Source organism: Diabrotica virgifera, chromosome 5, assembly GCF_917563875.1.
Source record: "Diabrotica virgifera virgifera chromosome 5, PGI_DIABVI_V3a".
NCBI lineage: Eukaryota > Metazoa > Arthropoda > Insecta > Coleoptera > Chrysomelidae > Diabrotica > Diabrotica virgifera.
The window spans coordinates 224,169,030-224,295,796 of record NC_065447.1 but is presented as its reverse complement, the minus strand read 5'-3'; the positions used below and the strand labels follow the sequence as shown (position 1 = coordinate 224,295,796).

The window sequence follows — 126,767 nt, the reverse complement described above, 5'->3', positions numbered from 1 at the left end:
ATGAAAGTCCACTGACAACGATTCCCAAGAATTAAATTTTTTAATTGTCAATGTCAGATTCAACACCAACTTTTCCTACCATTAGAAATTTCCTAAAACTAATTACATGCCAATCGGTTTTTAAGGAGATTACATTCATTTAAATTTCTAAATACAATTGTTCCCTAACCCGGTCTCATTGTCCAAACACATAACCACTTCCTTATCATACTAACTGTACAAAGAAAATACTTAATCCCTATTTAAATTTTGTTTACCTACGGCCATCCAAAGATAATTGACTTTCATTTCTTCGAAATGAATTTTGGTATATTTTTATTATATGTTTTAACTTTTCTAAAATATTAAGATCGAAACCATATTAATTCAAATTTTACATATCTTAACAACTCCCTGCCATTTGATTTGCCGAAAAACTCTGTTATTTATTTAAATGACACAAGTTTTTTTTAGGATCAAATTATTCCATTATGTTACCAAACTCTACTCATGATACTTATAAATGTCGTGAATGTTAAAAATACCCCGTATCTTGCCTGTCTCTATATGCGCTAATTCATAACTATTTACCCCATTTTCCGTATTGACCCTATATGGACCTTCAAATACCGGCATCAATTTAGCACAAATACCATTTTGTAAATTGGACACCCTTAGTGCCCTCACTAAAACTTTATCCCCTTTCTGGAATGTAACCGGCCTTCTTCTTCGGGTCCTCTCTTTATTTCTTCTTCTGTTTTTTTTTATCTTCAATTTCCATTTGGTATCCCGAGCACCATGTTTCTACTGCTTTCATTTCTCTTATGAGAACTTCCTTTTCTTCCTGCTTCCTTTCTGTTTTATCGTCGATTGCCGACAATTCTTCCGTACCTTCGATTTCCTGTCTTTCTCTTGTATCCACCTTGTTTTCCTTCTTTCTTTTTGAACTCTTCTTCTTTTTCTTCCTTCTTTTCTTTTTTTTTTGTTGATTTTTTTCTTGTACTTTCTGTTTTTCCTCTACAGTCATATTGATTTCTTTATGTTTTTCCTGTTCATTTATCTTTTCAACAATTATTTTCCTATCTATTTCCATTTCTTCTTCTATGTTGTCTGGTTCTGCTCTGATTTCCAGTTTATTCTCCGAAAAATTTATGGTGATATGTTTTTCACTCAATTCATCAATTCCCGCTATCATATCATGGTTTAAATCTTCGATCACCACACATTGCATAATATAGTATTTGTCTCCCACTCTGATCCGCACTCCCAAACCTTCATTTACTGTCGTCAATTTTTTGTTGTTTGCACCCACTAAAGCAACCCTAGGAATTTTATACACAAATCTGTCCAAATTTAATTCTTTTACTAGTTTCTTATTGATTAACGATATCTCCGATCCAGAATCAATCAAAATTTTAATCGCTTTATGTTTTATAAATGCATCTAAGAATATTAAATTTGAATTAGAACTTTGTCTTTCATTTCCCGCCAACTGTATAAACTCTCTCGGATGACAAAATATACCGGAGAGTTGTTTATGTTTGTTCAGTGGATGCTTTATTGAAAATCCTGTCTGGATTCATTGCATACATCTTCTTCCTCGTTTTCTATTGTTACATGATTCATCTCCCTTCTATTTTGTTGTTGGAAATTCTGATTGTTTCTACCGTCCCTTTGTTCGTTCGTATTCCTAGTCGGAGGATTTTGTGCATCTCTGTTTCTGTTGTGATTTTCATATGTTCTATTTTTTGCGTGATTCCTGTTATCATAATTTTGTTGTCTATTGTAATTTTGGTATTCTCTCGGCCTATCTTCGTTTGTTGATTGGGCATGTCGGTTTCTCTGGTCATAATTTGATTGATACCTTCTTGCCGGTCCATTATATTGTTCATGTTGTCTTCTGTTTCGCATTTCTCTTCTTTTTGCTTCCCTTACTTGAAGGAATTGGCACAAACTATCAATATCTTGATAGTTTCTCAAAATCACGTGGTCCTCCAGCGTTTCTTCGAAATGTCTGCTTATCATTTCTACCAGTTGTTCGGTAGAGTATTTGTAGTCTAGATATTTGGAATTGTTATATATCTGCAAAGCATATCTTTCTTCCGATATTCCCATTTTCTCGTGATATCTTCCATTCTGTAGCTCTTGGTTGATTTCCCTCTGTTTAACTTTCCCCCAGAAATAGTTGAGAAATTTATTTTCGAAATCTGTCCAATTTTCAAACTCATCTTCTTTACTTTCATACCATAACGCTGCTCCTTCTTTCAGATGGTTTCTAATTGTTTCTTTGCAGTCGTCAAAATATCTAATATGTTGCAATTTGGTTTTCAAATTTTTAACAAATGGTACTGGGTGTGTTTTTCTAATATCCCCTCCAAATTGTATTTTCGCGTCGCTTGTACCAAGGATAATCATTTCCCTTCTTTCTCCACAATTCTGTTGATTCTTGAGTTCCGCAATTTGTTTTTCGTTTTGCTTAAATTTTTCTTCTATTTCTCGCCTGTCTTCTTGTATTGCATTTTCAAATTTGCTTTCTAACTGTTCTAATTCCATCTTCTGCACAGTCTTAATATCCTTCATTTTAGTTTCTATTTCTTCTCGTTGCATCTTCAGTTTCCTTTCTGTTTCTTCTCTAACTTTTTCTAAACAGGCTTTCACTTCATTTTCATATTTTTCCAAACGCTTTTCCAATTTGCCATCATTCTCTTCCAATTTCTGTTCTATTCTCTGTGATATTTCTCTTTGTGTTTCTTCCATTTTTTGTTGTGTTAATTCCATGGCTCGTTTTGCTTCCTGTTGATTTTTCTCTATTTTTTGTTGTGTTTCTTCCATGGCTCGTTTTGATTCCTGTTGATTTTCTTGCATTGTCCTTTTTGTTTCCTGTTGATTTCTATCCATTTGTTGTGATTGGAGTTGCATCAGTTGCAATAGTTTCTCTATTCCTGTTAATTCCTGTTCTTTTCTCTCCATAATCGTTGTATCTCCTTCATTACCCAATCCTTCTTCAACAATGTTTTCCTCTTCTCTGTTATTCTCTCTGCTTTCTTGCATTTTGCTTTGCCTCCTTGTGGTCGACATGTTGTTTCTTTTTGTTACTGTTTTCTTTGTCCCCGCCAAAATGTGAAATTTTACAACACTCTATAAGTTGCAGAACACGACAAATATTTCTCCCCAAATTTAATAAATTTTCGCCACAAATATCAAATATGCAATCAGTAAATTTCAAAATAAATATCAAATGTACGATTGGTAAAAATATTAAATAATTCAATAGCAGTAAATATCAACTACCTACGATCAATCCATAAATCAAAAATATTTTTACACCTGGAAAAATTGTCAAATTATCTCTGGATCACCTGTAGTTATTCCTTATCTCTTTCCCTACCATCAAATGCAAAGCTGCGATATTTTTTAAGCCCCACGTTCTGGGCTCCAGTTAATGTGATATTCAAAGATCGGTGTGCTCAAAGCAATTGATTAGATAATTAATTAATTAATTAAATTTAATTTTAATGATGCACTTATGATTTAATCACACTATTTAATGCTCTAATCTCAGGGTTTTATATTCTCGTGCTTCAATATCTCCTTTGCTTTACATATGATAAATAAGGTCAAAGACTAACGGAATAAAACACATATATGGTACAAAAACATCTATTGAAATAAATTCACCCTCAAAATATCCTCTAAAAATAATATCTCCTATTCTGATTATTGAAATACTCCTACCACTATCTAAAGTACTTATTGAAATTTGCGTTATGAATAATTCTACAAAAAAAAATAAAACTGTCTCTCGGATGATGAGTTGTCCAAATTCTTGTCTCTGGTCGCCTACAATTTACTCTTAGCAGCCCCCTATGTAGTCAGCAATCTCGCAACAAACTATTGCAAGCCTATTGTCATCAATGACCCCCTACAGATGCACGTATCTTTCAAAAAACAATGCTAGCCTTTTCTCCTCTCAATAAACTGAATCTATTTCTCGTTCCGGCATGCAACGGTGACTCTTGGAATATAAGTAGAACAATATAACTTACAATGCTTTACGTGATGAGCCTCCGTCAGGACACTTATTTCAACAAACTCACAGCTATTCATTTATCTGCCTTACTACTTCAGGAGACTCTCAGAGATCACCACTATTCGACTTGACGATCATTTAACAACTATCGTCTAGAATCACATTCGTTTAAAGGCCAGCACTAAACAGTAACGTTGAAAAAATTATTCTGCCGTAAAATTAAATTATGTAAAAATTATGAAAGTCCACTGACAACGATTCCCAAGAATTAAATTTTTTAATTGTCAATGTCAGATTCAACACCAACTTTTCCTACCATTAGAAATTTCCTAAAACTAATTACATGCCAATCGGTTTTTAAGGAGATTACATTCATTTAAATTTCTAAATACAATTGTTCCCTAACCCGGTCTCATTGTCCAAACACATAACCACTTCCTTATCATACTAACTGTACAAAGAAAATACTTAATCCCTATTTAAATTTTGTTTACCTACGGCCATCCAAAGATAATTGACTTTCATTTCTTCGAAATGAATTTTGGTATATTTTTATTATATGTTTTAACTTTTCTAAAATATTAAGATCGAAACCATATTAATTCAAATTTTACATATCTTAACAATATATATATATATATATATATATATATATATATATATATATATATATATTGTCATGATTTTAAGATACCAAATTGATAGAATAAGTTAAATAATAAACAATTTAATGATTTTGCACTGCCAAAGCAGTTAAATAAATATTTTGATATAGGTTTTGTTCGAGAGACGTGATTGGTTTGGAGAGTTGAATAGAATGAGAGTACTAAAGGGAATTGAAGTTAAAGTTGCATTTTAATTGATTTAATAGTTATAGAATGAATTTATTTAGAGTTATACAGTTTAAGTAACAAGAAAGTTTGAAATAGATCGTACTATATAAAGGAAGCTATTTAAAAGACATAGAATGTATGAATTTGTTGCTAAACATGCAATAGTTTGAAATTTAGTCTTACCAAAAGAATAACTTACAAATTTGTTCCATGATGACTTTGTTTCTGTTGAATAATCATAAAAATTTATTTTTTTTTAAAGATCATTTGGAGAAAATGTTCATTGATGTACTACGGTCTCCATGATTTGGTTAAGTTTGTAAATTTATGAAAGTATCTTAGAAGAGGCTCCAATCTAAAAATTTAGAATAATAGTTAGATCAATTTTAGATTTTATTAATGTTAATTTGACCAAAATGTTGAAAATAGCTCATTAAAGTTGTAGGTTTGGGAAATGTCAGAATTCGATATCAATTTTAACAAAGAAAAATTATTTTCTGAGATATGGCTAATGCACTATCGATTGGTAATTTATTTCTGAATAATATGAAAGTTATTTCAGTACTTTATATGTATTAATAGTGAAAATATTTGGACTTTAATTTGTAGAGGTAGTGATGAAAGGTATAGAAAGTGTACGGACAGTGTTCGCTTAAAGTAGCTATAAAAACTTATTGGGAGTATCCTCAGATATGCAAAATATATGAAAAGAATCTATAAAGTTCAATGAATTCAATTCTTTAATTCAATTTTACTCAAATAAGAGAATAAAATCACCATTTAGGCATATATTTCCAAATTTTAGATAAAAAATACCATTTTGACTAAATGTCATAATTTGTAAAATTATCTTATTGGTTCATTTAAATTTCCAAAGCATGAATTATTAATTTATTTAAATATGATTGGCTGTAAAAACGACGCCAAGCTTAAAAATTTGAATTTAGCAGAAGGTTCGAGATTTTCAGAGGGAACAGACGCTTTGTGAAGCTATTCCCAAAAGATTTGGATTTTAAAATATAAATTTTCGGAAAATGTAATCAAAAAGTAGTGAAAAACAAACATTAAGAGTTACTTTTCGTATGGAAAGTGTTTCCAAGCAGATTTGACTTTAGAAAGTTACTAAAAATAAGATTGTAAGCTGAATGGACCTGGGGAGATCCGGAATTTCAACGTATAGCAGCATCTGGGAGTGTTGAAACAGTTCGAACATCTTCGATGGACAATTATCAGGTGACATTACAAAACTTTAACATGATATCATGATTAACAAAAATTTAAAGAGAAAAGCATGCATAATAAAAATAAAAATTTAATAAGTTTAGTATCATTTACCGCTTTGGTAAAATAAATTTAAGAGAGAAATATTCCTTACTTACATAAATTGGTTTATATTCCATAATCACACAAATTTTCAGAGTCATTGAACTTCCATTTTGTTTTCATATCCCTTCATGTGGCGAATTAAAAATATATAAACCAGAGTATGTATCATATACATGTTATAATATTAAACATTTAACACTATTCTATGTATTTACCGAGATTGATGTTGCATTAAGCGCATTTTTCTTTCATTTAAATATATTTACGAAATTTTTCATCACAGTGTGGTCTTCAATTGTTTTTGGTTACATATTTTTACAGTTTTGTCCTTAATCCCTCTTATAGAATTAATTTCATCCCACACCTCTAAAGAAAAGAGTTTCCTGCAATATATGGATTCAGACATTGACTGAGCTGGTAGGTACAACAATTTCTCAATAGATGGCGCCCAATAGATTCGATACAAATCAATAAATAAAAATTTCAATAATGATATAACAAAATGTGTTTAATAAAAAATAAAAAAAAAAAAAAATTGTATAAATTAAATATAAAATAATTAAAATTATAAAATTAAATTAAATCTTTTAATAATTTTATTAAATCATTAAATAATAAAAACTAAATAAAAAAAAAAATTAATTATAATAATTATAGTTATTATGAGTCATCATCATTATTGTTATCATTATTAAATATATAATAATTGGCTCAACCAACGTAGAGACGAAATAAATAAATAATAAATAAATAAATTTATTATTAAATATATAATAAATGGCGCCCAACGTGGGGCACGAATAAATATATATAGGGCAAAATTGTAAGATAAATAAAAAGTTAGAGTTTGATATAAAAAAAAATACAAAATGGCGGATGGACGTAGATCTGTTTCGAAGACGACACAGGAAGGAGAGGAACAGAAGCAAGAGAAATCTGAGCTTGAAAAATTCATGGAATTAATACTAACAAAAATGGAAGAAAATAATAAGAAAATGAGAAAGAAATTAGATGAAAATAGTCAAAAAGTAGAACAAAAATTAGAAGAAAATAATCAATCATTAGAACAAAGACTGGGGGAAAAATTAGAAATAACATTAGAGAAGATGGAAGACAAATTAGAAGAAAATAGTCAAAAAACAGAAGAAAATAATCAATCATTAGAACAAAGACTGGGGGAAAAATTAGAAATAACATTAGAGAAGATGGAAGAGAAATTAGAAGAAAATAGTCAAAAAGTAGAACAAAAATTAGAAGAGAATAATAGAAAAGCAGAAGAAAATAGTCAGAGGTTGCAGAAAAAACTTGAACAGACCTCCAAGAGATTAGAGGATCAAATTGAACAAAGAATAAACAAGAGTATTGGAGAAGTAAAAATGTTATATGAAGAAATGATGAATAAACATGAAACATTAGAAACAAAATTAACTTCTGAAAATCAAGAAATAGTAGTTCAAATACAACAGCATAAAGAAAGAATAAATATGGTAGAAGAAGAAATAGAAAAGGAAGCAGAATGGACGAATAAGAGATTTATGATGGTAGATGAAAATATAAGTGAAATAAAGAAAGAACAGAAAACATCTAAAGAAAAGGAGGATCAATTGGAAAATAAATGGAAGATTGAAGTAAAAGAAGTGAAACAAGAAATAGAAAAAATGGAGAAGAAAATAAGAAATACAACAAAAGGAACAATAATATACACAATTGAAACCTCAGATAACAGGATATATTTCAATGGGGATTATAAATCACAACATCCAGTACCATTCATAAAGATTCTCATGACCAAATATTTGCAGTATAATGAATTTGATGAATTTAGGGAAGTTATAAGAAACCAATTAAGAGGAGAAGCATTAATTTGGTATACTAATGTGGAAAATGAATTAGAAAATTTTGAGCAATTTAAAACAAAATTTTTAGAATTTTTCTGGGGACTATCTCGACAACAAGTAGTAAGATCTGAATTGTTCGGAGGAAAATATAACACTAACTCGCGAACAAGTATGCATTTATATGCTATGAGATTATTTAGTGCTGCCCAATATTTAGATGGCAAATTGACAGAGAAAGAATTGATTAGCCATATAATAGGTCATTTTGAAGATCAAATAGAAAATATTAGACTAAATTTTAATTTTACAGACTTTAACATGCTTTGTAATTTTTTAATAGAAAAAGAAAGAGCTTTGCAAAACTACAGGCAAAGAAATAATAATTACAATAATTCACAAAACTTTAATGATAGTAATTTTAATAATAATAACCAGAGAAGTCAAAATAACAATAGATCAAATAATAATAATAATAGTGAACGTGGGGGTTTTAATAGTCAATATAATAATAGGGGAAATTATAACAACAATAGAAATTATAGTTCTAATAACAATAGAGGGTACTATAATAATAACAATAATAGAGGTTATAACAATAATAGAAATAACAACTATAATAGATTTAATAATAACAATAACACAGATAACAATTCTTTTAATAATCAAAATAACCAAAATAACAATTATAATAATTCCAATAACAATGGTAATAACAAATTAAGACAAGATTACGACAACTCGAATTCTAATCAACCTCCAAATAGTCGTGGTAATAATGATAGGAGGGCACGGTTTGAAGTCAATAATGTAGTGATGGATGGTAATGATTCAGATCAACCATCAATGTCATCCGGACAGATGGAAACATTTGAACCGGGTTTTGTAGATCGCACCTGCTAGGCAATATAGCAACCAAACTGTATGAACATCATAGAGAATTTTTGGACATGGGAGCTCATGTAGTATCTAAAAAATTCAGGGGATTAATTTTTATTAGAATTCAATTTTGTGGTATATATTTTAAAGTTTTATTGGATACAGGATCAGAGATTTCCTTAATCAGTCAAGAAGTTATAAAAAGGTTAAATTTAGAAGATTCATGTTTTAAGATTCCTAAGTTAAGTTTAGTAGGTGCAAATAATAAAGTGATTACTCATGTTAATAAAAGTATTGTTAGTAATATTAAATTAATTAAAGAAGCTTATATAATACAACTGATTGTAATTGATAAGATGAAATATGATATTATGATTGGATCGGATATGCTAGATAAAATGGGTATGGTGATCAATTATGAGAAAGGATTGGTACAAGTAAAGGAGGAGTGTGTGAAATTTGAGGAAGAATTATGTCCAGAAAAGGGCAAGGAGTTAATGAATATGAGGAGAATGTATATGGAAGATAATGAAATATTTAATGAATTATGTCCAGAAGAGGACAAGGAATTGATGTATATTAATAATGTATTATATGAAGATATTGAAGGTGATGTATGTAAAGGTAGTATGAATATAATGGAGGAGGAATTAATATGTAAGAAAGAGTGGATAGGAGAAGTGAAGAAAATATTATTAAAGTATGATGGACTCATAAATGAGGAAAACAGATTCGCTAAAGATTATGTTCACAACATAGAAGTTAGAAACATTCAAGATTTTAGACCAAAAACATATCCGATACCATATAGATACCGAAGTGAGGTGAATAGAGAAGTAGAAAAGATGTTAGAAAATGGAATAATAGAAAAATGTAATTCAAGAATAATAAATCCAATAGTTGTAGTTAAAAAGAGTAGTGGAGAATTAAGACTTTGTCTTGATGCAAGAAATTTAAATAATCATACCATACCACAATACGAAGCACCTGCTACAACAGAAACTATTTTCGGGAGAATAACGGGGGCAAAATATTTTAGCAAAGTAGATTTGAGACATAGTTTTTGGTTGATTCCTTTAGCCCATGAGTCCAGAGATTATACTGCTTTTATGATTGATGGTGTTCTTTACAGATTTTGTGTTGTGCCTTATGGTTTGTAGAGTTCCTGTAGTGCTTTAGTTCGCGCTCTCCATAATATTTTAAATAAGTATGATGATTTTATCCTTCACTACATTGATGATATTCTAATACTGTCAAAAGACGAACATTCACACCTAAAACATATTGAGATACTATTAAAAGAATTAGATTTAGCGGGTCTTAAAATCAATATAAAGAAATGTCAATTTTTCCAAGATAGTGTTACCTTTCTGGGGTATAAAATAGATAATTTAGGAGTTTCAATGGATGAGGAGAGAGTGAATAGAATAAAAGAATACCCTACCCCTAAAAATATTAAAAATTTGCGTGGTTTTCTTGGTTTAATCAATTATTTTAAAAGGCTTGTGCCTGATTTGAGCCAAAAGATAGTACCTTTAAATCATTTGCTCAAAAAAAAAAAAGAGTAAAATGGTATTGGGGTATGGAACAACAATTTGCATTTGATAACATAAAAAATCAATTTTGTCAAAATTTAAAGATATACCATCCAGATTACAGCTTGCCATTTACTTTACGAACAGATGCATCTATGCATAAGTTGTCAGGAGTATTATTACAATATCAAAATGAATGTGAAGTACCTATTAGTTTTGTATCTCGTTTGACTAGATCATACGAACAAGGTTATAGTGTAGGAGAGTTAGAATTTGCTAGTATAGTGTTTTGTGTTAATAAGTTACGTTTTTATTTATTAGGTGGTAAATTCTTTATAGAGACAGATCATTTATCATTAATTAATGTCATGAATAATCGCTTACTAAATAATCGCATACATAGGGGGGCGTTGTTACTTCAAGAGTATGATTTTGAAATAAAGTATATCTCAGGCAAATTGAATATAGTCGCAGATGCATTGTCAAGAGATAATGAAATTCGACATGAGGATGGAAACAGGATATACATTGGAATTAATGTGATGAATGAAATAGATGGATTATTTTCAATAGAGACAATTAGACAAGATCAACTGACTTTAACAGAACATGACAAAAGAAGGACATTGTTCATAAATAACTTTTACATAAAGAAAATAAAACAACAGGAATGTTATGTCATTTCACAAAACCTGGCACAGGAGATTTTATTAAATTTGCATGTAAATAATGGACATGCAGGTAGTAGGAAAATTTGGTTGATGTTTAGGGAGAATTACATTAGTAAACAGGACAAAATAATAATTAAAAATATTACTAAGCAATGTGACATATGTCAAAGAAATAAGCATCGAAATATCATTAATTTTAACACACCTAAGAACATTTTGGCTACTGAACCATTAGAAATTGTTGCAATAGATTTTTTGACAGAGTTGATACCAACAGAAGCAGATGAGAAACATGTTTTTATTGTAGTTGATATTTTTTCAAAATTCATAAAATTATATCCAACCAACAGGACTAATGTTGAGGTAATAAAGTCAGCATTTTCAGATTATTTTCATAATGTAGGTAAACCCAGAACAGTAATAGCAGACAATGCTACGTATTTTCAAAGTGTAAGATTCAAACAATTTTGTCAACCGAATAACATCCAACTTAATTTTACAAGCATTAGACATCCTCAATCAAATCCATCAGAGAGATATATACAAGAGATTATAAAATTCTTAAGAATTTATGTACAAGAACATACAGATTGGGCACAACATTTACCAGTTATAGAAAATAATATGAATTTTCTACCTAATACAGTCACTGAACAATCTCCATATTATTTAATGACGGGACAGCAACCAGACAGACCATGGATAGTACAAAATGACTTGACATATAGACAAATAATGGAACAAGTCAATAGGAAAATACAACGGAGTGGAAAAAAATATTTGAATAGAATGGTTAAGAAGATGAAGGGCAGAAAAGTCAATTTTGAAGCAGGAGATCTAGTTTTGTTAAGGGCACATAGAATATCTAACATTAGGGAAAATATGTGTGCAAAGCTTATGCCAATTTTCGAAGGTCCATATAGAGTAAAGAATAATAACGGACAAAATTCATATGAATTAGAATATATAGATGAAGGGAGATCTAGGGGCATTTTTAATATAAATGATTTGTATGAATATTACCATAGATAAGTTACAGATAATAAGATGTAGCATAATTTTTTTAAATATGATTAGTGAATAGTTTAAAATTTTAAATGAAAAATTTAAATTTGATTTAGGAAAAATTGTAAATTTTTCATTTAGGGCAAGTTGTCATGATTTTAAGATACCAAATTGATAGAATAAGTTAAATAATAAACAATTTAATGATTTTGCACTGCCAAAGCAGTTAAATAAATATTTTGATATAGGTTTTGTTCGAGAGACGTGATTGGTTTGGAGAGTTGAATAGAATGAGAGTACTAAAGGGAATTGAAGTTAAAGTTGCATTTTAATTGATTTAATAGTTATAGAATGAATTTATTTAGAGTTATACAGTTTAAGTAACAAGAAAGTTTGAAATAGACCGTACTATATAAAGGAAGCTATTTAAAAGGCATAGAATGTATGAATTTGTTGCTAAACATGCAATAGTTTGAAATTTAGTCTTACCAAAAGAATAACTTACAAATTTGTTCCATGATGACTTTGTTTCTGTTGAATAATCATAAAAATTTATTTTTTTTAAAGATCATTTGGAGAAAATGTTCATTGATGTACTACGGTCTCCATGATTTGGTTAATTTATGAAAGTATCTTAGAAGAGGCTCCAATCTAAAAATTTAGAATAATAGTTAGATCAATTTTAGATTTTATTAATGTTAATTTGACCAAAATGTTGAAAATAGCTCATTAAAGTTGTAGGTTTGGGAAATGTCAGAATTCGATATCAATTTTAACAAAGAAAAATTATTTTCTGAGATATGGCTAATGCACTATCGATTGGTAATTTATTTCTGAATAATATGAAAGTTATTTCAGTACTTTATATGTATTAATAGTGAAAATATTTGGACTTTAATTTGTAGAGGTAGTGATGAAAGGTATAGAAAGTGTACGGACAGTGTTCGCTTAAAGTAGCTATAAAAACTTATTGGGAGTATCCTCAGATATGCAAAATATATGAAAAGAATCTATAAAGTTCAATGAATTCAATTCTTTAATTCAATTTTACTCAAATAAGAGAATAAAATCACCATTTAGGCATATATTTCCAAATTTTAGATAAAAAATACCATTTTGACTAAATGTCATAATTTGTAAAATTATCTTATTGGTTCATTTAAATTTCCAAAGCATGAATTATTAATTTATTTAAATATGATTGGCTGTAAAAACGACGCCAAGCTTAAAAATTTGAATTTAGCAGAAGGTTCGAGATTTTCAGAGGGAACAGACGCTTTGTGAAGCTATTCCCAAAAGATTTGGATTTTAAAATATAAATTTTCGGAAAATGTAATCAAAAAGTAGTGAAAAACAAACATTAAGAGTTACTTTTCGTATGGAAAGTGTTTCCAAGCAGATTTGACTTTAGAAAGTTACTAAAAATAAGATTGTAAGCTGAATGGACCTGGGGAGATCCGGAATTTCAACGTATAGCAGCATCTGGGAGTGTTGAAACAGTTCGAACATCTTCGATGGACAATTATCAGGTGACATTACAAAACTTTAACATGATATCATGATTAACAAAAATTTAAAGAGAAAAGCATGCATAATAAAAATAAAAATTTAATAAGTTTAGTATCATTTACCGCTTTGGTAAAATAAATTTAAGAGAGAAATATTCCTTACTTACATAAATTGGTTTATATTCCATAATCACACAAATTTTCAGAGTCATTGAACTTCCATTTTGTTTTCATATCCCTTCATGTGGCGAATTAAAAATATATAAACCAGAGTATGTATCATATACATGTTATAATATTAAACATTTAACACTATTCTATGTATTTACCGAGATTGATGTTGCATTAAGCGCATTTTTCTTTCATTTAAATATATTTACGAAATTTTTCATCACAGTGTGGTCTTCAATTGTTTTTGGTTACATATTTTTACAGTTTTGTCCTTAATCCCTCTTATAGAATTAATTTCATCCCACACATCTAAAGAAAAGAGTTTCCTGCAATATATGGATTCAGACATTGACTGAGCTGGTAGGTACAACAATTTCTCAATAGATGGCGCCCAATAGATTCGATACAAATCAATAAATAAAAATTTCAATAATGATATAACAAAATGTGTTTAATAAAAAATAAAAAAAAAAAAATGTATAAATTAAATATAAAATAATTAAAATTATAAAATTAAATTAAATCTTTTAATAATTTTATTAAATCATTAAATAATAAAAACTAAATAATAAAAAAAAAAAAAATTAATTATAATAATTATAGTTATTATGAGTCATCATCATTATTGTTATCATTATTAAATATATAATAATTGGCTCAACCAACGTAGAGACGAAATAAATAAATAATAAATAAATAAATTTATTATTAAATATATAATAATATATATATATATATATATATATATATATATATATATATATATATATATATATATATATATATTCTTAGAAGGAAGAGATAACACTGGGAGATACCCTTTTTATTACTGAGGAAGCAAAATAAAACTCGGGTGCTTCGTAGGATGTGCCTTTTTATTAATGGTCTAAGCTTTCGTCTATGCTTATAGACTTCATCAGAGTAACTAAAAAATATAGAACAAACAATGACTGATGGAACTTACTATAAATTATAACAAAACTCACCCAAATAATAGCAAAATACTCAGGGATTTGGGTGGAAGACAAAGAAACTAGTAACAATGTACATGTATATACACAACATATTTTTAAAATTCATAATAGATCTAAGTATATACAAACAACACCTAACCAACAATTTTATTCGAAATACATGGTTGTTTAAAACGATATAATTAATTAGCAATTACCAACGGTGTAATGACACTAGTTCTATGAAATAGCGGGATAATTTAAAATACATATTATGAAAACGATAAATAGTACAATGTTACAAACAATTAAACGTAAATATTACAAACAAATAAATAACATTAGATTTAAAAGATTAAAAATTTCAAAACAGGTAAATAAAAACTTAAAATTATTATTAAAACAGCGCTGATAAGGCCAACAAAAATGCAGATAACAACATTTTTTAATTATAATGAAGATATGGTATTTTTATGTTAGATTTTGTGTTTTGGAACTATATTACAATAGTTAAAAATCTAAACTATGTCACTCACATATATGGCCGGCAATTTTTTGGTTCCCGAAATATTTTGTTTAAGCAGGAACGTATAGATGGTGCTTAAATTATCCACATCCTTTTTGTGATTGATGGAATTTTTGGCGTTGTAAATGTAACACATCTCAAGTATTTTTCGCTGGAAATCTTTATCAGATACATCTAAGATGAATGCATCATTATAAAGAACTCTGTGGTCTTTACTATTGACATGAATGCTGAGACTTGTAGATTGCGGTTTAAGTTTGCAATCACTTTTATGAAGGGACAATCTTTTGTTTAATCGTTGGCCGGTTTGACCAATATACACTAAGCCACATTCACATGGGATGCCATATACTACGTTGCACCGTTGTAAGGTAGGTGTAGGATCTTTTAGTCGGCTATAAAACAAGTTGAGTGTTTTTAGGTTGTATGTAGCTATTTTTATATTGAATCCACTAAACAAACCAATGAGTGATCTAGTTAGATTTTGAAGAAAAGGTAGTTTACCATATCTCACAGGAATATCAACCTGATCAACACTGCGATTAGCATCATTGTTTACAATATGATTTGAGAATAACAATTTGTTAAGTAATTTCTTTGGATATTGGTTACTTAACAATGTATCATATAAAATTTTAACGTTCTTATCAACAAATTTCGGATGACAAATGTTAGTAATTCTATTTTTCATTGCTAGAACAACATTAATTTTCTGTTTTTCAGGATGATAGGAATTATATGGAATAAATCTCCCTGAATTAGTGTTTTTTCGATACCAATCAAGGCAAATCAAATTACTGTCAGTTCTAACCACTAAAGTATCTAAGAAAGGTACCGAGGAGTTGGACTCCTCTTCAACTGAAAGGCTATAACATATTAAAAAAATCATTAAAATCGGACAACAGGTTTAGGAGATTCGATACATCAAAAATGACCCAATTTTAAGGTGTCCCATTTTTTTTGGCCAGGAGTGTAGTATACATACATAATTATGAATCAGTAGAAACGATTATATTTAAATTTGGTAAAACTCCACTCGACCAGAGCACGACCACACAACTCAAAACACAAGTACGCAAATACGGTTGCGTGAAGCGTGGCTCGAAGCCGTGCAATTTACGAGACTCGCTCGGTCTGTAGATGCTTGTAATTGGGTGCGTTCGGACGACCATAGCGGCTGGCTGCCAGCAGAAATCGGCTGAGTGGTTGCATCCAGCCGTGATTGGCTGTGAGTTTCGACGGTAGCGCTATCTCGCGGTTTGAAACTTATACTTTTCTGATAAAATTTATGTATGTGAAATATGCAAAACGAGAAAAATAGATACTTATCTAGAAAGACACAAATTATGAACTGAAATATTATTGTAACCTGATTACTAAACGAATACACAGAATTAATAGTAAAATTAATTATGTTTTTTTATTTTATTCATTATAATTTTAATATTTAATATATAAGTTTTTTGAAAAATCCATATTATCCGCCATTTCAGTTTGTGAAGTTTATCAAATGCACAAAACAAAACTGCCAAGGCCAACTGCCACTAACACAGCGTTGCCACATTTTATTTAGAAAATCTACTGTAAGTTTAGCTTACTAAAATTTACTTATCAAAAACTAAAATATACTATAAAACTTTATTAATATATTTGTATATAATTTAGGACTTTTTATAATAAAAATAACAGCTGACTAACTAGAAATTTTTTTTATTTAGCTAATGCCTAGACAACTAATGGGCATTGGCATGGTGATAGTACAGTGGATTTTACCAATTAGGTAGCTAGTGTTATGTGTAGTGTGTGTGTTGAGTAAGTGTCTTGTTACTTTGCAAAGTCGATGTCATTGTCTCTGCAGAGACGCTAATTGTATCCGAACGTCTGCGGTCCCTCCGGTGGGTACCGATCCCACAAGGATAGAAACTATTTTCATTTATTAATTTATAATAAACGAAAAATTCTCTACCCTGGTGAGATTCGAACTCACGACCATTCGGACCTTTCGATCCAAAGGTAGGAGCGCTTTCCACTGAGCCACAGAGGGAGTTTAACTAGAAATTAATATGACTGTTTGTAAACAAAAACCAAACTTTTTTATATTTTAACTGGGGAACAAAATGACCAACTATAATTAATTTTTATCAGTTTCATATTTAATATTTGTATATAATATTTTGTCATCAACTGATTTTAACATCTGCATGTCTGGATCACATTCTTCAAACAATTATTTCGCATTTTACATTAGAAACACGCAAACACAACATTTGTTGTTTTGCAAAGTTACATATATTATAATTATAATATATATTATATAATATATATTATAATGGGTCATTCCATTTCAAATCACTCAATTTTGGAGCAAAAAAAATTTTGGACCTCCGATTTGTCTGAAAATTGGTATATAGCTTCTTCGGGACGTAAAAATAAGATATTTAAGGTCAAAAAATCTTCTTCTTCGTTTGTTTCTCAAAATGTTATTTTATGCGATTTTACAGTGATTTGGTGTTTATTTAGACAAATTTGCATTTTCTATTGTAAAGTATCAATGGAAAAAAAAATATTTTAATAGAAGGGACTCAAAAATGTCATTATAACAAGTTACTTTGATTCAAAACAAGCTTTTGATCAAATTTTATAGTGTAGAAAACGTTAAAATACCGTTTTTTACATTTTTCTCGATTCCCAAAATACATCAAAATCGATTTGGCTGAAAATTTGCCCACATATAGACAAAACATAGGACTTTAAGTGGTGAAAAGGATTTGAATTATATATTACAATACGAAAAAAGTTACATGCAATATTATAGTCAAAAATATAGGCATCTACTGTAAGTACAATTAACTCAAAAATATCGACTTCACGACAAAAATTGTTAGAAAGAAATTGTAATAATTGTAAATATGATTTATTTGGAACAATTTCAGTTCCTACCATTTTTGTCGAAAAGTTCAAAATGGCGGAGATATTGAGCAAAACAGGTTCTCCTTTAAAATCAAGATGGCGGCAAACGTAACGGAGGAATTAATTCGTGATTTTAAATTTAGGCTACTATTGACTCCCCTAAAGATCAGAAAAATAAAATTTTGGGCAGCTCGGCATTCAAGGTCAAATGCTATCCCGACTGGACTAATATATACTGTTGAGTCTGATATTACTGCATGTAACTTTTTTGGTATTGGAATATAATTCAAATCCTTCTAACCACTTAGAGTCCTATCTTTTGGCTATCGGTGGGCAAATTTTCAGACAAATCAATGATGATGTATTTTGGGAATGGAGGAAAATGTAAAAAACGGTATTTTAACATTTTTTACACTATAAATTTTGATCAAAAACTTGTTTTGATTCAAAATAACTTGTTATAATGCCATATGATGACATTTTTGAGTCCTTTCTATTAAAATATTATGTTTTTCATTGATACTTTACGACAGAAAATGCAAATTTGTTTAAATAAACACCAAATCACTGTGAAATCGCATAAAATACGATTTTGAGAAAAAAAGAAGAAGAAGATTTTTTGACCTTAATTATCTTATTTTTACGTCCCGCAGAAGCTATATACCAATTTTCAGACAAATCGGAGATCCAAAATTTTTTGCCTGAGTGATTTGACATGGAATGTACCTAATATATATTATATTTTAGTTTTCCATCGTTAGCTTCTAACATCAGGCTCACCGAATACCAGAACTCTTCAATAACACCTGAAATAGGTACTGATTGCACTGCTACTTGAAATCTGCAAGTTTGTTACACCAGAATCCAGTTTAATTCATTTCTGTTTAATATTCATCTTCTACGTCCTGGGGCTAGATTCCGTGCACTGTAGATATAGTCCTGTCGCCAGGGGGGGGTACAACGGCCTCCTGTATTCAGATGGACTTACCCAAGATTTTTTTATGTATTTTGGCCCGTAGAACACGAATTTTTTGGGTAACAGTTGATCCGGATGTCGATAAGATTGTTATAAACAAAGAAGTTGAGGAATTACATAACAGCGATTTCTCTCAAAACAAAACATTCCTTTGTATTTTTTGGGCCATTCTTATCAAAAAATGTTCCTACAAGTTTTTTCGTAGGATGCATAGTTTTCAAGATAAACGCGGTTAAACTTTCAAAAAATCGAAAAATTGCAATTTTTTAACCCGAATAACTTTTGATTAAAAAATAAAATAGCAATTCTGCTTACCGCATTTGAAAGTTCAAGACAAATTCTATCGGTTTTGAATATATCCATTGCTAAAAATTTATTTGTTTATTGTTAAAAAAAGCTATAAACACATAATGTTTCCCGTGCCTAATACATGCGTTTTAACGCATGTTACGTAGAAATCGCCTCGCCTGCACTTTTACCTACTCTACCTACTCGTTCGATTTTAAATGAGAAATCATTGACAACATCACTCAAACACTAGGTGTTTGTAGCTTGGTTTAGCAATAAAATAATAAATTTTTAGCAATGCAAATAACTAAAACCGATATAATTTGACTTGAACTTTCAAATGCGGTAAACAGAATTGCTATTTTATTTTTTAATCAAAAGTTATTCGGGTTCAAAAATTGCAATTTTTCGATTTTTTGAAAGTTCAACCTCGTTTATCTCGAAAACTATGCATCCTACGAAAAAATTTGTAGGAACATTTTTTGGTTAGAATGGCCCAAAAAATACAAAAAAATGTTTTGTTTTGCGAAAAATGGCTGGTAAGTAATTCCTCAAGTTCTTTGTTTATAACAATCTTATCGACATCCGGATCAACTGTTACCCAAAAAATTCATATTCTACGGATCAAAATATATAAAAAAAACTTGGGTAAGTCCATCTGAATACAGGAGGCCGTTGTACCCCCCCTGGCGACAGGACTAATATCTGCACTTCGCTTTCTATCGATGTCAAATGTCGTGAAAATATTTGAATTTTTAGCTTTAATTGAATTATTTTCTAGTTTTGCTAGTTGATGCTGAAGTGACACTTAGGGCCGGTTGTTCGAACGCTAATCAACACTGATCACTATCAAATATTTAATTACTGTCACAACTGTCAATGTCAACTTTGGTTGGGTTGCTGAAAACATAATTTATTATAATTATGAGATTAGTTAATCAATTAACATAACAATTATTAACATAATTGATTAATTAATTTCATAATTGTAATCAATAAAATTGTTTTCAGCAACCCAATCAAAGTTGACATTGACAGTTGTGAAAGTAATTAAATATTTGATAATGATCATTTTTGATTAGCGTTCGAACAACCGGCCCTTATTAGTAAAACAAGAAAATATTTGAATTAAAACTAAAAATTCAAATATATTGACATTGATAGAAAGCGGTCGGCGGTGTTAGCAATTGTACACAGAATCCCACCACTGAATCTTATTTTCGGTAATGACATTGGGAAATTGTGACAAAATGTCTAAAAATTAATTTAGAAATGGGGTAAATACTATTAAAAAGCAAATTTTATTTTAGTCATAAGAAAATGTTGAAATATACCAAAAATCTACTAATAAATATTGCCTACTAGAATTTTTTAAAATATATCAAAAATCTACCAAAAAAGTAGAAATCTACTAAATGTGGCAACGCTGCACTAACAGCGCTGGTGAAAACCGTCAAATCCCCTCTCCTCTACCCATGGCGCGCCATTTGAATTTATCAGATAAATGCACAAAACTGCCACTAACAGCGCTGGCGAAAGCTGTCAAATCCCCTCTACCCATCGGCTCATGGCGAATAGGGAAAGCTTAGTAAATCTCTCAGCGGCTGGCTTCCAGCGGTGACGTCTGACAGCTACTGCTGGCTCAGCTGTCCAGCCGCTGTGGTCGTCCGAACGCACCCATTTTCTCTCGCTTATGTTGGCAAAAATGGATGGATGGTGTCATAGTGTCATTTGTCATTACTCATTGGCGTCCCTGGAAAATTATGTGGTGGAAAATTATTATGCATGCTTATGTTGTTGAAATGTGTTAAATTTTAGTGTAATTAATTTTCATAGAATGTTGTATTTATATAAATGAAAACGATGCTTTCATGTTTTTAAAGGTTTATGCCCTAGGAATAGGGTAGTGGTACCACTGATTGGAAAAGCTGAATAATCATTTTTCAGGTCATTCAGGTGTCCTTAATATTTCACTGTTTTCCGCGGTACTATTCAATTAATATTTCAATTCTTTGTTCGAAATTGGTTGGAATATTCTTTTGATCGTTACCGTGTGGAGACTAAACATCAAATTTCTATAAATCAATACCACTATGAATGGAAGTGTAGAAGCAAGCCAAGACTCCTCAAGTTGCCCATTCTTTGGGAAAAACTTACAAAATGGTAATGCCGAGCTTAATAAGTTTCATATTTTGGATGAAACTGAAGGAAACGATGACACTGATAACTCAGCAGACTTCGACTCTGATATTCCTGATGATGAAATTGAAAAAATGTTGGAAGAGGCCTTGGAAAAACGGAAGAGAAAAGCAGCAGATGCCGGGTTAGTATATTAAACTAGTGTTTTCTAATTATACATTTTAGCTATTTTTAAATAACAGCTCAACTTCTTTAATTCAAAACATAAGGGTCCAAGATCCCAGGGCCTCCAGATGTTCCTTATTTTCTCACAAATAAAGTGCCAATTCATAGTTAGCAGGTGCTAATGTTAGGTAAAAACGGTCCTAACTTTCCAGAGAACTAATCCAGTGATTTTTGTAAGCAGCCAGACCAAACAGAAGGCTGAAACATTCTGCCAGACACATACAAAGGTTGGATATATCGCACACCTACACTAGGTTCGCTTTCAAGATGCAGTAGAAATAAACAAACCAAGATACGTTAAATGCCACTAGGAGCACAACCGAATCATGATTTCCAAAGTTTATACATTGTAAATTATGATTTGGGAGTGCTCCTAGTAGCATTTAACGTGTCTTGGTTTGTTTATTTCTACTGCATCTTGAAAGCGAACCTAGTGTAGTTCTTGTGCCACAACTGCAAAAAATTCGAATTTTGGGTTAAGGCTATAAAATATTGCCTATATAATGCCCCGTCTTATGCAATACAGCCTGAACTAAAATATTGTTTTGGATAAGTATAAAGTAAGTTACTTCGGTATTTCACTGTAGGGTTTTTGGAGGTTTTGAAAATGCAATATGGCCATAACTGGGAGATGTGGCGATAATATACACTGTCACAATACAACCGATGTAATTATTCAATTTGTTCAATACGGCTACAACTGCAAAAATCAATTGATTTTTTCATTATATTGCCACCGTATCTCCTAGGTATCGTTTTATAAATGACTTTCTTCACAATTTTAATAAATTGTAATAAGATCCAGCGAATAACTGTATAATTTGCTACCTAAATTGTAATTTTGAAGCCAGTCATTCTCAAAATAAATTATTTACAGGGCATAACGCGTTTGCTACAGAACGTTTTGCTCATTTCTCGAGAATATTGTGTTTTGCACTTGTGGCACTATTGAACTAGGTGTGTGATATGTATTGGGACCGTGCAAGTTCGGCAAAGCGACCTCTATTTCTACGCTCTGTACTTTTATTCGCACTTTTAATTATATTGGCCAATTATATTAGTCCTGGTTGCTGGATAATTGTCAAGGCCATAGTCCAAAAAAATAATAAGAAGAAAAAATAAGATGCAGGTTATGTTATGCAAACGTAAACAATTGTATGTAGTAAATAAAATTAGTTATTAAAATGCAGTTGTGCAAGCAAAATACAATTAATTAAATTTACCTTTATACAGGGTGTCCCGAAAAGATTGGTCATAAATTATACCACACATTCTCGGGTCAAAAATAGTTCGATTAAACCTAACTTACCTTAGTACAAATGTGCTCATAAAAAAAGTTACAGCCCTTTGAAGTTACAAAATTAAAATTGATTTTTTTCAATATATCGAAAACTATTAGAGATTTTTTATTGAAAATGGACATGTATCATTATTATGACAGGAACATCTTAAAACAAAATTGTAGTAAAATTTGTCCACCCCATAAAAATTTTATGGGGGTTTTGTTCCCTTAAACCCCCCCCCAAACTTTTGTGTACGTTCAAATTAATTCATTATTGTGATTCCATTAGTTAAACACAACGTTTTTAAAACTTTTTTGCCTCTTAGTATTTTTTCTATAAGCCAGTTTTTATCGAGATGCGGCTTCGTTTTTAATATATTTACATAAAAATTTTATGGGGGTTTTGTTCCTTTAAACCCTCCAAATGTTTGTGTACGTTCCAATTAAACTACTTATTGTGGTACCGTTAGTTAAACACAGTATTTTTAAAACTTTTTTGTCCCTTAGTCTTTTTTTTGATAAGTCCCCTTTTATTGAGATTTGGCTTCTTTTTCAAAATTTACCGAAAAATGTAAATTATAAATAAATTTTCAGATTATTAACAGGTCTCTTATAATCGTACTTAACCGTATACAAATATATGGTGGATTCGACAAATATTCAAAATATCTCGATAAACACTGGCTTATCGAAAAAGTACTAAGAGGCAAAAAAGTTTTAAAAACATTGAGTTTAACTAATGGTGCCACAATAATAATTTAGTTGGAACGTACACAAAAGTTTGGGGGGTTTAAGGGAACAAAACCCCCATAAAATTTTGATGGGATGCACAAATTGCACTTGTAATTTTTTTTAAGATGTTGCTGCCATAAGAATGCCCCATGTCCATTTTCAATAAAAAATCTTTAAGAGTTTTCGAGATATGGAAAAAAATCGATTTTCATTTTGTAACTTCAAAGGGCTGTAACTTTTTTTGTGTTCACTATTGTATATAGGTAAGTGAGGTTCAATCAACCTATTTTTGACCCCAGAATCTGTGGTGTAATTTATGACCAATCTTTTCGGGACACCCTGTATAATAATTGCATATCATATCAATATTCTGGAGCAATATATAATTTTTCTGCTTCAATAACAGAAGGTATGAAATATACGTCAATTTGACAATTTCAATTGACAATATGAATTATTTAAGATAGTTGCAATATTCCTCCACAACTCGCGCATGGTCGTTTCTCGTTTCCCTTCCAAGTACTTGCACACCGCGAATACAATAGTACATACTTACTTTTCCTAAAGTCTCAGTGCTGATTTTTACATACTATGTATTGGAAAATATTAATAATCAATACTACGAGACTACTGATTCACTTCACATTTATGTCAGACTAATACAGTAGGGTGCATCGAAAAAGGCGATAAAATTTTTTTTTTTGTGATGGAGAAGTAATACCTCACAAAAGATGCCCAATCAACTGTTAAATATTTTGGTAAAATTTTTTCGAAATTGGAAAATATCTTTGGAAAAAGTTAAGGCGAAACAAATTTTTATTTCGAAACGAAAATGTAATAGCTCACAAAAGTTGCCTAACATACTATGTAATAGTTTAGTAAAATTGCGTTGAAATAAAAAAATATTTTCTGCCCCCCGCGGCTGCTAATAATTAGAAAAAATACATTAATATGCGAATTTTTTTTGTAATGGAAATGTAATACCTTATATGACTTGAATAAATAAATTTGGTTTAAATTGGAAAATATTTTCTGGTTTCACAAGGCAATTAAAAAGTTTACTTAAGAAAAGTATACATTCTTTTTATAACAAAATAGCCTAACTTATCCGTCTCCCTGACGTCACTTAAGTTTTTTAATACTAAAATAAACATAAAGCAAAGTACAAAATTAGGTATATAAATATTACAAAAAAATATGGTAAAAGCAATCTATTCGAAGATGTCTTCCGATTTAGCATTAAAGTGAGACATAGTTTTTCTGGAATCAATTCGAGTTTTTATAAATCCATCCCTTGAATACGCTCCACAAACTGCTAGAGAAGCTTGTGTCACAAGCTTGACACATCGTTCTACACATTGTTTGTGGCAGCGATATTTCTCAATCTCAATGTTAAAAGGTAAAAGTTAGGATTCTTAATAAAATCTCGCAGATTGTCAATCGAAAATCTAGAGAATATAGGTGCTTCTGTAAGGTGTTATTATTGTTAGTTAATTAACACAAAGTAGTCGTTTGAATCAAAATTTTTGTAGGAGAAAGTTTGTAAGTTTGAGAAGTTTTTTGATTTGGTCACTGGCAAACTTCTTTTGATGTCCAAGGGGTAGATCATTTGAATGTCGCAGACATAAACCACTGAAGCGGTTTTTTAAGATGTTCTTCTAACAGCCTTATTACATCACCCTTAGCTCCAGTATTTACGACTGTTTCGTCATATGCAATAGCTGGATTTGATACTTTCTGATATACCAGGGAGCGGATACCCATATCCGAAATATTTGGACCCTGGCCCATGCACAAGTGTTATGTGTTCTTCCACGATCGATTGACCATAAAACTTGGTACTGTTTTTTACTTGAGCTAAAGTTTTGTCTTTGCGTCGGTAACTTTCTTCATTTACCATTGTTCTCTCTGATTATATTTTTTTTGTTTTCCCTATTAATCGAGTTTATCACCATTTTTCTGGGACCTCTTTGATTTAATAGAAATTCGCGTTCATCAAGAGGCACTTTTTAAAATTTGCTACAAAGACAATTAATCATGCAATTGTATGCTGCAAGATCGAAACATGTAGTTTTAGTTTTGTTCTTAAAGCATTGAATTTTATTTTTGTAAAATTAACTGTTTTGTCTGTTCTTAAATGGTTTCATAAGTTTCATATATTTGTCAGGCTTTTAAAAGCTGAATAATTCTTGTATGTTAAAGTTCACTTTCGACGTTAGATCGTATTTGAATGAAAGATATCAGTTTACAAAGGGTTACAAAAGTGATTTTAGTATCAATAAATAGAGTTTGAAATTCTGAATCTGTGTATAAAAATTGTTTAGTATTTTAACGACATATAAGGCCATATAACGTAACTAAAGCGTGATTTATGATTCTAAACCTGTTCAAGAAAAACAAGTTATTATTAATTGATGATAAGATAACTAATTACTTCTGTTGGATTTTCTAAACTAGTTTCTCCAGTGGTGTCCGGTCATTAAAATGGAAAAGTGTTCCAATTGTAAAGGTGATTTTGATATGAATCAGATATTTTCCTGTGATAGCTGTAAAAATCTATTATCTATGGAATGTGGTGATCTAACGGCATCAGAGATCAAGTGCTTACAGTTAAAAACCAAACGAAAATTGAAATTTTATTGTGATGCCTGTGAGGAAGGTTTTTACAAAGTTCCAATGCTTATTAAGGAGGTTGCTGAGATGAAAGAAAATCTTAATAAATTATTAGATCAACGTAACACTAGTACTGCCAGTCCGGTAAACACTGTTGATAATTGTAGTATGGAGAATGTTATTTCGGAGTTGTGGAAACAATATAATTATATACAACATCAATGAATCGAACAAAAACATTCAGAGCGAACGTAATAAAGAGGATAATGCAGTGGTTAAAAAGGTTTTGGAAAATTTTTCAATAGAAAAAGACAATCTAAAAGTATTTCGCATTGGTAAATTCACTGTCAACAAAGCTCGGCCAGTTAAAAGTTATTTTAAAATCTAATGAAGATGTTAAACAAATATTAAAAAATAAAAAGGAGATTAAAGTTCCTGGAGTAAAAATTTCGGCAGATGAAACTAAGCTTCAAAGAGAATACTTCCAGAAAATAAAGAAAGACCTTGAAAACATCACTGCAGCAGGGAATAATACCAAAACTATTAAATACATTAATAACAAACCCACTATTGTTAATAATAATGGACTTATTAGAAGAAAAAACTAAAATATGACCCTAGTATACGTCTTAATACTGATATATTATATTTAAATGCCCAAAGTCTTCTATGCAATAAAGATCAAATTGAAGGATGTTTGGTTTCATATGATCCTAAATTAATCTTGGTAAGTGAAGCTAGAATAACTAATGACATTGAAGATGTCGAAATTAACATTGAGGGGTACAATGCAGTATGATGTGATTCGACGAGTCATACTGGTGGTGTTAATATCTATGTAAAAAACTGTTTTCACTACTCTGTTTTTAAAACTTTTACTCTGGAGGAAAACTATTGGTGCAAATTTATAAAAATAGCAATTGGTTCGTCTCTAGTGGTTGTTGGTTGTCTGTACTTCTCTCCATCTTCCTCTGATGCAATATTTCTGGATAAATTTGTTGATATTTGTGAACTTTTTGCATCTGATTCTTTATGTATTTTGGTAGGGGATTTTAATTTGGATTACTTAAGCAACAGTTTTTATACTAATAAAATTAAAAATATACTAACAATGTATGGGATTAGCCAGCTAACTGCTGAGCACACCAGAATTACTAATGTAAGTAAAACTCTTCTTGATTATGTGTTAGTTAATCAAAATAATTGCGTGTCTGATGTCCATTCTTCACCTGCAATTACCGATCATTCAGTAATTTCAGTGAATTTTTTAAACTGTATTAATAACTTTACTAATTTATCAAGATCTTTTAGGAACTTAAGTAGTACTAATATGAATAAAATTAAAACTGATTTGATTTCATACCGTTGGTCTTTGGATAATGTTGATGTAAATATTTTATACCAAGGGTTACATGATACTTGTGGTAGAACATTAAATAATGTAGCTCCCATCCAAACATGTAGTCATAGGGGTCACTTGCCATGGTTTGATAATGAAGTAGCCAATAAAATAAGAGCTAGGGATAGCAGCTACAAGGTGTTTAAGAATTCTTTGGGTCAAGAGAGGGATAATAATTGGTTAACTTTTAAAAAACTTAGAAATGAGGTTGTGAATGTGTTGAAAGTCAAAAAGGACCAATACTACTTTGATAAAATTGACAGAAATAAAAATAACTCTAAATTAATGTGGAAGACTTTAAAAAAATTAGTTAACAGGAACGGTCGGGATTTTCCAAATAATATAGAATTTGAGTTTAATGGTCAGAAAAGCGTATGTCATGATAAGGTGGACATTGCAAACAATTTTAATGTGTATTATGTTAATAGCATAGAGGATATAGTTAACAGTATGGAATTACAAGATTCTTGGATTAACGTTAATAGTAATTTATATATGCCCTTTACAAAATTTAAATTAATATCACTTTATGACCTAAGACACATCATTAACTCTCTTGATAGTAAGTACAATCCACAAGACGTTCTTTGTAGTAAAATGATTAAAGAAGTATTTGAAACCATAGGTCATGTTATTTTAAATTTAATTAGTACTTCCCTAGATGGTGGCATTGTTCCATCTGACTTAAAAATAATTACAGTTGTTCCTATCCCTAAAGTGACAAATACTATTAAGTCGAGCGAATTTAGACCTATCAACATGTTACCGGCTTTGGAGAAAGTATTGGAAACGGTTGTATACGAGCAAGTTCTTGATCACATAGATTTGAACCATATTTTAATTAATCATCAATCCGGTTTTCATAAGAATCATTCATGTGAAGCGGCTGTTCAACTCTCAATATGTAAATTTAAACAAGAAATAGATAGAAATAATGATACAGTTGCAGTTTTTCTAGATCTTAAACGAGCGTTTGAAACTATTGATAGATACATTTTATTGGATAAGCTAAAAACCTATGGCATTAATGGAGCTGTTCTGAATTGGCTAAGGAACTTCTTAACTGACAGAAAGCAAAGAGTAAAAATCTCTGATGTATTATCCGAAACTGTCAGTAATAACGTTGGTGTACCGCAGGGTAGTGTACTTGGACCCTTGCTTTTTATATTATATTTAAATGATATAAATTTGTTTGTGGACTGTGAATTTATTAACTTTTTCGCTGATGATACCCTTTTGGCTTGTAGCGATAGTTCTATTGAAGGGGCGGTTGACAAAATGAATCACGTTTTATGTTCACTGTCTAAATACTTAAAACTTAATAAACTTAAATTAAACGTAAGTAAGACAAAAGCCATGATAGTTACATCTAAATTTAAGTACAGGAGTCTTAATACTAACAATATAATGTTAAACATTGATGGGGAACCAATTGAACTAGTGACACAAATTAAATATCTTGGTTTTCAATTAGATAATACTCTATCATTCGACAAGCATCTCGAATATACGTGTAAAAAACTCGCAAACAAATTGTATTTCTTTACAAGAATTTCTAAGAATTTGTTGCTTCAGTCAAGGATCACTGTATATATATAAATCGATAATCCAACCTCATTTTGATTTGTGTGCATCCATCTTATATCTTTTAAATCTTAACCAACTAGCCAAATTACAAAAATTACAGAATCGTGGAATGAGGATCATTTTATGTACAAGTAGATTAACACCTGTCACATTGACGTTGAATACTTTGCAGTGGTTTTCTGTATCGCAACGTCTTTTTTATTTGACCATGATATTGATTTTTAGAATTGTACATGGAATGGCACCTAAATATTTTCTCGATCTTGTTAGTTACAATTCAGATATTCACCCTTATTTTACGAGAAATTCTGATAATATTTACATCAGCAGAACCAATACTACAGGTGCTATGAACTCACTTCTCTATAAAGGTTTTGATAATTTCAATAAGTTGCCAACGGAACTCAAGTTGAAGACCTCAATTAACATGTATAGGAAAAATTTAAAGAATTATGTTGCAAATCGTATTTAATGTCTCATGTGGCTTCTAAATGTGTTTTTAACTGCGTGTAGTTTAATGTAATATTTTGAGTAATGTAGTATTTTTAATGCTTGTATTGTAACGGAATATTTTAAGTGTTTTTTGTTTTTGTTTTGTCTTTATTATTATGACTTGGATATTGTATTTTAATAACACTTTTCTATTGTCAAATAATTTAAATTGTATATACATATTATAAAATATCTCAATTGTAACTGTATATTAGGGTTACCTAATTTTGAATAAATTCTTCTTCTTCTTCTTAAATTATTGGAATTAAAGCCTTTTTCCATATTTCCTCCAATTTAATTGCAACCTGTTCAAGGCAAGGCAGGAGAACTTTTCAATGTAGTGAAAGTTAGAAAAACATCATACCTGGGCCACATACTGAGAAATAATAAGTACCAATATGCTCAACTTATAGTGAAAAGACTATCGTAGCTCAGAAATATCCGACAATGGACAGGGCTAAATTTTGAACAGCTAATAAGAACAGCTGAAGACAGAGAAGAGTTTGCAATTGTAGTAGCCAACCTCCATTGAGGAGACGGCACTTTAAGAAGAAGAAGAAAACATTTTCAGGTATATTTTTGGTGGTTGCCCAAAAATGGGGCGGTCCACAGTACATCTTGATTTTATTTCCCATGGTCCTGGTTTATCTATTTTAAAAATTTTTAATTTACAAACAACAATAATAACAAAGTAAGGCAGCGCACCAAACATAAGTGAAAATTACATGCACGGATTCACGAAGCGGGACATTTCAAAGGGGTTGGGGAGACTAAAAAAACAAATAAAACTTTTAATATCGTTTAAATGTGTAATTGAAAACATTTTAAGTTTTCTTTAATTGATCTTAGATCGAGTTAGCACATATTTTATTCCAAATAATATAAATTGAAATTTCCATAAAAATCAGATATATAATAAAATTCAAGGTCGTTGGGGGGCAAAAAATTCGCTTAGAAAAAAAAATTAAAAATGCTAATATGCTGAAAAATAACACTAGCAACTTTTGCACGCTATTAGATATAACATTTCCAACTTTTATTTTTTCGATGCACCCTAATATACAGTAAAACTTGCCATATCCGGCTCAATGTGGCGACAGACCGATCCGGATATCAAGACCACTTCTTTTAAAGTCTCTGAAACGTTTTCTCCTTCATACATTCCAGTAATCAACGCTGTCAATAACTTTTGTCGACAGACATGTTTTATAGATTCTATAATATCTTGATCTATAGGCTGACAAAGGGATGTCACATTTGGGGACAAAAAAGACACTTTATTTCGCCATCTTTTGGGTCAGGATGAGAGGGTGCGTTATCCAACAGCTCGGTAGATGTGGACGGCAGAACCGTCTGGATATGACAGGTCTAGATGTGGCAGGTTGTACTGTATTAGAGTGTGACGGTACATATATGTCAAGACAGTTAGTTCCAGAAAAAAAATGATACTCACAAAGTATCAGGAGTGTTGGTTTTTCTCATATATCACATCTCACTCACACTTAAGTGGACAAATGACGCTATGAGATGCAAAGTGACCTAACCCACAACCCACAATTTTACCAAAACGCTTTTATTTCATGAAGTTATCCCTTATTTAAGTATTTTCAGATGCAGAGTGGCTCAAACATTGGTTGCTTTTGCTTGCATTGGTTGTATTGGTCACTTGAGCCATTCTTCATCTGAAAATACTTAAATAAGGGATAACTTTAATGTAATACAAGCGTTTTGGTAAAATTGTGGGTTGTGGATTAGGCCACTTTGCATCTGTCAAATAATGACCTTGCATTGATACACATAGGGAGAATTTGTGTGTGTCTGGGGGAATGTTTGGACCTTTCGATTGGTTTGGCTGCTTAGAAAAATTATTGAATTAAAGTGCATGCTAAACCCTTCTTTCAGTGCGTCAACGATAGAAATATACTAACTTAGAATGATAATTGTAATTTTACTCCTTGACATTGTGAAAGTATGCAACTACACCTCAGAGAGAATTCAACAAACTATGATGCACTGAAAGAAGCGTTTGGTATTAACTTTAGTTCCCTGATTCTGGCTATACTTATTAATTATTAATTTTTAATAATATCTTGTAAAACATGTAAAAAAAGCACTGAGACTTTAAGAAAAGTAAGTTCCCTTGTATACATATTTATAACGAACCTTTGTATGTGTCTGTCAGAATGTTTGGGGCCCTTCTGTTTGGTCAGGCTGCTTACAAAAAATATTGGATTAGTTCCCTGAGTATCATATCGATACACCATTTCCAAAGAGTAAAAAATCTGAATTTGAGTGATTTGCAGTTATGTATTGCAAAGTGCTCGAATGACCAATATTTATGAGTTCCAGAGAGTAACAACTCTAGAATAACGTTCTGTGAAGATGTCATACATATATTTTGCCATAAAACGGAAATTATTTTAGTTCTAAAGTGTAACAATTCAAGTTGTTAAACTGTTTTCTTGTAAATAATGATTTTTGACTTGTTATACCTACTTTGGAATTGGTGTCGATATATAAAAATCAAACATGAGACGATAAGAAAAGTTAGGAATGTTTTTACCTACCATTATCATCTGGTACCTATGAATTGGCCATCAGCCAAACTAACAGGTAAGCATACACATACAGTATACTAATAATACAGTATTCTATACATTTTACTTCTGAGAAAATAAGGAACAACTGGCAGCCCTGAGATCCTACTCTATAACATTATTTATGTTGTTTTTGCAATTGCTTAGAAGAAATTGTCTTATTCACTATTTTGTTAAAAAATTATATCATGAGTTATTTAAATAGATCTGTAAAATTCAAATATTAGCACTCCAGTGGTTGAATATACAGTATGTTAATGATATTTTGAAAATTGCTCTCAAAATACAAAACTTCATGTATTAAAAAAAATTGTTTTTGTTACTTTGTAAAAAATTCTTCTAATATAATTTAATTTTATCGCCAACCGTCACTAAAGTCATTCATTATTGTACTCATTTGCCCTCATTTGCGGCAGTAAAGTAACACTTTATTGTACTGCAAGAAGAATTTTACTTTACCTGCAGCGATTAATCAAATTAACCGAGATTGAATGTAAGTGGTCGATGGCAGTAATCGAATGGCGAGTATTTAAGTGATCTTAAAATTTATTTACTTTAATTATTAAAAATATTGTACACCATTTGCGATATTATCAATTAAATTGGTGTCAAAAAGTTAAATTCTGTAGTATTTTGTAATTATATTCATATAAAATAAATTAAAACTTTACCGATTTAGTAATCATTCAATATTGATAACTATTGATTAAAAATCGAAAGCGGCCATCTTGCAAAAGTTATCTGACATCACTGTCATGAAATTATTATGACGTCTAAAATTTAAAAAGTTCGTAAATTGTAAGTAGTACGTAAGTGTTAAAACCGATATCAAATTTTTGTCGATAAAATTTTGTATGCACCACGTCAGTAAAGACTCTTTATCAAACTCGTCTTTTATTCACCTCGCTCGCTACTCTCGCTCTGCTCATAATATCAGACTCGTTCGATAAAGAGTAACTTTACTGACTTGGTACATAAATAACTATTATCTGACTCATTTATATTGACAATTTAGACATATATTATATATTTTAAAGTAGGTGGCTTTAAAATGATATTGTCAATATTATTGAGTTGCATTGCTGGGACAGCTTTATCGGAAGACAGTTCATTTGATAACACGAAATCAACTTTAACTTGAGAATACCCATCAGAAAAATCATCGCATGTGATTTTTCTTAAATACAACCACATGCAATGATGACAGTGAAATTATCCTGTTAATAGTAAATAATGAGAAAAACCAGGAAAAATATGATACTATCCCGAATCCCGACATGGTAAGTATTTGGTCTTACATTTAGTTTAGTCTCAGTGTTGACACCAAACTATGATTTTATATGTATGTTCTCTTAAAATATAAATGAAGTATCCTTGATATGTCCTTGACTTACTGATAGTAGTATTTTCTTTCTATTCATTTTATTTAAAGAGATGGCCGACAGCCTACAATTCTCCATCATGCTGGCTATTTATCTTGAGCGCTTCTCGCCACTCTTCCTTATTCCATTCGGCTAATATGTTTATTCCATTTTTTTTTCTTGTTTAGCACCCAACTATAAATATTGTCTTCTTCAATTTATTTTACTATCAATTTCCGAAGTGGAAGTTGAAACATCAAATAAATTGAATTTCAAACTCAAATTGTGGCTTATTTCCAAATAAAATAGTAAACTGCATAGCATAAGATCCAGTGGCGGCTCGTGGCCTTGTAGACAGGGTCGGCAAGGTTTTTTTGTCTCCTCATATAGGTATACCATCAAACTAAAAGGCTTAAATCATCATAGGAGATTTTGTTGTTTTTTTTTTATTCATTCTCTCTTGTTTCATGGTGTTTCGACAATAGAACGTGTTGATTCTTTTGAGACAAGATAAATCCCGTTTATTTGAGGCAGAAATTGGTGGTAGTGGTGATAAGAAAATTGATGAACAGTTTGTTATAATGAATTGCAGTACTTACTACATAGAATTATACGTACATATTTTGTAACTTATCCCACTTTCTGAAAATATTTGGATCGGCATAATTTTTAAGTACCTAACTTGTTATAATAAATATCTTGGAAATTCTTTGGCGAAGGTAACTTTTAAATTTTGAATCGTCAAAGAGGTCAAAAATTTGCAAATCTTCAAAATTCGAAAAACGAGTATCTATTTGCATATATTAGTAGGTATCCAAAATTTCAAGATATACCTACTCGTTTTTCGAGATATGTATCATGTTATTGTCTTTTTTGGGATGGTTCGGAAATATCAAGCCAATCCAAAATGTCACTGCTTATATATTGGAAACTACTATTATTACGAAAATCTCTGAGATTTTGCACCAGCTTTCGTATTCTATTTTTTGAATAAATAATGTCAGTTGCCTGATTTTGAACAATAATGAATATCTTGGGCAAACTCTGTCTTAAAAATATTTAAAAGAATATTAAAAGAGTAATTATTTAATAAAGTTCTCAAACCGATTGCTTCACGGATCGAGGTATCGCCAATTTCAAAATCGTCGCCTTCGATAATAAAATCAAAAACTTCCAAAAGCTGTTCACGAAAATCTGCTACAGATACTAAAACTACCAGAGATAATCTGCTTAGATAAAACTAACCGAAATTTAAAATTTCATCGCGTCTGACAAACTGTTCGCTTTTTTTTTCGAAACAAATTTGTTCTAAAGCAGTAATCCGTTTAGGTGAGCTAAACTGGCAAGAAAAGACGATATTCTTTATTTTTTACACGTATCATGCCAAACTAAATTCATTATATGCGCATAATAGTGAGTAAATAAAGCTTGTGATGCAATATGTAGTTTTAACTTTTGACCGGAGACCATTCAATTCACCACACATCACAGCAACGCCGTCATAAGATTGCCCCAGTTTGCCCTACCAATTTATTTTTGACATCAAAAAATTTTAATCTGTTCTTTAAAACACCAAAAATATATTCTGTCTTATTGCTTTTACTCACGTCTCTAAACCCTAAAAACCTCTCATAAATATTACCACGTAACGCGTATCGAACAACAATAATTGATAATTGTGAATGACATGATAATCGGAAGTTTCATCTACTTCCAGCGAAAAGCAAATGGTTTTCTAAATTTCAGATTCAATAACGTTATTCAAAATGTATCTATTTGATTATATGTATTAGTTCATTCTGTATTACGAATACACTTCGAATCAGAAAGTAAATATTTCTAAAACAATTTCATTATTTTCTCTATAATTACTTTGATTTTTAACAAATGCGTCGATCCATCATGTCCACTAAATGATAATTCCTGACAACTTAAAAAAATTACAATATCAATTAAACGACGTAAAACGGCGTGATTATTTTTGACAATTTCTGCCGTTGCGATCTGGCGATGCCAAATGAAACACCGACCGGCAGATTTAAATATGCCGTACCTGCCGCTTAATGCCTACGGAGAGAATGTATGTTCGCTTGCTCATCGACTTGTTATTTCGTTGAGTTTTACGTGTAAATCGTCAAGCTACGGATGAGTTGGGTACGGCTAGCCGAAAAGTGAGATGAATGGCTCGGATCATTCATTTTTTGAGAAGTCTGTTATGCGCAGGGATCACTTAACGCTCGGATTGATCAAATCCTTTTAAAAACCGTGAATAAAATTTAGTCTGTATTATCTGACAGATTTTTTTTACTTAACAGATACAAATATTAAAAAAATCTATCTATATAAATGTGTGGGTCGGCACTGCCGACCCTGACCGGCCGCCACTGATAAGATCCCAGAGGAAAATAGCTTTAGAACAAATAAATTGAATTTCAAACTCAAATTGTGGCTTATTCCCAAATAAAATAGTAAACCACAAGTATTCCTTGTGATTTCATTTGTTTCTCTGCCTAGAAGAGTCTTTTTAGATATGTCACGAAATATCTTCATTTCATGAGTTTCAAGTAATCTTAAGGTTTTTGTTGATTCGGGTCTACTTGTTGCTCTCATTGTTTGTTCTCTTAAATCTGCTTATTCCATTCGCAGTCGATCATGTGCCAGTCAGTCAGGTGCCATTTACATGCCAGCGAGTGATATTGTTACTTCAGCCAGGTGTTGTTACAACAAAATGGCTCCTAGCCAAGTTCCATCATCTTCCATGGGCAACGAATGGGTTAAAAGTCATCATAGCCTGATAGTTTCTATACCTAAGTATTTAAACTAGTGTTGCCCAAATGCAAGACCAAGACGAGACTTAGAGAGTCTTGGTCTTGCACCAATACACGTGGTCTTGGTCTTGTTCTTGGTATTGCACTCCCGGTCTTGGTCTTGCAGCAAGAGTCTTGCAAGTCTCGCAGTTACCCACTAGCATATTGCTATTTATTAGCGTTACTTTAGATTTTACAAAAACGTAACAGTATAGATACATTTTCAACTTGACTTAACATACAGGGCGGGCAGATAAACTTCCTATTAGAAATATCTCGAGAACTAAAGACAACAGAATCATGAAAATTGGAATTAAGGGGTTTTGAAGAGCAGGGGCGTCATTCGATAGGGTCAGGGGGGCATTTGCCCCCCCCCTGACCCTGAAAATGACTTAAATTTACAAAAAATACATCAATTTTCATTATTACATCATACATAATAATGTATTGTATATATATATAATGCTTGCCCCTCCGCCCAATTAAAATTTCAAATGACGCCCCTGTTGAAGAGTGATCTATTTAATGAAAATATTTTTATCTATTTCCTACTTGCAGTTATAGCGGAAGTTGCTTATAACTTCGTTTTTTTTTTAAATGGGATACCCTGTATATTTTTACATTTCTGAATTCACTTCCATATCTTCTTTCTAAAAATATGAGGTTTTGTAATGTTATATAGGGTAGTTTAAAAGATAATTACGTTTTCGTATTAATTTCGTAGCAACTTTCACACCCTGTAGAATTGTAGTTATTTGACATCAAAAACTTTACTTATGTTCAAATGATTTTTAATATAGTCTACTATTGTTAAAAGTTATTAGTATGGCTAAATATTAAATTTGGTATACAGGGTTGGTCGAAATTCGGAATGAGTATTTTCTGAGTCTTCTTAAAATGGAACACCCTGTATTTTAGTCTTGTAATGAAATGATATTTTGTGGTACTTTTTTATTTCTTAAGCATTCCCTATACCTAACTGCCATAATTTGTGCTTAATTGTTAATCGCACCAACAATCTTAAGTACGTTGTTATTTTGATAGCTCAACCATTATTGGTAATTTTTAGGATCAGTCTAGATTAATATATACCTATTTATCTATTTCCGAAAAAGTTTTTTTTTCTCTGATTCTGGCCTTGGTTAACTAGAACCTTTAGCCACGTAATTGTATAACTTATCACTAACTCAGGTGTAATGTGTAGTGTGTGTGTTGAGTAAGTGTCTCGTTACTTTGCAAAGTCGACGTCATTGTCTTTGCAAAGGGACGCTAATTGTATCCGAACGTCTGCGGTCCCTCCGGTGAGTACCGATCCCACAAGGACAGAAACTATTTTCATTTATTAATTTATAATAAATGAAAAAATTCCTGACCCTGGTGAGATTCGAACTCACTACCATTCGGAACTTTCGATCCAAAGGTTTGTATTTGAGATTGAGTATGTTCACGGCCGAAAAAGTATTTGCGATTTATCTGCCTCACCCTGTAGACGTAGTAAAACCAACCAAATTAATAAATGTCTAAACAACTCACATCGGGTGGGGTTTGAACCCACGATCTAAACTATATCTGCCTATACTCTCACTAACTGAGTTATCTACCATGTCCCGCGGGAGTCAATCTGTTTTTAATAAACATTTGCATTCAATAACCTTATTACATGTGCTAAAACATGGTTAAAACAAAAAATAACTGACATATTAAAGAATGTCTCTGTCTAAATAGAAAGGAATTTTGTTTGACCAATTGATATAATAATTGCACACTCTGCAGAACGTTGTTTAGTCTTTACGATGTGGTATTTAGAATCCTACTGATAAGGGAAAACAATTGAGTAGCTGTCCTATTATATTTTTTTATCAGCTTTAGGTGACATATCTTTAAAAAGTTTCAATAGTCAATAGGATAATATTACTGTCGGTGGCGGCGTCACAACACAAGACAGGTATTTTATGAAAGGACATCACTATTCTCAAAATCTAGACAATATTACAATTAATTTCAGAGCGAAGGCGTCGTCTGCTAAAAAAGCATGTATTAAAAAATATTTTATTTTTACATTGTAATAATTTATTATGACCGCTGAGTACGTGTCAAATAAATATGTCAATGTATGTTTATTGTATTGTTCATCTTCTTCTTCTTCTTCCTCCTTTATAAATAGGCTCAATCCCTTTTTTACTTCGGTTGTTAGCCTGAATTGACATTGTTTGACCATTTTTTCCTCGGTCGTCCCAATGATCTTCTTCCATTTGGAGATGTGTCTCGTGCTATTCGTACTATTATATATTTTCTGTCATTCTTTGCATGTGTCGGTTCCATTCTATTGTTTATTATTTTTCTTTTATACCACATCTCGCCGTATTTCCTCACTTCTTACTCTGTCTCTTAGAGTTTGGTTTGTTATTTTTCGTAAGACTTTCATTTCTGCTGTTTCCAGCGGTCTTTGTGTTTTCGCCGTATCTGATCTTGTTTCCGCTGTGTACGTCATTATCTTTCTTATTGTTGATTTATATAATATCTTGGTTTTCGTTTCCATTGTGACGTATTTGTTTCCCCAGATTGTGTTGTTGAGACATCCTGCTGCTCTGTTCGCCATGTTCACTTGTTTTTGTACTTCTTCTTCCACTTTTCCGTAGCTTGACAGTTTTATTACCAAGTATTCCGTTTCCATCACTTGTTCTATTATTTTGTTATTTACGACCAATTTACATCGTCTCTGTTCCGATGATATTGCTTGTATTGTTCATAATGCGCATAAGTCCAATTTTACAAATTTTTGTTATAGTCTCTAAGACATATTATAGTCTCTAGACATAGTCTCTAAGCATATACCCGAACTACTATATTCCCTAAAACGACACTCAATCCTAACTGCAAGACGCAAGAGTCTCGCAGGCTTAGTCTTGTTCTTGCTCAAGTCTTGCACGGTCAGTTTTGGTCTTGGTCTTGCTAAAATAAAGCAGTCTTGTTCTTGGTCTTGGTCTTGCGAAAATGCAAGAACAAGACCAAGACTGCAAGACCAAGACCGATTTTGGGCAACACTAATTTAAACTTCATCTCTTGCTGGATAATTGATCCGTTCACCTTGAGTTTACATCTTACAGGTGCCCTTGATGCTGTCGTACATTTTGTTTTAGCGGCTGATATCTTCATGTTGGTTAAATTGATAAAGGAGCTGTTGTGTGTTGTCATCTTTTTCGGATACCTGTAAAAAAATATAAGATCACTGCATAATCATAGTCATACTTTATTGAAATTTAAGACATTAAAAATGTATACAGTTGAGTCCCTGAATCTTTACCCATGCGTCATCATTTAAAGCATATGAAATAAGTCGATAATAAGTCGGAAATTGAAAACTAAATGCAGCAGCAAGTCACTTAAAGCACTGTCACTTGCTGTTGCGTTTAGTAAATTTCAATTTCTGACTTATCATCCAGTTATTTCGTATGCTTTAAATGATGACGCACGGGTAAAGAGTCGGGGACTCAACTGTAGGATACGTCACTACATAATTCAGTATAAAAACATTAATGTGTATAGTATAGTACAATATTCACAGTGCAACAAAACTCACAAAAAACTCGCTCACGTATGGGGCGATATTTCGCCCCACTTGGTATTTGGTATCTGCCGTTTGTAACATATTTATTGATTAGAACTACTTAAGAATTTCTTAAATTAATGACTTATTTGGTGTAAATTAACATTTCCTGTTGCTTATGCATACAGGGTTGCGAAGAAGTCTGGCAACACGTTAATTTCTCAGAAACCGCTAGAACAATTTTTTCGTACTTCCGGGCCTAAAGTGACAACTTCACTCCCTTGTGACAGGTACTAAAGTGTCACATTTAATCCCTCCGGGATTAAATATTGACGAAACTCCCGGAACGATTAAATCACAAACAAACGAATTTAAGGGATATTTTATTGAAAAATATAATTAATTAGAATGGTAATTAACGTTAATATTCAAATTAATATTGTGACAGTTCGTCATATTGACCAGTCTTTCCTGGGTTAATGCAGCAGGTAACTGACGAGTTTACCTTAAGCATTAAATATTTATCATCCGGAGCCTCCCGTAAGAACTGATCTACCTGCTCAGACGTGAGAATTCTTGACTTCTTTGGCTTAAATCCCTCATTTCTTCTCTTCAAAAAAGCTAATAATTTTGGAAATTTACTTATATCAATATCTTCTCTAATGTTAATAACCGATTTCAGCATTGAGTAATGTGCCCAGAGAGTTGAGGCACAAACCGCTTTTGATTTATCATCGAAGTAGACTAACAGCGCATTTTCAGTAGGTTGTCTCACATTTTTTAAGCGGCACCACTTTTTAAAAGCATCGTACTGCTGCTCGTATAGTTTTCTAGATTTCGGTGGTAACAATTCTTCACCTACTTCGGCTGCTCTTTTATCAATATCAGATACACCTTCTTCACTCATGATACCAATAATTATCAATAACAATGTTTCTTTACAATGACACTAGTAATGACAATGTTTCTAAATTATAACTGTCACAACGCAATGTTACTATGGTAACTTATTTTAAAGACAGTTTATTAAATGAGTTGAAGAGAGAAAAAACTGATTGAAATTATTGAAATAATTAATAAAATCATACCGGAAGTACGAAAAGTATCGTATATACCTTGCGACTGAAGTACATTTAATCCTTCAGGTAAATTATGGCCCTCCCTGCGGTCGGGCCATAAACTTTACCTTCAGGATTAAATGTACTACTTCAGTCCCGCGGTATATAATGTACTATTATAGATTTTGGTGGGTAAGAGTCTTCTAATGCGGCCGATATTATAGTGATAATTACATTGTTGTCAAGTCTTCCGTTTTTCTGGAAATCTAATGAATTTTCTTATTTCAAATGGAACAACCTGTATATTTTTTGCGGTTTGAAGTCCTTAAGGCTATGGGTACATAATTCCCAAATATTTTACGTGTATCCCTACTTTTTCTGTCTTTACACGGCAAATTACGTGTAGTAAAATTCACACTGGTGTGGATATGTAAACATTACTAGAATGTCATTCTACTTGAAAATGTCATCATTAATTTAAAGAGATGGGTTTTGAATGTTCTTGGATAACTGTTATTTTTATAATTGCAAATTATTAATTCAGTTAATAAATGTGATAATTTTTTCACTAACTATGTATTCAGTGATTGTAATAATTTATTTGTACAACAAAAACTAATACTCAATCGAGAAAAGAGGAAAAGTGTTAAAGTGATTTTTTAATAATATATTGTTCTTATGGAACGCTTACAATTTTGAACATCTTTAACAACAAAATACTTGGATCACAGAATATATTATCCTGATGTATTCTCTGCTTGGATCTTCCACAAATAATACACAATAAATAACTTTTTATTAAGTTCACGTCTTAAATCAATTATTTATCAAATACACTATATATCAATAATATTTAATCAATAACTCAAAATATTCCCGATGCAATGTCAAATATTTAAAATTGTCACTGATTGTCAGTGTCTGACTGACAATATTATATTCGGCTAAGTGCGTTGTAAGACAAAGATAGATCTGGAAAATATTACCACGGCATTGTGTTCATTTTTTTCGAATCCTGAAAAAACCAATAAATATTTTTGAAAAATTTAAACGCAGAATGAAAGACTAAATTATTACCGAGGGCCGAAAGTCCCTTAGAATAAATAATAAGTTTATTTTGAATGAGATATTTGAAATTAAAAATCACACTAAATTTTCTCTTAGTTTTTCACACCTGTAACTTATTAAAATAAACATTATAGAAGTTCTCAGGGACTTTCGGCCCTCGCTAATAACGTAATCTTTCATTCTGCGTTTAAATTTTTCAAAAATACTTATTAGTTTTCTCAGGATTCGAAAAAAATGAATCCCCATTTGAATAGCATTGCAGCCGAAAATACGTACCGATCCTCTTAAGAAATGCTGATTATTTTTTATGTTATATTCCCTTTACCTAAATGCTATAATTTCGGAGTTATTGCTACATTTATTAAAAAAAAAATTTAAACAAATTATAAAAATTTTTTGGCTCGGGTAGACATAATTTTAGGGTCTTCGGATCCTTGGGAACAAAAAATATCTTTTTGTAATTTTCCTCTAAAGTTAATCGTTTCCGAGTTATAAACAATTAAAAACTGAAAAAAACAAAAAAATTACGTATTTTCTAGGTTCAAAAACACAAGTAGAAAATATTATTTTTGGAACTACGAAGTACCTAAATTCAAGCTCAAACCTTCTTCTATCAGCTCACTGTAAGAATTTTTGGCACGTTTCATTCTAAAGCATGTTTTTTATTATTATTAATGAAGCGCATATGAGAAAACGGGCGATCGGTCATTAACAACTAAAAAACAATATTTTAGTATGAAATAAGACCAAATTACTTATGGTAGGGGAGCCCAAGCGGGGATTTTTGCAGTTACTCGAGCGCGTCAGATTATCATATGGGGAGAAACCTGGTACCCTGCAGATGTACCTCTACCATATATTGGCTCTTAACACAGGGGAGTTCGTTAAGGGGAGCCCGAAAAAAAAATCTATCCTTAAAAAAACTCAAAATTGTCAGATTAAGATAAGGTAAGTTAAGTACATGCAAAAGAGTGTATATTTTAAAAATCTGACGATTTGAGGCGGGCGTAAGGAAATGGGTGAGTCCCAAAGTTTCACAAGAAAAAAGCGAATATTTCGCGAAACGAATGACAGACCGAAAAACTAAAAAATATGTGCCCAATATTTTTTAAAAATCTTTCGAGTGATACCAAACACGACTTTCTACGGAGAGGGGTGGGGGGTAAATTTAATATTTTAAATACGAATCCCACGATATTTCGCGAACTGAACATCAGATCGAAAAACTGTGAAATACACTTATTCAATATTTTTGAAAAATCTATCGAATGGCACCAAATACGACCCCCCATGGATGTGGGGTGGGGGGTTACTTTAAAATCTTAAATAGGAGCCCTCATTTTTTATTGCAGATTTGGATTTCTTACGTAAAAATAAACAACTTTTATTCGAAACATTTTTTCGAATTATGGATAGATGGCGTTATAATCGGAAAAAACGATTGATGGAAATGGAAAATTAAATTAAAAAATGGCAAGCGCCCACTAAAATGGAAAACTTTACTTAACTTTTTTTGGTTTTAGGACCTACTCGTCACAACTCAATAGGTCCCCAAAGCGCTCGAGTGACTGCACATTTAGCATACTTTGCTCCCCTACCATTATCGGCAACTGATAAAATAAGGTTTGATGTTGAATTTACGCACTTCGTAGTTTCAAAAATAATATTTTTTACTTGTGTTTTTGAACCTAGAAAATCGTCATTTTTAGATTTTTTTCAGTTTTAAATTGTTTATAACTCGGAAACCATTAACTTTAGAGGAAAATCACAAAAGACCTTTTTTGCTCCTAATGATCCAAAGAGCCTAAAATAATGTCTACCCGAGTCGAAAATAATTGATTTTTATAAGTTGTTTAATTTTTTTTATAAATGTAGCAATTTTTACTCCGAAATTATGACATTTAGGTAAAGGGAATATAACATAAAAAATAATCAGTATTTCTTAAGAGTAAACAGTAGCAACAAAATATAACTTCGGGAGATAGTATCATAAACTTTGGCAACAGTGGTAATCTTTGACATTATCTAAGATTAATATTTTGACAATATCATAGTCGCGCTAAATGGAAGTAATAGAACACGATTTTATTATTAAGAGGATCGGTACGTATTTTCGGCTGCAATGCTATTCAAATGGTGATTCATTTTTTTCGAATCCTGAGAAAACTAATAAGTATTTTTGAAAAATGTAAACGCAGAATGAAAGATCACGTTATTAGCGAGGGCCGAAAGTCCCTGAGAACTTCTATAATGTTTATTTTAAAAGTTACAGGGGTGAAAAACTAAGAGAAAATTTAGTGTGATTTTTAATTTCAAATATATCATTCAAAATAAACTTTTTATTTATTCTAAGGGACTTTCGGCCCTCGGTAATAATTTAGTCTTTCATTCTGCGTTTAAATTTTTCAAAAATATTTATTGGTTTTTTCAGGATTTGAAAAAAATGAACATAATGCCGTGGTAATATTTTCCAAATCTATCTTTGTCTTACAATGCACTCAGCCGAATATAATATTGTCAGCATATATTGTCAGTCAGACACTGACAATCAGTGACAATTTTAAATATTTGACATTGCATCGGGAATATGTTAAGTTACTGATTAAATATTATTGATATATTCGCTCTGAGCTTCGCTGGTGTCGCTCCTAGTGGATTATAATTCAACTTTTACCGGTAATTTTTAAATTTATTATTAAATTGATATCGCTTAATATTTACAACGCTAAAAAGTAATTAAATTGTAAAAGATTTTTTTAAGATTTTGCTAATCATTTTGACGTTCTATTGATGAAATATTAATTTCTTACTTCGGATACTTTCACAATTATCGTGTAGATGGCGCTAAGATTAATTTATAATTACATATTACGGAACATTAAAAAACGTAAATTGAGTATTTAAAACGTAAGTATATTTAAGGTAAAAATATATACCACAGCTTTGACCAACTAATATTTTTTATAATTAATGTTTTTAATTTTAATTTTAAATTAATTACTTTGACATTTATGTCAAATTTCCAGTAAACGTTTACAGACTTGTCACTACTGGCGCTCCCGAATTTATAAATATCCCCTCTACGTACGAGCTCACAGCGTATACGCTCTGAGCTTCGCTGGTGTCGCTCCTGGCGGATTACTAATTCAACTTTCACCGGTAATTTTTAAATTTATTATTTAATTGTTATCGCTTAATATTTACAACGCTAAAAAGTAATTAAATTGTAATAGATTTTTTTAAGATTTTGCTAATCATTTTGACGTTCTATGATGAAATATTAATTTCTTACTTCGGATACTTTCACAATTATCGTGTAGATGGCGCCAAGATTAATAGAATAATTTATAATTACATATTACGGAATATTAAAAAAACGTAAATTCAGTATTTAAAACGTAAGTATATTTAAGGTAAAAATATATACCACAGCTTTGACCAACTAATATTTTTTATAATTAATGTTTTTAATTTTAATTTTAAATTAATCACTTTGACATTTATGTCAAATTTCCGGTAAAAGTTTACAGACTTGCAACTACTGGCGCCCGCGAATTTATAAATATCCCCTCTACGTACGAGCTCACAGCGTATAATGTATTTGATAAATAATTGATTTAAGACGTGAACTTAACAAAAAGTTATTTATTGTGTATTATTTGTGGAAGATCCAAGCAGAGAATACATCAGGATAATATATTCTGTGATCCAAGTATTTTGTTGTTAAAGATGTTCAAAATTGTAAGCGTTCCATAACAATATATTATTAAAAAATTACTTTAACACTTTTTCTCTTTTTTCGATTGAGTATTAGTCTTTGTTGTACAAATAAATTATTACAATCACTGAATACATAGTTAGTGAAAAAATTATCACATTTATTAACTGAATTAATAATTTGCAATTATAAAAATAACAGTTATCCAAGAACATTCAAAACCCATCTCTTTAAATTAATGATGACATTTTCAAGTAGAATGACATTCTAGTAATGTTTATATATCCATACCAGTGTGAATTTTACTACACGTAATTTGCCGTGTAAAGACAGAAAAAGTAGGGATACACGTAAAATATTTGCGAATTATGTACCCATAGCCTTAATAAATAGATATTTATAAAAATAAACCAAAATGGGTGAAAATTTTTATGTTATAGTCTATGAGCTAGTGAACCCTCCGACTAACGGTCGTCCTGTAAGGCTAGGAATTTGTCTAGTGATAATTCATAGCACACCAAGGCTAAAAACCATGACCTGGCAGGCATCATGTGTATCTACCAGGTGAATCGAAAAGTGCAATTTTAGGGGGTAAAATAAACTTTCTCCTGTAAGGTTTAAATTTAAGTATGTGTTTGAGTAAGTCATTTAGAAGAAATGTGTACAATGACAGGCGATTCTGAAGAGCATAAGACCTTGCCCGGCGAGGGGAAAGATTAGGGGTTTTTCCTAAAATTATTCTTTTTGCATCGAACAAATTTTTTTTAGGTTTTTTGAATCATTCCAAACAAAAAAGGTCTTTAGTGATTTTTCTCTTAAGTTAATAGTTTTTGTTATATAAGCGATTGAAAATTTTGAAAATTGCGAAATCGGCCATTTTTAACCCTAAATCGGACAGTTATCTAAAAATTTCAATGTTGCCAAGGTACGTAGATATTCTTTGAACATTGATTGATGAAATCCCGAAGAGTTTTTTGCAATGAAATATCGAAAACCCCTTTGTTTTTTAATTGCTAATCAAGCGGGCGCGACACTGTAGTATAAGTGAGGACGTTTGAGTTTGCATAAATTCATTATCTCGAGAATGGAAAAATTTCAAGAAAAATCCTCAGAAAGGTCGATTTTTATTTTTGAATTAGGACTTTTTGGCATGTATATAATACTAGTGACGTCATCCATCTGGGCGTGATGACGTAATCGATGATTTTTTTTAAATAAGAGTAGGGGTTGTGTGATAGCTCATTTGAAAGGTTATTTAATTCTCTATTCAGTAATATAAACATTATATATATATATATAGTGGCTAAAACACCCCCGTGCGGGTAGCGCCGCCTTTACAGGCTCTCTAGATCCATGTTTTCGAGGTGGATCAGTCCTCCGTTCTTCTCTTTCTTAAACTGCATTACATATCCGGTTCCAGCTCCTTCTGTCTCTTGCTTTTTCTTCTGCATTTCTAATACCCATGCCCTCTAGATCTCGCTTCACCTCTTCCAACCATTTGGACCTCGGTCTTCCTCTTCGTCTCCTTCCGGCCGGAGACCACTTTATCACTATGTTTATTATCGCTTCTTCTCCTGCTCTCCATACATGCCCAAGCCATCTCAATCTTTGTCTCTTTATTCTCCTGACTATATCTTGCCCCTTCAATTCCTCATTTATTTCGTTATTTCTTCGACACCTGTATTCACCCTCTGCTGTTTTTATTGGTCCTAATATTGCCCGAATTATTTTTCTCTCAGTTCTTCTCAAATATTCTTCGTCTGTCTTGGTCATTGTCATCACTTCTGCTCCATACATTAATGTCGGTCTAATTAACGTTTCATAGAGCCTTAATTTAGTAGTTTTTGTTAATATTTTGCTTTTTATCATTTTTTTGTTGGCTTGGAATGCTCTATTTATTGCCAATGTTTTCTCTTTTATTTCGTTTTCTCTTGTTCCATCACTTGACAGCATGACTCCTAGGTACTTATATTTACTTACTTCTTCAAATTTGTATCTTCCCACTTTAACCTCTCTATTAGTAGGATTTTTCCCTAATCTTAAAATTTTTGTTTTGTTTTCGTTAATACTCAGACCCACTGTTTTTCCTTCTTGAATGAGTTCCTCTACCATTTGCGTTAATATATCTCTTCTCTTTGCCATTATCACAACGTCATCGGCATATGCTACAATTTGACCTCCTCTATTTCTGAGTGTACCTTTGTTCATTTTTCTGGTAATATATTCTATTGCCATGTTGAATAGTGTTGTGGATAAACCATCACCCTGCCTCACTCCCTTGTTTGTTTCAAACTCTTCTGTTTCCCCTATTTGCGTTTTTACACTCGCTCTGGTATGGCTCATCGTCATTTTTATAAGTTTTCTTAATTTAAGCGGTACCTGTAGCGTTTTTAATATTTCCAATAGTTGGTTTCGTTTGATGGAATCAAAAGCTTGTTTAAAATCTACGAAAAGTATTTCTAAGTTTATGTTAGCTTCGTTCGCCTTCTCCATTATTTGTTTTAAAATGTATATCGCATCTATTGTGGATTTTCCTTTCCTGAATCCACATTGATATTGACCTATCTTATTCTCTGCTGCTTCCTGTAATCTTCTTTGTATTATTGTTGACAATACCTTATATACTGTACTCAGTAATGTTATTCCCCTGTAATTTTGACATTCTTGTTGGTTTCCCTTTTTATGTATCGTTATTATTTGGCCTGTTTGCCATTCTTTTGGCATTTTTTCTTCTTTCCAGATGTTTACTATCAGTTTGTGTATTTCCCTATGCAACGGTTTCCCTCCTAGTTTTATGAGTTCGCTGTTTATGTTATCTTTCCCGGGTGCTCTTCCGTTTTTGTTATTTTTAATTATTTCAATTACTTCTTCGAGTGTTGGCTCCTTCATTCCATTATTTTCCCACTCTTCCTCCATTTCTGTAATCTCTTCTGTTTCATTTTCTGCCAGTAACTCCTTGAAGTGTTCCATCCAGACTTTCATATATGATTGATCTTCTGTTACTATTTGCCCTTGTTTATTTTTAACTCCATTTACTTTTGGTTTGAAACCTCTGTTCTGTTCTCTGATTTTTGTGTAGAATTTCTTGGTGTTCTGAGTCTTACTTTCCGCCTCAATTTCCTCCAACTGACTATCCATGAATTTTCTCTTTTGTTCTCTTATTACTTTGTTGCTTGCCTTTCTTTTTTGCTCGTACATGTCTCTATGTTCATTTTTGTGAGTCCGCATCCACTGATTTCGTGCTTTTACTTTTTCTTCAACTGCTTCTTTACATTCTGTATTGAACCAGTCCTTCTTTCTTATAATTTGCTTCGTCCCTAATGTAGTCTCAGCCGTGTGGTTAATTGCTTTTTTAATATCACCCCATATTTCTTCGACATCATCTCTTTCCTTATTCAGTGCGGCAATTCTTTTACCTATTTCATCTTCATACTTTTGTATCTCTTTTGCTTCCTTCAATTTTTCGATATTCCACCTCTTGTTCCTCTCTTTCTGTCTTCTCATTACTTTCATCTTTTGTCTCAGCTTTGCTACCACCAGGAAATGGTCTGAGTCTCCGCATGCACCTCTGTAGCTTCTCACATCCATTATACTTGATTGTCTTCTTTTCGATATTAATATGTGGTCTATTTGTGACTCTGTTTTTTGGTCTGGAGAAACCCATGTGACTTTGTGTTTTCTTTGATGCTTGAACATTGTACTGCTGATAGACATATTATTTCCTATCGCCATATTGCATATTCTGTGCCCGTTGTCATTCGTTTTCTCATGTATTGTATGTTTGCCTGCTATTTGCTGTATATAATCCTCCTTTCCTATTTGTGCATTAAAATCGCCCAATATTAATATCACATCTTCTTTTGGTATTTTTTCTAGCTCTTCTTCCATAGTGTCGTAGAAATGATTTTTTTCCTCCTCTTTCGCATTTTCTGTCGGTGCATAAACATTTAGTAGGGATATGTTTGCCTGTTTAGCTTCAATCCTTAGGTAAGCTATTCTTTTATTTATTAGTCTGAGTTCCATTATTTTGTCTCTCATATTTCCAATTACTATGAATCCTACCCCATGTTGTCCTTGCTTTTCTTCCCCTGAGTATATGAAGGTACTATTCTGTTGATCTATTTGTCCTTTCCCTTTCCATCTAATTTCCTGCAGTGCTGCTATTTCCACCTTATACTGTATCAGAACTGATGTAATTTCTTCCAGTTTTCCTGCTCTAAGTAATGTTCTTATATTCCATGACGCTATTCTTATAACACCTCCCTCTCTTTTTTTCTTTTTTGTATTACCCTTTCTTTCTTTCTTTTTGCTAATCTTGCTTGTTTTCATATCCTTTTGTATCATTGCCTTGTCCATTTTTCGTGCCGTTGTCGTCATAATGTGTTTCCGTTCCAATTCTAGTTTTTTAATGTTTGATTTTCGTTTACTTTCTTTATTTTTTCTCTTGGATCTAGTTCTGTGTCTCCGTTTGGTGATCTTTCACTCACTGTTCTCGTTCCAGTTTTATTCTTTGTAGTTTCTGCCATATTATCATCTCTAAAATCTTCGGAATCGCTGTTCCATCTTTTGACCTGGTCTATATCGTACTCGTCTCCGTTAATTATTAACTTATTATATTTTATCTTTGCGTTGTACCCTTTCATCCTTGCCTCTTTCATGTGTTTTATAAGTGTTTTGCGTTGTTCGATTATGGTTTTTGGATAGTCTTCGTTAACAAACCATTTCGAGCCTTTTAATTTCCATGTAGCTTTAAGAATTTCCGTTCTTGTATTCCCACTTCTTAGCTCTACCAGGACTGGTCTTTTAGAATTTCTAGTTTTGTCTCCTATTCTTCTAATTTCTGTGACCTCTTGGTTGGCTTTGCAAGGTATTTCCATTTTGTTGATGATGTCTTGTACTTTGTTTACCAGTATTTGTGTGTCCTCATCGCTTGTTTCTTCAAGGCCGTGTATTATCAGGTTTTTTCTCTTCATATCCCTTTCTATTTGTTCTATTCTATTTTTATGTTGATGCAGCTCTTGTTTGAGAAGTTCATTTTCATTTTTAAGTTCCTGATTCGTATTTTTTAGTTGTTCCAGCTCACTTTGGATCCCATCTAACTTCTCTTCTATTCTCATTCCTCTATCTTCCATTCTATCTAGTTTTTCCCGCAGTTCCTTTATAAATTCCTCCATTTCTTCTTAGTGAGAGTTTCCACAAGTTCCGCGTCTCCCGTACAGTTCGTGTTAAAGACCTGCTCAATCCAGCCCCAACCCGTACGAGAGCTAGCTTACCTTGCTTCTTTCTCACTTTTCTTTATTTCGAATAATTCTGGAGCCGCCTCTGTATTTTGGCGTTTGCCCTGTCAGCGACAGTTCTTATCAGAACTTGTTTTTGTTCTCGAATTAAATAAAATATAGATGTAAATAAATGGTATATCCTTATTGTAAAAATGGACAATATATGGAAATTAATTAAATAGTCTATTAATTTTCAGAACTTACTTTGGTAATCAGAAGCCTGTTTGTTCACTTAAACACTGGTGTTAATCACTTCAATTAAATGACTTTGTTTTCGCTAAAAATAGCCAATTTATTACGAGTGTAACTTCGATGCTACTGTTCTAAACAATGCCAGAACCGGACCCAAAAATAATATAAACATTAACATAATTATTTATACAGGGTGTACAAAAAAAAATTTTTTCTTCTATTTGTCAAATTTAATCAAAGTTAATTTAATAAAAAAAATGTTTTTGTACACCCTGTATAAATAATTATTTTAATGTTTATATTAGTGAATAGAGAATTAAATAACCTTTCAAATGAGCTATCGCACAACCCCTACTCTCATTTAAAAAATCATCGATTACGTCATCACGCTCAGATGGATGACGTCAATAGTATTATATATATATATATATATATATATATATATATATATATATATATATATATATATATATATATTCTATAACACTATAAAACAGTGTTGAAATTATCGGGAATTGCGGTCTGTAGCTTAGATTTACTGTTTATGTGGCTACCACATAAACAGTAATAAACGTTCAATTAATTACAAATCAGACACAAGTAGATTAAGCGAAATTTACTGCAATGTTTTAAAATTCGAAAAATAGCAGAATATTAAACAGATGGCTCGATATTGGAACTTTTGACCCTTAACACATGTGAGAAAAGATACCTGACTCAGTGCCGCCCTCGACGTTCTCGTGAAACGACATGCATAGCTTTAAGTTAAATTGCTTTATATAACATACCTACAACAATTCGTAAGTTATATCATTGTAATATTATGTTTGTACCTAACTGTTAGTTAATTTTGTAGTTTGTTCCTGATGAAGATGAAAAATTAATAAATACTCATCGAAATATCGAAATTCAACAGAATTAAATGTAGTTTCAATCTAAGCCACAGACCGCAATTCCCGATAATTTCAACACTGTTTTATAGTGTTATAGAATATACTTGCACGGTCGATAAATACATCGGATTTCGAATCCAGTTCTATATATATATATATATATATATATATATATATATATATATATATATATATATATATATATATGCCAAAAAGTCCTAATTTAAAAATAAAAATCGACCTGTCTGAGGATTTCTCTTGAAATTTGCCCGTTCTCGAGATAATGAATTTATGCCAACGATTTAGGGTTAAAAATGGCCGATTTCGCAATTTTCAAAATTTTCAATCGCTTATATAACAAAAACTATTAACTTAAGGGAAAAATCACTAAAGACCTTTTCTGTTTGGAATGATTCAAAAAACTTAAAAAAAATTTGTTCGATGCAAAAAAAATTTAGGAAAAACCCCCAGTGTTTCCCCTCGCCTGGCAAGGTCTTATACTCTTCAGAATCGCCTGTCATTGTACACATTTCTTCTAAATGACTTACTCAAACACATACTTAAAAATAAACCTTACAGGAGAAAGTTTATTTTACCCCCTAAATTTGCACTTTTCGATTCACTGGTAGATACACGTGCACCGCTGATGCCTGCCAGGTCATGGTTTTTAGCCTTAGTGTGCTATGAATTATCACTAAAAAAATTTCTAGCCTTGTGTTGAAATGATCTGTCAATAATAAATAATTGTTCAATATGAAGGTAAACAAATGTATAATATATTAGTTTTATTGTTGTGAGGACAGAAACAAAAAAGTTTATGATTGTAGTGGCATTTAAATAGTTTTTAAAAGCAACAGGTACGTAATAATTGTAAATGTATCATAGGTACCTACCTATTTGAACCTACCAAAATACATAGTACATATGTAATACTTTTATTTACATAATTTGATTACCATCAAAATTTCTATCAATGTTCACCTAATATATTGTTTTCTTACTCTATGTTTTGTTGTATTTTTTCAATTCTAAATCATTTCAATTCAAAATCAAAATAATAGGGCTTTTCATCGATTGTCATTTGTTTCGAGCTTCTGTCATGTGTCACCTAATCTTAATATATCTACGTCATACGTCTTCGGTTTGTATCATGGTGGATACCAATAACGTATGACGTAGATATATTAATTTTATATGTCACATGACAGAAGCTCGAAACAAATGACTGTGAATGAAAAGCCCTATTTAATTTTATTCAAAAATGTCAAAAGCTTAATCCGTTTGGTTAGTCGATCTTCGCACATAATGACACATTGCCTCCGTGGCGAAGCGTTTAAGGCGAATGAACCCCAATATACCAACCGCGCTGATAGCTGGTTCGAATCCCAATAAAAACTTTTATTTTTTATTTTTCTTTATATATACATTTTATGATTGTAAGTATATTTATTATATAATTTTATTTTCAGAAAATACGTATTTAGTTAAAAAAATTTCCGACAATTAATGTTCAGAAATCATTTGTGGCATTTTTAATGTGTTTGTGTGTGTTTTATTTTTTTATTATTTTAATTTTTGGCACTGTTTTAATAAAAATGTTTGAGAAGTAGTAAGTATAAATTAGTTTAATATTTAAATAAAATATAAATAAAAAGTATATTAATTTCGTTTAAATCATATAATAGAAGTATAACTTCTTACGTGCGTACAAAGTACATACACATTATTTTTGTGTATAGTTTGTTAAAGACAAGTTACATTTTCCTACTATCCTTTATATGCCCTGGGAGGGGTTTTAACCCCCAAAACCCCCCTGGGTGCGCCACTGGTGGAAACAATAATAATCTTAATTGCCAATTGTACCTATATATTTTTGAATAAAGAAAGATGGATTTATTTTTACTGATACCTGAAATAACAATTTGGAATTATCCACTTGTATAAATCGTAATATTTTATTATCGGAATTTTATTTGTGCCTGCGGAAGTGTAGTGAAAAGAGCGTGTGAGAATTCAAAGAGTATTGAAAACGCATTTTGACAATGGCGACATCTTTTTCTTCAAAATCAAGACAAATTTGGAGTTGGCGGGAGCTTATAATTCTGGTGAGTAAAATGAACAAACTGTTACTGAGTCTGACTGCGAAGTTTGTAATTATTCAAACCTAATAAATGTTATTACTTTTAGAAGAATATGAAAACTGTGTGGACAACTGCTTAGATGCGGAACCCATTGATGATAGCTCAGACATTCACATGGAGAAAAAAACATTATAAAAACATCTATTTCACATAGAACCCATTATAAAAAAAAGGGATGCGATTACCAGTGATTCTAATGACGATGAGGAAATGATGGAGATAACGACCTACATAGGATGAAAAGTTTTCGATAAAGAAATCTCTTCCAAGAAAAAGAATTCAGTCAAATAACTGCTGTCGATGTCACCAGTTTCTGTTTTTATTTGATTCAGAGTTGGACCAACATCTCCAGATAGCAGAATATACTGAGACTAGAGCCTTCATAAAAATAACATGTGTTTTTACTTAATAACAGGTGGTAGCTGGTTTGTCTTTAGTTTCATGCGTGGAAGAGAATGGTGCTAGATTAAAAGTATGTGTTTTATCTCGCCAGGTATTAATGACGCACGGGTAAAGAACCCTGGATTCAAGTGTATATGACAATAACATTGTTGTTTTTAGTATTTTATTTACAAGTTCATCACCTTTTGAGCCTTCCTTGGACTTCTACAAATGTTTTAAAATCGTCATTTAATGTTTACTGTCGAAACCGTACCGGACAGATTGCATGACTTGTCGCTTTAGGATTTTATAAGATTAGATCTTATTGTAATGAATTGTACGTAAAAATGCACTTAAAATTTCATATTTAAAATTGGCGTGTACGAGATTTTTGTAAAAAAATAATACATTGATTGAAATGCCTAGGATTTAAAAATATACACAACATTTTTAGGGCAGTCAATGAGGTTATTTGGCTCCGAATTCCATCCTACTACATCGATTTACTTGATATTTTCACAATATGTAGACAATAGCTCAAGAAACAAAGTCTACCCTATGTCGATGTGCGCTTTTATCTTAGGGGTGGTTCCCACCCCTTCTCGGGGGTGCAAAATTTTTTAGTTAAAATAACCACGCAAGAGGCAGAGAACCTAATTCTAAGCAAAAACTGTTCAATAATTTTTTTGAAAACTCAATAATTTTTGAGTTATTCGTGGTTGAAAATTGGCCGTTTTCATTGAAAAATGACACCTTTTCGGACGGTTTTTTGAGAATACCTTAAAATCTATGCATCTAACGAAAAAAGCTATACAAAACATTTTTGTAGCTTATAAAAAAACAAAGAGATTCGTTCCTTCATATATCTTCTAGTTATATTACAAAAAGAGATATGGTAGGTGAGAAGAGTTTGCTTTTTTGGTGCATGCTGAAATCGGTGTATTCAACTTGAAATAAAAAAAACCGGTCGATTTTTGTTGTATAATGCTACCAATACCTTTTGTAGTGATTGAAAAGACCTTTAGAATGAGTCACATTAAATGTCGATTACATTCAAAGTAAGCGAGATATGCTGAAAATTGATGACTAATGGAATTTAAAAAAATTGTGAAGTACATTTAACCCCTCATTCATCAGAATTTAAATGCACCGTTTTCCTTCTACAATACTTATTATTATAGTGTTATTTCTATGTTCAAAAAGTTGGAGGGTTTAAAATGGATAGTTCACTCAACGAAAAAGGTACGTAATATCAATAAAAATGTTAATTCAGACAACAAACGCAATACTTAAAATTTGTCCAATTCTTGGTTTTATTGGAACAACAAAGCGATGTTCATCAATTCATTATTTTCGTTAGTTGAGCCAATGTATTACGTTTATTGAATGGATGAACATTCATTATGTACAGTGGAACCTCGATAACTCGGATTAATCGGGACCGCGACCGATCCGGGTTATCGAAAATCCGAGATAGCCGGAGAATATGGTAAAAATTAATAAAATACGGTATACTTACAGATAAACTCCGTTAGAATTGAAATAACATGAAATATATTTATAAATATGCACAGTATTACCTACTCATTAAAATTACTAAAAAAAAACACCAAACCCAAACGTAAGCAAATGGAAGCGAACAATACAAGACACACAATACTAAAGACCATTGTTTATAAAAGAATTTTTTAAATAGTCTTTCCTAAACAATGCTGACAGTTTGAAATAAAAAGGAATAGATACTACAGACAGGTGGCTGTTGTTTCTGCGGCGTGTGCTATGAGTCATTTTTAATATCGTATAGTTAAAATTACACACATAAGTACACATTATCTCTCAAATATTATAATACATACATTTTTATTGTTGAAAGGTTTGTCTGATAATTAACTATTTTGATTGGAAATAAGCCACAATTAAATTGAAAAATACAAAATATTGAAAATCAAAATGTTTATCTGATGAAAATCGGTCCGGGTTAGCCGGACTTCCGGGTTATCGGGGCCGACTTATCGGGGTTCCACTGTATACCATAATATCACTTTATTGGTATTACGAACTCTGTTCACTGAGTCAACGAACATTATTTATTGATATTACGAACTCTGTTCACTGAGTCAACGAACACTATTTATTGAAACAACAACGTCGTTAACTGACCGACGAAGACTATTCGTTGTGTCAATAACAGTGTTATTTCTCCTAACGTATTTCGTTTATTTCTACAATTATTTCCGTTTATTGTTACAATTAATTCCGTTCATTCCCACAATAAATACGGTTTTTCTTACAAGCAATTATATTCATTCTTACAATCAGTTTCGTTCATTCCTACTATGAACGTATTTTATATTAATAATTACTGAATGCATTAGCCCAATGTATGATATTAATTGATTAATAATAATTTTTTAAATCCCCCTTTTTTGTCCTTAACCTAATGGACTTCACACTGTGTGATTTCTCATATGATTTCACGTATACAGTGCGCTGGAATAAGTGTTACACTCCCCCCACCCCTTATTAACTTATTTATTTTTAGCACATAAGCAAAACGCTCGGACAGGTCGATTTTTAAAATAATTAAAGTATATTATAACATCAATGTTTCGAACTTTACACGACCCCTCTTCAGGTGACAGGCGTAACTTTGATTTTTTTAAATGGGAAAGTACGTCATGTGACAGCTCATTTAAAAGCGTTTGAAATAGTGATTCCAAAAATGTATAACACTTTAATACTTTTTGAGAGCGCAGGTGCAAAATTTCGATCGAATTCTTTTTAAACGCATTCTTTTTTTTTGGAATCCTGAGAAAACTAATAAGTATTTTTGAAAAATTTAAACGCAGAATAAAAGATTACATTATTACCGAGGGCAGCAAGTCACTTAGAATAAACAATAAGTTTCTTTTGAGTGGTATATTTGAAATTAAAAATCATACTAAATTTTCTCTTTTTCACCCCTGTGACTTATTAAAATAATCATTATAGAAGTTCTCAGGGATTTCAGACCCTCGATAATACTGTAATATTTTATTCTGCGTTTAAATTTTCAAAATATTTCACGATAAGAGACACACGAAAACTTCCTTCTACTACGGACTACACTTGGAAACGAAATGAAATTATTATTCGGCACTTGGGTAGAGGTAACAGCATTGTTTAACAAATAATTCTTTTTAAACTTTTTTAAATACAGAGAAGCTAGGGGTATCACGATAAGGAAAATCCGTTACATTTCAAATGGTCAAGCAAAACATTTATTGTCTCAACAACTACGATTATTGTCACAATTAACGCATTGATTGTGGGTATTAAACGCAGTAGTAGATTGATTAATGCATTTGTTGTCACAACAATCAGTTTACATCTATACAATAATCATATATTACTCTATATTAACAACATTTGTACATTGTTTTAATGAAATCTGTACGTTGTCACGATAAACCAAGGTAATTGCTTGTCATGTACGAAATCAAGAAAGTGAGTTGCTGCCACAATTAACATTATTTATTAAATATACGAAACTAAGTTATTGACTGAATAAATTGAGTGTTATTGATTCATGTACTCTACTTATTTTCACAATTATTATTCAATCATTGTGACAATAATGAAATACATTCGTCAATGTCTAAAAGTTCGTTGAAACAACAAATTAAATTGTTGTTGCAACGAAATACTATTCAATAATCACTGTTAATCAATATTACGAACTAAATTTTTTTGAGTGTTTTTGAAAAAAATAAGATCAAATTATAGAGCGCATTTTTAAATTTTCTTAAGAATCTTCCTTTTTCTCCATGTAACTCGAAAATGATAGGAGATACGAAAAAAGGTACCACGCAAAAATGTAGGATTTTGTTGAATAAAAATGTTGTGTTGTGTTTCATTATTGTATCTCTTATTATTTTTAAGTTACATGTGGAAAAAGAAGATTTTTAAGGAAATTTAAAAAACCCGCTCTATAAATTTATCTTATTTTTTTTTCAAAAACCATTCATTTTAAACCCGTCCATAATACTATAATAAAAGGTATTGTAGAAGTAAAATGATGCATTAAAATTCTGATGGATGAGAGGATAAATATACTTCTCATTTTTTCTTAAAATACATTAATCATCAATTTTTTTTCAGCATATCTCGCTTAGTTTGAATGCAATATACCTTTAATATTGCTCATTTTAAAGATCTTTTTAAGCACTACAAAAGGTGTTGGTAACATTATACACCTAAAATCGACCGTTTGTCTGTTATTTCAAGTTAAATACAACGATTTGAGCACGCACCAAAAAAACAAACTATTTTCACCTACCATATCTCTTTTTATATTATAACTAGAAGATTTATGAAGGAACTAGTCTCTTTGGTTTTTTATAAGCTTCAAAAATGTTTTATATAGTTTTTTTAGTTAGATGCATAGTTTTTAAGATATTTGCAAAAAACCGTTCGAAAAGGTGTTATGTTTCAATGAAAATGGCCAATTTTCAACCACGAATAACTCAAAAAATATTGAGTTTTCAAAAAAAATTATAGAACAGTTTTTGCTTACAACTAAGTTCTCTAGCCACTTCCGTGGTTATTGTAACCAAGAAATTTTCTAGGGTAGACTTTGAATTAGGAGATAAGTAGAGGCTATTCCCAAAATTTCATTAAAATACATGCGGTAGGATAGAATTCGGAGGTAATATCCTATTTTTGCTCCCATTGACTGGCGTATTTATACAAATGTTAAAAATTGTTGAATGCTTATCAAGTGCTCATTTATTTTATTGTTTCAAAGAAATGTGTCATAAAATGAACTAACATAGCAATCATATTAGTCACATATCCCCTGTATCAATGGATCGTATGATTCGCCAAGGTGTGATGAATGACAATCATCATGTGGTGACTTGTTGATTGAGCATAATGTTGAAATGCATGTCTTTATGTGTATTTTGTGTGCATTTCTGTATATACTCAGGGCGCCCCTTATTACCTATTGGGTCACAGTTTAGAGCTCACCCCGCACAGTCTCAGTCTTGAAGCTCTTCTCGAACTAGAAACTACAGTTAAAGTAACGCTTCTATTGCATCTGACTTCGATTTCTTCAAAAACACGTGAGATTTTCATGATGTTCAATAACATTAGTAACGATTCAAATATTGTTAACCAACTTAGTAGCAGGTACTTTGGATTTTTTCTTATTTATAATTTCTTTTTTTGACCGAAAATTATGATAAAGCACGCATACTTTTGAATTTTGTTTTAAACTTGCGTGCGTATTGTTAGGATATTTTTGTTTGATGTGAATTTGGACCCCACCCACAACATTCGTATAAAATCAATCAAATTAAATGGTAACCCATGTTAGGCAAAATTCCCTCAATTCTAGAATTCAATTTTTTAATTTTTTTTACGTTCTATGTGATTAAAAAATAATAGGTCTGGATCCCGCGTACCAAAAAAAAGTTGATTAATAGCAAGCTGAAAATTTGTTAATAGCTTAACGGTGCTAGTCGGACAAACTTTGATGTATGGGAACACTGGAACAGGGGAAAAACTGGAACAGTTTTAATTGTGGAACAGGTTAAAAATTTGGAACGTCAGACTACGAAAACGTCAGATGTATGATGTATTTTGTCGGACAAAACTTCCAATTGATTTGTTACCCTTTTATTAAACTCTCATTCAAATATCAGACTGCTATTGCTAACCAAACATGATTCCTGTCATTTGACATGTTCTTCGTGTTCCACTCATTAAAATGCCCAGTTGGTGATAAACACCAGTCTGATTTTTGCATGAGAGTTTAATGAAAGCGCAACAAATCAATTGGAAGTTCTGTCCGACAAAATACATCTGACGTTTTCGTAGTCTGACGTTCCAAATTTTTAACCTGTTCCACCATTAAAACTTCCCCTGTTCCAATGTTCCCATATATCAAAGGTTGTCCGACTAGACACCGTTAGGCTATTACAAATTTTCAGCTTGCTATTAATCAACTTTTTTTTCTTATGCGGGATCCAGACCTATAAGATTCAGCGCAATTTAGCCCACCACCTTCCTCCCTGTGCCATCAATTACGTAATTTTTTATATATTTCTTTCGGTGGGATGCAATTAATTTAATTTTTTTTAAAAATTCACACCCATAGACTTTTACAAAACTTGTGTATTTTTTTATAACCGTAGGTGTAGAGTGTACATAACCTAATGTAAAAGCCTATAACATTTTATTTTGAGACGGCTGCAGGTCTATTTTTTATTTTGTGTATTTCATCAAAAATATATTTCTGACTTTTTTCAGATTTTTCCGTAAGCTGTCTCATCTTCAAAAACACGAAAAGAAAGGTTTTTAGGGGTTTTGAGGGATTTTATCCATTTCAAAATGGATCAAATCAAGTTTTTTATAGGTTATATATAATTTGAAGTTACTGAGTCCTTAAGACATGCAAAAATTGGGCGAAACACCTTTAATCCCCCAAAAACCATATTTTTTGAGATTGACACAACCTGAATAAATTGTTAATTTTTGTTACGTTTTATGTGTTAAAAATTGATTGCAATACAAATATTGCAATTAATTTAAACATTTCAAAAGAATGCACACGCATATTTAGCTAAGGGAAAAGGCGCAAAATGTCGCCTGTCAAAATTTTCAATGTGTTTTAAATGTATTCATTTTTTTTTTCGAATCCTGAGAAAACTAATACGTATTTTTTTAAAATTTAAACGCAGATTGTGAATGAAATATTGGCAATAAAAATCACACTAAATTTTCTCTTTTGTTTTCACCCTGTAACTTATTAAAATAAACAATATAGAAGTTTTCAGGGACTTTCGGTCCTCTTTAATAATGTAATATTTCATTCTGCGTTTAAATTTTTCAAAAATTTTTATTAGTTTTCTCAAGATTCGAAAAAAAAATGATTACATCTAAAACACATTGAAAATGTTGACAGGCAACATTTTGCGCCTTTCCCCTCAAGGCTTTTACAAAACTTGGGTATTTTTTTATGGACGCGTAGGTTAGTAGGTATACATAACCTAAGAATAATTTTTTTTTTTCGGAAAAAAGCGTATAACTTTGTTTTGGAAATGGACGCAGGTCTAATTTTTTTATTTTGTGTATTTTATCAAAAAATATATTTATGATTTCCAGATTTTTCCGTAAGGTGCGCCACCTTCAAAAATATGAGTAACTGTTTTTTTCTGGGTTTGAAAGATTTTCTCCATTTTATCGATTTAAAAATATATCAAATCAAGGTTTTCTAGTAGGCTACACTTTGTAGAAGGCTTTGCTTGCATCCAGAAACCCAAAGTAACTTTACGGCACAGTAAAACAATACTGTAAATTTCATTAAAATCTGTTCAATAAATTTTGCAAAATAAATTTTGCATTCCAGCTTTCGCAAAAAAAAAGTTCATTTTTTTCAAAATGTTACAGGACTGAAAATAAAGCAGATAGCAAGTTGAAATTTTTTTTGCGTGTAGAAGTGTACTGTACCTTTCATTTGCAATTTTTCAAAATTAAAATCGTTTAACTACTACGGCGTCAGGATTTTTTTTAAATAAACATTAATTATTGGTGCTACGCGCAATACAGCGGATAATAATTTGCTATGATTGGGCATTCCAATGACCTTTGATAATGATTGATACATTTTAATTTTTATTACATTTCGATAAAAATAAATAAATTTGTTTATTGCAAAATAAAAACACATACTATATCCTTTGAAATAATACTTTTATTAGCAAACACTTTCTTTGTTCATATATTTTAACTTAGAGAATAAAAGTTTATTATTTTTAAACATATGCAATTGTTTAAACAATATTTCACAAACAATAATAAAATTAGTTTGATTTTTGTGGAATTAAAATAATAAAATACAACAAAATATAGAGTAGGAAAACAATATATTAGATAAAGATTGGAAGAAATTTTGGTGGAAATCAACTTGTGTGAATCGATCACCGCTGTCCTGCGCGTAGCACCAAAAATTAATGTTTATTTAAAACATTTCCTGACGCCGGTGGTAATTGATCGATTTTAATTTTGCAAATTGCTAATGAAAGGTACAGTACACTTCTATAATAAAAAAAAATTCAACTTGCTATCTGCTTTATTTTCAGTCCTGCAACATTAAAAAAAAGGATGTGTGTGTACTTTGTACGCACGTAAGAAGTTATACTTCTATTATATATGATTTAAACGAAATTAATATACTTTTTATTTATATTTTATTAAAATATTGAACTAATTTATACTTACTACTTCTCAAACATTTTTATTAAAACAGTGCCAAAAATTAAAATAATAAAAGAATAAAACACACACAAACACATTAAAAATGCCACAAATGATTTCTGAACATTAATTGTCGGAACATTTTTAACTAAATACGTATTTTCTGAAAATAAAATTATATAATAAATATACTTACAATCATAAAATGTATAAAAAAAAATAAAAAAATAAAAGTTTCTATTGGGGTTTGAACCAGCTTATCAGAGCGGTTGGTATTGGTGTTCATTCGCCTTAAACGCTTCGCCACGGAGACAATGTGTCATTATGTGCGAAGATCGACTAACTAAACGGATTAAACTTTTGACATTTTTGAATTAAATCAAATTATTTTGATTTTGAATTGAAATGATTTAGAATTGAAAAAATACAACAAAACATAGAGTAAGAAAACAATATATTAGGTGAATATTGATAGAAATTTTGATGGTAATCAAATTATGTAAATAAAAGTATTACATACCATGTATTTTGGTAGGTTCAAATAGGTAGGTACCTATGATAAATTTACAATTATTACGTACCTGTTGCTTTTAAAAACTATTTAAAAGTCACTAAAATTATAAACTTTTTTGTTTCTGTCCTCACAACAATAAAACTAATATATTATACAACATTTGTTTACCTTCATATTGAACAATTATTTATTATTGACAGAACATTTCAACACCCAATCAGAGCCCGTATAACGACTAATACCATACTGTCGGTGTGCGCATACGCGCAGATTAATATAAATTCACCCTCAATCTCAATCGCGCCTAAAGAAGTATAACTTCAAAAAAATGATTTTTTTTGCGAAAGCTGGATTGCAAAATTTATTTTGCAAAATCTATTGAACCGATCTTAATGAAATTTGCAGAGTTGTTTTACTATATCATAAAGTTTTTCTGGGTAAAATATGAAGGTCCTAAGAGTAGCATAAATAGTTGAAAAACGTAAAATGCGAATACTTGTTTTTGTATAGTTTTTTTCGCAATTATTGCTATTTTGCAACAAGGGTGACTATTTTTTAAATTTTTAACCAATTCTATATTGTAGGAAATTTAATTACACAACTTTTATGTCAGTACAACTTTTCTCAGAAATGAATAGTTTTAAAGTTATAACCAAAAAGCCAATAAAAAAATCGAATTTTTCCTTCATATTTTGACATTTTGATTATTTAAACAATGTTCCGGACCATTTTGAGTGGGAGGATAACTCAAATATTATTATTTGAGTTATTTTCAAGTAATTTCTGCAAAAAAATTTGAGTCACCTCTCAACGTCCATCTCAAAACAGATGCGCCCTGGACTATTGATATTTTCACAATAAGTAGAGAATAGCTCAAAAACAAAGTCTACCCTATGTAGATGTGCGCTTTTATCTTGGAGGTGGTTCCCACCTCTTCTCGGGGGTGTAAAATGTTTTGGTTAAAATAACCACGGAAATGACTAGAGAACCTAATTCTAAGCAAAAACTTTTCAACAATTTTTTTTGAAAACTCAATAATTTTTGAGTTGTTCGTGGTTGAAATTTGGCCGTTTTCTTTGAAAAATGACACCTTTTCGGGCGGTTTTTTGCGAATACCTTAAAATCTATGCATCTACCGAAAAAAACTATACAAAACATTTTTGTAGCTTATAAAAAAAAACAAAGAGATTCGTTCCTTCATATAATATCTTCTAGTTATAATACAAAAAGAGATTGGTAGGTAAGAAGAATTTGTTTTTTTGTGCATGCCGAAATCGGTGTATTCAACTTGAAATAAAAGAGAAACGGTCGATTTTAGTTGTATAATGCTACAAATACCTTTTGTAGTGATTGAAAAGACCTTTAGAATGAGCAACATTAAATGTCGATTACATTCAAAGTAAGCGAGATATGCTGCAAAAAAAATTGATGACTAATGGAATTAAAAAAAATGTGAAGTACATTTAACCCCTCATCCATCAGAATTTAAATGCATCGTTTTACTTCTACAATACTTTTTATTATAGTGTTATTTCTATGTTCAAAAAGTTGGACGGGTTTAAAATGAATAGTCTTTGAAAAAAATAAAAATCAAATTATAGAGCGCATTTTTAAATTTTCTTAAGAATCTTTCTTTTTCTCCATGTAACTCGAAAATGATAGAGATACGAAAAAAGGTACCACACAAAAATGTAGGATTTTGTTGAATAAAAATTTTGTTTTATGTTTCATTATTGTATCTCCTTATCATTTTCAAGTTACATGTAGAAAAGGAAGATTTTTAAGGAAATCTAAAAATGCGCTCTATACATTAATCTTATTTTTTTTCAAAAACCATTCATTTTAAACCCGTTCAACTTTTTGTACCCGTCCATAATACTATAATAAAAGGTATTGTAGAAGTAAAATGATGCAGTAAAATTCTGGTGGATGAGAGGTTAAAAATATACTTCTTATTTTTTCTTAAAATACATTAATCATCAATTTTTTTAAGCACTACAAAAGGTGTTCTTAACATTATACACCTAAAATCGACCGTTTGTCTGTTATTTCAAGTTGAATACAACGATTTGAGCATGCACCAAAAAACAAACTATTTTCACCTACCATATATCTCTTTTTATATTATAACTAGAAGATTTATGAAGGAACTAGTCTCCTTGGTTTTTTATAAGCTACAAAAATGTTTTATATAGTTTTTTTAGTTAAATGCATAGTTTTAAGGATATTTGCAAAAAACCGTTCGAAAAGGTGTCCATGAAAATGGCCAATTTTCAACCACGAATAACTCAAAAAATATTGAGTTTTCAAAAAAAAAATTAGAACAGTTTTTGCTTATAATTAAGTTCTCTAGTCACTTCTGTGGTTATTTTAACCTAGAAATTTTCTACCCTCAAGAAGGGGAGGGAACCACCCCCAAGATAAAAGCACACATCGGCATAGGGTAGACTTTGAATTAGGAGAAAAGTAGAGGCTATTCCCAAAATTTCATTAAAATCCATGCAGTAGGATAGAATCCGGAGGTAATATCCGATTTTTGCTCCCATTGACTGGCGTATTATAAGTAAGCAAAAAATCGACATGTTTTTGCAATAGTTATTTTCCTAACAAGTGCAGAAAGTCATTCTTTTCCGCACGCGACTGCAGTTTGCCGAACGACGCGAAGCGGGAGTTCGGCAAGCAGTCGAGTGCGGAAAAGAGACTTTCTGCAAGAGTTAGGAACAATATTTTTTCTAAGAGTCTTTAAAAAATTACCAAATCTTAATCAATTAATTTAATTAATATGAAAATTCCACACCTGTAATTTTGAACCAATCAAAATACGTTATTTTGACAGATCACCATGGCAACAGAGGTATTTCATCGGAAATTTTTTGCTCGTGGGGTACCCAACAGCGAATTATAGTGGGAATTTTTTGACGTTTACAATAACAGAACATTTTTGACAGACTGGTTTTTATTTGTTTACATAATTTAGTTTTGATTCATTTTCTATCACTTGTAGTTACTCAAAACTTATGTAAAATTGAAGAATATACTATTTTCTATCTTGAAATGGTATTCCCATGCAACTACAATGAGTAGAAATTACGAATTTGAAAGCCTAAATAATTGCTGACAAAGCTATGGCGCGCTATTAATCTGTTCATGCAGCTTTGGATTTTCAAATGCAAATTTGGTGTGGAATTTTCTTACCGAATACCACGCGAAGTCAAATTAATATCCGGAAATTTTTTTTTGATCATGAATATTTTTAGAAAATTTCCCTCGTCTGCGACTCGGGAAATTTTCAAAATATTCATGATCTCAAAAAAATTTCCGGAAATAATTTGACCTCTAGTGGTATTACTAGTGAAAATACATACACAAATTAATTCTTTGACAAGCTTGTCAAAACCAAACTTTCAATATAATTAGTTAGCATGACGACGATCTTGGTTTCCATGACGATGATTCAAAACGACTGTTATTGTCTAGCGATTTGACTTTCGAATATTATGTCAAAATAATTTTATTTCATCGAATTGTCGCGTTAATTTCATTAAAACATTAACACAATAAGATATATTTGAAATAAATTAGTAAATAATATCTAAATATTAGTTTATTGCATGTATTATAATTACTTTAAGGCCATATTAACATATCTAAATTAACACGCGTGCGGAAAAGTAAAAACCGCGTGCGGAAAAGTAACACGCGCGCGGAAAAGTAACACGCGTGCGGAAAAGTGAAACTTTCTAAACTAAAATGCGTGCGTGAAAGTAGACTTTTTTGCACGCTCGTAGAAAAAATAATTTTACACTGTTTAAAATTACCTTTTGTCATTTTTTTTAATTAAGTTAATAGTATAAATGTTCTTCTTTCATAAACTGTCCGAAGTATTACTGTAACCTCATAATTTTCTGACTTATAATGTTGCAAAAAAAATGAATTTGGGATAAACAAATTAAATAACTTTTAAACTATTTGACCAATTGCTTTGAAATTTTTTGAAATTCCGTGTAATAAGAAGGTTCTAACTTAATTTTTACATAAGTTATGAACATTTATAAAATCTCAAAATTTATGATTTATTTTGCAATTTTCTAAGCAACAGATAAGGATAGACATATTCAGCGAACGCCATATTGAAGTTTTTTATATGATTTATGAGTTTCTTATTCTCAAATTTGTTTAGAATACTTCACTTTTTAGTAATAGACGAAAAAAGCGAAAATTTACCATTTTTTTATCTTCACTTGTTTATAACTATGTATATCATCCAAATCGGCTGCAGGAAACATATAGGTTATTAATATAGATGTCCATACTACCCAAAAAATTTGGTATCGGCCTGGAGGGGGATGTGTCACGATAAAAATCTTATTTCTCTGAACTAATATTCTTTCGATTCTATTTGTAGCTCTATCATTAGTTAAAAATCTGAAATTCAGATCACCTGTTATTATGGACGGTTCTTGTTTCTTCAGGAATGCATCCAAGTCGTTGTCGTTTAAAGGATCTATTGGCCTCACATATGTAATGATCCATATTTCACTTTATCTCATTTGGACTTCTATTGTAGTTGCTTGCATTGTTTAGTGCTGGCGTCTGTTGTAATGTATGATTTGTTCCTTTCCTCACTAGGATAGCAGTTCGTCCTGAATTTGCTCTTTGGTTGTTCCTGTAGATGTCATATCACGGAAACTTGATATTGATGGTATGAGTTAATTTAGTTTCTTGTAATGCTCTATGTAATGCCTATGAGTTCCCCACAGGGTTGTTTTGTTTTAAACATTTTGTTTTAATTAACTGTTTTAAACATGTTTTAAACGTTTGCTTATGTTTAAAACAGTTTTTGTTTAAAACACTTACATTAAACAAGTGCTTTTTTTCATTTTCTTTATTAATATAACATCAAAAAAATTCTCAAATACATTATATAAACTTTTTAACATATATATTATTTATTTATTAATAATCTGAACACAGAAAAAATTGGAAAACTGAAAATATTTTGCAATAAAGAGTTAATCAATTTCTCAAAACTGTTTCAGACTCATAGGACCAGTTGTTCGAACGCTAATCAAAAGTGGAATCAACTGATCATTATCAAATATTTAATTACTGTCAACGTCATATTTAGTTACTGTCAATATGAACTTTGATTGGGTTACTTAAAACATAATTGATTACAATTATTTGATTAGTTAATCAATTATGTTAATAATTGATGTGTTAATTAATAATTAATAATTAATTAATCAATCAATTATGTTAATTATCCTAATGTTAATAACATAGTTGATTACAATCAACTGATTGACGTACGAACAACGGATTTTGTTATTTGATGGTTGTTAAGGGGACTTGATTATAATCAACTTCTTGATTAGCCTTCAAACAACCGGCCCTAAGTAATCTTGTAATTTAAATCAGTCACGTCGTCACTGATGGAATTAAGCTCTTTAAAAATTGAAACCAACTTAGCAGCTTTGACATTGCCTAGCCGATTACGTAGTTTGGAATGGTAAACCTTATGATGAGAAGAGTCTTTCTATATTGGCTGACGATGCAACAGCTGTGTGAAGCTGTTGAGCAAGTTTCAATGCTGTAGTATACCTATTTATATTTTTCTTAGAACGCCACCATGCCAATGGTTTTACATTCGCAATATAGGTGTTTAGAAAACATATGGAGTAAAGGGTACACACTTTGCCTGGTAATAATAATAATCTAAAATGCTTCTGGATGATAATTTATAATGGATGGATGGTTTATTTTCAATAAAGCGATGATCAAGCAAATTTGCCAAAAAATGAGCTGGGGTCACCAAATCATTTGCATGTTTAAAAAAAACACAAAGCACCACCAGAAACAGCACAAAATAACTGACAATGGACGTTATTGCAATAGCCAACTTGTAATGCGGATTTATAAATAGCAAATAGTCTGGGGTTCCCCAGGCAATAGCTCCTAATTTTGCAATTGGTTTTCTTATCTATTATTTAGTAGAATAATAATAATAGATCAAACACTTTCAATTAATATTGTGTTTAGGAAATTATGATTTAAACAATGTTTTCTTCTAAGTTTTATTTGTTTAAAATATAAACTTTAAAAACAAAAAGATTTTTAAAGCAAAAAAAAAATGTTTAAAACAAAAAACATGTGTTTAAAACATACAATTTAAAAACAAAAAAAACATGTTTAAAATTAAAAAAACATGTTTTTTTGCAACCCTGGTTCCCCATGAGTTCCAACTCATGGGGAGGCCTTTGTCCAGGAGTGGATGCAAACTGGCTGAAGAAGAAGAATGCTAAGAGATCCATTTGTGCCTATCTTCAGGTGTGCCCTAGGTTCGTACTTTAGTTCAGCGGTATTTTTTACGTTTTTGGTGGTCTCATTTTAGCTGTTCTACTATCATGGCCCGTCTTTTTTGCTGATCTTTTGAGGTTAGTATGGTCGAATATGTTGCTGGATTTTGAGTGGGTTTGGTGATTTGGGCGTACGATTTTTTAGCCCTTGATAGTAGATTTCCTTATACTGAAGATTGTTAACGTTGAACTAGTACATAATGTTTATTCAGGATTCTTGGTTACTTCCTTTTAAAACATACTACAGTTTATTCGCATGAGACATGCAGTGGATGTAAACATTAGTTGTTGATAGCGATGTCGTCACCGGCAACATGAGAGATTGCGATTTTCGTTCAGGTTTTGAATATTTCGGATAACAGTTACTTGTATAATCGCCTAAAATATTGAATTATTTTTTTTTCTTGTATATCAAGGGGTTCTTATTATGAGACTAACTTTTTTTTAAAAGGTTTTGCCCCGGAACATCCATTTTCATTCCTTTAAAGGGGGTAATTTGTGGTTTTTGGAAACATAACCCTTCCTGTACGTTTTTGAAAAAATTCCTTAATATAAATATGAAGAGGACTATATTTTCTACAATTTGTTCCGCGATAGCATATGTCATATCATCCACCGTTTAGAGGGGGGGCGCCCCAAAGTTGACAAGTTTTTAAAAAAGATGTTTTTAAAAAAATATATATTTTTTCCTAACTGTAATGGGAATCGAGAAGAAACCCTGCGGCAATTGATCACAAATAAGTGGCTGATTTTTTGGTATAGGTTTCATTTCAGGGCAATTGCCCATTTTTGAATTACAGGGTGTTACATTTTAAAAAAACCCCTTTTTATACCATCTGAACCGCTTATGCTAGCGTAAAAAACTTTCAGCGATTACCCATGTACAAGTGTTATTTACAAATTTGTATACTGCACACCCATTTTTTCCCGAAAATACCTCAAAAAAAAAGGAGAATTAATAAAAAAAGTGGATTTCTTGGAATCCTTCACACACCATGCCCTTTATTAAAATGCTGTATAATATTATTTTGTGTACGTTCTTATTACCCATGCATGGACACCAATAGCGATTTCCTGGTGCAAACGCTGTAGCCAAAAAAATAAAACGGGGCGGGGGTTGAAAAAGAAAAAAAAATTCGCTTTTGGACCCATATGGGCTTATACTCCATCATCAATAGGGCTTTTAATAATTATATATGGTTATTGCAACATCCCTGCGGAAACTACCCCTATCTCTGAAAATAAGTTTGGCGAGTATATTTTTACGATTTTCTCATTACCTATGCATTTTTTTTAAACAGAACTTATAAAGAATTAAAGACCACTATTTTCTCTACAAATAAGGTCCTACGCATTTTTTTTTGTATAAGCAACCGTTACGGCACAGTGGCGCCGTAAACCTCAGAAATGCTTTGGCATGCTCCACTTATTGATTTTTTTTTTCGTCACCTAGTCGTTTTACTGATAACCTACTTATGGCAAATAATAGAACACACTGTCTGCTACACATTATGACCTATGCATATTTTATTTTCTTTGCATCCTAAAGCCACAGTGGTGGCCCAAAATCAGTTTTTTCATATTCTCTTTATTAATTCTCCTTTTTTGGGTGGTTCCGGGTAAAATATGGGGGTGCATTATACAAATTTGTAAATAACACTTGTACGTGGGTAACCGCTGAAAGTTTTTTTACGCTAGCATAGGCGGTTCAGATGGTATAAAAAGGGGTTTTTTAAAATCTAACACCCTGTAATTAAAAAATGGGCAATTGCCCTCAAATGAAACTTATACCAAAAAATCAGACACTTATTTGTGATTAATTGCCGCAGGGTTTCTTCTTGATTCCCATTACAGTTAGGGAAAAATATTTTTTTTCTAAAACATCTTTTTTTAAAACTTGTCAACTTTGGGGGCGCCAACCCCGCTAAACGGTGCGTGATAGACATATGCTGTCGCGGAATAAATTGTAGGAAATATAGTCCTCTTCATATTTCTATTAAGTATTTTTTTGCAAAAACGTACAGAAATGGCTACGTTTCGCAAAAATCACAAAGTACCCCCGTTAAAGGGATGAAAAAGGGTATTCCGGGGCGTAATCTTTTAAGAAAAAATAAGGCTCATAATAAGCACTCCTTGATATACCAGAAAAAAATAAAACCGGACTTGTGTCGAGTTTGCGAAGTTCAACCTATGTTTCCTACGCTAACAATAAAATCTAATAATCGAGAAAAGAGACAAAGTGATAATAGCCCGGGAGGTAGTGTCAAATTTGACCGGAGCATTTTAGCATGGCTGGTTTCTTTTTATTTAGGTAGGTGTTCCAAAGTTTATTAACAAATGATGTGTCAGCTGGGCCAAAACCGGGGATTTTAGACAAGAAAATGTAAAATATGAAAGTTGATGGACAAAAGTTACAACTTAAATGTCAAATATTTATACACGTTATTCAGAACATTTGATAGCCTTGCTTACTTGGCTCATACCTTTCACTCAGGAGATCCAGGTTCAAATCCTGGAGCGGAAAATTATTTTTGTTTTTTAAATTGGCATTTTATTTTGAAAAATAATCATTTTTATAATACCACGTTTTTATTATTTATACGAGACAATATAAAAAAATCTGTTTGTCTTTTATAGAATCGCAAACCATGCATTTTTGGTCATAATATTATGATTGATCTTAATAAGCAAATTTGTTGTACATGAACCTCTGAAGGTTCCTGAGTTGGTAAGACCAACAATTTAAGTGGAAAGGGAGACATTATTTGTTATTTTTTTGGACAAACTGTTTTTTCTTAATTTTATATGTTGTAAAACCGAAAGATACAACCCTAAATTTTCACTTTTCTCTCACCAACCCCCATTTTTTAATAGCAATATAAATATTTCCCTATTCTCTATAATACATAAAAATTAATGTTTGTCTGCACCTACTTATGTCCCTTATAGAATCGTAAACTATGCATTTGGTAGAAAAAAGTATAGGTACGCAATATTTTTTAGTATTTTTTGGCTTTCTAGTAATTTTTAGGTACATATTAAACTTTCAAACATTATTTTTTAGTTTTAAGGCGGTACGAAGTTTGCCGGGTCAGCTAGTTAGTAATAAAAAAATATTCTTGGACTAGTGTGGCAAAGATTAAAAAGTATAAATCAATAATTTATGAATTTTAGATTGTAATAAAAAAGCGTCAGCTGCATGATGTACGTTGCAAAAAATGTTAGCTGGCCAAGTGGACATGCCGTGGTATTATAAAAATAACTATTTTTCAAAATAAAATGTCAATTTAAAAAACAAAAAGAATTTTCCGCGCCAGGATTTGAACCCGGATCTACTGAGTGAAAGGTAGGAATCAAGTAAGCAAGTCTATTAAATGTTCTGAGTAACGTATATAAATATTTGACATTTAAGTTGTAGCGTTTGTCCATCAACTTTCATATTTTACTTTTGTTTGTCTAAAATCCCCGGTTTTGGGCCAGCTGACACATCATTTGTTAATAACCTTTGGAACACCTACCTAAATAAAAAGAAACCAGCCATGCTAAAATGCTCCGGTCAAAGGCTATAGCGGGATAATATGGTCAAAAATGCCCCCTCACCGATCAGCTCCGCTACTTATTTTTTCGATAAAGGATATAAAATTATGCCCTCATGCAAATTTTTAGCTTCCCAAATGTCCTAGAACCTCTTAAATCGAGAAAAGAAGAATTTTTAGGTTTTATTTTTTTGTGAGCGCAATTTTAACTTAAAAAATCTGGAAAAATTCAAGATGATGTATATTTTGAACATAAAACAGCCTGATTTTTTTTTTCAGATTTTTGTAATAAAAAATGAGCTCAGGAAAAAATTTTGAAATTTTCAAAAAAATTTTAGGTTATGTAAATATCATTTGGCCAACTTTTAAATAGTATCTTTTTGTGTGTTTTTTGTCGTTCTTTCGAATGGCAGAGGTGGAAAGAACGAAAAAATTGAAAAAACCGTTTTTTGCTGTCTCGAGATGCATCTCGGGACAGCCAATTTTAGGATTTGGGATCCTGACTACAACAACTTAAAAAACACTAAAAGTGTGAATTTTGTCATAAGATTTGGTATGTGGGCTTATAATAATATTTAGAACAGCTTTTCCAAATAATTTTTTTCGATATCTCTAACGCGAAGGAAACCGAATCGCATATCGAAAATTCACTCTGTTTGTGGATTCGCAGTAGACCGCGTTTAAAATTTAAATTTCAGTTGACTATTTTAAAAATTGTGAACCATCAACCTTTATGACTGTGTCAAATTTCAAATCTGAATATATTTTGATAGACGAAATATTAGGGGTGTCTTTATTTTAAATGCGATACACTGTATATTATTAATTTGATAATTTATTGCAACTGATATAGTCGTATTTTTATACCTAGATTCAAAATATACATTCAAAATGCTGACTAATTCACTAATTTTATCATAAAAAGTTCAAATTGATTGCATTGAAGTATTGAACCAATTAATGTGTAATAATATAATATACAGAGTGAGGTTTATGTACGGAAACCCTCAAATATCTCGGAAACGGTTAGCACAATTTTTATAAATTTTGGTGGGTAGGGGTTTTCTAATGAGGCCGATATTATAGTGATAATTACATGGTTGTCAGATCTCCCGTTTTTCTAAAAATCCAATTTTTTTTACTTCAATTGAAATACCCTTTCTATTTTTTGCTTTTTTAAGTCCTTAAGAAATATTAATTATTTTTCATGTTATATTCCCTATACCTAAAGATCATAATTTCGGAGTTATTGCTACATTTATTTAAAAAAAAAATTAAACAAATTATAAAAATCAATTTTTTCGGCCAGGGTAGACATTATTTTACGTTCTTTTGGACTATTGGGAACAAAAAAAGTTCTTTTGTAATTTTTCTTTAAAGCTAAACGAGTTCGAGTTATACACAATTTAAAACTGAAAAAAATCGAATATTGACGATTTTCAACGTTCAAAAACACAAATCAAAAATATTATTTTTGAAACTATCCAGTACACAAATTCAAATTCAAGCCTGATTTTATCAGTTACCAATAAGTAATTTAAGCTTGTTTCATTCTAAAATATTGTTTTTTAGTTGTTAATGCAGCCCAATCGCCCGTCCTCTCATATGCGCTTCACTAACAATTTTATTAAAAACCAATGTTTTAGAATAAAACGGGCCAAAAAATTTTATAGCGAGCCCTTAGAAGAAGGGCTTAGCTTGAATTTGACTACTCAGCAGTTTCAAAAATAATATTTTTTATTTGTGTTTTTGAACCTTAAAAATCAGTCATTACTCAATTTTTTTCAGTTTTAAATTGTTTGGAGCTCGAAAACCATTAACTTAAGAGAAAAATTACAAAAGACCTTTTTTCTTCCCAATGATTCAAAAATATAACTACACGGGCCGAAAAAATTGATTTTTATAATTTGTTTAATTTTTTTTAAATACATGTAGCAATAACTCCGAAACTATGGGATTTAGGTATAGAGAATATAACATGAAAAATAATCAGTATTTCTTAAGGACTTCAAAACGCAAAAAAATAAGAAAGTTCATTAGATTTCCAGAAAAACGGAAGATCTGACAACAAAGTAATTATCACTATAATATCGGCTGCATTAGAAAACCCCTACCCACCAAAACCTATAAAAATTATGCAAGATGTTTCCGAGATAACTGAGGGTTTCTATACATAAAACTCACTCTGTATATTATAATTATTATAATAATATTTATATTAATACGCATTAAATTGGTTCAATACTTCAATGCAATCAATTTGACTTTTTATGATAAAATTAGTGAATTAGTCAGTATTTTGAATTTATATTTTGAATCTAGGTATAAAAAAATACGACTATATTAGTTGCAATAAATTATCAAATTGATAATATACAGTGTGTCGCATTTAAGATGAAGACACCCCTACATTTCGGCAATCAAAATATATACAGATTTGAAATTTGGCACAGTCATACAGGTTAATGGTTCACAATTTTTAAAATGGTCAACTGAAATTTAAATTTTAAACGCGGTCTTCTGCGAATCCACGAACAGGGTAAATTTTCGATATGCGATTCGATTTGCTTCGCGTTAGAGATATCGAAAAAAGTTATTTGGAAAAGCTGTTCCAAATATTATTATAAGCCCACATACCAAACTTTATGACAAAATTCACACTTTTAGTGCTTTTTTTAGTTGTTGTAGTCAGGATCCTAAATCCTAAAATTGCATCTCGAGACAGCCAAAAACGGTTTTTCAATTTTTTCGTTCTTTCCGCTCAGATATTAAAAATGTTGCCTCTGCCATTCAAAAGAACGACAAAAGATACATAAAAAAATACTATTTAAAACTTGGCCAAACTATATTTACATAACCTAAAAATTTTTTGACAATTTCGAAAATTTTTCCTGGGCTCATTTTTTATTACAAAAATCTAAAAAAAATGAGGCTGTTTTGTATTCAAAATATACATCATCTCGATTTTTTTCAGATTTTTTAAGTTAAAATTGCGCTCACAAAAAAATAAAACCTAAAAATTCTTCTTTTTTCGATTTAAGAGGTTCTAGGACCTTTGGGAAGCTAAAAATTTGCATGAGGGCATACCTTTATATCCTTTGTCGAAAAAATAAGTAGCGGGGCTGATCGGTGCGGGGGCATTTTTGACCATCTTATCCCGCTATAGCCTTTGACACTACCTCCCTGGCTATAACGTGATGTTAATAATAAACTGTTATTATGGAACGAGTAGGTACGTTTCGAGTAACTTTAACAACTGTAATCTTTGTTTACATGCGCTGCATGTCTTATTTGAATTTATTTTAATTAGTCAACTAGGAAAACATCTAAATAAAAATATTTAGTGTAGGGAACAATATTGTTAATCTTGTTAATGGTTTTTAATAAGTCAAATAATATTAACAAACTTTTTTTACATATTTCTAGGTTAGACGACGAAGAAATTCCATTCGAAGAAAAAAACAAGATCCTCTTAATTGAAAAAGGACAAAACCACTTCGACGTTCTTCCAGAAGGGTGGATTCAAGTAACACACAATAGTGGAATGCCTATTTATTTACAAAAAGTTTCTAGGGTTTGTTCATTATCTAGGCCTTATTTTCTAGGTCCAGGTTCAGCAAGAAAACACCATATACCTGTTAATGCCATACCATGTTTAAATTACAGAAAAGCCTTAGAAAAGGAAGAATCGGAGTCCAATGAACCAGAAACCAACAATCATTGCGATCAGAGCTTTCCAAATGCTAAGATCGAAACTGTTCAGGAGAATCTTCAAATGCAGAATCTCCCTCCTGAACAGGTTCGGGAGTATTGTGAGAAGCTATTTAAATTCCAGACCATGAAAGTATTGAGATTTAAATCTTGGTCTGAAAGAAGAAAATTTACGAAACGATTAAAACAAAAAAAGCAATTACAACGACTGACACTTCCAGATGGTACCAAATTAATAACCTTTCCAATTAGAAAATCAGATAGTTCGGAAAATAACACGAATTCTAAAAAGGAATGGGTCATGAACCCCAACGGAAAATCGTATGTGTGCATTCTTCATGAATATGTTCAACATGTTTTGAAGAAGCAACCCACGTATCAGTTTACGGAACTAGAAAATGCAGCAACTCCTTATGCTGCCACAGTTATTATCAAAGATATGCGGTACGGAGTTGGATACGGGACCAGTAAAAAGCAAGCCAAATCTGACGCAGCCAAGGCTACCCTAGAAATCCTTATTCCGGAAATGAAATCAAAGATTGTTCCTGATAATCAAACAGGTAAATATTAATCAAAATTTTAATGGATATATCGTCCCTACCATTTCCAACTATCGAATGTGAAAAATCGGGTTTTTCAGATTCGATACCTTGTCCTCGCATTATACGTTATAGAACTTGTGGCAAATTCTCGTTATTGTAGCTTGATTAGGAGTGCGGGAAATATGCTGTTTAGGCCCGGTTTTTCAAACGCTAATCAAGAAGTTGATTATAATTAAGTCCCCTTCTTCTTCTTTTAGTGCCTATTCGTTTCGAATATTGGCGATCATTCTGGCTATAATTATTTTATTAACTGATGCTTTACATAGATTAGTTGTTGTTGTGGAGAACCATTTCCTCAGATTCTTTAACCATGATATTCTTCTTCTCCCAATTCCTCGCTTTCCGAATACTTTACCTTGAAGGATTACCTTCAGTAATCTGTATTTAGCGCCGTTTCTCATTATGTGTCCGAGATATTCTAACTTTCTCCTTTTAATGGTATACATCACCTCTCTTTCTTTGCCCACTCTTCGTAATACGGTCTCGTTGGTTATCTTGTCCGTCCATGATATCCTTAGGATTCGCCTGTATAGCCACATCTCGAATTTTTTCTCCATTGCTTCAGTGAGTGTCCAGAATTCAACTCCGTAATACAATATTGAGAAGATATAACATCGTAGGAGCCTTATTTTTATCTCCAGATTAAGGTTGTGGCTTTTAAAGAGTTTGGCCATGTTATTGAATGCACTCCTAGCCTTCTCTATTCTACATTTTATTTCTTGTGAGTGATCCCATTGTTCGTTTACTATTGTTCCAAGATAGTTATACTGTTTTACTCGGTCCACTGGTGTGTTATTGATAAGTAGTTGGGCTTCTCTAATTTTATTTTTGCCGATGATCATAAATTTAGTTTTTGATATATTTACTTGAAGTCCAAATTTTTCACTTACTTCATTTACTTTGTTTATTAGTTGCTGTAAACTGTTCAAATTGTCTGCAAAAATAACGGTGTCGTCTGCATAGCGGATGTTGTTTAGGCGTTCTCCATTTAGAAGTATTCCATGTTCGCAATTTTCCAAGGCTTCACTAAATATTTCTTCCGAATATAGGTTAAATAATATAGGTGAAAGTATACAACCTTGTCTAATGCCTCGTAGAATCTGAATCGCTTCCGTTGGTTCACCTCCAAGATTCGTTCTTATTGTGGCTGATTGGTTCCAGTATAAATTTTGTATTATACGTCGGTCTTTATCATCCATTTGGGCTTTTGTTAGAACATCCATCATTTTTCGGTGTTGTACTGTATCAAATGCTTTTTGGTAGTCCACAAAGCAGGTGTAAATATCGCAAGTCATATCTCTGCATCTTTGAAATAAAACCTGTAGGCTAAACAAGTGCATCTCTTGTAATGGTAGGGGAGCAAAGTATGCTAAATGTGCAGTCACTCGAGCGCTTTGGGGACCTATTGGGTTGTGAAGAGTAGGTCCTAAAACCAAAAAAAGTTAAGTAAAGTTTTCCATTTTAGTGGGCGCTTGCCATTTTTTAATTTAATTTTCCATTTCCAACAATCGTTTTTTCCGATTATAACGCCATCTGTCCATAATTCAAAAAAATGTTTCGAATAAAAGTTACTTATTTTTACGTAAGGAATCCAAATCTGCAAAAAAAATGAGGGCTCCTATTTAAGATTTTAAAGTAACCCCCCACCCCACATCCATGGGGGGTCGTGTTTGGTACCATTCGATAGATTTTTCAAAAATATTGAATAAGTGTATTTTACAGTTTTTCGATCTGATGTTCATTTCGCGAAATATCGCGGGATTCGTATTTAAAATATTAAATTTACCCCCCACCCCTCTCCGCGGGAAGACGTGTTTGGTATCATTCGATAGATTTTTAAAAAATATTGGGCACATATTTTTTAGTTTTTCGATCTGTCATTCATTTCGCTAAATACTCGCTTTTTTCTTGTGAAACTTTGGGACTCACCCATTTCCTTACGCCAGGCTCAAATCGTCAGATTTTTGAAATATACACTCTTTTGCATGTACTTAACTTACCTTATCTTAATCTGACAATTTCGAGTTTTTTTAAGGATAGATTTTTTTTTTCGGGCCCCCCTTAACGAACTCCCCTGTGTTAAGAGCCAATATATGTTAGAGGTACATCTGCAGGGTACCAGGTTTCTCCCATATGCTAATCTGACGCGCTCGAGTAACTGCAAAAATCCCCGCTTGGGCTCCCCTACCATAACTGCGCCTTTCATGAATCCAAACTGTGTGTCTTGTATTCTCTCTTCGCATAGCTTGTATATTCTACGATGTATAATTTTAAGAAAAATTTTTAATGTATGGCTCATTAGACTTATTAGCCTATATTCTCCGCACTTTTTTGCTCCCTGTTTCTTTGGTAAGGTAATACATTCTGAAACTAGCCAATCTTTTGGGATATTGCCTGTGTCATAGATATTATTAAGATTTTACATAGTATTCGTAAATATTCATCATCAAGAAGTTTAAGAAATTCAGATTGTACTCCCTCTGGTCCTGGAGCTCTACCTTCTTTTAGTGATATTATGGCTGCTCTTATTTCTGCCACTAGTATAGGTGGTCCTGTTTTCGTAGGTATTGGGGACTGGTTCTCCCTCTCATCAAAAAATAAATTTCGTATGTAATTTTTCCAGGTATTATTGATACTCTCTTTGTCCACGATTATCTCTCCATTGTCATTAACAAGTTTACTTATTCTTCTGTTTTTACATTTTCCTGTAATTTCTCCTTATCTTCTTATGCACGTTGAAGTCATTGTATTTACTTTGCAGAATTTCGATTTCTTGGCATTTTTTCTCCAGTTCTTTCTGTTTGGCTTCTCTGATATTTCTCTGTATCTCTCGCTGTAATGTTTTATACATGGAATTATCGTTCTTGTTTTCCTTCTTTCTTCCATTAGTTGCAGAATCTCTGTCGTCATCCATGTCTTATTCTGACCTTCTTCATTCTTCATAAAATTGTCTTTAATGTCGTCTATCGTTTTATTAAGGGCTTCTATCTTATCTTCTGTGCTTTGCCTCTTAGGACTTTTTCGATAAGCCAGTGTTTATCGAGATATTTTGAGTATTTTTCGAATCCACCACATATTTGTATATGGTTAAGTACGATTATAGAGACCTGTTAATAATCTGAAAATGTATTTATAATTTACATTTTTACAAAAAGGTGACTTATCAAAAAAAGACTAAGACGCAAAAAAGTTTTAAAAACAATGTGTTTAACTAATGGTACCACAATAATAGTTTAATTGGAACGTACACAAACACTTGGGGGGTTTAAAGGAACAAAACTCCCATAAAAATTTTATGTAAATATATTAAAAAAAGAAGCCGCATCTCGATAAAAACTCGCTTATCGAAAAAATACTAAGAGGCAAAAAAGTTTTAAAAACGTTGTGTTTAACTAATGGTACCACAATAATGAATTAATTGGAACGTACACAAAAGTTTGGGGGGTTTAAGGGATCAAAACCCTCATAAAATTTTTATGGGGTGGACAAATCTCACTATAATTTTTTTTTAAGATGAACGTGCCATAAGAATGGTACATGTCCATTTTCAATAAAAAATCTTGAATAGTTTTCGATATATTGAAAAAAATCGATTTTCATTTTGTAACTTCAAAGGGCTATAACTTTTTTTATGAGCACATTTGTACTAAGGTAAGGTAGGTTCAATCGAACTATTTTTGACTTCAGAATGTGTGGTATAATTTATGACCAATCTTTTCGGGACACCCTGTATATTATACAGGGTGTCCAGAAACTCTACCGACAAACGAAGACAGGAGATTCCTCAGATAATTTTAAGACAATTTAACCCAATTCACCTAGTTCGAAAATGCTTCTGAAGGGAGCTAGAGCTCTTTGAAGATGGCGTCATGAAATTAGTTTTTCTTAAATACCTCCAGAAGGCGAAATAGAAAGAGGCCTCCTAGAAAAACGAAATTTGGTATACATATTTACTATTCAGAGATGAATCGATTCCATCGATTGCAAATTTCTAGTACCGGTCATAGGCGTCCGTTTTGGGTAGAGCAACGGGTATTTTATTGTATTATTTTTTTGTCCTTAACTTTTACGCATTTTTGACACCGGATTATTAAATTGTGAGGTATTCTAGTACTAAAAGGTACTCTTGCTTTAAGTCGGTAGGATGCACCGTTTTCTAAAAAAATCGATTTGAAAGTTTTTCGTTTTTGGAACTTGAAAAAAAATTGAAAGAACTTTTCAACAAAAAACGAAGTATTTTACCAACATAAAGTAAGAGTAACTTTTAGTACTCGAATACCTCATAATTTAATAATCTAGTGTCAAAAATGCTCGAAAATTCAAGACAAAAACATTATGCTATAAAATAACTGTTGACCTACCCAAAACGGACGCCTATGACCAGTACTAGAAATGCAATTAATGAAATCGATTTATCTCTGGAATATGAATAAATGTACGAGTTTTCGTCTTTCTAAACAGTTTTTTTTTGAATTTTTTTTTTTTTGTAATTCAGAAAGTGAAAAATTTTCAAATCGATTTTTCTAGAAGTCTAGTCCTACCGATTTAAAACAAGAAAATCTTTTAGTACTAGAATACTTCACAATTTAATAATCCAGTGTCAGAAATGCATAAAAGTTAAAGATAAAAAAGTTATGCGATAAAATAACCGTTGCCCTACCCAAAACGGACGCCTATGATCGGTACTAGAAATTTGCAATGTATGGATTAGATTTATATCTTGAAGATAAATACGCGTACCAATTTTTGTTTTTCTAAATAGAAGCGTTCTGGAGGTATTTAAGAAAAACTAATTACAAGACGCCATCTTCAAAGAGCTCTAGCTCCCTTAAGAAGCATTTTCGGACTAAGTGAATTGGGTTAAATTATCTTAAATTTACCTGAGGAATCTCCTGTCTTCGTTTGTCGGTAGAGTTTCTGGACACCCTGTATAGTTAAGTGATGGACAGCCTTTTTCGTAGGGTTAATATAGCCATGGACCAAAACAAAAACAATTGATACTAATTTCGTCGGCAGAGACGAAAATACCACTGAACCTCTTAAGAATCATAAGAAGAACTGAATTTTGCCACTTTCCCTAAAAGTAGCACAGATAATTTTGAACAAAAATGTTTATTAGCACTTTTTATGTAAAATCAATCGTTCTCTTAGAAAAAATGTTTGAAGTGACCTGCGATTTTGGATGTCAGTTACGCATGCGAAATTGATGTTTTTTTTAAATATTTTAAGTATTAAAAAAGAGAAGATACAGACATGTGAGTGTATGTACATAGCGTTGGTATTACATATAATAAACTTTGAATTGCCTTTCCCTGAGAGTTATTTTGTAAAACAGGGTATTTTAACACATTAACCGCCACATTACAATTTTTTTGTTTTTGCCTTCAGGCTCCACGTTCAGAATCTCAATGTTAATGTGAATTATATTTAACTCACTGAGCGCCTGGGCCAAACAAGGAGTGAGTTAAATACAACTCACGTGGCGTTCAACGTGTTAATTTGTTGTTGTTTTTAAGGGGATTCTACGAAAAAAGACAAAGATCAAGATCTGTCTTTCTTTGACGAAATACGAGTAGAAGATCCCAGAGTTTTTGAATTTTGTGCCAAAACTACCGAGCCAGCTCCGTACGACATACTTTTGACTTGTCTTCAGAGAAATTTCGGCTTAGACGACCTTCAAATTAGTTATCAAGGAAATACTTCAAAGTCCCATGAATTCACCATGACTGTAGGTAAGAAAACCGTACATTTATTACCACTTACCACTACTTACATATTGTAACTAGATAATTAAGACTGTTATGAAGCTATTTTCTTGTGGTATCTTAATGTAATTAACCATCTTTGTTGGGAATAAGCAACAATTTTAGTTTAAAAGTAAGTTTATTTGACGTTTCGATTTCCACTTCGGAAATTGTTCTCAAACTATTTTTTGTTACTTGTAAAAAATTCTTGGTAATTTTATCTGACTCAATCATATTGACAATTCTGACATATATTATTATATATTTTAAAGTAAATGACTTTAAAATGATATTGTCAATATTTTGAGTTGCATACCTGAGACGACTTTATTGAAAGATAGTTCATTCGATTACCTGAAATCAACTTTAGCTTACGAATACCAGTCAGAAAAATTATAGCATGTGATTTGTCTTTAAAAAGACAACAGCATGATGCAATGATGACAGTTAAATTCTCCTGTTAGTGATCCCGTTGTAAATCATGAGAAAAAGCCTCATGATTCATGATACTATCCCGACATGGTAAGTATCTGGTCTTGTATTTAGTTTACTTTCAATATTTTAACACCAAACTCAGATTTTATAGGTATGTTATTTTAAAACATAAATGACATAAATATTCTGGATATTTTATTGACTTCTCACTTAAAATTCTTCTCCCACTCATTAGTAAAACCTTTATTTTTTTCCCGTATTTTCTTTTTTTATTATTGTTATCTGTCGTCATATTTTTAAAAGAACTGGAAATGAATTTTAAAAAATTAGAAAATACAACAAATTACATGGTATTATAATTTTCTTTTACATATAAAAAAATAACAGCAATAGTTCATCTTAAACATATAAGAGTAGTTTCATACTCTTATTCTTGTAAGAGATAGCTGTATGAATTCATCTAAAAAAGAGTTTATTTACAATATGTACAAGATAGATTAAAAACATTAATATAACTAAAATAACTTAAAAATACAAACCTAAAAAAGAGAATCAAGAACAATGCTATTTCTTATGAGTTTTTGACAACTATCAAATAATTTACAAAACGTCAGTCAAACTACAATTATAGAGTCATGCCGCCTAAAACTACAAATACCCTAAATTATCGAAATGTTGTTTTATTAAAAATAAGCATAGTTTTATTTTTACATCCCCCCACCAACAGGTATGACAAACCACTAAAGTCTATGGTTGGTCACAAGGCATCAATTTTGAGATGTGAAAATAATTCATATCGTTCCTTTTGTATCCAATATCTATTTCATATAACGTATTTGAAATTCGTTTCTTTATTTGAAACGGGCCTAGTCTTATTTCATCAAGCTTTTTTCTATTTAGCTTGGATTTATTTTCCACATATGCCCAATCTCCTTCTTTAAATTCATAGAATTTTGTATTTTTGTCATACAGTTTTTTGTTATATTCATGATGTCGTACTGAATTTTTATAAGCTATTTGCTTATCTTTTGACAAATTTCTTGTTTCACAAAGTTCCTCGGGAACAATCGGGTCCGCTTTTCCAAAAAGCAAATATTCTGGGCTGTATCCGGTTACGGAATGATCTGTTCTATTATATTCATCTATACATTCTTCAGCTATTTTTGTCCATGCTCTACTTCTAGTTTCATTTAATTTGCATCTTATCCTATTAACTAATGTTTGATTAAGTCTTTCATTTAAACCATTTGAAAATGGGCAGTCCACTGCTGTAAAAACCAGTTGAATATTTAACTGTTTCATATTATTTCTAAATATTTTGGAATTAATTCCCGGATACTGATCTGTTAATAATGTTTTTATGGGGTGTTTATCTTGAATTTTAGAGATTAGTTTAATGAAATCATCTGTCGTCTGATTTTTGGAAGTAACTGCAAATGCATATCTGGTAAAATGATCTACAAGTAAGTGGAGGTATTTTTTTGTTGAACGATTGCCAGCAAATCCTCCTATTGTATCTAGGGACATAATCTCGAAAGGTTCTTTTGCCGGACCTAATTGTGACAAGAGACCACATTTTGGACCTACTCTTGTTTTATTTTTGCAGCAGATCTCGCATTTCTGGCAGATATCCTTTGCCAGTAAATCCAAATTCTTAATGTAGTAAAAATTCCTAATTTTGTTAATTACTTTACCAGCACAAATATGACCATAAAATTTATGAATTTTTCCAAAATCCTTGGATAATATTATTTTTTTCTGGTTCTTCCTCAATTTATAGAATACATCTTGCTTGAAAATTGTTCCTATCATTTTATCTATAGCTTGTCGATTATTATTCTGGTCTTGTTTTATCTCAGTTAATGTCACTAGATTCACTGTTTTTATAAATGTTTCTGCATTTTCTATATTTTCCAAAACTGGGTTTCTAGAAAGGCAGTCTGCTTCTACATTTCCTTTTCCGGGTTCATATTTAATGTCGAAGTCAAATTGTGAAAGAAAATGAGTCATATCTCCTAATTCTTCATCTGGTCTTGTACGAAGTTCTCTTCCCTCAAGGGGCTTATGATCAGTAATAACTACAAATTTTCTTCCCATTAGCCAGTATTGCCAAAATTTTAATGCTTCTTTAATTGCCAGGCACTCTAAAAAAATTGCTTTTTTGTTTTTCTGATATTTGTTCAATTTTTTTGAAAAGTAAGCCACAGGTTTCATTTCTCCATCTTCTTGTTTTTGTTTGAGAACTGCACCAACTCCTAAAATACTAGCATCGGTATATATAATTGTAGGAGCATTTGGATCAAAAATAGCTAGAATAGGTTCAGAGCAGAGAATACTCTTTACCTTATTAAAGGCTGCTTGGCAGTTTAAAGACCAGTGGAATTTAATATCTTTTCTAAGTAAACTATGTAATGGTTCTAATAATCTGGCTGAATCTTTTATATATTTGTGATAAAAATTGACTTTTCCCAAAAACTGTCGTATTTTTTTCCTGGTATCTGGTGCTGGAAAATTTCTGATCGATATTAAATTATCATGTAAAGGACGAACTAAATTGTTTCCCACAATGTGTCCTAAATATTTTACCTCTTTTCTTGCAAAATTACACTTTAGAAGTTTGAGCCTAAATCCCTCTTCTAAAATGGCTTCCATGAGTCTTTCAATGTGCTCTAAGTGTTCTTCAAATGATAACGAAAATATTAAAATATCGTCTATGTAATTTATACAAAATGACTTTAAATTATGTTTTCTGATAATATTACTTAAAATTCTTTGAAATATTGCTGGTGATGTTTTAAGCCCAAAAGGTAAGCATTTCCATTGCCAATGACCATCTTGTGTAACGAAGGCTGTCTTATATTTATCTTTATTCCGAACTGGAATACACCAAAAAGCAGAATTTATATCTAAAGTAGTAAAGAATTTAGCATTCCGTGTTTTGGTCAAAATCTCGTCAATTAATGGAAAAGGTTGTGGTTCGGGAACAATTAATTTGTTTAATTCACGAAAATCAATGCATAATCTTGTTTTAGATCCTTCATCTTTTTTAAGAGCCAATGTAACAGGTGCTGCAAAGGGCGAAGATGATTCTTCTATTAAATTTGCTTTTAACAATTGTCCTATTTGAAATTCTATCTCTTTTTGATCCTCTATTGAGCATCTATATGGTTTCTTTGCGACAAATTTATGTTCTAAAAGTTTAATTTGAGCTTCATTATTTTGAACTTGCCCAATATCAAATTTATGTCTTGCAAAAATATTGTCATATTTATTTAGTAATATTTCTATTTTACTTTTCTGATCTGGCTGTAAATGTTCTAATTTTGTTTCAAAAAGCTCTGTGGGAATTCCTTCATTAAAGTTTATTGTATATTCAGTCATATTAATATTGTGATTAAATTTTTCAATCTTCTCTTCAATATTTTCATCTAATCTTTGATAAATTTCTAAATCAAAATCTTGTTTCATTTGAAAATTCAAAATAGAATCTAATCCAAGTAGAATATCATACTCGAAATACTCATCATTAATTACAAAAAGATTAACATTTTTCTCGATCTTATTAATTTTCATTTTTGCAATTAGTTTTCCTGTAAAATTTGTTCTGCCATTTACCGTTTTAAACATATTCCTCTCTTCATGAATAACTAATCCCAACTTATCTGCTACCTTCGAATTCAGAAGAGTAACATTTGAACCTGGGTCATAAATTCCACATAATTCTCTATTATTTAGGAATACTTTTAATTTGATCAATGGCAGCAAACATCACCATCTGGATCAAAATAAATCAGTTTCAAATTATCATCTAATGCAATGGTACAGATTCGAAAGCATCCACTTGATTTCATAGACGCTAAAATGTTTTTAACTTTTTTCAAACGGAATAGTTCAGAATGATCATCTTGAAGTTGATTTTCAGCAGGCAGTTTATAATAAAAAGGGGACCCTGTTGGCTGCAGCTACTTAAATTTATACACATTCTTCTCACTATCACTACAGCTTGCTTCTACAGCAATACAAATTTTCATCGATGTAATATTCATCCTTAATTTGTCCATATAACGGCTTGAAAATCTATTGTTATCACTATTTTCGCTTGGTAAGCTTAAGTTCTTGATTTATAAGAGTAGTTTCATACTCTTATTCTTGTAAGAGATAGCTGTATGAATTCATCTAAAAAAGAGTTTATTTACAATATGTACAAGATAGATTAAAAACATTAATATAACTAAAATAACTTAAAAATACAAACCTAAAAAAGAGAATCAAGAACAATGCTATTTCTTATGAGTTTTTGACAACTATCAAATAATTTACAAAACGTCAGTCAAACTACAAACTACAATTATAGAGTCATGCCGCCTAAATCTACAAATACCCTAAATTATCGAAATGTTGTTTTATTAAAAATAAGCATAGTTTTATTTTTACAAACATTTAATTGGTAAGAATTAATTAAATTTATTAAAAATTAAATTTTTTTCATAAAAATATTCATTAATATTTTAATTTATTTTTATTTGTAAGGGGGTTCTTATTTTATAAATCATTTTCTGTGCTAGAACTTCAAATAAGATTAAAGTTTGGTGTTATTAAAACAATAACAATACTTACATAATACTGCGAAACAAATTATTACTAACTTATCAAAAATTACAGATTACAAATTATATTCTTATCAAGAGTGATATAAATCAGTCTACGATTTCTGACTTTTATGTCGCGCCACTGTTTATGTCCGTTGGCGCAGTCTTTGATTTGTCATGTCATATTCTCTTGCACGGAAATGTATCTTTACCTTGCACTTAGTCATTCATAGTTTTTGTCAACAATTTAAAAGACATTTTGAAACATGTACAGAACAAGAATAATTTTTTAAATAAAATAATGCATAATTGAAAACAAATTCGGGTAGTGTATCGAAAGCCACAAAGGTATTCGCGAGCTACAGTTTGGCCACCTCTGGTATATAGGAAGCTAGTTTTGTTTGAGAACGTCTTGGTATCCGGTATCCTAGAGTTTTGATAGTCTCGAGTATAGTAGAAACGGAAACCGGCCAGAATGCCCAAAAAAGTGGCGGTATCAATGTTTGATATAAATGTTAAAGAAATTCGAGTAGCCCTTTTAAAGATAAGCACATGTCGGTATTTTAACATCCCATTAATCATTGTAAATTAGTCAATTTAGAACTTACAGTAAACACTTGCATATTATTACAGTTAAAGATATATAGTATATAGTGCCTTAAAGATAGTGCATATCGGCATTTTAACATCCCATTGACCAGTTCTCTACCAAGGGGGTATTTAAGTTTCGTCCTCACGGCTATTTAAATTGCCATTATGTGCAGTGCGATCAACATGTTCGTTGGTGCGATCCTTGGCTCACGGGTGAGACGCACATCTATGGATAAAATCGATGTGGCTCATATTAAGCTATTGATTATGTTCAAAATAATAGAGCTACAAGGAACTACAACGTTAACGGGATTTTATTGTCTCATATGGTCAATGGACACCTAAATTTGAAAAAACCGCGGAGTGCTACCATTTAAATGGGTGCGTTTTTGAGAAAGGGGTGAATTAGTCCCAAGGCACAGTGTGAATTAGGGTGAGTTCTATGCACTTTTGGTATAAACACTTCTACAGGAAAATTATTCCAGGTTAAATTTACTATCAAAATATCACTTTTTAAAGTCAAAAATATTTTTTTTATAAAAATATATTCAAAAGAAAAGCAAGAAAAATACACGAAAGAAAGCAATTTTGTTTTTTGCCCCATAACTTTTTTCTACAGTGATATAGGTATAGGCATTATTTGAGCGAAAAATAACTTCCATCCTTACTATTTAAAATGACGTCTAGTAGAAGCCTCTAGGATTTACAGTTTCCGAAATAGGATTTTTCAAAGTTCGCCGTTCACAGCATTTTTGGGCCCTTTTTCCCCATTATTTCGCAAACATTGTTCTGTAACTTTTTTCTACGCATTTCTAGGTATATGCAATGATACATTTAGTAGAAAGAGAAGTCAATTACCTTTAAAGTGGTCTATCGTATAAGGTTGTGTTACTATTTTAAAGCAAGTTATGCTTTTTCAAGGTTTTATACTTTTAATGATTTTTTATATCTATCATTATTTTTTAAATTTCTCATTATGACTTTTTTTCTTATACATTTAGGTAAATACATTGTGTAATAAAAAAAGCTTATTTTCTTTACTTTAAAATGGTGTATTGCACAAAATTCTAGGACTATCTTTAAACAAGATATCCGTAGGATATCCAAAGGTATCTGCAATTTGAGAAAAATTTTAATTTTTTTTATTTTTTTCAATTAGAATATAATTGCACATTATAACATATTTTTAATTCCAAATAACTTTTCTTAAAAACACTTTTCGATATTGTGAAATATAAAGGTACTTTGCTCTTGAGCGAAATTCATATTTTTCAACATACCTCGTACACTATTGATAACATTTTATATCTGATAATTGCATCTTAGGTTTTAGACTATGCAGAGCATTTTACAAAGAATATTTTTTTTCATAAAATTAATAATAAAAAGTTTACCATATGGTTCCAACTTAGTGGGACCTGTTATTGCATGTGTCACACTTTGAAAAAGCATATCTTGTTTAGAAATAGTGCTAGAATTTTTATAGTTTAGAAAGTCTTTTATAGTCTAGAATAGTTTAGAAATAGTGGGACCTGTTATTGCATGTGTCACACTTTGAAAAAGCATATCTTGTTTAGAAATAGTGCTAGAATTTTTTGCAATACACCATTTTAAAGTAAGGAAAATAAGCTTTCTTTTTTATTACACAATGTATATACCTAAATATACAATAAAAAAAGTTATAATGAGAAATTTAAAAATAATCGTAAAATATATCAAAAATCATTAAAAGTATAAAATTTGAAAAACCATATCTTGCTTAAAAATAGTCATATAGCCTTCTACGATAGATCATTTTAAAGATAATTAACTTTTCTTCCTATCAAATGTAACATTGCATATACCTAAAGCTGCGAAAAAAAAGTTACAGAACAATGTTTGTGAAGTAACAAGGAAAATGGATCAAAATCGCTGTGAGTGGCAAACTTTGTAAAATAATATTTTGAAAACTGCAAAAACGCTGCTTTAAAGAAAAAGGATGGAAGTTTTTTTCTGTGAAGCAATGCCTATATCTATATCCCCGTGGAAAAAAGTTATGGTTATAAACAAATTTGCTCTTTCGTGTTTTTTTCTTGCTTTTCTTTTGAATATATTTTTGTATTAAAAAATCTTTTTGACTTTAAAATGTTATATCTCCATAGTAAATTTAATCTGGAACAATGTTCCTGTAGATGTGTTTGTACCAAAAGTGCATAGAACTCACCCTAATTCGCCCTGTGTCTAGGGACTAATTCACCCCTTTCTCAAAAACGCACCCCTTTAAATGGTAGCACTCCGCGGTTTTTTCATATTTAGAGGTCCATTGACTATATGAAACAATAAAACTCCGTTAACGTTCTAGTTCCTTTCTAAAATACATAATCAATAGCCTATATGTGTCGCTTGGTAGCGAACGTGTTAATAATTGTTAATTAGTAATTTTTAGAACTTACAGTAAACACTTGCATATTAGTACCGTTAAAATAATGTATCATCATCAGTGGCGTCACAGCTCTTTATGAGCCAAAGCCGTCTTATTAGTGTTTTATAGACAGTCAATTTAATTTTTCTAGGTATTTTTGAGGCCATCTGTCTTCTTAAGCCATAGTAACACTTATTGGTGAACACCATTCTTCTTTTAATTTCTTCACTGACATTGTTATCTTTAGTTAGCAGCGAGCCTAGGTATATGAAGGTGGCGACACCTTCCAGTTCTAAGTCATCAATTATTATTCTTATAGGTGTCGGGTTGCTTTACCTAGTGCAACACATATATTTGGTCTTTTGCACAGTTAAAATAATTAGACAATAAATATTAAGCAAGGGAAATTAAACTTTTTTCTACTTTAAGGGGGTATTAGTACGCTATGGTCAAAATAGGTGGCCAATTTTTAAACTAACGTTTAACAGTTCTTTGAATAGATGGCAGCACGTACATATATTTTATTATTAAATTTAGTTCTCTGAACGACACCGCATTGATGCCATGTATTGCAACTTAGGCTCGGCACATCTCGATCTTAATCGTACTTTGTATTTACAGACGACAGTTGTTAATCCTTTCTTTACCTGCCTAGGGTAAATTCTCATTAATAGATACTAAACGTTCATTCATTTGGATATAGTTTATTATTTAATATTGTATTATACGGCAATCCGTAATTCTTTACCTGCTCAAAAGGATTTATTTCAAACTAAAGAAATTTGCAATTATTTGAAATACAAGTAAGTGCCTATCTAAATGACCAAAAAAGAATTATGCTAATTCTCAGAATGAAGATCGAGTATAAAATTAGTATTTTTAATAAATGTAAAATACGTAAGTCAATTGAAAAACAGAGTCACTACAATAACTTTTTTCATATTGAATGTTTTTTCAACAGGGAAAGTTTCTTCCTCGGAAAATTTCACATTTTCATTTCATTTCTCATTTCAACATGCGAGGCAGAATAATAATTAGCCTAATGAACCACTTACTTAAAACATTTTTAAAAGTAATATACTGCAGAATACCAGAATAAAAAATGCGAAGAACAAGTATCACGGACAAAGATTTGATTCCGCAATGCCTTGCCCTTAGGCACCCGAGAGGCTCTATTGACTGTCTAAGTGCTATATATTTGTTTTATCGACTACAAAAAGGCATTTGATAGCGTCCAACATGATAAGCTGCACATACTCATAAATTATCTTGGAGGAAACTGGATTAGATGATAGATCTAAACAACATTAGATATGCCGACGACGCAGTAGTTTTTGCAGATAGCCTAGATGATTTGCAAAGAATAATGTCGCGCATATAAGACATAAGTAGTGAACATGGAATTTCAATACGAAAAAAAAGAAAGTAATGGTAGTCATTAAGAGCGAAATATATTACATACACGGCTTTTGGTTAACCAACAACCAATTGACAGAGTGGACAACTACACATACCTTGGTACCTACATAAACAGTCAATGAGACCACTCTAGTGAAATAAAACAACGCATAGGAAAAGCGAGATCAGCGTTCATAATGATGAAGTCTCGTTTCAGAAGTCACATTTACCACTTGTTAACAAAATTTCTATTATCAGATCCTATGTATTTTCTAGATTATTATACTGAGTAGAAGCCTGGACTCTTTCCGAAACTTCTTTAAGAAAACTCAAGGCATTCAAGATGTGGTATTACAGTCGCATTTTAAGAATTTCGTGGATGGGTCGTGTGACTAATGTTGAGGTCTTACGTAGAATGGGCAAGGAATGCGAGATTATTAACACACATTATTATCAAAGAGCGCAAAGTAGAATATCTTGGCCATGTTATGAGGAATGAATAGAGATTGCCGCTACTCATTCTTCAGGGCAAGGTATTGGGAAGAGAGGACCAGGGAGAAGAATATATCTGAGAAACTGGTTCAATACCTACATCGACAAACAGACTATTCCGAATAGCAGCATGCAAAGTTAGGATAGCCATGCTGATCGCCAACATTCGGAACGAATAAGCACCGTGAGAAGAAGAATATCTCATTTTAAATTCTTCTTCTTCTTCATGTGCCTCGTCCGTTGCGGACATTGGCACGTTAGTCCAAACCATTGGCGTAAGTTTTGAAGCCATGAGTGTCTTCTTCTTCTGGGTCCACGTTTGCTCTCTATTTTACTCTGTATTGTCAGTGGCAGTATACGATATTTATCATGTCTCATAATATGATCGAGGTATTCAGGTTTCCGTTTCTATTGTGAAACAGATTTCTCATTTTTGTTTTCTCCTCAGCGCAATACCTCTACGTTGGTAGTGTGAGTCGTCCAGGACATTTTGAGGATAAGTCGGTACACCCACATTTCGAATACCTCTAGCCTTTTCGATAATGTTTCCGTTATTGTCCAGGTCTCTGCTCCATACAACAAGACTGGAAATACATAGCATTTTAGCAGCCGTATTTTTAGTGGGACAGATATGTCGCAATGATTGAATATATTTCTCATGTTAAATGTAGCTCTGGCCTTTTCAATTCTACATCGTATTTCGGTTGTTTGATCCCATTTCTAGTTGACGACTGTTCCAAGGTATACATATACTTCTACGTGTTGAATTGGTTTTTTATTTTCAATTGTCTGGCAGGTTTTTGAGTTTTGCTCACCAGTGTCCATTTTTGTTTTATTTATGTTGATGGTTAAAATCTCTTTTTTCACTCGCTCTTTGTAGGTACCCGGGTATGACAGGCCTGTCGATACTGCTAGCAGCCACAACTGTATCGTCTGCATATCGGTTTATCTAATTATTACTCCAGTAAATTTCAATATTTTTTTTCACTTACGGAAATATTTGACATAAATTAATCAATGATTATACAATATTGTTTTGTCTACAATTTTTTTATTAGGATAATGCCTCAACAAATACTAATGGCCATTGGCATGTGTAATGTGTGTAAAAATGTCGACGTCATCGTCTTTACAAAGAGACGCTAATTGTATCCGAACAATGCATTATTTGCGGCCCTATAAAAATTAAATTTGCCAGAAAGTGAATAAAACTGAAATTGTTTTTAGATCCGCCCCACATAACATACTAGAGCTTACTTATGTTATTTATGTATTATGTCAAAACTAGTATAATCCCCCAGTAAACACTTTGAGTCATTTTGAACCTCGTTTAACTTTCAACCATTCGTATAACGTCACGGTTTCAAGCATAAAAAATGTATATTTGTATTGTTAAGACACTGTGACGTTATACAATCATGATTGAAAGTGAAAGTCAAACAAGGTCCAAAATGCGTACTGGGAGGGGGTGGGGCCACTTTTCTAAACAAAACCGAGTGATTCATTGTATTTCCGTGGTTACAAAACTCGTTTTCAATTGTTTGTAGATTTTCTTAAAATCCGGCAAACGCGCATCTGTCTCCATTTAATACATCACTGCTGCCATCTACTAAATGACACGTGAACTCATCTTCTCATCTATTAAGTAACAGCAGAACTAATTTATCACTAGAAAAATGCCAACTTATTGCTGTAATTTCAACAAAATCCCCAGATTGCAGCTTTTAACTAAAATTTTTACTTTTAGGTACAGTTAATTTAAAAATTATGGCAGTATGGACAATGAAATTTTGTTTAAAATAAAGCTTTTTGCATAGTTAATCGTTTCTGGTAGTTATTTTCCACCCAAGTTCAAAAATTATTATGCAAAACGAATTTTTATAGCAAGTTACTAAGTAAGTTATGACATGGACTCCTTTATGTACAGTTATAAAAAATATACTGCTTTCTTTGGAAATTTTAACTAGATACTATTAAAATAGAAAGTCTACAGTTCACGTACATACCCCTAAGTTGAAGATTGGTTTTGAAATAGTGACGGTAACTGTACCTAAAAACTATATAAATTTTAACATTGTGTCATACCACCTTAAAGGACAAAAAAGCAAGTTCATTAGCGGAACTGAATTCAAAATTATTTTGCACATCATATTTGACACATTATTTAGTTAAAACATCTCATTTTTGTTGGTAAAAAAATATATTCATTTGTCTGGACTAAATTACGGTTATGTTGATATCCGAGAAGACTTAGTATTCATACAATGTTGCCAAATTGAGTATTTTTATATTCAGTTTAAATCTTGTAGCCGATTTCCAGAGGCGGCTCTAGCCCATGTAGCGCCCGTGTGCAGTTGATGCCCTGGTGCCCTTTTAGTCCTTGGGCCCACATATAAAATTATTATTAATGACCACAACGTCGAAACTTTTTGTACTTGTTATCTGGGTGTAGTCGGACAAATTTAGAGCTTGGCGCATTATGGTAGTGGGGCGTTTGTCTGTCAAGCTGTCACGAAGTTATCAATTTTATGCAAGAAAAAAATTTATAACCACATTGGTCATTTTATTTTAATCAATGGTTTTTATCGTATAAACAGCGAAAACAATTTTGTCGAACAAAAATATTGGGCCATATGACGCGTCGGACACGCTAAATATGTCAAAATTATGAAAATAATAAATTTATTACCACATGGCTAATTTTAACACAATCTACCATAAAACATTTTTACAATAATGTGGTAACCCAGGCCCGATTCTATAAATGGGCACGCTGGGCACGTGCCCAGGGGCGCACGAGCCTGGGGGCGCCAAGAGGGCGCAAGAAAAAAAATAATAAAAAAAATAAAAATTTTAATAATAGTTTAAAATAAACAAATATTTTCTGGAGATCGCGGCAAATTGTAAACAAAAACTACGAATAGCGATTTAATCATTGGGAGGGTATCAGCGTAAAATACACCACCACAACCCGACCTCAACGCCGCGCCCGCGCCGGTCCTAGACGACGGAACAAATCGGAAGCGCGCCGCTCTACATGTGTCTATTTTTAGCCCGCCCGCCTACCCCCACCATCCTCACCACAACATCCCTTTTGTCTCTTGACTCCACAGTCAGGTATTAGACACTGGACAGTCTATTGTGGCGTGGTCTTTCCACGGTTGCGCTGTTTGTTTACGTGCATCGTGCATCAGTTCTTTCAGTCGAGCGCTTCGCTGCTTCTTTTTTGATGTGATTGGTGACTAGTGAGTGTAGTAGGCTACTATGAGTGAGAAAAAGAAACCTAGTGGCGCTGAATTCCGTAAACGTGCAAATCAGAGAATAGCGCAAGAGGCGATCTTCCTAAAAAAGGTTCCTAGAATAAGTAATTTCTTTAACGTTGTATCTGATGTTCATACGAGTCAACATAATTCTAATGACAAAAATGTTGACACTCAAAAAAGCTTGCCTCAAAATGAAGCTTCTGCCTCATCATGTTCAGATAACATAAATCCAGCTTCAAATGATCAGAATTTTTGTTCAGCTTCTGAACTATCCTTACCATCCACCACATCTCGTACACATCATTCGCCTAGTAGGCCTAAGCAGGTTACCGTAGAACCACTAAACCCATATTCTAGAAATAGTTTTGATTTTACACTAGATGATCCGGCCACTTGGGACACAAAAAACGATGAACAAGTTCTTCAAATAATCAATTCAAATGTCAAGCAAGATTTGCAAGCAGATTTTTCAAAGTCAGAACGGTACTATAAAAATGATGTTAAAAAAAACCGTAAGCTTTCAGTAAATTTGTTTTCAGGCGAAATCCCGAACGGAGAACGTTTTAGAAGAGATTGGCTTTTGTATTCAAAATCCACTGGTTGTGTATTTTGCATTCCATGTCTTCTCTTTCAACCAGAAAATAAAAGAACTTCTTTTTGTGAAGGTTTCTGTGACTGGAAACATTCATTAACTTTAGCCAAGTCACACGAACAATCAAATGACCACAGGATTAATGTCCTTAAATTAATTTCAAGAAAAAAGTCTCTTTCCGTAGAGTCCTTGGTCTCTTCACAGCATCAACAAGAGGTGAAGTATTGGAGAGACGTTCTAACTAGAATAGTGACAGTTGTAAAATTTTTGGCATCTAGAGGACTTCCGTTTCGAGGTGACAATCAAGAATTAGGTTCAACTTCCAATGGCCTTTATTTAGGATGCCTTGAGCTAATTAGTGAGTTTGATCCATTCTTAGCACAACATTTCACTAAATACGGCAATAAGGGTAAAGGAAATGTATCATACTTGTCATCAGACGTATGCAATGAATTTATTACCGTCATGAGCAACGAGGTGCTTCGTACAATAATTGATGAGATTAATCAAGCACGATATTTTGCCCTGGTTGTTGATTCGACACCTGATGCGTCACATAGTGACCAGCTGGCGGTAGTTTTACGGTATGTGTCCCTAAAAGATGCTTGTGCCACAGAGCGGCTTGTAAAACTCTTGCCACGTATATCGCACAAGTCTGAAGGTCTTGAAGAGGCAATCCTTTTGTCTCTTCAAGATCTGAAACTGGACATTCGAAATTGTCGTGGCCAAAGTTATGACAATGCATCAAACATGTCGGGCCCTTACAGTGGATTACAGTCAAGGATTAAACGAATAAACCACCTTGCAGATTATGTTCCGTGCGTCGCACATTCCCTTAATCTTGTAGGCAGCTATGCGGCCGAAAAGGCTTGTGTGGAGGTTGTAATCTTTTTCAACTTTGTTCAAAACCTCTTCAATTTTTTTTCAGCATCTACGCATAGATGGAATGTCCTAAAAGCATTAATAGGGAAGAGCAATGATGGAAAACCACAAAAAGAAAAGAAAACTCTGATGTTAAAATCCATGAGTGACACTAGGTGGTCAGCCAGGTCCGACGCACTACTTGCTTTGGTTACCAGCCATAAAGAAATCAAAGCTGCCCTTGAAGATTTGATTAAGGATAAAACACAAACACCAGACACACGGCTGACAGCAGAAGGGTTTGTTAAAACCTTGGAGAATTTCCAAACAGTTCTTTTAATTGTAATTTGGAATGATATCTTGCAAAGAGTGGACAAAGTTAGCAAAACGTTGCAAACAGAAGAATTAGACCTACTTGGTGCTACAAAAGAGCTTGAGTCTTTATCGTTGTTCTTAAACGAGAAAAGTGAAAAATTTGATGACTTTGAAGCTGAAGCTTTGAAAATGGCTAATTTAAGTACCCCTTCTTATGACAGAGCAAGAAAACGTACCATGTTTTTTGATGAACAAAGGGATGAACAGTTTGAGAAAATGGATCCTAGAACAAGATATAGAACTGGAGTTTTCAAACCCATTTTCGACCATCTAGTAGTGCAGCTCAGTAGCCGGAAAACTAGTTACGAAAATCTAAGTAAAAGATTTGAAATATTCAGTCAACTTCACGAGAAGAAGTATGAAGATCTAGTGGAACAAGCTAAAAAGGTTGCTCAGTACTACTCCAATGACATTTGCGAAAATGACTTCGTACAAGAGTGTCATCACTTTCAAATGTACATGAAGGCTGAGAAACTGAAGAGAATAAGAGACTGCTACTCATACATCAAAGAAAATAGTTTAACAAGCACATTTCCGAATTTGGAAGTAGCCATTAGGGTGTATTTGACTCTGCCAGTTACAAACTGTTCGGCAGAGAGGAGTTTTTCGGCCTTGAAGAAAATCAAGTCAGAAAATAGAAGTACAATTGCAGATGAAAAGCTAAACAGCTTGATGTTACTGTGCACTCAAAGTGACATAACCTTGAAACTTGACTGTGATAAACTGATTTCCACATTTTCAAACTTGAAAATGCGGAAGAAACCAATGTAAATAGAAACCGATGAACTGATGAACTTACAACAAAGATAATATAACATGAAAGTGTGATGTTATTATTAATATTGAACTAGTATATCAAGATGTAATGTTATAAAGGCAGAGTACAGTGTATATAGTAGAATAATAATTACAATTATAATAATAAGGGTGGGAGGGTGGTCCGTGATACCGTAGTAACAAAACCTATTGATTATTATGCTAATCTGTTATTGTTTAAGCGTCAATAACGGTTTTGTTTTGTTTTACGGTTGCCGGTTGCCAGTCCGGGACACGGCGGGTCCATAGGTGGTGGATAATGGAATATTCTCTATTTGTAAAGAGAATAGGGGTTAGATCCCCCCCGAACCAAAACTGGCAAATAAGAAAAAAAGTACAAGAAAAAGCGGAAATCTATTTCGAAATATGGCGCTAGTGGCCGGGTTGTGTTGGCGTATATTTGGTGGTTGGGAGGGGGGGGGGCGCTTGTCAAAATGGTGCCCATAGCGCCAAAGACCCTAAAAACGGGCCTGTGGTAACCTTTTATAGGTCTGGATCCCGCGTATGAAAAAAAAGTTGATTAATAGCAAGCTGAAAATTTGTTAATAGCTTAAGGGTGTCTAGTCGGACAAACTTTGATATATGGGAACACCGGAACAGGGGAAGTTTTAATTGTGGAACAGGTTAAAAATTTGGAACGGTCAGACCACGAAAACGGCACATGTATTTTGTCCGACAGAACAGACTTAAACTCTCTGAACAGAGATTAAACTCTCATGCAAAAATCAGACTGCTATTTATCACCAAATGGGCGTTTTAATGAGCGGAACATGTAGAATATGTCAAATGACAGGAAATATGACAGGTGATAAATAGCAGTCTGATTTTTGCATGAGAGTTTAATCTCTATTCGGAGAGTTTAAGTCTGTTCTGTCGGACAAAATAAATGTGCCGTTTTCGTGGTCTGACCTTTCCAAATTTTTAACGTGTTCCACAATTAAAACTGCCCCTGTTACAGTGTTCCCATATATCAAAGTTTATCCGACTAGACACCCTTAAGCTATTAAAAAATTTTCAGCTTGCTATTAATCAACTTTTTTTTCATACGCGGGATCCAGACCTATTAGGCCAATTTTCACGGGGCTTATGCGCAGTCGGATGCGCCGAGGATGTCAATTTCCTGGAATTTTTTTATTTAGTACATACCACATATGTCATTTTTATTTTGTACTGTTTTTTTACATATGTGTAATGCATATTGGATCACTTGTCGGACAAAAAGAATGGGTCCAAAATTTTCAAAAAATTTTTCGAAAGTTTCCCTCTTTACGGAATTTTTTTTTGAAAATTCGAGAAAAGAAACTACAGAACGATGTTTGTCATTGTTCAAGGAGTATATACACAAATTTTCAGATCAAAATTTTCCCTCTTGTCGGAAATTTTTTTGGAAAATTTTGGGTACAGCTCTACGTCACGCTCTTTTAAATGTTGTACTTAGTGTGTGTACCAATTTTCAGCTAAATCGATTCAAAAGTATCCGAGAAAAACTGTTTTAAAATTTTTTTTGACAATGCCTCCTCTTAAGGACGTCGATAACCTAAAAAAATTAAGTTTTCTGTTCGTTTGCCCCAACATTTTTGTCAGACAATTACATTTTTTGTTTAAGAATATAATTACTTGTAACCTACTACTTTTGTTGGAAAAATGGTTGTGAAGATAAAGGATGCACGAACCCAGTATAGTTTAAAAGTATAGTTTACTAATAAAAATTAAATTTTTTGTTTGACTGTCGATTTGCCCCAATATTTTTGTCGGACACTTAGATTTTTTTATTTAGAATATAATTACTTATAACCTATTTTTGTTGGAAAATGGTTGTAAATAAAAAAATTCCAGGAAATTGACATCTTCGGCGCATCCGACTGCACATAAGCCACGTGAAAATTGTCCGACAAGGTTACCACATTATTGTAAAGATGTTTTATGGTAGATTTTGTTAAAATTAGCCATGTAGTAATAAATTTATTATTTTCATAAATTTGACATATTTAGCGTGTCCGACGCGTCATATGGCCCAATATTTTTGTCCGACAAAATTGTTTTCGCTGTTTATATGATAAAAACCATTGATTAAAATAAAATGACCAATGTGGTTATAAATTTTTTTCTTGCATAAAATTAAAAACTTCGTGACAGCTTGGCAGAGAAACGCCCCACTATCATAATGTGAAAAGCTCCAAATTTGTCCGATTCCACCCAAATAACAAGTACAAAAAGTTTCGACGGTGTGGTCATAAATAATAATTTTATATGTGGGCCCGATAACTATTTGGTAGACGCGCAGTCAAAATGGAATAGTCGAATAGGTACCTACCTAGTACTAGTACATAGGGTACAGAGGGTGTTATGTACGCTTTTAATGTACACAGAAATCCAGATGCAAATAGTGCAATATAAATGATGTCGGGAGCCAATAGGTATTCACAGGGTCAGATCAACCTACCCGAATCTAATCTAGGATGAACTACGTATTTTCAGTATTACTAAAAAAACCAACAGCAAATTGTTAATACGGATAATTTTTGAGAAGCTCTGACTCCGCTGAAAGTCGCAATAATTGTGGTGGTAATAAAAGGAAATCTTCCTTTTAAATAATTTTAATCAAAAGAAAAGCCGCTTTACTTTATATTTACATGTTAACTTAAATATAATACGACATAATCCATTCCGTCAACGCTTATTTCGCAAAATTACCCCGCGACACGTGTACAAACGCCTTTGAAAATGCCCGGCAAGTCACAAGCAATTTGACCTTTATAGGCTCCACAAACTATTTCGAAATCATTGTCGATATGTCTTCAAACGAATCAAAAGATTGGCGCCCGTCCATTGGAGCGTTGGACGGACAGACGAGTGGGCGGCAATCTATAAATTGCGCCTAATTGCCAATGTAATTTTTCATTAATCGTTTTAAAGCCTATTTTTTATGTTGAAACAAAGTAAAGGACCCGCTCTTTAGCGCTCGGCGCCCCCAACATGTAGGCGCCCGTGTGCACCGCACACCCTGCACAATAGGTAAAGCCGCCTCTGCCGATTTCCGATCCTACTATAACTACTACAAAACATTAGGACTAATTCTTGAAAGTAAAGATAAAATAATAGTTTTTATGTTTACAGGTAAACATACTGCGACTGTATCTTGTAAAAATAAAAGGGACGGCAAACAGAGGGCATCTCAAGCAATTCTTCAAGCACTACATCCTAGCATTACTTCATGGGGTTCCCTTTTGCGACTATACGGAAACCATTCGATCAAGAGCTTCAAGGAGAAGAAATTAGAAGAGCAAGAGATTACTTCTCTGCAAAGTAAAGCGGCTGTAAATCAACCAAACTATGCCATTTTATCGAAATTGAATATAGAACTAGGTAAATTAAGGGAAAAGCGTAAGGCCATACAGCCGATCGGTGTATTAGATACCGATGGAACTGAAGTAGTAGCGCCATTCTCTTCAACTTCTAATTTGCATAATTTAGCTGTGTAATCCTAGATATTGTAGTAGTCCAATGTAGAGTTGGTAAATATTCGAAAAAAATCAGTCACAAGACAAATACCTAATTTCATATACGTATTATACATTCCAAACATACAAGCAACATTTCCTGTATATAACTACTAGTCAAGAAAAGAAAATCATCTATTCCTAAGATCTAAGAGATCACTAAGGTACTATTGCCTTCTAGAATGCTAAAAAATCAGTTTCAACATTTTTTGTATGTTATTTATATGGCAATTTTTTTATATTATACAAATTTTGAAAGTTACAAAAAAACTTTTTCATTCTTCCTGTATTTTTTCGTCCCAAGATTACTGCTCCATGGCGACAGTTAATCTCTGGACCGGCAAATCTGAAACATAAAATTCGGGTTTTAATAAAGAAGTGCCCTTACGTGATATTTTACCAGAAACAATATGAAAATTGGTCAATGTATAATGTATTAATAATAGAAACCACATTTGAACCAAGTACTGCAAATTCGTCTTCGGTCACATTTTAATCTTTATTTTTTGCTGCAATTTTAACATTTTTTAATTTACAGTTACTTTTAATTTTTAATTAAAAAAAATCCACAGGGAAAGAATTTTCCTGTAAGCTGACTGTATATCATTAATCACAAAAAATGAGACAAGTCGTGCGTCTGTCCGGGACATTTGTCGATGTATAAACATTAAATGACGTTTTATAAACCTCATTTTATTTTTTTATATCCCGGATAATTTTATTATTTATATTTTAAACAAATTTTATAGGTAAGTTATAATAAAATAATATTTTTAAAATTAAATAAAGGAATTTTATTATTTATTTATTAGTTAGATTTTAAACAAATTATGTTATATTAATATTTATATTTGACTTTGGCGGTTCTGTCAAAATAAACAAGGTATGCTTTATTTATATATTATTTATATTCATATTTATATATTATTCATATATAATTTTAATTCGATATTAAATTTAATTATTATATAAAATAAATAAGATGTTTAAAAATTAAAGGGTATAGTTTTAAAGGAATTTATTAACAACTAACGTTAAAAAGGTTGGTTGATATACATTGCTCTTATATTTACCACTTCATCAGTACCTACTTCAAAAAATTTTTCGCAAAATTGACAAAAATACTTTATTAAGAAAAATAAGTTAAAGCATTATATAACTTTATATTTACTTGGTTTACATTTCATGCAAGACTTCTATTATTTTAAAAATGTAATTTTTTACTATGATATGATTCTAAAATTTTGAAATTGGGTGGAGTGACTGTAGATGGCAATCAATTGGATCGCCTTCGCATGGCGATGGATAAAATTACTAGTTTCTATATTATTTTAGAGAGTTATTTTTGGAGGTGAAGGGAATCTACAAATATAAAAAAATTGATTTTTTGAAAATTCTAGACGCTAATAGTACCTTAAATTTATGTTCTAATTTCAAATCGCCATATATATTTGTTTTTCGGAGATCATGTCCTAAAACTATTTCTGATGTCTATCTAAATATTTTGTAGAGCTGTTTGTGTCTTTTTCTTTTAGCCTTAACTTTCATTAATTCCTGAATTGTTAAAATATTATTGTTAACTACCACTTATACAAAAAAACTGATAATGGACTCGGATTTAGCATTAAAGATTAAGTGGAGGAAGATTGGATGGTGTTATATAAAAAAGAGTCAACCCACACAAGTCTGATTTTGAGATAAATAGCTTCAAAGTCAATAATCTGTGTAAATGACATATTTTATTATAGCATACCTACGATATATCATTATGTCACTAAAATTTCGAACTATTTTTTACACACAATTAAAGAAAGAATACCCAATTATTTCTGTGTAAAAAAATAAAATGTTGATAAATCCTTTTTACTTTTTAGGTTATACAAGAAATTAAATTTTTGTAAAACTCGGTAATCTACGTACTAATTATAAAACATGTTTTATTAATACAAAATGTAGGACAAAATATTTGATAATAGATTATTAAAAATTTTAGTATTATTTTAAAAATATTTAAATAAAATTTTAGATCATGTGGTGCTTTAATATTTCTTTGAGATCTTAAAATACTCTTTGGATAGTGGTTTACGTGTCTTTTGAGTGACAAAAATAATAAAATTAAACATGAGTATATTAGGGGAAGTCTAATGGTTGCTTTTTGTGATACATTCCAATAGTTTGTTAATTGAAACCATTTCTCCTCTTTCTATTTTGTTAACAACAATTTTTTTTCTCCTGCATTCTTTCATAACATTAATGTAGTGTACATCCGCGTATAAGCGCTATTGGATCTTAAAAGACCGCTCAATGCTTACGGGTATTCTTTTTTCTCCTGCATTCTTTCATAACATTAATGTAGTGTACATCCGCGTATAAGCGCTATTGGATCTTAAAAGACCGCTCAATGCTTACGGGTATTCTTTTTTCTCCTGTATTCTTTCATAACATTAATGTAGTGTACATCCGCGTATAAGCGCTAATGGATCTTAAAAGAACGCTCAATGATTACGGATATTCTTTCTCCTAGAGTTTTTTGGACATTTGGACTTTCTGCTAGAGGAACATTTTTGGTATGGCATCGTTTCTTTGGAATTTATGTTACACACATATTAATCATTGCGCATTTCTTGCGCAGCAAAAAGCTTTTTATTGTCCAAAATTGGGTGAAAAATTTGTTCCTGTCCGGTACATCAACAATCTCAGTATATTTCTTTTTACATGTATGAACACGGAAAATGTTATAGAAAACTGTTTTGGTATGACAGTCTGTCCTTTAGTATTTATATATTCTTCATTAGTATTGCATTTATTTTTTCTGTCATCTCTCGATTGATGCCTGTTCTTTTTTTTTCGCCCACATTTTTGTCTTACTTTTGTTTCCCCAGTGATTTCATTAGTCTCTTTGAATAACGTTGAGATTATAGACGGATAGGCAGCGCTGAAAAATCTCTTTGAATTTACTAAAGCTAAATTTTTCACAGTTGATTACTGTGATTGTGTAGAGAAACATACTGCGATCGGTCAAGCGAAACGTAGAACAGGAGTTACTGAGAGGGTATCAAAGTTGCTTTCCTACGAAGGTAATTAAATCCATTTACTAAGTCTGAAAATCTGTACACACATTCTAAATTACATATACACAAAAATTATAGTCGGTTAGCTGTATGACGGGACAGAGCCGGTCGGTCGGTCCCAATGAATGTACAGGCTTATTCACTATATTTTGACCCCCTTGTAAACTGCTTTATTTACAGAATTAGAAAAAAATGTAAAATACAAAAATTATTCGATTTTTTAATTAAGATTTTTTCACATATCGTACTAGTGACGTCATCTATCTGGGCGTGATGACGTAATCGACTATTTTTTCAATGAGAATAGGGGTCGTGTGCTAGCTCATTTGAAAGGTTACTCAATTCTCTATACAGTACTATAAAGATTAAGATCATTATTTATACAGGGTGTCCAAAAAAAAATTTTGAATTAATAATTAAACAATTAATTTAATAATTTTTTTTGGGCACCCTGTATAATTAATCATGTTAATGTTTATATTACTGAATAGGGACTTGAATAACCTTTCAAATGAGCTAGCAGTCAACCCCTATTCCCATTTAAAAAAAATAGTCGATTACGTTATCACGCCCAAATGTATGACGTCACTAGTACGATATATATGTCAGAAAATCATAATTTAAAAATCGAATAACTTTTGTATGTTACATTTTTTTCTAATTCTTTAAATAAAGCAGTTTACAAGTGGGTCAAAATATAGTGAATAACCCTGTACATTTGCTGGGGCATACCGACCGGCTCTGTCCCGTCATACAGCTGACCGACTATAATAACTTTTATTTATATTCAATTTAGAATGTGTGTACTGATTTTCGGCCTTAGTAAATGGATTTAATTACCTTCATAGGAAAGCAACTTTGATACCCTCTCAGTAACCCCTCTTCTGCGTTTCGCTTGACCGACCGCAGTATGTTTCTCTACACAATCACAGTAATCAACTGTGAAAAATCTAGCTTTAGTAAATTCAAAGAGATTTTTCAGCGCTGCCTCTTGGACTATTACAAGCCATTCTATTTTCCCCTATATTTTTTCATGAAACCAGCATTGTACTATATGAATATCTTATTGAAATAATTGTACGAGACGTGCTGTAAAATATATCATTTACTTGTGGACTAAAAATATTACAGATAATGTACAGAAGTGGGTATAACATTTTAGGACCAATAATTTTACTGTTACGTAATTTTTTCAATTTTTACCACCAATATTATTGGACACCTATTTAAATTATGTATTTTAAAATTATTATCTTTTTAACACACCTGTACAGTAATTTCGTTATAAATGCTTGGATGATAATATGCAAGTTTTACCTTATTCAACTTAACTCTAGAACCACAACATGGGGTCGCCGGTGACCCATTCTTAAAATCGCTCAGAATTTAACTTTTTCTTAAAAGTTAAGAAAGTTTCTTCTTTTTTTTTCAAATTTGACTGTTTCAGTTCAGTTATTTATAAATTTATTATACACTTTTTATAGATATAGCAACCACAAAAATTGTCTGACCACTAGTCTTCTAGGTAAAGATGAGCATATTATAAAACGCCAACAAGATAAAGAAGTCCAAACAAAGCCATAAGCTATATCTTATTTATTTGTTGTAAATCAATGCTGTTTCTATTATTTTATTGCTTCATGGCGATTGAGAGAACACTATAATCAGTAATATTTAAACATTTTTCAACTCAGTTGAGTTTAAACATAATTGAACTTTTGTAATTTTTGTCCAGGTGTTTATTTCGATTGAATAATTATAATAGAATAATTTGGCATGTTTATTGTTAATTGATGTGCCATTGATGTACTCGTATACATAGAAAATAATTATATTTCTTTATATTATACAGGTATCTCTGTACCTACATATTTTACTACACATAGTTTCAAAAGGTATGTATCGCCCAAAATGTTTATTATAACCTATTTTCAGAAACTACTGTTTAGACCAGGGCGTATCTGTAAAAATATTAGTACATTTGGATGTTGAGGGGTGATTCATATTTTTTTGCAGAAATTGCTTGAAAATGACTTAAATAATAATATATTTGCGTTATCCTCCCACTCAAAAAGGCCCGGAACATTGTTTAAATAATCAAAATGTCCAAAAATGAAGGAAAAATTCGATTTTTTTCTTCGTTTTTTGATTATAACTTTAAAAGTATGAATTTCCGAGAAAAGTTTCACTGCCATAAAAGTTGCGTAATTAAATTTCCTACAATGTAGGATTAATTAAAAATTTTAAAAATTGTCACCCTTGTTGCAAAATAGCAATAATTGCTAAAAAAAAACAAGTATTTGCATTTTATGTTTTTCAACCATTTATGCTACACCTAGCTCCTTCATATTTCACCCAGAAAAACTTTATGATATAGTAAAACAATAATATAAATTTCATTAGGATCGTTTTAATAGATTTTGCAAAATAAATTTTGCAATCCAGCTTTCGCAAAAAAATCATTTTTTCAAAATGTTGCAGGACTGAAAATAAAGCAGACAGCAAGTTTAGAAGAATACTGTATCTTTCATTTGCAATTTGCAAATTTAAAATGGGTTAACTACCACGGCCTCAGGAATTTTTTTAAATAAACATTAATTTTTGGTGCTACGCGCAGGACAGCGGATACGTTTGCTCTGATTGGGCATTCCAATGACCTTTGATAATGATTGATTAATTTTAATTTTTATTACATTTCGATATAAATAAATAAATTTATTTATTTCAAAATAAAAACACATACTCTGTCCTTTGAAATAACACTTTTTTTAGCAAAAACTTTCTTTGTTCGTATATTTTAACTTAGAGAATAAAAGTTTATTATTTTTAAGCATATGCAATTGTTTAAACAATATTTCACAAACAATAATCAAATTAGTTTGATTTTTGTAAAATTAAAAGATTAAATACAACAAAATATAGAGTAAGAAAATAATATATTAGATGAAGATTGGAAGAAATTTTGGTGGAAATCAACTTGTGTGAATATCAACCATAAATACAAAATTTTCACCCACAGCTCCTCATCATAATTTCACATGAGGTTCTAAAATCCGTATGATGCACATTTGTCCTGTGAGTCCCGTCAATGGACACCCTAAGTCTGACGTCACAAATGTCACAAAATTGGTAGGAGCTTATATTGACTCCAAACAATTTTGTTTGTAACGGTAAATTGTCATAAGGAATTTTTCATTTATGTGCTTTGTGTGACAAAATAAGACTTCATTTAGGGACATCTTGGATATTAGTGCACCCTAATATGTCTGTGTAGATTTTGGTATTGGATCCGACCGTCACTTGTAACACCGTTGCCGTATCCTCTATTTTTTCATACTATCACGTTACAATTTTTTGTGATATTATACACGAGCGGGACACCCTCAAAAAAGGGCTTAGTTTTCGAGATACTGACCACGGAGGGGTGAATGGCTAATTTTATTCATACTTTATATTTTCGAGGGTGCTGAAAACGAAAATGAGGAAAAAATAAAAAAAAAATGAAATCACGTTTTTGCGTTTACCTCGCTACAACACTGTTACATTTTAATATTTTTTTCTGAAATTTTTACAGTATATAGCTCATTTCTGAAGACAAAGGTACCTGCTTCAAGTTTCTATTCTTATCATGATAAAAGTTATGATTTTTTCAAAGAAAAAGGTGCGGATTTGTGCATTACAAAGTTTAATCGCAAAAGTTGTGTGACGAAGTTTAAAATTTAGCTTCTTAATCACGTTTATTTGAAAGTAGAGAGTACAAAGAAGTTTTGTGGTAATTTTTAGATCAAAATGTTTTATAGAAAAAAAAATAGTGCAATTTTTAATGTCGAGATTAGAAACCCCCAATATAACGTTTATTTTTTGAGGGACAGCCAATCTAGGTCTAATTTCTCACCTATAGTATTATCCTTCGATTATAAGCTTTCATTTGACACCTCATTTGTCATTCTACCTAGTATAATGACGGAGAAGTAAACGTTCTTATTCTATCATTCTTGTAGATACATTTAACATTGATTGAAATTATGAAAGAAATGGCATGGCAACACTGTGACGCACAAACATAAAATTCAGCTGTGCGTTACATAGGGTGCACTAATATCCAAGATGTCCTCATTTAGGTATTTCGTTAAAGAAAGATTTTTATTCGTTTTTGCTCAGGTGGTTTTTATTCCTTAGTGGTTGAAAATAAACATAACCTCAAAACTGTTTACGTTCTTATCATTGCATTAAATTAACTCACCTGGGCAAAAACGAATAAAAATCTCTTAACTGACACGTTTCTTTAACTAAATACCTAAATGAAGTCTTATTTTGTCACACAAACCACGTAAACAACAAAATGAACAATTCCTTATGAGTGTTTTACCTTATAAACAAAATTGTTTGGAGTCAAATATAAGCTCCTCCCAATTTTGTGACGTCAAGACTTAGGATGTCCATAACCACCGATTCTGTGCGTCCACCTGGCATAATATCTGCCCAAAACATAACACTACCATCAGCGAAAGGAAATATGACACGTGCATGTGCTAGTTGTGCCCTTCTTGTTGGCTCTCGCCAAACACGAATTCGCTGGCCATCACTATTTAAACAGATTCTGATCTCGTTTGAAAAAAGCACAAAATTTCAAAACTGTTGAATGAGCTTTATGTGTTCTTGAGCCTACTGGAGACAGTGCAAAACATGACTAAATTGTAGCTGAAGAACTCTTATCGGTCGACGACTGCTCAAACCTGACAAATTCCTGACGATACTCTGGCTCCTGTAGCATCCCTGAAGTCACTTTAAAGCGTACAAACACAGAAGAATGTCTCCGAATGGAAAGTCTGATATATCCATTTTGTGGGTCGGGTTGGCAATTGGTAACTCGGAGCCTACCAGAGGAAGCTTTATTCTGTATCGAATTTGTCTCCAGAAACCTATTCCATATCCGTGATACATCACTTTAGGAAACACCCACTCTTTCTATCACGAAGCGCTTTGTCCAACTCAATAATTAACTTACAATTCATTATAAATCACGTTTTCACAAATTTTACCAGAATAAATTTTTCAAATGTTTACACCTTGGCAAAACCAGATCAATTAAATGCGTATTTAAATAAAATTAAAACCAAAAAAAGTGTATTTTATATAAAAAAAAAGAGTTATTAAATATGTAATAAGGATACGGATTTATAAAAGTGTAAAAATGGTGAATACGAGGGGTGATGCAAAACTTTTGAAATATGTTTATATAAAATTGTGGTGGACACTAAAAAATGCCCGATTTCACCAACGATACCTAAACAGTTGCTTTATTAAGTAATTCTTATCAATAGGAACTTCCATTGTCATGCAATCAATTGAAAATCGCTTCTTTTATTATTAATTTCTAATGACACACTTTTAGTGATATCATGAATGGGTTTTTGAAACACAACACTAGTTTGGTAGGTAGTAAGTAGACTACATAATTTTGTCAATACACCTGTAAAAAACTTCCAAAGGATTTTCTATATTTTCCAACACATATTATATTAATAATATTACAGAATAACAGAAAAATTAAGGTAAGAAGCAAATTATTGATAAACGTCACAAGTACATTAGTCAAAATTGTAAAAATATAACCTGACTGTCAACGGTAAGTAATACCTAAAGTTTAGGGAGATCAAAAACCGTATCCTATCGTAAGGTAATGCTTAAGCGGTTTAGGCAATTCTTATCGTATGGTGAAATCCGTTTTAGAGTTAGGAAATACCTAAACCCACTTAGGTAATTCTTAAATATTTAGGTATCGTTGATGAAATCGGGCATAATAGTCGCAATAATAAGGTAATACATTGAGTGTATTAATTCACAAGTTTGTGCATTTCAAGATTGTTTGCTTCAATTTATACTGCTGATCCATTTTTAGATTTAATGAACAATTACAAGATTCAAAATCACTATTATTAAAAATTGAGATTTTACAAAAAAGCGTTCTGTGGCGTAATTTCAATTCTGCTAGCGCGCACAGTTTATTCACGTCTATTCGTATTCTGGTTTAACTGTAAGTGTATATTACAATAATTTCATTATTGCGTCTATGAACCAATAACAGGCAAGTACAGAAATATCTACAGACTGCACTTTATACAAGAATATTTACCGAGGTTGAATTATTTGTCTGTTTGGTGGTTAAAAAGATTTTTTAGTTAATTTTTAAAAAATTTGTTTTATTGTTTAAAATTTCGAAATAATTATGAACAATTATGATTTTCCGGCATCAAATGCCCGGCATGTGCGGAATCTGCTCTAGTGTGTTATTAAAGTTTCTTTTTTGACGATATAACTTGTAACTTAGTAATAAGCAACGCCTTTATTATTGCCTGAATTATTATTGACTCATGGCAGCTGTTTTAAGTTCTTCTGTTTTTAAGTAAATAAAATCTAGATTGCAAGGTATTGTTTTATTTTAAGCGTCTTAAATATTATATCGACAAAGACTTATCAAATCGTAGAAGTATAATCAAGCCATCTACCAAGCCAAGAAGCCTAAAGATATTATATTATATCCCTTGGGTATCCAGCTACAGGCTGGTACTCTGTAATGGAAGACTCGGAAAAGATGCATCAATACTCCAGGGTAATAAGCTAGAAATAGACCATGTTGGGGACACCAAAAGATCAAGGTAGCTGACTACTTTTTTAGTTATTGTAGACCTATAGGAAGAAAACCTACCTGTTTCCTGCCTAGAGTTCGCGTCCGTTTTTTAATTATTAACAATTTAGTGCAAATTTTTTTTCGATTTTTTGCACCCCATTCAAAAGGTAAATAGTTGACATAAAATTACAAAATTTAATTTTTTAGAACATTGAAAAACCTTCAAAATGCCGATTTTTTAAAGTTAAAAAGTTAATTTGTTGCTACGCAAATTGCAAAATAAGTGAAAATGGTTACAGTAATCCCTCGTTATCCGCGGACTCATCAACCGCGGTTGCCATATCTGTTGAATCGTTAATGAGAATGTTTTATTATTTTTGCATATTTTTTATAATTTGACCAGTCGTGTTAAATTACTCATGATACGCCACTGGCGCTTGTTCTTAGTAGTAATACTATGGCAATTAGTTAATAGTTTGGAAGGTTTAAAATACCGGCGAATGTAGACGCAGATCTCAGCGTCTTTTGTTGATTTTTGTTGATACGATAATACTATTTCACAGATAAATATGCAATTTCATCATGTTTCTTTCTATGTACTAATATACGTATCCAAATTGGGATTATATGTCATAATATGACATAAGAATATTATTCTTCTTTGGATTATTATATATTATATTCTTTCAACCACGGTTTCACCAACCACACCTTTCTCTTCGGAACGTAACCCCCGCGGTTGAAGAGGGATTACTGTATTTGTTAATAACTTTTACTAAAACTACCTTAGAACTTTAATGTTTCACCCAAAGTTGGGTATTGGGGTACTTAACAAACCCTCAAAACTTGAGACCGATCCATTAATAATTATAAGAGTTATTCTAATTGTTTTTCCCAGAGACCTTTATTTTGCAATAACATAAGACAGAAAATAATGAAGATAGGGCAATTCTGCGTATGCCAAATGAAAGTAGAAAACTGATGCTATCAAAATGTACTAAAAAAAGATAAAAAAATTATCTAATATAGTCAAAAATCCTAATGCCAAATTTGTGAAATTTTGTAGTTTATAAACATTTAGAATAACTTTAAAAATATTGTCCGTAGAAAAAATCATTTTACATATTAGAAAAGATGGTATTTTACACGAATTTTTAAAAATGTAGTTCAATTGGTGATTAGTCGTGGTAAGTGAAGGGGAAGCTGGGAGCCGACAAATGCATGACTTCAAAAACTAAAAAAGGCAACATAAAACTACTATCATTTTCTATATCTCGGGATCTACTGAATATATTTAGATCGTTTTTTTTTTAATTTGTACGTAATTTTTCTGTACATTACAAATATGCAATTTGTCTAGACATTTATTAATTAATAAACAGTCTAATTCGTTTAAACAATTTTTGAAACAATAATTTTTTCCCAAAAATCCATGATTTTTATCATACTATCGTTATTAATTATAGAAAAAGTTAAGGTATACTTTAATAAATAAATGATCTTCAATTAATAATTATCTAATAAAAATCATTTAATTTATTAAAGTGTACTTTAACTTTTTCTATGATTAAAAAAATAGATTTTTGTAAAAAATATTCTTTCAAGAATTGTTTAAACAAATTAGACTGTTTATCAATTAATAAATTTATAAACAAATTGCGTATTTGTAATGTACGTAGAAATTACATACAAATTAAAAAAAGAAAGATCAAAATCCATTAAGTTGATCCGGAGATACAGAAAATTATATTCGTTTGAAATTGCTTTTTCGGTATTTTAACTCGATGGATTTGTAGGTTCCCCCTAGTAATCGTTTGAACTACATTTTTGAAAAATCGTAGAGGGTGCTGTGAAGGTACAATGTTTGTGCAAATTTTTTAAGAAAAAATACAAATCCCGTTCTTTAAAATGGTATTAATGAGATTCCTTAATTATTATAACCAAATTAGCTGTGAATTAAAAAAAAAACATATGGCTAACTTTGTCCCAAATGAACCCAGGCTAATTTTTTTATTTGAAAATTCGTGTTAAAATACTATCTCTTCGAATATATAAAAATGTTGTTTCTGCGGACAACATTTTTAAAGTTATTCTAAATGTTTATAAACTACAAAATTTCAAAAATTTGGCATTAGGATTTTTGAATATATTATTTTTTATCTTTTTTTAATACATTTTGATACTATCACTCTTCTACTTTCATTTGGCATACTCAGAATTGACCTATCTTCATTATTTTCTGTCTTATCTTATTGCAAAATAAAGGTCTCTGTGATAAACAAATAGAATAACTCTTAAACTAACCAATGGATCGGTCTCAAATTTTGAAGGTTTGTTAAGCACGCCAATACCCAACTTTGGGTGAAACACTAAAATTCTAAGGTAGTTTTAGTAAAAGTTATTAACAAATAACGATTTTCACTTATTTTGCAGTTTGAGTAGCAATAAATTAACTTTCAAAAATCGGCATTCTGAAGGTTTTTCAATGTTCTAAAAAAATGAATTTTGTAATTTTATGTCAACTACATATTTTGAATGGAGTGGAAAAAATCGCGATTTTTGCACTAAATTGTTAATAATTAAAAAACGGACGCGAACTCTAGGCAGGAAACAGGTAGGTTTTCTTCCTATATGTCTACAATAACTAAAAAAGTAGTCAGCTACCTGGATCTTTGAATGTCCCGAGAAAATCCTTATTACTCTGGACTAGTGATGTAACGAATTTCGTTTTTTGAACATTCGCGAATACGAATGCGATGCGAATATCTAATAACGACATTCGCGAATGCGGATGCGAATGTTCAGTTTTTTTAAATTTGTTTCTATTTTTGAAATGTTTTCTAAATTTATAATAAGAAGTTAATTGATATTTAGTGTAAATCAATCTGAATCTTAAGCTTTATTACATTATACCAAATAATAAAACAACGTGAAGCCTGATAATCTGATCATACGAGGTTAAGTTACCTTTTTTTAATAAAAAAAGATGAGAAAGAGAATAGATTTTGATTTTATTAATCTCACGTTATTTTCAAATTATTTTTTCTCTGATATTCGCACAAATTTTGCGAATGCGAATATGCAAAAAGATGCGGATATTCGCGAATACGAATATTCGTTACATCACTACTCTGGACTACATACAAGGACAAGGTTTAAGAATAACAGACGGCACTTACACAGCATAGGCGTATATATACACGAAAAAAAAGAAGCAGAAATAACACAATTCTATGAAAAAGTAACATTATAATTTGTAGAGATTTAACATTAAGAAATCTACCAGGACTAGTGGGATCATTTGGCAAAAACCATGAAAACGACAATGGGAAAGAAGTAAGACGATTCACTAATCAATACAATTCCTAATAGAAAACTATCTACCTCTTATCTCTACGATTCTAGAGAAAAATACGAGACGCTAAGGACTATGACGTGAACAATTGTACTAGACTAGAAATCCCAAATTATGATTTACAAAGTTTATACATTGTAAATCATGATTCCGGAGTGCTCCTTGTAGCATTCAACGTGTCTTATTGGTCATAGACGTATGTACCTGACGTGGTAGAGCTCAACGGACCCCAGTTTTGTGATCAGCGACCCCAAAAACTTCCTAATATACTTTTTCAGAGCGATTGTGTCGATTTATCTTGATTTGACCTTGAGCTAGACGTGAGAGAAGGTAGCGGATTGCTGATCAGCGACCCCAAAAACTCCCTAATATACTTTTTCGGAGCGATTGTCGATTTATCTTGATTTGACCTTTACCTGACGTGATAGAGATCAGCGGATCCCGGATTCGTGATCAGCGACCCCAAAAATTCCCTAGTCATATGGTTTCGTCAAATATAGTATGATAAAATTAATCCAAATAATGGCACAACCCAGACATCCAAAGTGAAAGTTATCCTCCAACACCAAATTATTCTATATGGTCCACATAATGTTCAGAAAAAAGTCACACCATTTTGAGCGTCGGGTTTATGGTGGGAGAGGGGGGAGAAATCGGTAAATTCGTAGTTTTTACGTTTTTCGGCAATATTTCTAAAACTATGCGGTTTAGCATGAACCACCTTCTATACAAAAATGTTCTACAATAAATTCAAAATAAAAAAGGTTCTATGCATAATTCTTCTAAAATGAACGGTTCCAAAGTTACGGAGGTAGTATAGTGTAATTGGTCCAAAAAAAACGCCTAGCCCAGACATCCAAAGTAAAAGTTTTCCTTTTACACCAAATTGTTCTATAGGGTCCACATATTGTTCAGTAAAAAGTTACATCATTTTGAGCGTTTGGTTTGGGGGGGGGGGAGATGGGGGAGAAGTCGGTAAATTAGTAGTTTTTTACGCGTTTCGTCAATAGTTCTAAAACTATGCGTTAGCGTAAACAATGTTCTATACAAAAATGTTCTACATAAAATTTAAAACAAACAAGGTCCTATACATAATTGTTATAAAATCAACGGTTCCAGAGTTACAAAGGGTAAACAGCGGAGGTTTTCGATACTTTTTATATTATTTGGACAATTGATGATGATTTTGGGTGGTGAGGTTGACGTTTCTTCAAGGGCTTATCACTAAGGTACCATCGGCCACTGAAATAGCAAATTTTATTTACAGAAAAATTTCTTTTATCAGTAACAATATTATAAATTGCCCGAAGATTTTAAAAAGTATCGAAAACCTCAACTTTTCACCCTCCGTAACATTGGAACCGTTGATTTTATAACAATTATGTATTGGACCTTTTTTTTAAATTCTATGTAGAAAATTTGAGTATAGAACATAATTTACGATAAAGCATAGTTTTAGAAATATTAACGAAAAACGTAAAACAACTACTAATTTACCGACTTCTCCCCCCATCTCCCCCCCAAACCTTACGCTCAAATTCGTGTAACTTTTTACTGAACAATATGTGGACCATATAGAACAATTTTGTGTTGGAGGAAAACTTTTACTTTGGATGTCTGGGTTAGGCCTTTTTTTTGACCAATAGGGAACTTGCATAAATTTTTAAATATTAAAATATTAAAAAACATAAGGTAACATGATCTTAAAACGCTTGCATGCGAAAAAAAAACAAATATTTTTAACCCGTACGCTAATTACGACGCTTTGAAAATGCTATAAAATTCAAATATCTTAGGAGGCTCTTGAACGTGCTTCTATTGGTTCGACGTCACGGGCCACCGCACCGTCAACCGGGCTAGCTAGTCGGAAACAAGTATGTTTAAACCGTTTATAACAATAGTTTGGTACCATTATATTATAGTATACGGTTTACCCCGTGGGTTTGATCTACCTACCTCTAGTCGAAGGATTTAGTATATCCTGCAAAAGATTACGGTGTAATTTGCATTATAATAAAGATTATATTTTATTGTAATGTTTATTAGTACCTACTGGAGCCTTTCATTATTGTGTTCAAAGCCTTCTGAGAAAAGATTATGGTGATTAGCAGACGTACCGATAGAACGTGTACATAGCCAACAAAATCCTTCTTTACAAAGTTAATAATACGCACAAATAAGAAGAATCATTATTGTAATTTTACAAGTTAATATCTTTATCATCTCTTACTTACACCGCATCCGTCGGTAGACCGCAATCTATAGTAGAAACCCAACTGTAGACCGCATACTATAGTAGCACCAATACTTTTTAGTTACTCTTACTTTTATTACTAAAAGTTTTGTTTATTTTTAAGTTACTTGTTTCTTCTTTGTTCTTCAACACAAGAAACGACAAAAGTAATTTCATAAAAAAGAACTTTTTGATACATGTCAACAGAGATAAAATGTTAATATTTTGCCTGTCACAGAATAAATCATTTTTGCCACCGAGTAAAACAAGATATTTCAACTATATTATTTATCTATGGGCAAACTGCATTAAATGCAATAGCCCACCCCGAACGGGCAAACGATACGAGTGGCCTGTGACGTCAGACCCCAGGTTTCGCTTTTGAAGTTGTTTAAAACGGAAATTTTAGGCGCGAAACTTTGATTAGATGTTGTACGTACACTATTCATTGTTAAGACGTAATATTTTGAATATAACATTTTAAAACAAAAATTAACAATTTTATGCAAAAAAATTTTTTAGTGCAAGTTCCCTATTATAATATACTATCTCCGTAACTTTCGAACGGTTCATTTCAGAAGGATTATACAGAGGGCCTTTTTTATTTCAAATTTTATGTAGAATATTTTTGTATAGAAGTTTGTTCATGCTAAACCTCATAGTTTTAGAAATATTGACGAAAAACGTAAAAAATTACGAATTTACCGATTTCTCCCCCTTCTCCCCCCCCCCCCCAAACCCGACGCTCAAAATGGTGTGACTTTTTTCTGAACATTAGGTGGACCATATAGAACAATTTGGTGTTGGAGGAAAACTTTCACTTTGGATGTCTGGGTTTGGGTCTAACTATACCATACTAACAGTGGCGGTTTCTCCATAAGTGCACATGTGCACGTGAACCCCCAAAAGTATTTTCACACCAACATTCATATATGTAATATTTATCATTCTATAAATAGCATTTTAATCTAACCATACAGTAATTGAAATTCGAAATAACAGATCCAAGGAGTTTATAAGTATGTAATAGGTAACATTTAATTATTTTTATTCTATTTCAAAGGAGAAAGTTCACGGATGCGAGGCCTTAGACAGAACCCCGCGTTCACCGCTCTCACAGTGGTTCCTATTCCTATACCAATGACTTTTCATACGACAAAATATAACTCACCACCCACCCCGCTACCCGCTATAGCCCACAAGTTTAGATGGCCACAGGATCACAAGTTGGATGTGATCTTATGGCATGATCATGCCCCGCTAACTCTAATAAAAAACATGTAATCGTATTTATTTTCCTTCCGTTTAGTCAGAGGCGCTGATGTCGGCATTGTGATTGGTGGAACATGACTTTTGACAAATCGTGCGCTATCTGTGAATCTGTAATCTGTGTTCGTGTTCGTTCGTTCGTTGTCGTTCACTTATTTTATATGGTCGGTTATGATGTGATGTGTTTGGTGTTTGTGTCACCATAAAAAGCTGATATTCAGTCGTGTTTTTTGATATTTTTGTTATTTCATAATCGAGTACCTTTTTAAAGGTAAGTTTTTCTGATTGTAGGTACTGTTTATCCAACAGTTTTAAAATACACATTTTATTTCGCGTTTTGTTGTTGGGTCTAATGGCCGATCAGCTGTTGTGTGCAGCCGATAAATTCAACAAGTAAACATATATTTAATCGAAATTAAATACTAATATTTCTATGTAAAATGTCACATTATTGTATAAATAAATAATTAGGAAACAAAAGTTGTTTGTGTTTTACCTTTATTGGCCACTTTAATAAAATAATATTAAATATTGGAAGTACCGTATGGAGGCTATGGTGTACCTAGCGTGGAGGCTAGATAACGCTACCCTTCCTATCCAATCAACAGCAAGAACGTTTAAAATTTCACACCTATCATGTCGAAGCTACAGACCACTTATGTGGAGGCCAGATTTGTAGTATCCTTCCAATTTCCCAGGTGCTGAAATACGTGACATATTTTTTGAAGGGTAAGATCGCATTCTACCAAATCAGACAACACTTTTTTCTATGGGCATGATCTTTGGTGTTTTTAACGTGCACGGCACACGTATGTTTAAATTTTGCTTTCATGAAGTTCGAATTTCGGAACTATATTAAGAATGGAAGGATTTGTGGACGTAAATGTTAGCGTGGAATATTTAAAATCAATTAAATTTTCTTTATTATATTTAGAAGAAAAATTAAAAATGCCGAAACCAAATTTGTTAATTAAGAATGTACCAAATAAGTGCAAACGTCGGGATTATAAATGATTATTTAAAATGGAGATTTGTGCAAAAACTTACAAATTGTGTAGGTGTGAAGCACATATTTGGAAAAGAGGAAGCATAATGAATAAAATAGAAGATACGATTTTAACTATTCTCCTTTTCATAACCATTTTTCAGTGCGTCACAAGTTATAGAAAAAAAGGTAAGTCCGTGATAATACACATTTATGACATTTATTCTAACATGACATTTTAGTTAAATCTGACAGTTGTCACTTTTTATTTTCAATTTGGAATAAAAACAAATCAATAATTGTGTCCATTGCATTTATAAAATGGTATTTTCTTTGATTTGTATAGTCTTATAAATTGTACCGATTATATTGATATTATTATTTTATTTAATAAATAATTGTTTTTTGATTATGGCGCCATCTATCGACAACTAGAAAAAATGTTATAAATGTCTGTAATCACCGAAGTGCTTTTTTTTTCTGTCACATACAATTTAGTGCGTTAGAGAGAAATCGAAAAACTGTTACTCACTGAAAAATGGTCATGAAAAGGACTACCTATATCCAGTTGGAATTCCAGATTGGAATTCTCCAATTATGTACTTGTTACGATGCCAGTGACAACTGCAGAAACAGAACGATGTCTCTCTGCATTGAAACGTATCAAAACTTTCCTTAGAATAGCTATGGGCCAGGATCGATTAACTGCACTCGCAATGTTTTCGACTGACTTTTGTTACAAAACTTGCTTGTAACATTTAAACACTAAATTATAATTTTAAGTCAATAAAATACATTATTTATTGTAATTTTTAATAAGGTCCTGTAATAATGTTTAAAATCTTATGAATTGTTGTAGTACTTTATTCAATAATCATACTTTATAATTATATGTCATTGCTCTATTATCGTTACTTGACCTAACCCCTGCCATGAGGCCTCATGTCCTTGTCCTGTGTCATCGCTCTGTCAACAATCACTTCAAGTGATCTATGATCACAGGACTTTACATTTGTGAGCTATTCAGTCTCATGACATCTTTCCCTTCCTATAAAGCAGAGAACTTACAACAATAAACTCAGAATAAAATATTATAAAATACTAATACTACCTACGACTAACAATAATATTAAGTGATTACAAAACTAGTACATCTCGAAATCATTATATCGAGTTGGGGGTTTAATTACTCTTTTACCTCTGGTAGGAAACTGATTCGGTACTTCACTCTCACAGGCCATTGATGTTGAAGGTTTGTTACTCTGATTATCATCAAGATCATCTTCTAATTTAATGTGATGTTTAGGCGTATTACTAGATGGTCTCAAGTGATATTTATTTCTTCTTACCAATGTTCCATTTTCTTTCTCAATAACATATGATCTTGGCTCTTGTAAACATTGCCTGACCACAGCAGGTTTCCATTGCCCATCTTCCCTTATAACAACGTTATCGCCTTCACTTAATTCTTCTCTTGCAGCTGTATTTCTATCATAGTAGTGCTTGTACAATTTTCTTTTGTCATCCAATTTATTCTTTTCACTTGTTAGGTCTACTTGTTCTGGTAAATATTTTTCATGTAAGACTGGAAGTTTGCTTCTAAGTCTACGACTATTCAAGAGTTGTGCTGGGGACTTGTCTGATCCTAACAGTGGTGTGTTCCTATATTCTAATAAAGCTAACTGAAGATCACCACACTTTCTGAGAATATTTTTAGCTATCTGAACAGCTCGTTCCGCCTGCCCATTTGATCTAGGATATCTAGGGCTAGATGTCACAAATTTAAAATTCCATTCTCTAGAGAATTCTCTACATTCCTTAGAGCCAAAAGGCATATTGTCAGATACAATTTCCAAAGGAATCCCATGAGTGGCAAACATGGTCTTAAATGATTTTATTATTGACTGGGATGTTTTGGACGGCAACAGAACAATTTCAATCCACTTTGTGAGATAATCCATTACAATTAAATAAGATGCTCCTCCGAACTCACAAATATCAGCCGCTAGCATTTGAAATGGAAGTTCTGGAATTTCTCTTAGTATTAATGGCTCTTTAACATTACTTCTGTGATATTTCTCACAATCAACACAATTTCTAACCAAATCCACTATGTCCTTATTCATATTTGGCCAGAACAACACTTGCCTTGCTCTTTGCTGTGTCTTTGTAACTCCAAAGTGTGTTTCATGAAGAAACTTTAACATCCTAGGCCTTAAAGAATCCGGAACTATAACTCTGTCCATATAAAATATCAAATCATTCAATATGTAGATGTCATGCCTAATACTAAAATAATCTTTTACTACATAAGGTACCCTCGAAGAGCATGACGGCCACCCTTTTTCACAAAAATCTTTGATCAATTGAAGTTTTTTATCCTGTTTAGTTTCAGCTATAAATTCCTCTCTCCTTTCATCTGTTATATTTATTGTATGCACTATTTCTGTTACAAAAGCATCATCCTCTACCTTTTCCTTCACAAAATTACGAGATAACAAATCAGCTATTAGCATTTCCTTGCCTGGCATATATTCCACAGTTAAGTCATATTTTAATAATTTTACCTTCATACGTTGTAGTCTAGGAGAATCTACTTCAGCTATGCCTTTCTTCATTATCGAAATCAATGGCTTATGATCTGTGAATACCTTAACTTCTCTACCATAAATATAATTATGAAATTTAGTACAAGAAAATAGGATTGCATTTAGTTCCTTTTCAATCTGGCTAAATCTAGTTTCACAATCAGTTAAAGACCTAGAAGCAAAAGATACCGGTTTATGATTCTGCAGTAATACACATCCCACGCCATTTTGACTTGAATCTGTTTGAATTATTATTGACTTATTTTCATCAAAATTTGCAAGAACTGGTGGTGAGCAAATTAACTTTTTTATTAAATTTAATGCGTCTGTGTGACTTTTAGTCCACACCCAAAGTGTATTCTTTTTTAACAATTCTCTTAATGGGGCTGATACATCCGATAAGTTTGGTATAAAACTGCGATGATAATTGATCATGCCCAATATTTTTTGTAACTCTTTTTTATTATTGGGTTCTTTTAAATTAATAATAGCTTTTATTTTATCTAAGTCAGGTCTCATACCATTTTTATCAAATGTATTTCCCAAATATTTTACTTCAGACATTCTATATTGTATCTTATTAGAATTAAATTTTACCCCAATATTTCTAGCACGTTCCAATACTTCATTAAGGATTCTATCATGTTCTTTAAGACTATCAGCAAATATCAAAAGATCATCAAAATATATAAGACAGCCCTCAATATCACCAAAATTCTCTAAGTTAATTCTTTGAAAAAATTCGGGGGCAATATTTAGTCCAAATGGAAGTCTATCAAATTTCCAAATTCCAAAGGGAGTTCCAAATGCACAAACTCTACTGGACTCCTCATCTAGCTGAACTTGATAGAATCCCTCTTTAAAGTCTAAAACAGAAAAATAGCATTTGTTTTTTAACTTATTGCATATCTCTTCAATAGTAGGTATTAAGCAATATTCCTTTTCAAGCGCTTGGTTTAAATCTTTAGGATCCAAACAGATTCTTAACGTTTTATCAGGCTTTTCAACGATAACTAAATTGCTCAACCACTCAGTAGGACCCTCACATTTAGATATGATGCCACGTTTTTCTAAATCTAAAAGTGTGTTTTCTAATCTTTTTTTAATGGCTAAAGGGACCCTTCGTGGTGGTTTAGCTACAGGAACACAATTATCTTTAAGTTTTAGTTTACATTTTTGAGGACATTTGCCTAATCCAATGAATACATCACTATTTTGTTTAATAAAGGCACTTTTTGTTATGTTTAAATCTATGTTATCTACTCTTCGTATCAAATCTAAATCTAAGCATGATTTTAACCCTAAAATTGGTGTAAGGCTATCTTTAACTACAACAAATTCTAATAAATAATCAATATTTTTATATTTACAGACAAGTTTTATTGTACCAATAGGAACGACCTTAAAACCACCATATGTTTCAAGTATGACTTTAGTTTCTTTTAAATCATTAATTTTGCAAACTTTTTGAACAAAACCATTAGGCAAAATGTTAACCTGTGCCCCTGTATCTATTTTAAAAGGTATATCAACATTACTAATTTTTAAATTTTCGATCCAGTCTTTATTATTTTTATTCTTGATTTCATTAACAGTGATTGATGATATCATAAAATCACCTACCTCGTTATTTTCACTTTCTTCCACTTGTACTTCTCTCACTAACCTGCTATGATAACACACTTTATCGAAATGGTTATTTTTACCGCACTTTCTGCACTTTTTTCCATATGCTGGACACCTCCTTGGCCCATGGACTCTCCCACAGTTTCTGCAGCTATATTCATCTCTAGAATTTGCACTCCTGAATGTTTGGACTGAATTTTGCCCCTGCTTGGCTTTACTCCCAATTGATTCAATTTTAACCTTCTCCAAGCTGTTCTGAACTTCTTTTATTTGAGCTTGGGATATTTCATGCATTTTACATATTTCAATAGCTTTAGCCAGATCTAAATTAATGGTCTTTAACATGTTTTGTTGTGCATCCTTACTATTAGTGCCTAATACTATTCTATCTCTTACCATTGAAGATGCTTCTGCTCCAAACTCACAATTTTTTACTTTGTTTTTTAAATCTGTTAAAAAGTGGTCAAACGGCTCTCTTTCTTCTTGAATGCGGTTGTAAAACACATATCTTTCATAGACCACGTTTTTTCTAGGCGTGACATAAGACTCAAATGCTTCCAATACATCTGCTAGCTTGCCTTTTTGGGCCTCCGTTAATTCCAAAGTGTTATAGATTTCAATGCCTTCTTCTCCAATTAGATTGAGTAAAATTGCTACCTTAACGTCATCACTTTTACCACTTTTTCCAGAGGCCATCAGATATATTTCAAAACTTTGTCTGAATCTTTTAAAATTTTCGGCCACATTTCCTTCAAATGACAATGTATTTGGTAACCTCACTTCCATGATTTTGGTTTATTTTCCACTAGACTGCGCCATGTAATAATGTTTAAAATCTTATGAATTGTTGTAGTACTTTATTCAATAATCATACTTTATAATTATATGTCATTGCTCTATTATCGTTACTTGACCTAACCCCTGCCATGAGGCCTCATGTCCTTGTCCTGTGTCATCGCTCTGTCAACAATCACTTCAAGTGATCTATGATCACAGGACTTTACATTTGTGAGCTATTCAGTCTCATGACAGGTCCTTTGATTTTTACAATTTGAAGACACTCAAAACCCTTTACCTACGGAAATAGGGTCTCAAGGTCTTTTTATATGTTAACATTATGTGTGCACCCCCAATATTTTACACCAGGCGCCGCCACTGCATACTAATAGTCCACAATTTATTTTTTTTGTATACCTGTGTAATCTATACTTCCAATTGAAAATTAAGAGTTTTATAATAACAAAACTGTACCGGGCTAGAGTGACGTCTTGTGGGTGTCGGACTCGACGATCGCGCCTTCTTTTTGTCCGACAAAAAGATTTTATTTTAAGGCATAATCTTTTGATTAAAATTAAAAATTATAGTTTTGCAATAACAAAACCTAACCGCACTAAAGTGTTAGACTCGCTCAAAGGAAGCAGTTAAAACTATTTTTAAGACTTTTGTAATCATTTTCAAACAAGGGCGATGTACTGTGGACTATTAACACGTTGACTGACAAAACGCCTATAGACGTCTAATTTCCATTGATATAATGTGACACAACGTCCATAGACGTTCAAGGGCGGATCCAGGACCGATTTTCGGGAGGGGCCATAAACTTTTTTTGTGGAGGAGTACCAGAAGTACGGGGGGTAATTTTTAAAAATTAGGGTTACAATGGCGAGCTTTAAGTCACTCTTCACACACTTTGAGAAGTGCCTTAAAACTCACCATTCCTGCCATAGTACCGATTCCTACACATTTCTTCGGATCCAAATGCAGTTTTTTCAACAGTTTTAATACTATTTTTTCCAATGCTTCTCATGCCAGGCTTTGTTCTTTCCCTCTTTCTTGATTTTCACTAATTATTTTTAGGTTCTCATAAGCGTCAATGAATTTGACAAAGTCTTCACGAATTTTGTTATTGTGTGGGATACGTCACGTTTCGTCTAATATTATTTGTTCAATTATTTCTTCATCACAACATGTTATTAATTGATTTTGACTGCTGCTACTAATGCATGTTGCTCAGGAAGATGCTGTGGATAGGTGTTATTTAAGAGTCTTATCT

At 31.7% G+C, this 126,767-nt stretch overlaps 2 protein-coding genes across 2 annotated transcripts; one reads left to right on the top strand and one right to left on the bottom strand.

The window, feature by feature from the left end:
* Positions 1–14,629: 14,629 nt before the first annotated feature.
* LOC126884691 (uncharacterized) lies at positions 14,630–16,466 on the bottom strand. Its single transcript, XM_050650763.1, has 2 exons — positions 14,759–16,466; positions 14,630–14,697 (listed from the first exon to the last, which is right to left on the bottom strand). The coding sequence occupies exon 1, from the start codon at positions 16,138–16,140 to the stop codon at positions 15,244–15,246; it is 897 nt and encodes a 298-aa protein (XP_050506720.1). The 5' UTR covers positions 16,141–16,466; the 3' UTR covers positions 14,630–14,697; positions 14,759–15,243.
* Positions 16,467–21,026: 4,560 nt separating this feature from the next.
* LOC126884687 (microprocessor complex subunit DGCR8) lies at positions 21,027–112,455 on the top strand. Its single transcript, XM_050650759.1, has 4 exons — positions 21,027–21,748; positions 77,013–77,857; positions 83,416–83,631; positions 102,574–112,455. The coding sequence occupies exons 1-4, from the start codon at positions 21,519–21,521 to the stop codon at positions 102,936–102,938; spliced, it is 1,656 nt and encodes a 551-aa protein (XP_050506716.1). The 5' UTR covers positions 21,027–21,518; the 3' UTR covers positions 102,939–112,455.
* Positions 112,456–126,767: the final 14,312 nt, after the last annotated feature.

What these genes read in the sequence shown, in the direction of transcription:
- LOC126884691 (XM_050650763.1), bottom strand. Translation starts at nt 16,140, where the DNA reads ATGATTTTTTTAATATGTTATAGCCTTTCAGTTGAAGAGGAGTCCAAC.
- LOC126884687 (XM_050650759.1), top strand. Translation starts at nt 21,519, where the DNA reads ATGAATGGAAGTGTAGAAGCAAGCCAAGACTCCTCAAGTTGCCCATTC. An exon ending in AGAAAAGCAGCAGATGCCGG is followed by an intron (nt 21,749 to 77,012) that starts GTTAGTATATTA and finishes ACATATTTCTAG; the next exon opens with GTTAGACGACGAAGAAATTC. An exon ending in TGAATTCACCATGACTGTAG is followed by an intron (nt 83,632 to 102,573) that starts GTAAGAAAACCG and finishes TTATGTTTACAG; the next exon opens with GTAAACATACTGCGACTGTA.